Consider the following 144,179-nt stretch of genomic DNA (forward strand, 5'->3'; position numbering starts at 1 on the left):
ACTATGATGGTCAATCTAGCAAGGAGTAATTTGTTCTAGAGCCACAACTGCATATGCCCCTTGTCTAAGGTTAGAGTCAAGCCTAAAGTCATCTATCTACTCAGGAAATGTGCCTGGAGGCTTCTAGAAATCCTGCTATGGACTTCTCTTCAGTCTTAAGTGTATAAGTACATTCTAAAATTTGATTATAAGAGGCAGTCTGAAGCTGAGTATCCTCAAATGAACCTACCCTGGTAACTTCCTCAAACAACAGGACTAATTATCCCTAGTTATATATTAGTATGGAGCAAATAATTAGCTATAATTAGAAAATATTATCCAGAAAACAGAATAATTCTGGTTTTCACTTGCAAGTCCAAACCTGTAAGAATCCTAAGAACTTTACAGACACTATTTTCTGTAATCCTTATATCAACTTGAGGCAGTATTTTCAGGGCAAAAACATGATGCTCCCTGTATGTGTCACTTTTACAATTTTAGACAGTCAGCCCCCAAACCCTCTGTAGGCATCATTTCACACCTTTGCCATTATGCTACTTGCATACTTCAGAGATTAGGTAACTTCATTAAAAGGATCTTGGTTTGCTGCTTTGAGGCAGGCAAATTGCACTCTAATTTTGGAAATGAAAGGAAACTGAAGTGCAAAGAAATTTTCAGAGTTATGTGAAAAAAGCTCAGGCCAAACCAGAAAGGCTTACGCAGAAAAACACACTGGTTCAGAAGTCAACGCATCAGGTGATTATTCATCAGAAATAAACTTAAGAAAGGCTGTACAGTTCCTCCTCTTTCAAAGCATTCACACGGCTCTGAGAAACCTAATGAGAAAAGGTCTTTCCTGCTACACCTGCCAAAGAATCAAGCTCACAGCAGCAGCTTAGGTCCTATTCTTGCCAGCCAACTTTCCTTGCCCAGCCTGCCCAAAACATCAGTCTTCTCTTGGTCACCTTAACAACGCTGGGTGGCTTTGAGGTGATTATTTTTATTAAAACAACTTTCTGCCAATGGAGAGCCTGAAGGAATTAATGCCAACTGAATGAAAAGGGATCTGGGTTTGCTGGTCTTAACAGGCAGAAAAGAGTTACTCTAAACTGAGTGTCAGAGGAATTTGAGGTTCAGAAGAAATAGAGATATAAGGTGTCAAGACAAACATCGAATAGAATTTATGGCTGGAATCTGCAAAAATGCCAAAAGATGTGCCTGGGCTTGCATTCCTTAGCATTCATAACATTCCTTACTGAAGTTTACTTTTGACAGGACATATGTATGCATAACCATTTTCAATGAGACTGCTAAGAGTCAGATTTTAAAATCTTAGAACTCAAACAAATAGGACTGGCAGATACATTAGTGTTCTACCTGATCCCTCCATCTGCCCCATAACAGCATCAGATGATCAAATGAGAAGGGAAATTCACCTGCATTATGTACCAGCTTTGAATATTCTGTGGATATAAGAGCATTTGAGTCACTTCAGGTCACCAGATTGTTGGATATCTTCAAGTTTCAACTTCCTAGTCAGTGAATAGTGAATTCAATGGAAGGCACTGACTTCAAAGGAATCACAATTTCATAGAATTTTGCAGAAATATCTATTGAAAAAACAAAAAAAAAAAAAAAAAAAAAAAAAAAAAAAAAAAAAACCACAACACCAGAGAAGTGGTTTACAAAGAAACAGATTCCTAACTCAAGCCTCTCATAATTCTGGTTTGTCCTGAGGGAGAGCAAGGGATGAGCCAAGCTGTAACTTAATGTATTTGTCAATTGCTATGCATGCTTTAAAAAATGTTCAAATAATAAGAGTAATCAGACAAAAAGCATGCTTTGTCCATGATCAAGGACTTGTGATGCTGCTTTCTGAAGGAAGGAACTCTGATGTAAGGTTTTCATCTCTTGTTGCTGTTCACAGAGCAACTGAGAAGTAAAACATGCAAACATCATAACCTTAATCTGCAACATAAAACCTTCTGGCAAAAGATCAAAGGAGATGGAACATAAAAGTTCCAGATAAGGCTTAAAACTATAAAACTTGAACCAAAGGCGTGAGAATTCACAAGTCTGTTTGTAGAAGAAATACCTCTGACAACAAGCATTGCCTCCACGGAAACAAGGCCTTGAGTCTGGGCTGGATCCGAGGAGTGACAAAGGACAGCAGACAGTGAAGGTGCTGAAATTGCCTTTAGCGTCTGAAATATCACAATCCTCATAAGGACCATTTCTTTTAAGGAAAAAAAAAAAAAAAAAAAAAAAAAAAAAAAAAAAAAAAAAAAAAAAAAAATTGCAATGTGCTTCCCATTCTAATCACTAAACAGTCTTGCAGGGAAACCAGGCAATTTGTCAATAACAAAAGGAAAGGAAGAAAGCTTTATCAGAGAACCAGACTCTGGCCAGCATATCACAAAGAAAGGCTGCAGAATAGTTTCCCCACACACACCAAATGCTCTAAAGTAATCACTTCATAAATAAAACCTGAGCTCACAGAGCTCTGCCCCTGCACAGACTTCTGCCTCTAACAGCTGCCCCCTAATAACTCACCCAAGAACCCTCTTCCTGCTCAGCAAGAGCAGTGGAGCTGCTCTGAAGGATTTTCAGGACAATGTCTGGACAAAGGACACTGGTGCCTGAGCTCTAGGCTATTATACACAATATTTACTAATATGCAGGATCATACCTTGAAATATTTGTCTTTTCTTGAAGACGATGTTCGAAACTGATTCCCAGTCTAAAACAGGTAATAAATTCTTTGTTGTTCTTTATCTTTGTCCATTCTATTCCTGGTCTAAGTAATTTTTTTAAACCACTGAGATGATAATTCTACTTATTATTGTGACAAAACCAGTACCTGTTTAATGTTAATGAATCAGGAAATTCTAAAACCACTATGCTAATAGGAAGAAGGAACTATAAAAAATCTTGACTAAAATCTTTTCTCACACTTTTAGTATACATACTCCAATCATTAATTTATATTACCCTGATCCTGCAATTTTCCCCTACCCATAAGGCAGTGTGTGAATTAATCTCCCCTAAAACAAATACCTTTTACTTCAAATTATGGAAATAAATCTTTAAAATTTCATGCCAATGTGAATTTAAATTAGAGAGTATTTATAGATGAAGCCTTAATGATTTTCTTTATTCACTCATTCAATTTGTTTTTAAGGAAAAATTCCCAGCTCGGTGGCTTCCCTTTTCCCCAGGTACCCCTGCTGCAAGCATACAGCCCTGTGCCTGTGACACTGCTGCTGCCTCCAGGAGGAAAATGCAATACCCCAGACATTATCTTATCATTTTTCTGCATTATTAATCAACAGAACAAGCAGTGAAAGAGCAATTGAGGTTTTTTTAGCACTAAGAAAAAGAAAACTAAATTAGGAAGTCAAACAACAGGAGATAAGCAGTTTACAACTTTCATGGAAGAAATACAGCCCAGTCTTCTATGACCGAGCTCCAGATGGATGAGTTTGATGGTACAGGGGTTTAGGCAGAGGGAAGTAAGTCTTGCCCTGTAACTTTATATTAGATATAAACACTTCCTTCACTTTCTCTCATCCCTTTCACCTTCTCTCATCCCCTTCACAGCACTGCCATTCCTCTTTGAGCCCCTGTGCTTGCCTGGCTGAAGGAGGAAGTGAAGGAGGGAAGCAAAAATTCCCAGGGATCCAGCAATACCTTTGAACCATGCATTTTAAGGTGGAACACACTGATCCATGGCATTGAAGCCACCTCACAAGGAGGCCTTTGTGAATGGACAAAGGTTCATGGAAAGCTAAGAGGAAGCTATTTCTTCATTTTGCTAATGAGACTTGGTCACCAAGTGTGGTGTCCTGTCATCAAGGCAGTGGTGCAGCTCAGAGTGCATGGATCATTTGCTCTGTTTCACATGAACAAAACCCAGAACTACCACTTTGGTCCCTCTCTCCACAAACCTCCACAGCCCCATCCATCATGTATCAGAGACCTTTACCCTTCGGTAAACATCTTACAAAATTTACAGGTCCAAATATAATGGCAACAACTCCCTTTATGTTAACACAGACTCAAAAACTTTTTTCGTGGATTCAGCAAAAAAACCCCAAGTTTTACATTAGGAGTTTATTCAGATTTCAGGGTTTTTTGAAGCATACTCTGAATCTGCAAAATGCATTTGACTTGCCTATGGGAAGAAAAAGTGCTGCAACCATGCATTTTCTGTTGCAAATTTCTCATACTCAATGAACCAGCAAAACTCCTTTTCTGGCAGTGTGCAGACTTAGATGAGATATATTTGGTTGCAGGTGCCAACATAGTTTCCACTATAAACTGTAATCAATTTAATTGACTAAGTCCTTATTGGCTAGGCAGACTATTTGAGTGTGGTAGAAGGGCAACAAAGTGCTTTAATTGCTTTAACCACAGACAGAGTGCAGAGACTGAAATGGTGGTTCTAGAGAGAAACGTGCTCACCAGTCAGGATCATATGGAAAGGAAAAAAGGTCTGTATATGTTTGTGTCTCATGCTGTGCAATCATCTCCTGCTGGAGCTGCTGGGTTCAAGAACCCCCCAAAGGCACAACAGCAGCTGCACCTGTTAGAGCAAGGTGAGCACTCTAATGCAAAAATGGCCCAGCAACATGCAGCTGAAAGGGAAGAATCTAGAGCAGCATTGAGAGGTAGAGTCTTTAATAAAAAATACTGGTCATGAGCTTTCCAAAGCTGAAGAAAAATGAACGTCTGGCTGAGACAGCCAGTTTAGCTGTATTATCTTGGCATCACTCCGTTTGCAGTTTGCCAGCAATAAGTGAATAGTCCATTTCGCATGTACTGCCAGTAATCAAAAAAACCAACTGAGTAGATACATCCTCTATTAGGTATGGTGCTGCCACTGCATTAGCTCTCAGCAATCTGTTAACTCTGTTAATAGGAGCTGGGATCATTTCAGAGTAGTGCTGCTTTGACTTCTCACTAAACTTCAAGACAAAAAAGAAAAATATTTTAAATCTGACATTAATCATTCAACAAAATCATAGCTGAAAGCTGACCTGAACAAGATAGATTTTTTTTTTTTTTAATTTTTGAACCAGCTTTCTCAGATCACATTTTTAATTTTATACAGTTTAGAAAAATAACATCCAACTGAAAGCTCCACTTATGTTATGCTGGTCAAAAAGTTGAGACATTGACAACAATAAAGTTGAGACACTGACAACATTTCTAGGCAGATTTCACTAGCCTTTATCAAACATATTGTTTATAAATCATTGACTAATTTAAAACCAGAAAGTATACCACTAGTCCCCAGAAACTGAGTATGTTTTTTTCCTGTGTAACATTCCTAATCCCCCTGGCAATACAAAACAAGATACTGGCATAAGAAATAATATGAAAGCAGAAGAGGAGGATGGTTCTGAATTCCTTCTCCTACCCTGTGGCCCTCTTTTATGTTTTGAGAGATATGGATATGATGATCCCTCTGTGTCCATGCAGATTCTTATTGTTGTTTCTATTAATATTAAAAGCACAGACACAATTCAGCTGATGCATATTCCCAGATTCATAAATAGAACTGAGAGTGTTTTGATCAAATTACTGTTCCTGAAGCTTTCCTCTCAAGGCCAGAAACTTAGTTGTCCAGATTTACAATTCTCTTTTCATTATGAAAGGGTGTCATGACAAGCTAGGTGATATTCTTTTACAGAAATTCAAAGTGTAGTTTTTAAACTAAAATTACATCTAAAGAGTTATTTAAATTGGACTTTTTGTTCCATAGAAAAATCATGCTGCAGAACAAATCTCCTGAGGACCACACACTTCCCAAAGTACCAGCATCCTCCAAATCCCTCATCTGCTAAACTGAACAGACTTTGGCTTAGTTTTCATTTAATTTCTTCACAATTCCTGCAATTCAGACACTTGAAGTTACACAGAAGAGAGCCTCTGGAGCTCAGGTAACTCTTCGGTCAATTCCCATTGGGATGGAATGAATTGCTCCCCTATACATTTGTCATATTATTTCAATTTTGGGGCTTTTATTACTACTATTCTCAATTATTTTTCAGGAACTGTGATTAGTAGGTAGAGATGTAATTTTTTTATTCTGTTTTAAAGAAAATGTTCAGATATTTAAGGAAAACTTTCAGATATTTAAGTTTGAAGCTGTTTCCCCAGTATGATTTTGAAAGTTTTATTTGCTTCGAAATTCAATTCTGCATCAAACAAGAGAAATCAATTTTTTTTCCTCTTTGTCATTATTAACTCAAGTGAGTTGAGATTGGACCGACAGAAATGTAAACAAAAGTTGGCATAAAATTTCAATACTGAAGCTCATTTAAGAATCAACCTTGAAATTTTGCAGATAATATATTCATAACCTGGATCAATTCAGTTCAATTCTCTTCTTACTTATTTGAGGACAAAAAGCATATTAAACCAGGAATTTCAATATTAGTCACTTCCACTTTTACATTTAAATTATTCTTTATATTTTATTTCTTCTTTTAATATGATGGTGATAAAAACTGAGACACACTCGTGAAATCCTTCAAGTGAGTAATTTTTTGCTCAGTACAAATTGAAATAGCTGTAGCACTTTGTAACAACATAAGAAAAATGTGGATGATTCCCCTCTGCTTTTCCTTACAGACTTATTGTATTCTCTGGTTTAATTGTGATGCTTTATTTTAGCACTTAGATCCAACATATGAAAAGAAAGATTTGTGTAGATGGTTGTCTGCTCTTAAACAATGAATGAAGAGCAGCCCTGAGGAGAAGCCCTTGGGGTGCTGGGGAGGAGAAGCTCAGCACAGCCTGGCCATGAGCACTCCCAGCCCTGAGAGACAAACGTGTCCTGGGCTGCCCCCAGAGCACCGTGGGCAGCAGGGCAGGGAGGGGATTCTGCCCCTCTGCTCTGTCAGAGCCCACCTGCAGGGCTGAGTCCAGCTCTAGAATTCCCAGCATGAGAAGGACATGGAGCTGTTGGAGCAAGTCCAGAGGAGGCCAGGAAGGTGTTGCAAGGGCTGGATGGAGCACTTCTGCTCTACAGTGAGAGCTGGGGCTCTGTTCAACCTGGAGTAGAGAAGGCTCTTTTGACACCTTACAGGACTTTCCAGTACCTGAAAGGTCAATATTAATGAGATCAATAGAGTGACTCAAGACATGTCCAGTCCCATCTGCATCTTACTGGACAGAAATCTAAGCTAGTTTGCTAATTCACATGTGGGACACCTGGTTTAACCACGACCAGGTATGAAAAACACCCACCAGAATTCTATTCCTAAAGAGAACTAATATGTTCATGGAGCTCTTTTGAAGAGTCAAATCCCATCCCTATTGCATCAGGCAGCTCAAATATCATTCAGATCTTACCTCTAACTCTCCCATTCTCAGGTGAAAAGCTCCACAAGATAAAAATATGGCTTTTGGAAGTACTTCCATGATTGCATGGCACACCAGAGTCTACTGCAGACTCTGTGCTTTGAATGTTATCCCACGTTTTCTAGCAGGAGTTGTGAATGTCAAGTGGTGCAGGTGGAGCTAATGAAAGGTTGCAATACTGTCAGAAGTGCCATTATTTTTGTTGATTCGTCTGTTGTAGAGCTACTCTAAGCCAGGTTTGTGAAAGGATGAAGGGAAATCAATCAGCTTCCTGCTGCTCTGGAGCCAACAGTTTTGATGCCCTATTTTCTCTGCTAGTGTTAGTGTAAGATCCTCTGAGATATACACTGGCTCTGTTTGGAATCATGAATCAGAGCAGAAATGCAAAGGTTTTTGTCACCGTTTATTTGTTTAAATACAATGCTGTCAGGTCAAAATTTAAGCTTCAACTCGACTCATTTCCCAAATAATTCACGTGAGACACCACAACATATCCTGTGTTAGGTGTAGTATATTCTCTGCAAGCCACAGGTTCCAGCATCACAACTCCCATTGCTCCATGTCTAAATTACGCTCCTTGCAAAGTACTCATGAGAGGGTGATAAAGAAGAAAGCATGGGCCTGTCATCTCAATTCACAGTAAATTGCAAGTTTCTCCCATTTCTTGAAAAAAATCAATGGGATAAAATCACCTTTGACGTCAAAGCGCCAGAGCTGAGTAACCTTGGCTGGGGCAGGTGGGGCTGCCAAGCTCCTGTCTGCTCCCACCTCCAGAGCAGCAGGCACCAAACACAGATCTCCACTTTTCCAGAGAAACCCTCTAGGGAACAAGGAGTCTGTCCAAAGGCATCCCTTTAAATTATCATATATCGCCCTGATAATTTGTAGTTTTTCAATTTTTTAGTATCTACCAGACTCAGTTCTCACCTGACAGAATTCTTTGTAAGCCTGCAAGGTCCCATGGATTTACATGCCTGGGGAATCAGAGGCTGCCAGCTGCACCTATCACATGGCAAAAGAAGTTTTAAAAGTACTCAGTTCTTATTGCTTGCATTCTCACCTTATTAGAAAAAGAAACCACATTACTTCAAGATTAATACTACTGCCAAATCCATGAACAGAGCCCAGTTTAGGACTGAATTATAAGTCTCTGAGAAGTGACTTCATTATGAAAGTGCAGCATGAGTGGTTTCATCACTCCTCTTTGCAATGCAGCAAACAGCTGAAGGTATCAGCTATTCTGGCTCTTTTGTGCTGATTCAAGCTGCTCTTCCCAACCTACCCAGGAAGGCATCAAAAACTCCCCGTCATTAACTAAACAATTATTCTTTATAGTGTTATCATTTTTAATGCCTAAATGGTCAACATAACCACTCAACATGTTTTGAAAGAATGACTAAAATTAAGAACACTTGCTCACCTGGTCTCAGATACTATTTTGGCTTTCATTAAAAATACAGTGTTCTCATTCCTTTAATATCTTATTCAAATAATACACATAAAGGTTAACTTTCCCTGGGAAATCAGGGAAATAGGCAATAACTAAATCAGAATCAACACCTCAGATGAATCAGCATCTGTCAGATATTATCAGGACCAAAATTGAAAAAAACTAGAACAAAGACCAGGGCAAGGCAAAATAACAAAATAAAACATTAAACCAGATAGTAAAATTCTAAGGAGAGGTCATCTGGAATATCATTTTCTGTCCTTGTATTCAAGTACCTGATACTCAAGTAATTTCCTGAATTGTTATAATCAAAACCTTTCGGAAAAGTAAAAACATAATATCCAAATAACAGTGCTGAACTACTGCTTCCAGTGCTTCCAGTGACTAATCAAAACTGAAAATGGACAAGCAATAAGGAGAGAGAGGGGAAGAAGAGGGGAGAAAATAGGGAAAAAAAAAAGAGCTGATCTGTGATTTTAGATATGTTACGTGACTGTGAAAATGCTAAACACAGAAATATTTTCTGCCATAACATGAAATTCAATCAGCACTCATTTATTTCCATTCAAAATGCTTGAACATTGGTGCATGTTTAAACACAAATATGTATCATCTAAGCAGTGAAAATATAATCCAGGCTTGAACAAATTACTTGTTTCAATATGATGTCAATTATATTTTCCTATTTGGTGTGAAGGTTTCTTGGTACTGCCAGCTATTTACCCATATAAAATTTTGGAAAATGACTTGAAAACTATAAAAACATTTATGCTGAAGAGCTACATACTGTAATGTAGTAGAAACGGATTTCCCTTAATGCAAGTTTTAACTGCACATTGAAAGCATTGGAACCACCCATCATATTTTGCTGTAGTTGTTTGCACTTACTGTATAAACAGAACATTAAATTCAAAATAGAAACTAAGACCTTTTTCATTAAGTTTTATAGGCAGTAAGAAAAAGGCTTTCCAACTAAGAGTGCAAATTGCACAATGGTGCAAGGTTAAACAAGATTAACACCGTTTAAAAGCTGTGCCTGAAGTTCCATAACCATGGTGCATCCTTCCCTGATGGAAACAATTTTTTCCCAGAGGCAATTACACCTTCAAGAAAGCAGAGCCAGGTGCAGGGCCCAGCGTCCAGCTGTCCCCGCCACTGGCACTACCCACATCACTCCTTCCGGCAGCATTCACAGGGCAGCAAACAGGATCCTGTCAAGACAGGACTGAAAAATGCACACAAGACTCCACATACCTACATGATCAATGAATAAATTTTCAGAGTATGATTTAGAGCTAAAAGGAATGTGATGCCAATGGGAGGGTTAAGCACAAAGACATCTCTCCCCAGTTCAGTATTTATGATGTTCCATTCATGCACATGAAGGAGGCTGGCAGCTTTGGAAAGGGACACTTCAGGGACAGGCAAGGTACTTCCCCAGGTGAATCACTGCTTCTTTTAAGGCTCATCTTCAATTTCTGCAAACTCTAAGAGCCATGGCTGCTGTTGGGAGTCCCATGAAGTAGTCATGGGACTCTCTGCACTGGCACCATGTCCAGACATGCCATTTGTAGCCAATGTAAGCAGTCAAAGCAGCAGCCCTAGAGACAGTTCTATCCTCTCCACAAAGGGAATTTCTTGCCAGGCACATCTCACAGGAGCCCCCTGCTCCCAGTGATTTGTCACCTTCCCTGAGCTGGAGTGTGTATCAGCCAACAGGCTGCAGGTTACAGCTCCACTACCCCATCACCCCTGGGACTGCAAAGTCCTTAACTTAGTCTTTAACAGGATCACCCAAGGTCTTTTTTATCGTGCTGATTGATTCTAGTGCTTTTCCTGAAGACCTCACAGTATTGGCCAATGGACTCCAGCTATGTATTTTCATCTTTATCATTGTAGCTGACAGAAGTGTTTTGTCTTTTAAATCTAAAATATCTCTAGATCTTGAGAGCAGTGATTTAGAGCCATCTGTGCAGGAACAAAACTAATGATAAAACCCACCTGAATAGAAACAGTAATGAATTGCTATAGTAATAGGTGATCTATAACTACAACACATCAATAAGATTAGATAAACAGACTGTTATCTTAATGAATTTGTCTATACAAGCAATCCCAGAGTCTTCCTTTATCATATCTTTCTTGTAAGCCACACATATCAGTTTACACACATGAAGCAGCTATTGATCTCTCTGCAAAAATGCACTTAGATAGGACTTTCAGAAATAAAAAAACATCATCACAAAAAAAGAGGAATATAGCAGAGCTGCCAGAATAGGGAACTGCTGCATTACATTTCCTGTACACACACACTGGGTATGTTTTAGTATTGATTGTTGCTATCTGAAGTGTAAACACTGTTACCAGAGAGAAGAAAGCTGGAATGGCCCTTGAGGCACAGAAAAAAAAATATTTTTCCTAAAATTTGCATTATCTCCCTTTTGTAAAATTAAACAGGCTCATTAGCAATAACAATAATAATAATAATAAAATTAAACAAACAACAAATAAATATTCAGAAAAGTAGTGACTGGCCCTGTCAACAGCCTTTGTCCCTTCCAGGGTTAGAGGAGTTAGCTGTACTAAATTCTGGGATACCAGTACTGCATTTGGATTATGAGGGCTTAATTCACAGCTTGTGAAAGTGTGAAAACAGGCTTCCTCTTCTCAGCTCCACATGCAGACATGCTGTACCCCAAATCTCATTGCTAGTGAGAAGAGAGGAACAAAACCTAGCTAACATTTTTGCCATACACCTTTTTTCTTCTTTTTAGCATAAAGGAGCAGCAAGGATGATTTAACTTGCGACTCAGCTTCCAGAACTTCTGGAACATGCTGGTGTCTTAAAATCCTTCACTGTCACCACAACGTTACCTTTGTTAACACTTGATTTAAATTATTATTTCACACTGCATACATTAAGCCCCAAACTACACCAGGGTGAAGAGGAGAAAAACTGTTTCCACCACCAGTCTGAGCTCTACACCTCAGATCTCTACATCTGCAGAGAGCCACCTACACCCTTCCAACAGCTGAGCCTCTCATCCTGATGGGAAATTGGATCTCACCATTATGATTGTTATGCATTTAAAAGCCACACTATGCAGTATTTAGGGTTTGAAGCATTTAATGGGAAGCTGTAAGCCAATGAACACAATCCTAATAACAACTTCCTTTCCAGGCAGCATAAAAAACATACATATATTTGTAAAAAAATGCACTTTAAAAAAATCAAATATTCAATTGTACAGATCTCCTTAGGGTTTTTTTTCTACAGTCTTTAAATCAAAATCAAGTGAAAAAAACCCAACACTCAAAAGATGGATTTTCCTCTAAATCACTGCACAAAATGCAGATTCCACACATCTTATTGCTGGAAGCATGGGATAATAGCAAAACTCAAGGGCAGCTCTCTGTTCAGCTGTACCCATGAGGGTTTGGGGGGAGGGCTGCTTGCATACATCTATTTCATTACATATCCAGAGACCTTTATATAATTGTTTTATTAATTATTCCTGGCCATTCAGAAAAAGGATCTTTAAATTGAATTTCTTTCTAAAATCATTATTACTTATTAATGCACCATAATCTTACCATTGCCCATTGTTTTCTCAAGTCAAGTTTTCATTAGAACAAAAATGCCTTCATGAAAGGGTTCTTTAAGTGCAGTCAGACCTTTTGCAGGGGTTTGTGCTAATTACCAGAGATTCTTTTGTTATCGGCTCGGATGTTAATGACAAAAGAAGACAAGTGTAGAGTCTATTTTGCTTGAGCTAATTACTAACCATTCCCCATTCAATTTATGCTCGGAGGAGTACAATAATCATGACACAGTGCATTAGCTCTGTCCCAGGCAGTTTCTGCCATGCTGAGTGTTAATTGTCAGGACAGATTCCAGTCAGGAATAACGGTGTCTCAGGCATGTCTGCTCACGAGCAGTGCTCTAGCAATTTCTTCTGTGCAGTAAGACAGGCCCTTTTAATTTTTTATGTAGGGAAATACTGGAAAATTTCCTCATTTGCAGAGGCAAATGGCATTGCTTTCACTGGCTTACAGTTTTTACGATTAAACATTGTACCTAGTTAGAAAAAACTAATGAACCAGAACTAAGAACCAAATAACACGACAGAAACTGAACAACTCACCAGAACATTTTTTTAAAAGTATATATTTTGGGGAAATATATCAATACAACTAACTGAGCTGTGTACCTTGCACCAAAAGCAGGGAGCTTAGAGGGCTAGTCATAGGTAGTAAGCCATTTCGTATTATCCAAAACCCACTGAATCTGAAAAGGTTTTAGTGGATTTAGCATTGCTTCAGGGTCTTTGCAATCTTGAAAATGAATGGATTTATGGTAAATCCTCCAAAAATCATTTCACAGAGTGTAATGAATAGTGATAGATATTTCAAAGTCATTAGTCTCCTCTATCCTGTGCTTTGGTGATATCACACTCTAAACTAAAAGCACCTGTTCTATAATGATCTAATGTATCATCAAGTCTGGAGGGGTAAAAAGGAAAAGAAGGCTCATTTCTCCTCTATGCCCATGCTTCTTTAACAAATGATCCTGGAAACCCAAAGTGCAGCCACACAAAGTCTGCTCATAAATTTCTTCAAAATGCCACATGGCAGATAATGTACCATCATGCCATACTAAGAAACTTCAGACACAAACAAGAAACAAGTTTTAGCAATCCCCAGTATAGTGGTTGCTTTTAGGATGATCATCTAGAAGACACAATCAGTGCAGGCACCAAGAGGCAAATTTGTGTGAAACAATCAACACTTACTCTAATAGCTCTATCTATTAATTTTCCTGGTCCAGTCTGCAAGATTATTCAATGCACTGATCAACCCAGACTAATACTGTTTGGGGTGTGTGACAGGAAAATACTCTGATAAAACAGTGACTGCTGTTATTAAGTTATTAGATCTTAAAGAAGGTACCAAAGCCTTGTTATTATCTAAATGCTAATGGAGACATAGCCAAAAGTGCCTCCTCTTCCACCCACTGTTAAGAAGGAAATTATCTCCTGAGGCAAAATGTTTGAAGTCAGTATTTTGCCACATGCTCGTATCACAAAGCCATGTCATGCAAGATTAGACAGATTCCACAAATCAGCACTTTCCCAAACTTTCCCAAAGCAGCAGGAGAACAGCAAGAGCCCAAACTTGTGAGTGTGATCCACAGCAAGGTGCCTGAAGGACTGGAGGTTTATCCTGCCTGAACAGTGCTCTCACAGCCTGCTGTGCATCGCAATGGTACCATTCAAATATGGAGAGAGATGCATTCAAATATAGATCTCTGTAGAAAAGCATCTGCTGCTGCTTGTAAGCCTCAGCACAACTTTCACAGACTGACATTTCACTTTCCAGCTTAGTGCAGGGGCTTTCTTTAATTTAGAAAAAATATACTCAGTCCTGCCCTACAAAACAGAGTCAGCATCAGAAAAAAACATTATTTGGTTTCATAAAACTCTTAACTTATTTGCACCTATAAAAGTGAAGTTAAAAGGATCACTGTTTTCCTAGAAAAAAACAAAAATTTCCATGGCTGACAGTTCAAAAGCAAAGGATTCAGGTTTTTAGCAGTGTCCCATCAGCTCATTAGTAATGCTGCTCTCAGTCACACAATATGACCACATGTTCAGAGTTACACAGAAATGGAGGTGTCAGCTTAGAAGGCTGATATCTTTTTATCTCAATCATCTTCTTTTTATGTCCTCTCCTCTCTGATACAGCACCAGGAAGTTTCTCTGCACATTTACTTCTGCATTTATAGTCATCAAACACCAAACTGCTCTTGGTTCCCTTGCTGTAACAGGTGGGTTCATTGACATGCTCATTAATTTGTAACTTAAAAGCAGAGGGAAGAGAAACAGCTAATTGCTGCAGCTGACAGAGGTGGCATTTCCATAAACTGCAGCACACACACATCCCTGTAGCTTCATCTTTTCAGTGTGGTACCTCCTCGTTTGATGCAGCTGAACTGTGCAAGGCAGCCCCATGGAATGAGTTTCAGTATAGCCCAGCAGGGAGGAACATCATAATAAATGAATCATCAGTGCTCTTCCAAGCGTCAAGACCTCCATTTTCCTAATTTACATTTCAAAAGGGTCTGCAGTTTGAAGTAGTAAAGAAATCATTTGCTTTTGCAAGATAAGTGCTTTTCCAAGTAGGAAACTCCGTGGCAATTCCGAAAAGTGTTCTGATTATAATTTTTGTCTGTATTAGAACAGACACAAAAGACTTTTAGAATCTCTCCATCAAAAGCTACTCAGTATTCGGCATTTCTGCAATCTTTGACCATGCACTGCTCCCATGGAACACTGGGTCAACGTGTTCAGCAGCCTTTAAACAGATGTTTGTAGGCCACAATACAATTAACTGTATGAAATAAAAACACCTCCAAAAGGCATTGCCTGAAGCAGCACAGAAAGATAAGATTATATAAATTTTGCCTCTTAAGATTCCTCCCGGAAGTTTTCTGGGGAGAATGTTTTTGGAGCAATTTGCAGCACTGACCACTGGTGAGCTTCTGCCCAGAAGGAGGAGTTGGTGCCTCCAAGCTACTGCCCTCTATTTGTACAGTAAGGTTCTTAACTCTCACTTTCTCATATCTCTGCAAGGCAGGATACTCTAAATGTTATAATGGCCCATCAGTGGTCCTAAAGGGAGGTGAAGAAAGGAGCAGAGTATGTTCTCACACTGTCTCTCACCCACACAGTCACTCCCTCCTTCTGCCTGGAGCAATGAATTCCCACATTAGGAATGACAGAGAAGTGACAGTCAGTACTACAACAGTTCTTGCTCTGTATTCGGGCAGAATTACATGGATCTCATCAAGGGCCCAGCACAATTTATATTTCTTTCTTATTCATCAGAATAACAAAAATTAAGCCCCATAAAATCAACTTTCAATCATTTGCTCTTGGGTGTGACACTTCTTCATCCCAGCCTGCCAGGCTATTCTTACATGTTCTTCCTGTAACAGAAACTCCAGCTAGAGGGAACAAAGATGCCAAGGATTCCTACAGCTCAGCACACAGTAACATTTCCTAGCAAGGCTTTCATCGTGCTCAAAGCCTGTCATGAGAACAGGTAATTGCAAAACAAATTCGTTTCCATAATGCCGAGGGGGATCAAAAAGAGGGTGTTACACTTTAAATTGTTGCTACTAATTCTTAAATTTTCTGTTTTTCAAACACTGTAGCTGCCAAAATTCAGGCTTCACATTAACTGTATTCAGGTAATTACAGAACTTTTTGGATGGAGGAGACAAGGGAACAATCCTTTTAAAAACAAGGAAGCAGAAAATCAGAGTTGGCTCAGTGATCTCCCTGTAGCCACCTTGTTGACTAATTTCAGAAAAAGGAAAATTTTCAAAATGGACTGACGTTCTGTCCCACAGATGTAACAGAAAGTAACTCAAAGTTGGCTTCCTGTGTCTGGAAGATCACATTATGCCTTCAGTCAAATTCATGGTGTGTGGATTCATCCTCTCATCACTATTTACCTGGAACAGTAATACTCTAATTACTTCACAAACACATATTTGCATATAAAGAAGCAATTATGTACATCATTTAGTCACTCTAATTGAAGCTTTCAAATACAAAATTCTCTTGTAATTTGAAGGGTTCATATCTTTAAAGCCCTGAATACCCTAGATAAGTCTGTAAAAATACAATGTTGAGTGGGAGGCAGTATTAAAATTAAAAATATCTAAAAAGATCTAATAATCAAGGTAAAGTTCTCATGAAAGCAAGCCCAACTTGACAGTAAATCTTACATGATATTCAAACATATCACATTTAATACATCCAATGAAATCTATCATGATAGCTTGTTCCAATAGATTATTCCTTTCAGGTGTAGGTAAAGAAATTCACTGAGACGAGTCATGTTCCTTTTATGCCATTATGGCTCTCTCTTGGCCTATGCACTAGTGAATTCCAATACAGAACAGCCTGAGTTCAGCATCCAAACACCTGTTTGGAGTTTAGGAAAACCCCTCCATGCAAAGCATCCTCTTGGGTGGCCTGATTTAAAAGCCCGAGACATACTACACAATAAAGATTTGCACATGCTTAATTTGGAATTTGCTTCTGATACAAGCTAACATCTTGAAAAACAGAGTTTATAAACACTTCTTTAGAATCTACAAAATCAACTGTGTCCCCATTCTCATCCTTTCTACCTCTAGATAGAGTCTCTGTCCAAAGCAATGAGCTTTAATACTGAGATGATTTGATGCAGGTGAACATTTCTGGCAATTGTTGTTTCCTGGGAAACAATGGCAACTCCTCTCAGCCCACAGCAACAGCATCAGCACACACACCCTGCTCTGCTCCTGAGCTTCACCTGCAGCACAGGACCAAGTACTGAATTCACTTAGGAATTAACTGATCCACTTCAGCCTTTCATTTGCACTATCAAATACATTTAAAGGTTTATTGAGTGTTTCCCTTCCACTGCATCTGTACCTTTTCACATCTGTATGCCAGCTAATCATTATTGCATTATCCCATCATATTTGCATTTGATTATGATGGCACACAGGTGGCAAAACAGAACAAATCAATCAGGAGAGTCTGTTTACACAAGGAGCTGCTTTGTTTCTTCACAAGGAAATGAAGCAAGTATTCTTGGAAGACCTTGAAGTACATTTTAACAAGTCCTGTTTGAATTTGAGAACCAAAGACTGGCTACTCTCAACGTCAGAAAATAAATGAAAAGGAAAATGAAAAAAAAAATAAAGAAAATAAACAGACTCAAAAATATTTCCATCTCAAAGCTTTTCATATGCAGGGAAACCTGTTCATCTGTTCACTTTGCTTGGTAGTGAAGGAGAAGAATGAAACTGAAAAGCTGAAGTTTGGAGACTTTTTATGTCTAGGGACAGTCTTATGCTGTTTATTTTCCACCAAGAGGAAAAGCACAGTACAGATCTCCTTGTACATGGTCTTCTGCTCACTGAAAGTGCACAGTACCTATGCTGAAATCCTTCCATTTAATAGGAATTGACAGGACAATACAAGGGTTAGATACCTCAATGATAACAAATAAATTTTGTTGTGCATGTAAGCAGAAAAATGCCTTTCATGTTTCTGAAAGCTGAATTCTAGCTTCTGGTTGTATTCTAACAGTAAAATGTGGAATTTGATGGGGGTGGTGGTGATGGGTTGGCCCATCCTGGAGATGGGGTTCTGTGTTTGAAAAGTTAGAAGATAATGTAAAATGGCAAATCCAGTCTTTGCTCTTTTGTTCTACCTCAGACAGTGGAAAACATTGTAGAAGCAGTTTATGCACACACAGTACTCTTAAATCACATCCCATAGCCGATATGGATTTGAAATTACTGCCCATTTTGCTTTGCATCTACAAATGTGGAAGCGTAAAATAAGTCTTGGCAATTAACAATTCAGGGTGTTCCAAGGTTACAGCTGGTGGAACTGCTTTCAAGTGATTTATCAGCCTTTTAGTGATACATCCAGTGTTTTCTGAGTATGAACCCCACTGCAGCCACACACTGTCTGGTGATCCATTCTCCTTATCATGGCAATGCTGTCTTGAGACTCAAGAGGAAAAAAAATGGACTTGGAATGACATGCATATCAGAAACAGCAAAATGCTTTTGAACTCAGTAAAACACAAGCCTCATTTATCTAGCTCCAGCTTTTCTTTGCACCTCTGAAGTCCCCTTTCCTTAGAAAACAACATTGTTTTTTCATTTAAAGCTGGCTTCTGTAGCCCCTCATTGTAGTTCACAAATACTGTATCAATTTCACTGACATGAAACTAAGCTCAACACACTCAGACTTGACTTGGTTTAAATTCAAAATACAAACCCAAATGTACTGATTTCCTTGTGTTTAGCAAATGGAAAATTTCATTTTAAAACAGTGAGGAAATTAAAACTTCTTGGACTTCTCTACCGCATTATTGTCAAAGCCAAAAATGACACAAAAATTCCAACTACAAAATATTTTCTGTAGAAAAGCTCTGCAGGAAGTACTAATTGAGTACATTTTAGTAACTTATATCTCAGCCATGAACTTTTGATAGCTCCCCAGTCCCTTCCAGAGAAAGACACATGGATTTATGGAGCAATGCCTCACAACTGACATCCACAGCTTCCCAGCAGACCTGCCAGGCTGAGTGCCCCTCAGGCAGGAGCTGGGATTCCTGGGGCACTGCACTCCAGACAAGCTCCTGCCCATGTCACCAGTGCCCCAGAGCCAGGGGCCACAGCTCCCCTGTCCCCCTCTTGAACCAGATGAAGTCAGCAAGAACACAAAAGCTGGGAAGCACATTTAATTCAGAGGATTTTAAGACAGAGGATTTTATGACAGAGGATTTTGGCATTGCCAAGGGAATCCGAGTTGAAAAAAAATAAATTATTGAAAAAAAAGTCTTCATTTTTGAAGAAATTCCAGAGCTGAGAAAAACTGAAATAAATCTCCAGTTTATGGATCTGGGAACACTGGCATGAAGTGACCAGGCAGCAGCCAGTCCAGACACAGATCAGCATGAAACCTTTCCTCCCTTAGAACAATCAGGCAACAGGAAATAATCTCAGCAACTAGTCATGGAAAAGCAGACACTAGACTGTTTCAGCCACCCCAGATTACCTGCCAGCTGATTTACCTGCCTAACCTACAGAGGTCACTCTTGTGTGCTCCTCTAAAAGTACATGAGAACAACATTCTCCCTCACCTTTTCCAAATTAAATCCAAGTGGAGGGAGGAAAACTTCATTTTACTTCTAATTCAGCATTGCATGACTTTACTTCTTACCACATGACAGTGGAATATATTCATTTACAAAATAAAAAAAATCTACAGATCACAGCATGGTCTCTGGTCTCAGTCTATGTTCCTGTCTCTAAGAGAAGTTATAATTGCAATGCATTTCAGTTTGAGGCAGCAGACAAAATAAATAGATTGTTAACAAATGTTAGTACTTTTCTCTGTTTCACATTGCTTATATCAATAAAGATAAGTGGTTTGGACTCTGGGGAAGAGAATTCAGACAGTTTGGCTGGAAATCTAGTTAAAAGGTGTTCCTCACCTTAGATCATGTTGGAGCTATAAACCTGAGCTTGCTTGCCACAACTATAGTTCAATGGAGCTTGGGAGAAGGGAGCAGGGAAAAAAAAATGTTTAATTGTTCCTCAATAAACTGGCTCCATAGCATTATTGCAACAAATCAAAGCTGTTATCATAGAAGGGGGAAGCTTTTATTTTAAATAATGACAATTTGAGCTTCAAGAACCAAGGTCCTCAGAAAATACAGCCCCAAATCTCAGTCACGGTACCTCTGATCTCTCCAAAAGCCCTAAGGATATTTATTCTGTGCTGCTCAAGGATTCCTCAGATAGTTTGGCAGAGACAGCAAAGCAACTTGGTTTTGCCCTCCAAAGCCGTATAATAAAGTGCTAATAAGAATTCCCCAAGTGTGACATCAGGATGCCAGTGTTTCTCTGAGAAAGCTTTTATCTTTGTAGGGCACAATTTTTTTCCTGTATAGACAAGCAGAATGGGATTTTCAAAAGAATTCACTTTAGCCTGACTCAGAGAAGAAAGTAAAATTTCTAGCGATTTCAGAGGGAAGAGATGAACAGCTACTTCTGAAAATGCTTCCTGTACCCTACATAGTGTATGAAACCACCCCTGATGGAGGCATGAATTAAATATAGCAAAAATATAGCAACCTCCTCAGGCAGGAGACAAGGTACATATCACTATCCAATGGACAGGGACAGAAAACATGAGCAGAGAGAAAAGCTGGCAGCTCTCATAATTGTATCTGATACCACTGTTAAGTGAAATCTTAACAAAAAATTACAGAACTATAAGAAAATAAAATTTTTAAAAATGTTTTGGACATATTTCCTATAAAAAAAAAACAAGATCACAGAACAGAGCACATCTGGGACATGCATGGCATTCACTTTCAATCTAATCACATCAGCATGCATTGCAGTTTAGACAAATGTATTAAGCCTAAATAAAAGTGTTCATTAATAAAGACTGAACAGTTGTTTTTTGAGGCAAAGCCATCATGCATTACATTGTGGAAATAGAAAATTTATGCTAAGCATTAAAGACAGAATAAAAAATATGGAGATTGCTTCATTTCTCTTTTCTAAAACTGTCAACTGTTAATGATCTTTCAGAGCTAGAACTCCTTCATATATCAAGCAGAAATCTGCCTTAGATTACTGCTTCAAAATTGGGCTTCTAGACAAAATTCTCCTTTTGAGCATTATATGGTACACCAATGTAAATGTTTTACAGTGAAGAAACCGAGTAAAAAAAATGACAAGATGAACAGTTTCTATTTCTAATGAATATCAATCAATAAATGAACTGTTAAAGCACTTCAGCTAAAAGTTGCATCAGGAATATAGATTTCTTTTTTCTTCAGAAAAGTTATCACTGATCTTCACAGGATGGCAAAATGCTGAACATGAGAATGGCCAAGCCTAGGATTACCTTCCCATGGCAGGATATACAGGTGAACATTTCAAACTTTGCTTAGTGAAATAAGACACTGCAAAAAATAGACCTTCTTACTTCTGGGAGAATAGTGCATAACAAATCATTCATTCAATTAATTTTACTTTACCTATTCACAAATTACTGCAAAACACTTATAATTTTCTCCAAGGTGCTACTTCAATTAATTCACTGTATAATTTCAGTGAATAACTTTTCAGCTGCAGATTGTGACAAGTGCTCAGTATTCATAACTTGAAAAGTGTTGATTAGCTCTGACTGATCTGGGGATGATTGATGTCAGAACAGGAGTCAGCCCTGCCCATAGCCCTCTGCATTTATTCCTCCTGTGTAACCTGGCCCTAGCAAACTACCCAAAGGCTGAGCTACATCTGCTATTTACTTGCAGTAGTTCAAATGCAGGTTTACAATGAGCATAAACACCTTTCTGCTTAAACTTAACTGCAGGAACTCAACTTTGCTTGCAGATAGATAACCATACATGGCTAGCTTATACCTAAATGACTTTTTTTTTTTTTTTTCTGGATGGAATTAAGTTTGAAAGTAGCTCAGTCTAGCAAGGCTTGATGAAGTCAGCACAACTGATTTCACTAAATGACATTTCTTACTGGGAATAGCCAACAGCCCAGACAGATTCCAGAACTGAACAAGGTTTCTGTCTTGCTTCTACTGACAGCTACCAGAAACCAGATCATTAAAAACCATAAAAAGCCAACCAGCAGTTTGTGGAGAAATCTCATGATCATGCCTTGCCAGAAAAAAATAAGCATGATGCAAATATTTCAAAGTGAAAGCCTTCAGCTATTTAGTGGTAAGGGCTGAGTCACACAACAGCTGTTTAACTGTTGGCACATACAGGTCTGGGTAACCAATACTAGTTATGTCTTTATGAAATTAAGCATTTGTTATACTGTGCCATAAGCCAAAGTGTCTTCCCATTTACTTAGCAGCAATCTCAAGTTATCTCTGAGAGTTGAAACGCAGAGGATTCCACCAAAGAGGCTCCAGGAAGAAAATCAAAATCAAATCTCCTGCCCGCAAAGCCAGAACTGCCTCCTGTATCCAGAGCCATGCTGTCACTGAGCTCCGCAGCCACTGCCTCAATTTGCCACCTCCACTGCTGAGTTCCCTGCTCTGTGAGCTTATATTAATGGTCTGTTAGTTGTCTTCTCTTTGGCACATGACACACCAGCTACACCTTTCAACAACTGACCTTTTGTTCCCCAGTCATCTCTCTTCTCCCAGGACTAGATTTCAGTTTCACTGTCATTACTTTATGTATTTCCGTGCTGCTCTTTTTAAAAATCCATTTCCCTGCACATCTCTCACCTGAGCCTCAGTGCTCACCATCTTTAACTGTTACCACTCCTCCCCTCACTCCTCCAGCTTTGCTGGTCTCCCACACCACAGTTCTTGCTTCTTCATCCTTCTCAGAGACAACACCAAACTGAAATGCACCTTCACCGGCTGGCTGAGCACCAGCCTCTCCTCCTCCTCTAGAGAGGAGCTCAGCCTCTGACTAGCAAGTTGAATTCCATAAATTTCATACACACTTCCTTTTACTTACTGCACATCTCCACATAAAATATCTAGTAGATCTTCAGATCAGAGGGCACCACAAGATAATTTACCTAGATCCTAATCTTTTTATTTATGGAAACCTTCAGATTTCCCCACATATCAAATGATTTTCCCATATACTTGTCACAGATTGTTTCCAGACAAACTACAACATCAAGAGGGCCAAGGATTGAAGTCATTGAGGCAAATAAATGAGCTTAACTGGCAAAAATTCCTACCTTTCCCTGAGGCTGGTGAGCAGTTTGACCCTGACAGTGTGAGGGTGACAGGTCCACTAGGCCTGGAGGAGTCTGGCTCCTTGGGCACCAGTAGGGCTTGTTAGACATGTGGGTGGCCACTCAGGGGCACTTCTGAAGAAACTAAACCAACAAAACCAGCAGGCTGCTGCTGTGCTGAGTGGCTGGGAGGGGAAATCCTCAGCTGGGCATTGAAGGGATGAGTTTGGCTCACACTCCCTGTGTTTGGAGCCTACGGAAAGTGATGCAGGCAGGTTTGAAGAACACAGCTCCCTGGTGGACCATCCCTGCACACAGCTGTCCTCCTTCCATTTTCCATGTGCAGAAAAAACGTCCTTGGAGATATTCTCCTTTGAGTTGATATGCAATAAAATGTCACAGTGATGCAAGAAACAGCACTTTTGTATATGTCACTACAAAGATATGAGCCAATGCTGGCAAATACAACTGATCCCAAGCAAGAGGCATCTGCACATTGTTTTCAAGACACTGACAGACTTCAAAAATTATCAGTCAAAATAAGATGCTTGAGCAAAACAGTTCAGTTACAGAACAGTGTTCCTCTAGATTCAAAAACACGTCTCACTTGCAGTACCATTCTACTGGAATTAGTGTGACTGGATGCCAAGTGGAATTATCATCAGGGTTTGCAATGGAGAGACATCACAGAACATTCTGGCCCAAACAATCTGCTGTGCAAGTCCTCCAGGACATGGAGTATCTTTGAAGTTGCACAGAAGCAAACAATCATAGAAAATACTCAAATTACTTAATAAACCTAATTTTAAGACCCTGAAAAAAAAAACAAAAAAAAAACACCAAATGTTTTCAAAGAATGATTGCCTAATGTTTTCTGACTATTAGACGCTCTACAAAGTTTCTGTCTGGATACTCTGATACATTCAGCCAAGATTAAGAGAGGAAAAATTCCAAATTGCATAAATACATACTTTTTTTCTTTTCCTTTTTTCATTTATCCCCTGACTAACCTACAAAGGATGGACAGATTTTATTTTATACAGCTCCCATTAAAGGCTATGGAGTTACAGCAATTAAATCAATGTACCTTTCTAAGTCTTAGGCTAAGAAGATAAAGCTGAAATTGGCAATATATTTTAGCTTTCTTCTGCCTCTCTGGGATGGTCAGTAGAAAATCAGAGATTATTTTTAAGAATCTTTTAGGCAGTGGCTTATCCTGAGAACTGGTGACTTTCTTTAAATATGTAAGTCAATTTGCAGATTCAACAGGGATGAACAAAATTAAGGATAAGTCTCAATGGAGTGTTAGGAATGATCTCAGACCTGGAGCATGTCATTGGCCAATCACTTAGGCCATATTAAATAAAGTATTTCATCACATTGCTGGACTATTCACAACAAAAAACCTGGTCAAAAGGCTGTAATATATAGAATATTTGTTCCTTTCCTAGAGTTTAAATGAAGAATGTGATTAAGAATTAAAACTACAGCATGAGAGATTATTCATTTTGTAACACCAATATAAAATACATTGGCTTTGCCACAGAATATTTCATTAAAAGCTGGTTTATAATTAGTTTTACCGCAAACTAAAAACCCAAATGCAATTGCTTTAATGCAATTAGTCCATCTTATATTTCAATGATGCAAAGTCTTGTTGAGACATAATAAGATCAAAATAGATTTTTCTCTGAGTTCCCTTTACATTAGTGATTTTAAATCCAGAATTTAAAAGTATCCAACTTTTGATGAAATTTCTTCCTCCTTTCCTACCAACTCTCATAACAGTTGAGTATTCCCATCTCTTACTGTACCAGTCTGAAGTTACTATTCAGTTTTAAGAGGGAAAATAATACACAGAAATCTGTTTTTCAATATATTATGTAGTATTAGAACTAAAAAAAGAAGGCTGCTGCCTATTTCATGGAAAGTAAATAGGAAATTCAAGATGTGACTCACTTTGGAAGAAGCTTGAGCTGCCCTCTTTGCAGTGTTTCTCTGAATATTGCATGTGACCATGTCAAAACATTGCATTTTAAAACTCTAAGATCCACTTATTTCCTAGCTTGTATGTACTTCCATTTCTAATTTAAAAGATAGAAGTATTCAACGAAATAGAAATACTTTCTTGATATTCAAAAAAAATCTGGGAGAGACCCTGTGGATTATGAAACTATTGTACAGAATAATTCTTCAGGATACTAATCTTATAAGGTTTATTTTGAAGACACTAAGAGAGATCTATATTTTATCTTACATGAAAACTGAGGGAAAATCCTTTCACTGCAGCTATACTCTGCTTTATTTCCTCTGCTTTGCTTTGTAATCTACAGAACCTCACAGGCATGGAAGATGCTGCTGGCTGCCTCCAAAGGCATTACTGTAGCTTTACAGTAACCCAGTTATCTCCTGGCAGGTCCTTATTTTAGTGTTAAGTATTTGACAATATCTCTAACTAGACATTTATTTGTTTACTTGTTTGCTTGGGCTTAAAACATCCGTTTCTCTCCAAATGCAAACTAAAGTTTGATCTTGATACCTGTTGTTTTATTCCTTTCAAGGAGAAAAATTGGCTTTCCTCCTGTACTTTTCTTTCTGAGAGGTCATTTTAAAACCAGTTTAGAATGTTTTTTATACTCCAGAGCAGCAGCTAAGCTCCATCTCTGCTTTCAGCAGCCCCACTAATTAGAGATATTCAGATTATTCCCCTCGTCAGTACATAGTTTATAGGCCATTTTCTGCCATCAGTCACACCCATGCAACCCATGTTTAACTGCACTGATTTCTAAAGGACCTTCAATGACATAACTGGAAATACAATTTATCCATTGTGGTACCTGGCTTCATGACCTGTTTAGGTCTCCAGATATCAGACAGCCAAAAGCAATAATTAAGATGTAAAATTGTTTATTCTGTTCTGTGCTAGAGAAAGGTGGATCATATATAGATTTTTCTCTCTCCAGCAGTGGCATAAAAATAAAACTACTTCCAAATTAATGAAATAGTATTCTCTTATAACGATTTTTTGTTCTGACTACACAGAATTGTAAATAAACAACTATCACAGAAGATTTTTTCTGTTTTCCCCTGAGCATATAATATACTGTCAGTGAAAATAACCCTCTGAAATGGCAAGAACAAATGTGTACCAAAACTATATTTTTTAATAATATTGTTCAGACTCCTGGCAAATGGGAGAGTCACATGAAGGGACACAGAATTCATGAATCCCTCTGTCGAGTGACCATGTGTGTCCTGCAGTAAGGTCAGTGCATCAGGTCTGAATCTCATTTAACAAGTACAAGCACCTAAGTGCTCAGTATGAGAATAGAAATCAGCTGTGCTGTGTCAAAATCCATAAGGCTGTTTGCCTAGGATTGCAGACAGACTCACTGCTTTTATCAGATGCCTATAAATCTTAAACAAATATGTTGGGTGGAACAAGCAATGGGACATGAAGACACCTTGGTTTCATCAGTGAGTCAAACTACAAGGACTTTCTTGTTCAAACAGCTCCTTATCTTCAGGGAAAGGTTGGAAGAAAAATCATAATTAAGTGTTTCCTTCAAGCTTAAGTTGAACACAGCAGATAGAAAGAGGAAGGTACTGTCTGTGTACATGAAGAATACAGGATTTCAAATCCAACTGCAAATAAACTGGTGATGCTTCTCTCATACTTAACTGCACTACTCAATCACTTCCCTTTAACAAAGAGTAATTCTGTACAAAAATATAGCAAAGGTAACCACAGAAACTGTCTCAAACATCTTCAAGCAGCTGTACTGTTATAAATGTGAATGTCTGAAACAATTTGTAAATTACATGTTCCATAAAGCTCTCTCACTGCTTTTCCTATTTTTTTTCTACTGTGTGCTTCAGGCCAGCCTTTCATTTAATAAGTTGCTACCAACCATGAAAACAAACTCTGGGAGTCTTAAAAGAATTGCATGCAGATAACAGCTATCTTCACACCTTAATATAGATATTTTAGAAGGACAAATGTGATACAGACAGGAGTCAAGTTGCACATGTATTTTCATCAGTACAATTTGACTGCTGTTCACAGGAGGAACAGAATTTAGACCTTGATTCATTGGCTGGTGTTCCTTGCAAGTCACTGGATGAGTCACCTTAACCTGAAAAGAGAATTTCTCTCCTTCTAATGAATTTAGGATAATGGCCTAAATAGTCTTTAAATGATGACAGAGATCTGGGTTAAACCAAGTCCTCATTAGCATAATGACTTTTGCATCCTAGTTCACCATATTTTAGGAAAAATCTGTTTCTCACTTCTTCAACCTTAAAATGAAAACTACTGGGAACTACCTGAAATGAAATGTGTCCTGCTTAAGTCTAATATGTTATTCTACAATCCTTGCTCTGAGAAATTCCAAGTGTTTTCCAACATTTGAGATAAAATAAATTTTCAGGAAGCCAGATCATTCTAGCCTAGCCGTGAATTTGGACCAGTGGGAGTTTTGTCTTTATAAGGATCTTGCAGTGAGATGCTTAATTAATTTCTAATAAGTTGCACCATGCTTTTGCTGAGTATGTGTTAATGCGTTATTTTTTTCCCCTGTAATTGTGAATCTTCTTGGTTCAGAGCACAACTGTCATGTCCCTTTGATGTATAATAGATATAAAAAGCCATAAAGGCAAGCCTGGAGCTCTCTGGTTTAACTGTATTTAGGTATGCAACTAAATTGGTTCTCCTAATGTTCACTACGACTCCAGCACTATACATGTAATCTGAAGCCTATAAAGTAAAACATGAAATTTCTTACAGATTCTCCAAACTACATTCTAAACTTCATCAAAGCATTGCCTTAAGGAACTAATCAGTTTCAGAGTTATAATCAAGTGAGTCATAATGAATGTGTTCACAATGGAAGTCACATCAGAATTAAATCCCATTTTGCTCTCAAAAAGATGCAAACCCCACCCCACTCCCCCTCAAAAAATCCAATCAAAGACAAAATCCACTGGGCCCTAGGCCTTTGTCCCATTACAAAGCACAACTCAAACAATTTTTTGGCAATTTTTCATTGTCTTACCTCATCCTTCTTATCTTCTACTTTGCTCTGACTTTCTTACGAGTTTTTGTGCTATGAATTATTTTCTCTTCTGATTCTTTAAAAGCCTGTTGACTGTAATTTGATGCTACACTCTATAGGGGACAGCACAGGCTTGTCTTTTCCCTCCCTTGCAACTATTTGCCTTCTCTAGAGCAAAGCAAAAGAAACATCATTTCCTTCCAATCAAATATTTTTACAACGAGAAAACAGCTTCCAATCTCTGTTCTGTTGTCCATTATGAATACAAAGTACATCGAGCACTGATGTTGATGTCCACCCAAAATTTTACACAACATGCTTGAGCAACAGAATTTGGCCAATTGTGATTACCTGGAAGGCCAGAAAATTCTAAATCTGCCTGGGAGTACTATAGTAAAATAATTGCCAAAAAACAACCCTGCCATTGAGACTTGTATCGTCAAACTCAGCAATGGGTTTGTGAGCTGCAGCAGTTTCATAGTTTTGGCACTTACTACTACTATAAACCTGTGAGAAGAGAAAAGTGGTTCCAGTCTTTGGCTGGTAAATTACACTAACACAGAAGAGTAAAAATAACACCAGCCATTCCTGTTGGCTGTAAGTCATTTCATCCCTGCTATGCTAGAAAAACATGATTATTTTCACATTTCACTCATATAACAGATGAGATGTGAAATGAGTGTCATGGTTGATAAACACCACAGTGGCTGCTAAGTCTCATGCTATGTAAACAAAAACTTCTCTGTTCACTGTACACAAAATTAACAATAAAAATTACTGTGAAATCTGGGTATAAAACCAAGCACAACTTCAGAGAGAAAAGGGTCATTACAGAGGAAATGAGTTGGTGACAGCAGCTCTCCCAGCCTGCTGCTGCTGTGAGAAGTTACCCATTGAGTTTGATGGGAAATCCAGCCTGTGCAGAAAATATTGCTTCAAATACTCTAATTCCTTCCCAGTTCTAGGCTTTAGTGGAACAAAAGAGGAAGCAAGAAAGCACAGAGCTCAGTTTTGTGCAATGCACTGACACATAGGCCACCTCACAAGGACTTCAGCATGGCCCAAGAGGACTCTGACACAAAAAGGCCTCTCACCCAGAGCTGAGAGAACAGCTCTCACTAAATGCCATCTACTGCTCTGTACTCCTAATTTTCTGAAATTAAAAGTCTCTCAGAAATGCAATAATTATGCTGCACCCCTGCATGACTATAATACAGATTGACTAACACCTGGATAAATGAGGAAAAAATAAAAGAAGAGAGCAATTGCAAGCACAGGAAAGTGCTTAGTTAACTGCAACTTCCCCTCCCACACATCCCTGTTATAATATAGAACATCTGCTGCGAACAAGAACTAACCTGTTACTAACCAAATTCCAGTGCTGATGTATGCATGATTATACACTCCCTCAATCATGGCATTATCCCCTTAAATGGGGCTGAAATAATAACTGAAAATGCTCAGGTATGCTCTACAACAGGTGGATATTGTTTCAGCTTTCACTAAAAGCAATGTAGCGCTGCATTATAGGTTTATTTGGGCTTGACTCTTCCTTAACTATTGCTACTGAACAGGTAAGATAAGTAGGGCACTCCTCAGATTACAGCAGAAACAGCTGATGCTGTGTGACTCCAGGTTTGTTCTGGGTTCTGCCACACAACTTATGAAAAGACTTGAGTTTATAGAAGTTTGCAGGAGTCAAAGCAAATCTTCTGCATTTCTGTAGCTGCTCATTACTGCACTGTCCCATGGTAGCAGGCTGCTGCAGGAGCAAGGGCTGAGCAGCCTGACTGCTGAATGATTGTCTTCTACAGAGTCCTCTGTGGGGGCCATTCTGAGATATTCAAAATGAAATGCTTTCCTTTCTCATTGAACAAATGCTGGGAGCCAGCATCTGATGACACCATAGCCTCATGCTACTAAACTTTCTCCTTATATGCAAGGAGTTCCTACAGGTTTTTTTACATTTATTAGATTTAGATTTCCACATTCCAAAACTGAACCAGTGAGAGTATGGAAATATCTCACTCCTAAACAAACAGCCCCCACAGTCTTTGCTTTTTCACTGCAAATCAGACACCTCAGTGATATATAACCATAGATACGGATAACTGCAAGGATTTAGGAGCACAGAACCAAATAGGAACACAGACACTTTCTAGAAGACACAGAAAGAATTAAAAGCAGATATTGGAAAGATGGGTGGAGAGGAAAGTACGATTTTCAACTCAAACAATTCCAGCCCTTCAAACTTCCAGCAATTTCTAAACTCTGCCCAAAATGAGTGACTGTACATGGAAAGAGCTCTGCAGAAGGAGAGATCTCATATCTTTGCCACTCCCATGCACAGAATTCCCATCAGTCATGAATGAGAAGTAAGCCAGCGGAGAACAAGTGCAGTGCAGGGCACAGATACTATTTGTTGTGTATATTACATAGGTTTAGGTATGGACAGTTCATATATATAGAGGCATAAGTGCAAAACTTTTAAAGAGCTTTTTGCTCAAATATAAAGTGGAGAAGTGTGGAAGTAGAGGCTTTTAAAATAGTTTTCATTGCAATACACTGCAACCAGAGATGTTCCCATTAAACAGAATAGAAAGGGATATTGGGTGAGGTAATGAATAGGTACCATTGTTGGTTTGCAAGATGGAGATCAAGAGGTTGGCGTCAGGTTTTTTGTCTGCTTAGTACAACAGTCTCTTGCACTGTATAAATGTGAAGGAAGAAGTGCCTTTTTATAGTCCTTGGATTAGTTTCAGGTTTTCTGTGATGAGAAAAAATTGTTTTCTTAAATGTGCTGCCTGAATTTGCTGGCTTGTGCCATATTAAAACTTAGTTTTAAAGTGTGAAAAGTTTTCTGAAAAAAAATGCGCTTTCTAGGCAGTTTAAAGTGGATCAGTTTCCTGTGCAGCATTTACAGAATAAACATGAAACTCTTCAAAGTCTCCCGGAAAAGTTTTTTGAAATACCTTCCTTTTCAAATATGTTCTTCTTTCTCTCTATCTTTTTAAAAAAGAACAATTTACTTGCAAGCAGGAATCTGTTGTATGCTGAACCTGCTGAACCTGAATTTCACAACTATACATAATTAGGATAGGTGAATACATTATGTAAGTAGAGGTATTTATTTCAATACAGCCATTTTGCAGCATTCTAATAAAAGAACTTTTGAAGCTATGAAAAGCTGGTGTATGATGGAATCTGTCCTCAGTAGCAACAGTGTTTAGTTAGGCTTGTTAACACTCTTCATGGTAAACATTTAATTTCCTTTCAGTCTTCAATTTTTTGCAGTTAGTCAGTACCCACAAAGGAACTCAGACTGTGAGTTCTGGAAAGATGAATTCCCTTCTTCTGGTAAGTGAAGTGCAGACATTGGCCATGCTGTATATTTTGACTTAAAACAGCCCCCAAGGATCCCTGACATCTGTAAGGCAAGCCAGGCCTTACACACTTCTAAAATCTAACTTCTCCTCTGAGGGAGTCACTGCCTGCAAGAATAAAAAGTTGTGGTCTTTCCCTTCCTTACCACAACCACTTCTGTACTCAGCAGATGACAAGCACCAAAAAAATCTAGCTGTGGGATTTCCAAAAGGAGAGAAGTGCTCTACAAACACATATCCAATGCAATGTGCTATCTCTTGGCAGTCTTTGACGCTTCCTTTCTGGAATTTCAACACTTGGCATCTAGTGGTATCACTATAAAACACAAGCAACAAATGGCATAGATGGCACAACACCTATAAATGCCTATTTTCTCCTTCTCCCAAGAAGCAGAACCAACTCTTTGTGCCAAAAGTGTGAGGCAGCTTAGAAAAAGACAATTGTTCAAACAAAAGAATGCTTTGGGTATTAAGTGGATGCTTTTGAATTTTAGAGCTAAAATGTATACTGTTGTCCTGAGTAAGATGAGAGTTTTGTATGGCTGAGAGTTAAAAATTGTGTGAACTGAATTAGTTTTTTTTCAGTGCAGACCAAGTCATTTGTAAGAAGCTGAAACATTCACACTTTCATTGACGTCAGCAGGCCTGGAGTATTCAGCCCTTCAAAAAAATCAGGACACTGTTCTGCTCTCTGCATAAATGTTTGTCACAACATTTGGGGCCTATTAAACCCACACAGACTACTTAGAGATAAGAGGCTCTGTATCTTATTAAGCAGTCCTTCCAGCCATGCACTTGTACATTATTTTCCTGTCATTTCTTCAGGCCCCTGAAACTGAGCTGCACAGCAGAAGCCAAAAAATATACAGTAGCCATTATAATACAACAGCCTTTGTTTCCCTGCAGATTGCTTCTAGGACTGAACGACTTGTTTCCCTAAGTGCAATTTACCAGTGTAAATCCACACAGGCTTCAAGAGAGCAGGGCACTCCCCCAGAGGCATGGCCAGTTATGAAAGCCTTGTTCCACCTTTGTTTATCAGATCTCAATTCATCAGCCTTCCAGACACTCCTGCTTTCCCATGTTTTCCCAGGGAGGGGTGGGATGGTTGATGGGTTGTGAGACAGATGATAAGACATACCTGATCTGGGAGTTTGAATAGTTTGTTTAAAGAAGCTCTGTTCAGTTTTGCAGACATCCTGTCATCTGACTGCTGCTGGCACATTGTGTGTGAAACAGCTGGAATTTTCAAAGCTGCTCTTTATCAAAAATAAATAGGTGAATGTATCCAAAGTATATTTCATATGCACCCTGAATATATTTAGATAAAATACCTTGATTCAAATAATTTTTGACGGGAAAAAAACAGTTGGCAAGCACTATATTTTTTCTTTTCCTGGCACTCATAGCATACTCTACTGCACTGGTAAAAGTCAAACGACCCTTTTACACAACCCTACATTTTCATAGTATCACAAGAATAGTTTCCATAATTGTGGGGGGTATTAAATTGCTTGATTAATGTTACATTCAAAGTAGAACAGTACCCTTGGCTTCATATGACAGTGAGAAAAGAACTGTTATGTCTGAATAGAGTGCACTTTCTAAGTCAGATCTAACTATTCAAATAAAATAAAACACAGAAGAAAAAAAGAACAAACCCAAAAGATTAAAATTACTGTTCAGAAGCAGTGCCATCCATAATGCCATAGTTAGTATCTATTCTCAGATACACATGGTTTCTGGAAGACGTATTACTTCTTATTAAACCTGTGTGAGCCAAGAGCCAGGGTAGCACCTGAAATTCAGATCCTATAGGGAAGACATTATTTACCTGTCACATAAACTGCTGCTTAGTTTTGTCTTTCCTAAAACTTGCCAAGTCAAAGACTTACAGAAGTTAAACTTCTATTTACTTTTTTTAAAAAAGCAACTGATGCTAGGAGCTTGAATTTATCTCAGCAGGTGCTAACTGTAAAACCAAGTGGCAGTGCTTAAACACCTTCACTTTAACTGTTCCACTATTAATCATTTTGGCAGGCACACCAAACCAGTGATTATCAAAAGCATGCACTATTATTTTACGCAAGCAGAGATGTTGAGATAGGAGCTAATTCTGCCCTGGTTTTACAGCACCAAGGTATGATCAGGTGTGGCCTTTTTAACCAATGTATGATCTGTATTTCCCCAATGGAGGAGACAGGGGAATTAAATCCTTTCCCAGGTACAAGATTTGTCTTTGCCACCTGCATGTCAAACCTGGAAACAGACTGCTCCAATCTTTTTACACCAGGAGACTCCTTGAATGAGTTCTCAAAGCCTGCAGCTTCTCTCCCTTCTTTTTCTGCCACCATCGTTACCCTTTTATATTTTCCATCTAAAAATCTGCAGGACCCAAATAATCTGTGCATTTTGTCAATTACACAAGTAAATACATCAGATATCCAACTTGAGAAATAGGAAATAGAGCCATGTGAACTATAATGGGCATTGATAGTCCTGGGAAGGCAATTTAAGGGAGCACAGCACAATCCTGGGACACGTACAGAATCCAGCTGTTATATAACATATGAACCCTGTCCTTATTTTCTAGGATATTTGAGAAAGGTATTGTCCTTCCTCCTCTGACACCACAGTCATGCATTCTCTGGGTTCACGGGGAAAAACACTGCCCAGTCTTATGCAGGAGTGGAGAAGAAAAGCTTGATTTTAAGCAGGTAGGAAAAGGAACAACTGTTAAATGAAACAGCCCGCAGTGACCTAATTCAAGAAAGCTTTGTCAGGTGATAATCTTTCTCACCCTTTCTGTGTCATTCCCTGAAGTACACAAGTGTTCAAAACAGTTTTAAAACATTCAGAAATGTGAGAGAAGTAGCTGTCCTCATGGGCAGCTCTGACAAAGATTAGAATTCCCAATATAGTCACTGGTTGCAAAAGTGCTCTTAAGCTGCTGTTTCACTGGGTTCATGTCTGAGTGCCACTAATCAAATTAACTGTGATGGCTGCAGTAAGCTGTTTATAGAGATGAAAGACCTACCAAAAGAAGTTTCTGTTACAGCTTATGAAGCTGAATACTGTTAAGCACATAAACACCCACTGCACAGAAAATCTTGCCTTTTTTCTTTCTGCAGTTCCTCACTAGAGGGTCAAGAGTACATAACTGTTCTTGTTAAGTCTTCCACAGGCCCAAAAAATCCTCTTCCCATCATATAACTGGTTTTTATTTTTCCCATGGGAAAAAAAAAAAAAAAAAAAAAAAAAAAAAAAAAAAAAAAAAAAAAGCATTTATTTTTGTTGCCTCTCTTATAAAAAATAAAATGAAAGGTAATAGAAGCAGTAAACAATGATTTAATAGAATAGATTATTACAGTATGATGGTTGTGTCAAGCTGCAAGCTCTTCCCCATGGTGCAGTTTAAAAATCTAAAAGCAGTCAGGAGTCTGTTCCAAACGAGGCAACTGCCAACCAGGCACTTTTAGCCTGTCAGACTGCAGTGACTTTGAAAAGGAATATCTGGCTGTTGATGTTTGTGGAAAGCATCACTATGCTAGAGAAAAAAAGAAAAATATATATATATATATACATAAGAGAGCAGCTACTGAGATGACACAGGAGGCCCCTCACATAGAACCAATTACCTGTAACTACAGCAACCCAGGAAGACAAAGGAAGGCAGCAGACACTCTCTGTGCACAAAGGATGGTGGCCTCAGCTCATCACCAGGGTCTGGAGCAGATGCCTGAGGACTCAAGATCTGGGAGCCCTCTGCAACATTACAGACCTTCTAAAGGGTCACTCTCACAGGATCTGTAACAGGCTTTCTCTCAATTCACATCAGCCCATTTCTTTTACTTCATCATCATAACACCCTCCTTCAACGTTGGCTGAGGAAAGTTATGCAAACAAAAAGTGCTGAAAAGATGGCTAATTTATGAAGCATACAGATGTTTTCTAGGAAGTCTTATTAAAAGTTACAAAATCTGTCTCCTCCCTCCATTTTCTCATTAACATATACAAAAGTCATAAAACCTATACTTTTAAAATATTTGATACCAAAATATCTGTTCTTAACTTGCACAGGTTGAGTGGAAAGAAGGAAAATGAAGCCTCAGACTGCTTTGCACCTGCAGCCCTTGCTAAAGGAGCACAAGGTAACTCTGCCACTAATGAGTGCCCACTCTGGAGCAGCCACACAGCGGGCACAGTGCTGGCAAATCACAGAGGGCATTCTAAATTAGGCTTGAGAACCCTCCTGACAGGAAGAATTAATTTGTGGTATTAATAATGTCAGAGGTCTCTTCCTTTGATAGTATTACAATTCTCCTACATAAATACCTAGCATAAGGCTCCTCTGGGTTTCAAAGCAGAGGAAATCCTGTTTTCATGTCTTTTTGGCATTAGTAACCATTGCTGTATCCACTGAATGTACAATCATTATATCTAATGATAATATCCCAGTCAGTCAAATGATTGCCAAGTTTCTCTATTGTAATCCAACAATGAAGAAAACACTTCATCTTCTCACCACATCATTTCACCAGTCTGACATCCTGATATCTTCAATTTTTTTCCCTCCAGTTTTAGCTTTTAAGACAGGTAGTGCTAGATTAAAAGTGGTTTCTCTGTAGACTTCACAAAAGTGGAGAATTTTTTTTAGCTCAGCACAAATTTGTAGCAACTGATACTTTACCAGAAACTTCTTTTTGAATATTTTTCTCCATAAAATAAATCTGTTCCTATCATTTATCTCAGTACCATACCTTTTCTGTACTTGAAGAGAGTTTCTTTGTGATCCCTGGGTGAATTTATCTATTATTAGAAATATTACAATCAGTTACATTAAGATATTAGGGCAACTTCTAAATAGAGAGACCAAAATTGTGCTTAGAAAATACAGAAATACTAACAAGCCATCATTTAACTGTTCAACAGCTATTTTAGAACTCAAATGACGATAAAAAGGGATAACAAGAAAATATTTTCATTTTATACATGATGCACCAGATTAGCCCTCAGTGGTCAAGTATTAAACACTGCAAAAGCATAAATACGTAAAACGGGACAAAAGGCTATAAAAGCTTAGCACAGAGAACCATGAAATAACCCAACATTTCCTGACACAGCTTCCTAGAAACTGCCAGTATTAATTTGACCAGATAACTTTCAGAGGCAGAATTATTTTTCTGCAATGTAAATAGTCTCTGATGTTAGAGAGAAAACCTTTTCTCTCAGATAAAAGCTGGCTTTTAACAAAGCACATCTTGAGCTTCAGACTAGCGACATATTACAATTTTCTTTGAACCATGGTGTGCTGCTGGCATCAGATGTAGCACCCTCATGATACATGAAGCCAGGGAATTCTGCAGTGGAGAGCACATTAGTAAAAATCACCTTTAAAGAGCAGTGTTTGCATTCATATGCACAACTGATGTAAAACAGATGCCTTCATGCTCGAGCTCCTATTTTAAGCCCAGACACAAAGAATTTTGTGCCTGTACAATGAGATGTGCTGCACACCAGTCCTGTGTGTGCAGAGCTCTGCAGACCTGGCTGCTGTGATGTCTCTGCTGCCTGCCTGCCTGCCTGAGAGCTGGGGCCAGGGGGACTGTGCACAGGCCCCAGGGACAGCAGGGCTGGCAGCAGAGTGTGCAGGGCTCCCCAGGCTGCAGCACCCCCACGCTCTCTGCCCACATCTGATAAGCACAGATACAGGACAGCTGATGGTGATTCCATCTCTCTTGTGGTGGGGACTGACATGACCTATCATGAGAAAACACTCTCTTATCTTTACCAACAGAAAATGAAGCCTTTGTGGGATCTTTAGGAAGAAAGGGGCTAGACCACCAAAGATGCAGTTAATACCTGATTTCTTGCCAAGGAGACATACAAAGCCTTATCAGGCAAGGCAGCAGCAACAGCTGCAAAAGGAACACCTTAGAGAGGACTTGGTTCTCACACATCTTTTTCTAAGGCCTGTTAAAGGCCCAGAGAGAACTCTGAAGTTCAGGTACTACCCTTGGCCTGACCCCAGCAGGATGGAGGCAGGAGGAGGCAGGAGGAAACCTCTACACTGCTCTCAGTGCTGGCACTGCTGCTGAGCAGGGCAAGCCAAACCCACCAGTGCCTGGCAGACTGACCACACTGCCAAGGCAGGAAAAGAGGATGCTCACAGCACAGCAAGGAGTTGCCCCTCTTGCTGATCTCCTCACTTCTGCCACATAAGACAGCAACAGACCACATCATGGCTGCAGGCATTTCACCCATCAGAGCCACAACTTTCTCTCGTCATGACTCAATATTATGTGTGGTGGTCCCTTTTTCCCCTGAGAGCCTGCACACCTTAAAGATAACAGGTTCAGCCAAGGCCCAAGGAAGTCAGGTAGCCTCTTCCCATTTCCACAAGGCTTTGGGGCTGCTCCTTAATGTACTGCTGATGAAGTGTATTAAAATCTATACACTCGGCTTTCTCCAGCTTACTCAGTATAAATGATGCTGCTTCTTATCTACAAATATAAATTGTTTTGTTGTTTATGTGTTTTTGTAAAGTGAGTTCTTGCTGCACATTGAAAAGCTGCTCTCTCTATCAAAAGGCACGAGTATGTGTCTTGCTAGAAGTAGCATTATCTATTGCCAGAGACACCAGGTTCATTTTTTGATTAGGGAAACATGTACCAATGCTGTTACAGTTAATAGAGCAGTTTTACTACACAGGTCACACAGGAGGCAATATATTAACTGTCCTACTGAGGAATGCAAACAGCACAGAGTGTTTGGATTTCCTGCATCCTTGAAAAGTGACTTTGCTATTATACTAACAATGCCCCAGTGAGTAATCATTTTCAGGTACTAACAACTCTTGAAAATAACTCTTTCAGTCTAATTACACTGCTGGATTAGAGAAAGCCTTTCAGTGAAGTTTATGGGCCAGATTCTTAGTCACTGTAAACAGTCATAACTCCACAGGTTCCAGAAGGAGTAATCCAATTTATACGCTGGACCTACCTCTCTCTTCTGTAAACCCTGTATTAAAGGTTATGTAATAATTAAGGATGAAGGAATAAAAAAGCCAAACTCCCTGACTTGATTCAGGCAATGACTTTGCACTTACTGAAATGAGGATGAAGAGAACCAGGCTTCAAGAGATTAGTTATAACTAGGAGATTAGTTCAGTGCAATAAAGCCCATTTAGCATAACACAGAGAACTCTCTGCTGCATTTTGGAATAACGCATTTTAAATCTGTCAGTTGCCTCTGAAGGTCCCAATCCTGCAAAACCCACTCATGATTTAACTTTATCAAGTATATATAATCCCACTGAAATCAGACTATTCACAGTGCTGACAGACAAGCAGAGTTAAACTACTGGATAAATTAGGGTTAGGCCAGGGGAAAGTTCCCTGGATTCTGTGTCTCCTTGAGACTTGATCTATAAACAAACAGGGAAATATTTGGCATTTTGCTTAGTAGAAATAGCCCTGATTTTCAGTGGTTTTGGTTATACTTCAAAGAAAATCAACTATTCTTTCTCAAACAAATGTGATGTTCACAAGAAACCACATAAAGGTCTAATTCTCTATAGACTTGTTTTTGATGCTTCTCCAATATGGAAAAAAATATTCAATCAAAATTACCAAAATAAGCATACATAATTCATTTTCATTAATCCTGCTAAAGTTCTTGCCTTCTAAATTCATTTGAAGCCTATGTTCTAGATCAGCAGCACAATGTTAAAGCTCATTCAAGGCACAGAGCTCTTAGGTGTCATATACCAAATGACAAAATATTCAATTAAGTTGCTGCCTTGCTCCAGCAAAAGAAATATTTTCCTCAACATGAGTACAAAGACTAAGAAAGATGGGTGTATATAGCTCAAGTGTGTTTTAGAAGAAATACAAGGCAGAAAGCCAACAACTACCAAATCAAGGACCTGAAACTTACATTTAATCTACCTCAATAAGAAACAAGAAATCAATTAACACACTGTTTGCAGAACATTTACTCTGGAAGCATTTTGTATGATGCAACACTGCTAAAATTATCCCCACAGAAATCAGATGTTATTAGGGAAAGTACAATGGCCAAGAAAATATGCCACAGAAGTCACTGAAATAGAACAAGGAATTTCTTTATTTGATTTCCCAAAACTTCAAACGTAACCTTTGATAAGTTGAATGTTTGATCTTTTAGCTACCAGCACAATTTCCTAGTTACTTTTATAAACTGGAGCTTTCAAACTCCTACCTACTCCCAGTGATCTCTGCATACTGGCTTATTTAATATTCCCTCAGCTTATCTCAAGTCTCAATGCAGCAAGGCTTTTTAGTTGCTATGGCCCTAAGCATGGAACATGAAAGAAAAGGATATCTGGGAGCTTCATTCTATATTTTTCATTTAAAAACAAGGCCTGGAAGCCTGAGGCATGTCCCCAGTCATTTTCATTTGTTTTGGAGCTCCCACTTACACTTGGGGCATTCCATCTTCACAGGGTACTTCTTCAAATATTCACTGAGACACACAGAAATATCAAAGCTGTATCAGATCTGTAACTCTGTTCCAGTAAAATGGGATGGATGCCTGCTTGCACAATTAGCAAAAGGGTTAAACTGGCCAGAGGGGTCTTGCCTAAAATCTCATGGCCCAGTTTCCTATTAGTCTTGTGGTACAGTCTTCCTAATCACTCATACAAGAAGCATTTACTTTCCACAGCCCAAATAACTCACAACTCCTTCAATGCAGCACCGTTGCACTCATCTGGTTGCTGTCACAAGCCCAACAAGAGCTGATAAGCACAATATGTTACATAAAGTACAAACAGACAGTGAGAGAGCACTCCATTCACACTGTTAGCTTTTGTTATTCCTAGTAAAAAAAAAAAAGCATGATATCTTTGTGAGCACCTTTGAATTAATGTGCTCGTATCATCTTAGGCTTTCAGGAAAGGTAAAGCATGTGTAAGAGGTAAGGAATTTGGAGTATCTGAGCACAGCTGTTCCTGTCCAGTTGTACCACTGACAGACAAGCACTCTTAGCTTGGGACCTGCCCTGACACCAGCTCTGAAACCTTCTTCAATTGGAGACTGAGGTACTGCAGAAATACAATGACTCTCACACTGTAAAGACACAACCAGGTGGATCAGCCGTGCAGAGTGACAAAACACACAGAACTACACGAGATCGAGGTGCTGACAGCTCTTCTGGGGGAGGGAAGCTCCTGTGGCAGAGACAGCAGCAGCAAATGCAGCCCCTTCCTCCTATAGCCCTTCTCCAGGCAGAGGGGTGCATGACCACAGTGCACTTGATTCTACCTGCTGAAACACCTCATCACAACTGTCTGGAGATGGGGAGGGCTGGACTCAGGCCTGAAGAATACAACAGCAATGAGAAATAATCTTTTCATTTCTACCAGTGCTCATATTCTAAAAGTATATTGCGCTTGGTCCCTTGCACTTCTTGCTTGAAGCACCAGGAATATTTTATTAGTTCAGCCAGAGCAATCATGGCATGCTAAGCACTGCTAGAGAGAACAGTTCCACTGACTTTGGAGACCCCATTGAAACTTCAGGATCTAATGCAGCTACACCTCAAGCTTCACACTGCTGTACTGAAAGCCTCTCTGCTATTTTAAAATCTGGCTCAGCTCTGTGCTGCACTGCAAAGTGCAATGTACTTGAGCTCAGTTTGCCCTGATGCAGGATGGCACAACCCAAGTAAATTCACTGCTAAGGTAAAAGTGCTATTATCTAGAAACGTGAGGATTTGCTGCTCCCTTCAGAGGTACTCTGACATCAGCAAGAATTAGACCCCACGTCTTTCTCTAAATCTCCTCTCCTTCAGCAAAGAATGTTGTATACAAGAAGTAATCCAAATACTTAAGACAGTATTTCACATGCAGCTTCTGGAATATTTCAACTTCGCCTGGGAGCTTTAAAAGAGCACTAGCTATAAAGATGTAAATATGGGTCCAAAGAAATCTACCAGATATTATACATATGATGAAGGAAAATGATCTCTACTGAATTTAAAATATGCTGTAGACTCTTATTTCTATTTTGTCCTTTGCTGTAAAGACTGGCAGACAGGTATAGTGGTATAGCAGAGAAATTGGGAGCCTTTTACTACTGGGGAGAATTCAGAGGTGGAGGATGAGGCTAAAAGATTAATGTTCTCTGTGGTTTTCCACCTCCCAGACAAAAAATGCTGTTCATTCAAAAGCATGGGAAGTCTGGGACACAATGGTAAAGATAAAGGCTGCCTAAGATAAAAATTACCAAAGTAATAGAAATTTCCAGCTAATAAAATACAAAAGTTGAAGAACTTCTGTAGAGAGAGAGTGGCTTAAATACATTTTTCCACTTCCAATTTCTGATTATTTGAAAATCTTTGATTTCTGCTCTTGGAAACTAACTGAATACTATGCATGATATTGTAATTTAAAGCTTGTTGGTTTTAAGTCATTGTGTTCACAAGCAGTTTTATTGACATTAACATACAGTTATAATTCTTGTAAAGTTCAATTAATAAAAAAAAAAATCCTGTCCTTCGAAGTCAGCAACATTCCAGATAAGCACAGAAGATGACATTACAAAACTACCTTTCTTTGTGAACTCAGTTATGATTTATACATGCTTGCTGTTGTTCATTAAAGTTTCATAAAAAATCTACTCATCAGTAGAAAATGAAACTTTGGTACAGTGCAAATCTTTTGGAGCTTTTCACCTGAATTTCTCAAAGAAACCACAGTATTACTCATTTGAACTCAGCAATAACTGTGACAGAGATACGAAGCATATGACAGATATTGCTGAGTGCTGTGGAACACGATTCAAAAATTATATAGACCATAACTCAGCAGATATTACTACTATGTCAAGTATACTGCAGCACTCAGGGAACTTCAGCTTCTTCTCCACTGAGAGTTCCTAGTAGTCACGTGCCTGGGCACTTTAATGAAACAGGGATATTATTAATGCTGCCAGAAAAAGGAAGATTTCTGCGAGAAAGAAAATATATACTTAGGGTGTTATATGAAATTTAAATTTATAATAAACTCCAGATGTTGTAAATTGTGCTCTCTTTTAGGGGAGTGCTATTCCCAAGCTTGGAATGCTTTAGGGGTGTTTAGAGATATTTTAGGGACTCACTTTCTTATGCCAGTTTCTCCTCCACAAATACACGTTTGACCCCAACACATGGAACATCTGTGCATGTAGACAAACAAACACAAACTGTTACAAAGCTCTTCAAGTTTGTTACCTGGTATTTACACACAAATCCCACCATGGCAGATGAAAACCTAATAGGGCTGAGTACTGTGGGGTTTTGAAACAAGGTGAAAGCACTGGACCGTTGTGCTTTTGGTCTGCAATAATGGTTTGCTCCTTTCTCCCCTTTGCTTTCTCAAAACATCTTATGTCCCAAGTTTATCCCTGCTGCTCCTCACTGTCAATCCTTTCGTATCCTTCCCAGTCTCCTCCCCTGAGTCCTGTCTGTCACTTGATTCTGGAAAGTTCAAGGAAGGGTGTCGAGTGATAGGACAGGAAGAGAGGAAGTTCATCCCTTGCTGTTCTTATTGGAACAGGCAGTCACTCTAACCCTAATCAACTCCTACCCTGTTCCTTGTTCATTAATGGCTTGGTCCCTCCTTTTGTGCCTCCCTTGTTTAGAAGCTGCTGTCCCCTTTGTCTCAGTGCTCAGCTGAAGCAGCTTCCCTGACTCTAACACCCCTTCTGGGACTGGATAAAAGCCTTGGACTTTGCCCCCAGCTGAGTCTGGCTCCTTCCTCTGCTGTTGTCACAGGCCTCTCCTGTGTCAAGGGAAGGTTCCCTTGGCTGTCCCTCTGGTCCTGAAGATCTGGAGGAGTGTTCCCCTCGTGTCTGCAGTGTCAGGCCAGCCCGGGTGGATGGAGACACTGCTCTGTGAGGGACACTGTGACACTGGACCCCAGCATGCTGAGAGGATGAGGATGTCAAGGAGCCACCCTGGCTGATGTTAACCTGCAGGAGCAGGCAGGAAAGCAGCATCCCACTGTTTTTAATAACTCCACATTGTAGCACTGCAGAGTATTGCTGTGACCCCAGTGCAGGATCTGGCACTTCACCTTGCTGAACCTCACACCCCTGGCCTCAGCCCATCAATCCAGAGGCCCCTGCAGAGCCTTCCTGCCCTCCAGCACATCCACATTCCCACCCAACTTGGTGCTGTCTGGGAACTCACTGAGAGTGCACTTGATCCCCTTGCCCAGATCATCAGTGAAGACACAAAACAGGGCTGGCCCCACCACTGAGCTCTGGGGAGCCCCACCAGGGACCAGGTGCCAGCTGATGTAATTCCATCCCCCAGCACTCCCTGGGCCCGGCCATCCAGCCCGTTTTTACCCAGCAAAGAGCTCCTGTGCAAGCCATGAGCAGCCAGGTTCTCCAGGAGATGCTGTGGGAAACAGTGACATGGGCTTTACTACAGACAGACAGACACATGAGCAGCTGGACAAGCTCTTCTTCCAGTACCTTCACTGCTCTTGGCTGGGCTCTATCCAGTACCAGAGACTTGGGAGGGTCTAAGTGGCTCAGCAGGTCATCCTCTACTCCCTCCTGGGTTGAAGGGGGTCTATTCTGATGTCCATCCCTCTCTCCCATCTCAGGGGGCTGGTTGCCCTGAGGATAACTGGCTTTTCTGTTGAAGTCTGAGTAAAGAAAGTATTAAGTCCCCTGTTAAGTCTACAGAATGCAATTAACCTGCAAGGTTCACATTAGCAAGTTCTGTGATTTTAAATTATGTTAAAACAAAATTTATTACTCAACATAGCTGGTTTTGTCCATCAAACCTGTATTTCTGCAAAATGGATAACAGATTTGTTTACCAAAAATACTTGTCCTGAAGCCATGTTAATTGACATCTCCCATTTTTATTCTTAAATTGTGTGTTTACAGTCTCTATTTAACTGTTGTATTTATTATGCCTCTGCATGACCTGTAGCTAACTAGCTTAGAGTTTCCTGTTCTTCAGCAACCAAATTTCCCTATTCTTTTGACATCAGGGGAAAAAAACCACTGTTAATCTCAAGCTTATTCTGCTATGAAAAGAAAGGGTAGTGAATTGTAATTACGGAATGTACAAACTGTTTTTCTGAAGGAAATCCAACTGACTTACTCCACAGTGGGCTCAAAACAAAGCTTGACTAAGAAGTTGCATTTCAATAAAGCAACTGATGAAATTGTTTAGTGCCCCTGCCAGCATTCACCAATTATATCTAGTTATAGCTATCATAAAAAAGGGTTTTCTTCATGCATGCCATAGACTGGTGCTTACAGCTCACATTGTTCCCCAGTGAGGCTTGCTGGGGCAAATATAACCTAGGAAGGCAGACTCAGTAAGTTTGCCTGTATGTGAGTCTTACTCATACACCTAAGAGCAGTATTGACAGGAATATTCTATTTCTAAAACAGGCTAAAGGTGTCAGCCAGCAGGTGATCTCACTTTAGGTCACAGCTACTATGGACACAAAAATAAAATGGAATTTGATCTCAGGGACTAATCAAAAAAACTCTGAAGAATAGAGAATTGAGCCTTATGAAAAACACACATCTGGATATTTGTTATCACATAATAACAGCAGTGGAAACACCAAAAATTATCTTTGTTCCCATAAAACCAAGCCCATAAGATTATTTCTTCCTTCCTTTTTTTTTCCCCAGTAAGTGAAATGCAGAGGCACAAAACAAAAACAAAAACAAAAACAAAAAAAAAAAAAAAAAAAAAAAACCAAAAAAAAAAAAAAAAAAGCTTCAATGGCTGAAATTATAAACTTCAGGTATTCTAAAGGCTAGAGAAACATTACATTTGTAGTGATGCATATCCAACAATTGTCATATTCCTCTTCCTATATATTTTACGGAGAATTTAGCACTTACTTGATCCAATAGCTCTACACATGAAAAAGCTGTAGAATTTAGAAATCCATTGATGGCTTTTCATCTGTAAAGCTACTTGATTGTATGTTTCACTTTAAAATGTATCCACTTTAAAAGGATAATCATATCTTTGTATAAAGATAAACCACCCCAGCCTGAATCAGCCAACACAATATTCACTGACAAAAAAGGGAAAAAGCAAATGAAGAGGAAAATAGCTCATTCACCATATATTGTATGCAAAACTCCATTTACTTGCTTTATGAGGGGTTTTTGGAAGGTTTAAAGAAGCTGAAGTGATAGGTTAGTTTTGTATGCCAAATTAACCTAAAATTTGCAATAGGTAAATGGAGCATGCAGTAAGATGTAATAGTTTAGTACTAGTTAAGGAGTAAATGTGGCTTATCTATGGAGAGCTTTTCCACACTAAAAACTCAGCAGAAAGACAAATCACTGCTTGCTTTCTACATGCAACTTGATCTAATGCATACATGAAAGAAATATAGTGGCAGCTTGGAGGAAATAATAGGTGTTACAGAAAAGGAGATGCTTCCTTGAGGAGTGTTTCTTTTAAAGTCTAGTGAAAGAATTGTCTGTGCAGTGTGAATGGGACACTACCAAAACCTACACATAGTGTTGTCCCTAGTAGTTCTGCATTCATTCAGATTCTAAGAATCTCATTTGTCATCAGTGTATGGGAACCGTCTTCCAAAATTCAATCAAACTTCAAAAGACAAAGTTTGTTTGCAAAGCTGCTCATACCTTGCCATTTGAGAATTCTCAGAGTTGGAATTTCCAAAACGTTAAGTAATTTTTTATTTCATGATGGCTGGAAAAAATAGAGAGAATCATGTAGAGTTTCTTTTAAGAGAGATCACTATTTCATTTTACTAATAAAACAGTCTTTCATGCAAAAACTTCAAATGAATTTGCCCCAGGACCAACTTGAACTTTTGGCACCCACAATGTTCCTTGTCAAGGAGATCACAGACCTGCTACCCCTTAATCCTGCTCATCTTGTTTGTTTTGATCCCCACCCATTCTGGCTTCATTCAACACCCTCCAGTTACAATTGCTGGAAAAAACAGCAGCAGCCAGTCCCCCTCCACGCTTTGCATGTTGCTAATGATTTTACAGACTGCAATCATATGGCTGTTTGTCGAGTTGAGACAGCCTGGCCTCTTCACTCAGACACCAAAGCTAAGCATGTTAACTTTGCTGCTTTAACTATATCTTGCCTCACCTCTTTTTTTAATCTTTGTGCATGGCAAATCTAAAAAAAAAAAGAAAACAACTTTCCCACAACCAGCATTTGCCTCTTACAAAAACTCTAAAATTTCTAGTAAGTGAAAAGTATCAAGAAAAAAGAGGAAAAGGAAAGCTTTTCTAATGCATAGTGGCTGTAAACAAAGAACAGCCAGTCTATTTTCTTGATGTAATTTTGAAAGGACTTTCAATAGTTTCAGCCTTCACTTGCACCATAATGCAGCAAACCCAGGAGAGAGGGCTACTTGTAAAATTGATATTCTGTTTTTCCTTCCTTCCTCTCTTGAGTATCGTATGCTTGTCTTTATTCTTTCTCTCCTTCCCAGTTGTTTCATGTTCTCTGAAGGCCATAAAAAAATCTTTCATTTAGGCAGATGATTAAAAGAACTTGTTTTCAAAAGTAAAAGGGATGTGGTTTTTTTGGTGGTTTTTTTTTTTTGTTTGTTTGTTTGTTTTTTGGTTTTTTTTTTGTTTTTTTTGTTTTTTTTTTTTTTCAAAAAGATGATGAACGCTGAAATGATCCACCTGGCATTACATGGAAGAAAAACTCTTAAAAGGTAGAGGTCACAGGCAGCAAATTTACTTATTGGAGTGCACTTATGCTTTCAGTCATGAACCAGCTTTCAATTCTTAAATTATCTTTAGGTGTTTGTCCAAGCTGACAGCCAAAAGAGAGACCATCCTAAGAGCAAGCTAATTATCCCCAAAGATTTCAAAACTTGAAAGGAAAACTGAAGGAAAAAAAATCAGAAAAATGAGAGACTGGCTGTTCATCAGTTCTATTCTTGGTGTGTATTTGATGAGATGGTTTAAACACTTTGAAGTGAAAGGATCTTGATCACCACAATGGCTGAGGCAGTTAAACTGTTTATGAGGGAGGGAGACATCACAGACAATTCTATTCACAAGACTGAAATCAAGCCTTCTAAAAAAAATTATCGCTTTCATCCTCATGAACATACCAATTGCTGACTCTCAGGTAATTGACAAAATGGTTTACAACGTTTCTCTAATAAAGACCATGATTCTGTAGTGAAAGGTGTAGCCAGAGAGTGACTTTAGAAAGCCCTGTACTTACTACCTACAGAAAAAGGAAAGAAAATACAGGTTTCTGCTAAAAGCCTGAGTTAATAATGTGAAGTCCCTTGAGTAATTTCTAATTTGACTATAAGCATAACTCAAATATAAGATTTGCATGAGGCCCTCAAGTGTCATTATTGCTGCTTGATTGCATTAATTAATACACTGCCAGCATCAGCTCAATAATTGCTGGTTCCTGCTTTGTCAATGACTCCTTAAATTGTAAGTCACTGCAGGATTTTGTGAAAACAAGTTATTGTTATGTTTACTCCAGTAAGCTTACAGTTCACTGCAATTATATAGTAACATAAAATTTTATATGCAAAAAGAGATTTGCATTTCTAATGATTTGGGGGTTTTCCCCTTCAGAATTTCTGCTGCTACATTTTCAACTGTCATAATCAGTCAGAGAGGATTCTCTCAAGGATAACAAGGCAGGATGGAAAATTCAAACCAACCTCCATACACAGTAAGATGTCTTTCATTAGATTTGGTAGCACACAGCTGCACTTTGTTCTTTCAACCACACAGATAAATACTTTCATTGTGTATGTTAATCAGACTGGGAAAAGAGACAGAAAATGGAAGAGTCAGATTTAAACTACATTTCTGAATAATTACATCAAGATGTGCCACTTACTGAGAGTTTCTTTTTTTTTCCTAAGTGAAAAACATTAAAGAAAATGTACAGTAATTATTTTTCTTGGAGGATGCAAAGCTTTATACTGACATGAAAAAGAAATGAACCAGTATATCTACTATAATGGATATTAATAGGCACCCCAAGGACAGTGGTACACACTGTCTCACAATACTTCACAAAGGAAGGAAAATCAAAGCAGTTCAGTATAGAGCAAACAAGGCTTTCAAAAAGCTCCTTCTGTATTAAAGGCTTGAGCAAAAAGGTGCAGAGACCTTCCAAGACAGGGAAGGCACCAGCACACACAATTCCCCTTGGACATAGAGGTTACAGCCACAGTCCTATTGATTCTGATGAGACTATTATGTACTGAAGTGAATGCTGTTTGATTCAATGGGACTTTTTATAGATACAAATTGCTTTCCTTAATTGTAATGGGTAGAATGGAGGCAAGAGAATGGTATTGGATCCTCAGTCTTTTTGTGTAGAGAAAAGAGCAATTTCCTGAGCTGCAGGACTGAAATGTTCCACCCCATCAGGGAGATAAGAGATGTTATTTCATGTTTGATTTTAGGGTGGTTTTATCCTAATATTATTTCTCAAAAAAGTATTCATCTGTATTTAAAGGAGGAAAAAAAACCAAAAAACCACCATGCAACTGTCATCTTTTAATGTCTTTTAGTTCTTACTGTAGCAGTATTTAATTATCCTTTATCACCTGACCTGAGCCCATTAGAGTTGATGAAAAAATTCTGTAGGCTTTTGACTAAGCCCATTATAACACAAAACTTCATTTCTCTTCCTCAATCTCAATTTGATATAGAACTACAGTACAATTTTAGCAAGTTCTATCCAAGAAAAGACAATTTACTAAAAAGCATACAAACAAAATGAATAGTTATTCAAACTATAAATTCAAAAATGTAGCAGTATTTAAAGCTATAAATTCAAAAATGTAGCAGTATTTAAAGCCTGTCTGCCTGGTACGAAATGGGGATGAAAAGACAAGTGTTAAGCAATGACTAGTGCAGGATATACATGCAGAACATGGGGGTTCCTCTCCATGCTCTAAGCATGAGAAGCCACCTGTGAGTGGATTGGGTCTCACAGTGCTGTGGAGATGATTCAAAGAACAAAGTGTGGGAAATGGATTTGTAGAGAATTCTCTAAGCCTAACAGGAGGCTCATATAGTCCTGTACATCTGTATGCAAACTTTGAAATAAGAAAGGCTGACTTAGAAATACCATAGAACAGGACAGACATTGTTGAGAGAGAAATGGAACTAGAAACAAGTTTCAAAGGATGGCCTTGCCACTAAGACTAGATACTTTGGAGAAATAGAACTATGAAAGGTACATTGTAGTAGGACCCACAAAGGGTAATTTTAGATTATTTGCTTTAAGGCATTTACAGCATTGTGTGGCAAAAGCTGATAGGCCAAGAAAGGCTTATAATGGATTGTAAATAAGAAATAGTTGGCTTCTGATTGTGATAGTGTAAGTTATAACATCTGTATTTTCTCACCCTTCACATGAGACTGAAAATGGAATAAAAGTTTTTCAAACACCTCTCAGTTACCCCTTCTCAGGGTCAGAAAAATGTATAACCCAACAACAAAGCAAGGCTAACACCCCTCAGCTTCATCCTTCTCTCTGTACAGCTTACCTCATCAGCAATAAACACTACTGCATAGTAGGAGTCCAGTCAATCTTTTCCTACCCTGTTTCACAGATCCTTCTCTGTGAAATGTGGTATCATGACACACACAATACCTTACGCTGAATTATTTTACCAGAATTCCATCAATGAAAGAGATTTCTATCCATTCCTATTGCAATTAAATTCATTCAGTGATTGTTACAATGACCTTCAAGCACTTGGTAAAAGTGACAGATTTCTAAGCTTGTTATTAAAAAAAACCCCAAAAGACAAACACACAAAAAACACCTACTCTAACCTCATTTCTTAACACAGAGAATTCTTTAAATAAATAGACAAAAAATATTAGTTAATTGACTTATTTAACATGCTATAACAGCTATGGAATCCATACTGATTTGGCATCTTAAATTGGCCATACTTGTTGAAATGCCTAAGGCAAACCACTAATTTTTACCACTGCTATAGGGCTTCTCAAAGGAAATACATTCTGACAGACAAATTACAACCTCAGCTTCTTTTGGGTACAGCAGTCAAGATTATGAAATGCTTAAATAACTAAAGGACTCAAACCACTTAGTATGTAACATTCTGACTCGGTAAGAATATAAACATAAAATTCAAGTAAAAATGTTCTTCTCCCTCTAGAATGGTTTAGCCCAAAAATCTCATTTCCCATTAAGTAAAGAATATAGAATATGCTACATATGTTCTCAACAGTTACTAACTCAAGGGAATTAGTGAGTAATAGATCATTTAAATTCAAAAAGACAAAATTTTCCTTTTCAGCCAGCACTCCACACAGAATTATTTGCAATGGTGAGAGGACAGGGAATTGTTTCAATCCTTTTCACTAACTAGATGAGCTCTAACAGGTAAAAGATTAATTATACCTTTAGTAGATATCTAACCAAACCTCTCCCTGACAACAGCTACAGCAGCTGCCTGAGACTTGGAGTTGTGCCACTGGAAAATGGACAAACACCCCTGGCATAAAGGAAAACCTTCCTCCCTTTAGGATTTTGCAGCATCTCTAGAGCCTGAGCAGCTGTGCTGCCCTCAGGGGCCCCAGAACTGCATTCCCAAACACACACTGCCAGATCCACACCTCCAGGGGTATGCAGTGTCAGGGGGTGGGAAAGAGCAACACATTGGTGGCAAAACCCACTACCTTCTGTCCTGTCTCTCAGGCTGGAGAAAATCCCTTCATCAGCCCACGGGGGAAATTTCTCACTTTGTCCCTCTAACAGTGTGTTTCTATATCTCATTTGCTGTTTTGCTTAACACAAGCCAAGCTTGAGCATCATCTGTGCTTTAGTGCTTTCTTCTCAGCTGGGAGGACCTGTAATTGTACCTGTTTCTATTCATGTGAAGGATTTAATGAGATACCAATAAAATCTGCTATCAAAAGCAAATATGCAAGCTGTAAAGACAAAAATATGTGTGCACCTTGGTTAAATTTCAGATACCCTGAGGATCTATATGAACTTTCATTATGTCCTGTCTTGTATCTGTCTGAAATACCATAATATAAAAGAATGAACCAATTAAAATCCAAGCCTTTTACTTGCTAAAATCTCCAGGTTCATCCAATGGAAGAGCTTTTTCTCTGCCATGCCCATGTGTTCCATGTAATGATGGCAACATAGGAACAGAATTGTCCTTAAAGCTTCTGATTATAATAAGCAGTGGGTTGCAGGAACAGTATCTGATGCAGGAAAAACCCCTGCATTGATGTTTTATAGTAAATAAAAACAAAGAGCATAAACCAAAACTTTGTCGAAACAAATGCAAAAATCCAAATCCAAAACAACAAACCCAAACAAAAAACTCTGAAATATTTCATTCCCAACAATTTTTATGGCATTTGCTCATATTTTTCAACTTTTCGTTTCTTTTGTTCTTCAAGAAAATGAGCTTTCACAGTTTAAAAATTATCACAAATGGATACAATTCTTAATGGCCCAGTCAATTTTACAAAATTACGGCAACTGAATAATGCTTTTACTGAAAGAGTGGGCAGCCTCTTGCACCTGTGTTAGCTGCTCTGAGATCCACAAGGAAGACTTTCTTCTCTTGGGGTGAACACAGCAGAACAAATGAACTACATAGAGACTGGCTCTGCTTTGGGAGCTTTTAACTGCAGTACAGGGAAGGTCCCTTAGAAATGATCTGTTTACTTAAGTAGCTCATTTAACAGTGAAGTTCCCTTTAAAAGCTGGAGCTGAAATAGATATATGTAAAATATATAAATACAATATATTACATAAATGTATAAATGATATAATATATAACATATAAATATAAAAAATCATATATATAATCAAAAATTAACTCAGCTTGCTTTGATTTCTAGTAATGTCAGAAAGTGGAAGCATTTAAGGTACAGAGAAACAGCAGCCTTCCCTTAGTAATTGGTAAACATGGCCAGCACTGAACAGGTTCCCCAGGGAAGTGGTCACAGCCCCAGCCCAGACAGAGTTCAAGTGTCTGGACAAGGTTCTCAGGCACAGGGTGTGACTCTTGAGGTGTCCTGTGCAGGGCCAGGACTTGGACACCATGATCCTGATGGGTCCCTTCCAACTGAGCTTATTCTGTGGTCCTATGATTAATATACCTGCTAAATAACATTCCTTTCACACCATTTCACACTCACAGTATTTCAGGCAGTTTAGTCTCCACTTCACCCATAAATATCCTTTGTCACAGTCGGTGTCTCTGGGAGTCTCCTCCCAACCTGCCTCGGCCAGCCCAGGCACCAGCGACGTGTACAGTACGGCTCGGGATGCTGCCAAACCTCGCTGATCCAGTGGGCTCACGGTTAAGTGTCAGTGTAGCATGATTAAGGTGAGGAATGAAAAGATGACTCTTCAGGGGTCTGCCACAGAAGTTTATTGGTGCCCCAAAAGTAGCAACCTCAACCTCCATGAGTCTGCCTCAACAGAGCACAGAGTGCCCTGTGACCATAGCTTTTATATAGGGGAGGAGAAAGGGGAAGGGTAAGGGAAGGAACCAGTCAGGATAAACCTGGATGTAGTCTCAGGGATGAGGGACTTTCCAGGGAACCAATCCTTGGGGGGAAGGAGGGAATCTCTCGGATCCTGGCCAACCACACGACACTCCCCCTGGAACTTTCCAGATACGGGGAGAGGCCCCGATGTGATTGACAGGACCCCAAAGTTATGTAACACAAGATTGACAATTAACTGTGACTGGGGGTAAACAATACAGGGATGAACTTAGGGGTACATGGAATGAACTATTAATGAACCAAACAGATGAAACAAAACACACCAACACAATCCTGGATGAATCTGTGACAGTCTAACCAATAACAATGAGAAATATTTGACAAAGGAAGGAAAAAATTTGCAAAACACATAGTACAGTTCAGTGCAATTTGGTTGTCGTACTGTGACCAGTCAGCTGTGTTTTACACGGCAGTGTACATTCATTTCCACATGGACTTTATTCTTACTCTACATCTGTACTACAGCAACATGGAAAGGTTCTTCTGCTTGGAGATCTAACTTTAAAAATTGAGCAGAGGGTGATGAAAACATCATGTTTTTCTCTTACTGCTAATATATTTTAAAATAAGAAAAAAATCAAAAATGAAGTAATTTCCTTGATTCCTAGGGGAAGAAATAGGCAGGCTCCACATGATTATCTGTATGACCTCAAATTCTTCTTTAATAGCTTTTCATTTATGAGCAGACTAAAATTTGACAATTACGATTGATGATATATACCCTTTTTGGGGAGCTGCTGCTAGACTGACTCTCTTTACTTTCCCATATTGCATAGTACAGAAGAGAAATCCATTTCAAGTTCTGCAAGATTCCAGTTTCATTGGCAGTGAAATTGTGATCTGACAAACATGAATTGGATGACATTCCACCACTCACCAGACCTTCAAGAACGTGGGATAAACATATTACAAGGGCATTGCCATTAATGGCACAGTCCCACATATAACAGACAGTTGCTGACAGTACTTCTACAAAGTGTAAAGACACAAATTAAGACACTTAATGAAAAAACAATAAGAATAGAGTTAGCAGTTAATAAAAATTACTAACACAACACATGCTCCTCAGCTGTCATATTAATATCTATGCTCCTTTACACTTTTAAAGGGAAGAACCTCTAACTACGAACCTGCATGTCTTCACACGTCTTTGCTCATTCAGGGACTCTGGTGATTTACTAATTACCAGCTATGGGTCATAAATTTTCTTGTCTAATACAGACTGATAACTCTCATTGTGTGCAAATGACTCTATCACCCCCCTTCCAAATGAGGAGGAAAGCTCTTCCACTTATCATTTTCCAATCATTTTGTCACAAAAGAAGCCAAAAATTCTCATATAATGGAAAACTCATAATGTCTTTTCCACTCTATGACAGGCACACACTTGTCAGTGTGCATGGGGTCCTTTATTTGGATCATTGCAATATATACAGACAAATAAGCTGTAAAACTGAGATTTTTTGGTATCTACAATGCTCCTTACTAGTGGCATAAAAGAAAAAAGAACATCTCATATGTGTAGCCTTATATTAAGGGGAATATTCAAAGCACAGAATAAGAAACTCATTAGATCTTTGAACTGTAAAAGGCTAGGTATTCATATATCAAAATATTAAAAAAAATACATTTTCTGCTCCAGAAATTTAAATTATCTCTCTGACAAAAGTGGAGAAAAAAAAATAGACTAATTAGAAGAAATATCTATAATCAGTTTGCTGAAGAGCCTTAGCTGCCCAATTTTTTTTAAAGAACATCTATAGTACCATATTCTAATTATACCTTTTTCTCCTTATAAAGGTATTCTAGTTGTGAGATTTATTCATGAAGGGAGAGGGCTATGCCCTAAAAAGGACAAATAACAGAACACATTAACTCATAAGAGTGAACACTTTGAGAGTTATTCAGCAACTCACTGATTCTCCATATTTTTGTCATGTACAAGAGTGGCTTTATTCTAGAAGATGAAACCCCCATCCTAGGTACTCTAGGTAGCTTTACAGAACTGCACTTCCCCAAGAATATTTTATTGTAACCATAAATAAGTATTTGTAGAGTACCAGAGATAATTGATGTTGGCTGTGAGTAACTCTGTTAATAACAGCTCCCTCCAATGCTCTAAATAAAATTTATTTATGGCCACACAGGAACCATATAAAACACAGTATACACACTACTGCAGACATCAAAAACTGGTTAAATAAATGATGTTTCATTTGCATGTGAAGGTAATAAACATTCTTGCATTTGCTAAATTTATTTGTGCCTTACATCACTCTCTGGCTCCTCAGCAGTACATAAGTCTCTGCATCCACATGAGAATTCTAGCATTTCCTGACTCTTCAGAATTCTTTATATGCCCAGGATTCTTCTTCTCCCATACTATCCCTATATTAGTTACTCATATTCCTGTATCTATTTTCACTCCTGTCTCTTTAGAGTATCACAATTTTTGTTAACAGCCTTCAAGCCTTTCTAAAACCCTAAATACAACATAAAAATATTGACTCTCTTTAAACTAGGGTCAGTAAAGCCACTGGCTTATTCTTGTTTTGCATCAAAGATACATTCACGTAGGGTTTACAAAGCTGAGTGATAAGCATTAGATATTTTTACAGATGCCAGTACAATGTGCAGCAGCATGTCATTAGCAAGGATTTTCAGATCTCTGTGTACAAAGTACTGCACACAAGCACCTTGCACAGCCCAAGGCATTGTTACCTGCAGAGTTAAAGCTCTGGAGTTAAAGAAATGGAAGTAACTGTGTAGCTAATGCATGTGCTTAAAATTTATGTTATCCTTGAATATAATACTAATTACATGAAATATGAATTTACTTTTAAACTTTGATAATCGTGAAGATATAAGTCAGACCTCTCTCCTCTGACTTAGCACTCAAAAGACAAAATATATCTACTCAACCTTAATCATATATTACTAAAATTCATTCTTCAGCCATCACTCCACGATTTTTCTCCTAGCATGAAAAGCAATTCTGATTTCACATTCTTTTTACTAGTGCTCATTTTTTTTTTCTATTTTCACATATACTTCTATTTAATTTATCCCATGTACCCTTGGTCTAGATATGCTTTATGCTCATGTATGCATGTGTTCAGCAAACTACTTCTAGGATACCTTCCTGCATTAAGCAGAGCCAGAGCTAAAAATCAGCTAAAACAGCTTTGAATCCAATTAATCTTTCAAACACCATATCACAGGATTTTGGGTATACCTGGCATGAGAAATGTTCCTCACTTTTAAGTGACGTTCTAAGGACCTGTTCACACAAGGAACTGACTTTTAAGAAAGATGCCAATGTAAGGGGAGAGTGCTATCCTGAACAGACTTCTTATGTGAGCATTTATGTACTGAAATGAAAAGGCTTCAGAGGCTGAGCTAAAGAGTTTCCCTTGTAGGTAAACTCTAAGTGAGCAAGTGCAGGCCCTAGGTTTCTTGATAAGTTGATCATGTTTTCTGAGTGGCTCATATTTATTGCAAATCCTCTAGATCAAATAAATACCAACACTTTGGAGGAGCAGACTACATTAAACAGAGCCCCAGCAGATAAAGCCATGCACTGACAGAGCCCAGCTTCTTGTCAGCTTTAGCCCAGCATCACAGCCAGCACAGGAGGTGCTTCCTGAGCCATCCCCTCTGCTGCTCACCCACTCTGCACCCACTCAACAGGGCCAGTGCTGAGGTTTGTGTCCGAATCTGGATCAGAGCCCTTTTTGTGTAAAAATGCCTCCAAAAGGAGGGCAGGAGCAAGTGAGCTGAGACAGGGGAAACCTCTGGGGCTTCTTATGAAGTGGCAGCCTCGGCACCTCCTGTCCATGAGGTCCCCCAAGCTGAGGCCTCCTACAAAACCCACCAAAAGAAATTAATTTATTTTCAGACCATTTAAAAGCAGAGTTATTTTTATTAATGTTCATTAATATGCATTTAGAATCCATTATTGGCTATAATAATTTCTTTTTTGAGGTCCTTTCCTTTAGACCCACAAAACAACCAAGATATTCACTTAAATGTCATAATTGGCTCTAACACTCTAGATTGTCCTTTCTCAAACCAGAGATGGAGGGAGGCATTCACAAGCAGGCAAAATTGCTGAAGCAGTTGCTGAAAGGCCTAGAAAGGAAGATTAGGAAAATGTTTGACTTTCAACTACAAGTTGTGGTTTAATACTAAAATATTTCACACCCCCTTAGACTGTGAATTTTTACTTTTCATAAATGCATTTATCTAAGTTGCCTGAATGAGATCTTTTTTCTCCTTAGCTTCAAACATTTTTGCAAAAAATGCATCTTTCTACTTCATGTTCTCTGATGTCTGGGTTTTAAAAAGGCTTGAGTAAATTTGTATTTTTGGTCTGATATTCTAAACACTTTCCTTCATCTTCTCTTTCTCTGTACTCCATATACTTTGCTCAATACAGAGATCAGTAACAGGCTGAGGCATGAACTTGATGTCTGTTTCCAAGATACAATTAAACTAACAGTCTCCAAGAAATCATATCAAGTAACATAGGGTATAAGGGCTTAACATATAAAAAAAAATCCAAAACAGATTTCTCATATTTACAAGTATATTCTCCTCTTATTTTTAAACAAGTGTCTATTTACTGTGCATAATCTATAATTTGTGCTAGTAATAGAATGCCAGAGAAATGTGGAAAAATATACAAAACATGCAAAAAAGAATCGCTTCTCTTTAAGGGGAAAAAAAATATGAAAACAACAAAAAACCTCTTCTCACAATTATGAAAGAGCTGTGTCCATGCTCCTCTTATCTCAGGCTTGGTATCAGCCAAAAAGCTCGTCTCCTAAAAAGGCAGGTTTGGGGCAGACACAGCAATGCCAAAGCAGCAAACAGAAAGGTCAGAACAAACATTGCTGAACAATTCATCAGAATTTGGAAAACCACAAATTTTATGTTCAAAACTGTAAAGGTTTAACAGGAAACATATATATATACACACACATATATAAACATATATACTCCTAAGCACTACTAATTCATGACAATGTTTCCTTAGTCTTGCTAAAAGACTACAAAACAAAACATTTCTTGTTAAAAGAGGTTTTGAGAGACATGGAGCACAATATATGAGGAACCCAACCCTGCTCAGAGTGTGCTGCAGTGAGGAAAAAAACCTGAATATTTTCAAATGGAAACTTTTACAGTTAAAAAAATCTCCCTTTATTGAAATAAAAATGTTGATTTTTCAATTTCACATTCTAGTGTTACAAAAAAAAAAAAAAAAAAAAAGACATTTTTATAAAGTTCTATAACTTTAGCTTGTAAATTCTTTTTTTGTAATTCCACTTGAATTTTTTTTGTATTTATGTTTTGTTCCTACTAAACATTCAGCTCTAATACAAGTATTCTATACTCTTGTCCTTTCCCAATCACTTTAGATGATTTTCTTCTTTCCAAATAATAAGTATAAAAAAGTCATTTCTGCTTCACAAGTGCCACTCATGTGGAACTAAACTAAATCACACAACAATTAACAATATGTTAATGATCTAAGCCAGAAGTTTAATGGAGATGTAAAAAGCATTTCTAGCAGTTATAGTGAGGAGATTATTTTAAACAAAAGCTTCCTGCAGCTAAATACATCACATAAACAATAAATTCCAGTTTGTGATTAGAAAAATTGGTTTTTATTTGCAATAATTTGCAAATTTAACAAAAGGCAGAGGCTAGAAATGGAGCAATTCCATTTATTCATCTCATAAAAAGTCAGGCATGACAACCATAAAACAGAGAGATTTTGGCAAGTGATCACCACACCTGGTATTATTTAATGGGCAAAATGTGAGCAGAAGGTATAGTTGTTTCAAACTGAAATTAATGATATATTGGCTTCAGAGAGACCACCGTTTTAATACAAGAAATGAGTTTTCAAGTTATGAGGTAAAAATACACCTGATATTACAAAATCCAGGTGGTTAATACATCTTAAGTAGGTATATATCTTGTTAGCATAAATCCTGTTAACATTAATCTCCATTTTCATGGACACATTTTAGCTCCCCCTCACTTGCTGAATTGAATTCTACAATTATTTACAAGGAGAAATATTAGGCAAAGAAAGGTTAGGTTAGAAACCTCCAGAAATATTTATGAATTTTTTTTTATCCTCTGCAAATTCTTTTAATAGTATTTAATACTAGAACAGGACCATAACACAAAAAGTTATTTAGCAAAGAAATATTTAGCTCAGGAAATTACTGTTTTGAGTTCTTCATTAGAGTTTCTCACCTTTCATTCTCTGTACAACTCAAAAAGAGCCAGCAGTGCTATCCCCAGCACACAAAGGGTGGGTGACATCTCACTGGACAGGTTTGTCCATGTGCAATTCCAATGAATTAAATTCACCCTTCCTCAAATGACAGCTTCACCCACTGCTGCAAGATGCAGCAGTGTGTAATACATGTGGGGAAAGGACTTTGGCAACATCTGTGACCATTCCTGGCCACCACCAACATCCTGCATTTCACTACCAGATACATACAAGCTCATCTGGGTACATCAGTTTCACTGCAGTCCCAGAATATCTTTGATGTCCAAATAACATTTTTTTCTTGCTAACAACAAAACAATTTCAGCAGCTTTAGAGTTGCTATTAATATCATCTATCTTGCTTATTAATGTCCTTAATTCTGCTCAGAACTCTTTGTAAATGTGTTTCTTAATGTAGTCAACTCATTTATCTGGCATGGACTTTTCTGTTTGTCTATTGCCCATATGCTCATCAAACCCAAAATATAATTGACTGCTTAAGCTTATTTGCATGGCTTCCCATCTGTCCCTGTCAAGTAGACTTTGTTTTATTATTTACTAATGGAAAATTAACCTTCTGTGCTCTTGAAAAATCAATCAGTCACCTCCATCAGGTAACTTAGTGTCCTATTGAATTTGCAAGGAGGGTCCTATTATCAGCAAATATTAAGGGAGGAGAACAGTCACATGGGCACTACCACTTCCCAGCAGGAGCAGCACTGCTCTAACAGTCTCTGCTTCCTAATAGTTGATTAAGCTTTGTCACTAGAGCCTCCACAAGACACTTCATCATCATTCTGTAATTCAAACTAAAAAAGAAAAAGAATAAATGTATAACATATACAGGAATTGCACCTTCATGGTGTTATAAAGTCATTCCTGGAATGATGCCATAATGCATCTGGTTAATAAGTACTGAAATGGGATTCCTTTCAATACACATATATTTAATAGATTATATATTTAATAGATTACCTCTTATTCCTACTAACACTTAACACATACCATAATTAGATTTAAAAATGAAAAGTGAAATTTACTTCAGATTGCTCTATAAGTTTGCAGCAAGTAGGATGCTTAATTTAGACCATGCACACCAATTGCAGCCATAACCCTGACTCCATGGCCTCTGAATGCACCCAAGAAAACAGTTGTGCCACATACAGACACAAGCAGGAGGATATATTTCCCCCAAAGGAAACAGCAAGATCTATAATTTATCTTCGCATATAAAGGGGAAAATACTTCTTTAAGAGTGAAGAAAACCTATAGTAACAACCAGGGAGGGTGATTAAGTACAGCACGTGTGAGCAATCCTCACTCATTCAGCTGGCAGGGAACAGCTTTCACCACGAATAAAGGTTGGGAAGTTAGGCTTCAGCATTCTTGCAGAACTCTGTTTTGTGCCAAAATTGAACATAGAAAAGAAATTGGAGAAGTGTCTGGGAACAAAAATTCACTTCCCTGAGTTTTCTGAAAACTCACATGGTGTACAGCTGTGGTCTCCCACACAGCACAGGTGCTGCTGTACAAAGTTATTTAAAAAGCAGCATCACAGAAACAATGTAGTGTGAGGTGTAATACACCATGTCCCTGGCAGCAGGGTCAGAGTCAACACTGAAAAACTGCTTTGGCAATGAGATTTCAAAGCACATGAACACTGTCTAAAAGTATGCACATATATTCATTCTATCTACATAAATGGGATCAGTAACCTTTACATTTGAAGGATATTTCTTTACAGCAAGCAGAAATAATCAATTCAGCTTTTAATTAATTCCCAAACAACAAGACTTACTGGTACATTTACTTAGCTCAGAAGCAGATGATGTCTAGGTCTTGTTACTGCTCCTTATATGCCGCTATGGGTAAAAACAGTTTTCCACCAAGGTTGATTTGCACTGCAGGGCATCTCTAAGCAAAGTTGGAAAAAATTATAATCTGTTTCAGCTGAGCAAAAGACCCACAAACAATGAATCCATACAGACACTCCCTAGACAGCATCAATACATGTTTTCCTGGTATAAACTCAACCCAAGTTTGTTATGACACAGGAGCTGACTGGCATTGCTTTGGACTGATTTTGTAGCTTAGGTCAGACTCTCAAGCAATATGGCTCTGTTTCCAATCAAGAGCTTTGGACATCACTAAAGAAACACATAAATGTATTCAGATACAAACAGGAAAAGAAAATATGTACATAAATAAGAGTATATAGACATATATATATACACATACAGATACAGAGACACCACTTTGACTCATTACTGATAAAAGCCCTTGGGTCTAGTGTTGCCTGAGAAAATGCTGAGTATTCATATTCAGGCTTTCCTTATTATCAGAAACTAAGGAGTAATTTAATCCCCTCATCTCTTCTTTCTGTGTACCACAGAGGAAGAGAGGAGCACTCTCCCACTGTTTCAGGCTTGTTCTTGCACAGCCGGACTGGGATGCAAACACAAAAGTGGCTTACTGGGAAAACTTATTTGGCCACGCTTTGTGAAGTGACACAGTGCTTTTCCAAAGGGCCCTGGGAAGAGGAAGACAGAGCTGGTGGCCTGGCTCTGCCACTTTGTTCCCCAGGAGGGGCAGGGGCTCAGCACTGACACTGCTTTGCACAGAGGACCCCGGGTTACCAGTGTATTTTGCATTGTGCATTTCCTCAGTTTTCCAAAAGTTAGGATTTGAATTTAGCTAAGTATTTCTTGGATTTCAGTGTGTATTTACAATAGTGTAGGAAACAAATGTGAAATGAAATAAAGAAATTAATGTAGACACCTCAGACAGGTATACTTTCTACTTTCAAATAAACATAGTTCTCATAGATTTCTGTGGGAGTCCTGCATAAAGAACGACCAAATAAAAACTTTGCAATCTACCTTTATGTGTTTTTATACATTACAACTCATAAATATGCAATACAAACACAAAATATCCTCAGAGACACTACAACCATCCAGAAAAGAAGCAGAAATATTATAGCTTCTGTTACTTAATTTTTAAAATCTGCCGTGTTGTTGGCATACTTGTCTAACATTTCAGAAATTCAATTAAAATACACCCTTTGTGTTGTTCCTAGATTTTGTAAGGCTGCTCCTTTGAAATACTGGGTGCTGCAAATGGAAGTTTTTATGGATACTGAACACGCACCTGAGCACAAATTAAAATAAAGGCATCCTATGGACAGCAGTACACAGGCAGTGGCCTTGCTTCCAGCTTTTGCCAAAACTGTACAAAACTTCAAATCCCTGATTTACATAATCCAGCTCCTTCCCATCTCAAGGCTACTGATGTGTGATTTGATAACCTGCTGCAGGCTGGTCTGGGAGGCTCCCTGGTTCTCCCCAGGGCAGTGCAATCCCTGCTCCATCCCTGTCTGCTCGGTGCCTTGTGGCTGGCAGGTCTCAGACAGGTCCCTGCCCAGGCTGCTGCTGCTCCCCTGTGCTGGCAGGACCCAGCAGTAAATCCCAGTTGATAATCTAACCCAGACAGCTGCACCCCAGAGCAATTAGCAGCTTGTAAACTTGAAGCACTGCGCTAAAGCTAGAGGTGCTAAAGCCAGTGTGAAAGAGTCTGGAGGATTAGATGTGCAGACTACTTAGCAAGCTTTACTCTGCCACGCCAGACTGAAGCTAAAAATCCTGAAGTGATAAATTCCTCAGGATGCTGCTCTAATCAGCGGGGTTTACATAAGCATGTCCTACCTGCAAACGGCACTCAAACATGGAATTATTTAATCAAAAGGAAATTTAAGTGCTTGAAAGGAAATAAAGGTTTTATTATCTGCAGGCAATTTCTCAGTTGTAGTGTTCTCGTTCATTGTCTGGGGGAACTGAGGTGGTTCATGAATATATTCTGCTGTCACTTCCACTACAGGTGCAAATTAACCGCTGAAATATCAGAACTATTTTTATTTTGGTCCTGCTTAACTGTACCATCTTTTGTCAATGTAAAACATGAATTGCCCAAGGAGAATCAATAAAAAACTAAATTAAAATCAGGCATCAAAATTTCCATGTCACAGGCTCATTTTCCTCGTGTTAAAGGTGACGCAAGTTCATTAAAGTCCAACAGTAAGGTGAGGAAAATTAGGCCCTGCTAAAATGGTGAACAAAAAAGTTTAGGAAATATGAGGGGTTTAGTTAAGTGTTGCAGCACAAGCAGCCCAAGAATCAGCTGGACGCATTCTATAACAATAACCAAAAAACCAACCAAATAACAACAACAAAAAAGAAAGTCTGTTTAAAAATAAATAAAAGGCATTAGTGTAGGATTTAATAGAAGATTATTTAAAACACTGCTTTGACAGAAGTTTGGTGGAGTTTTTTTATTTGATTTTTCTTTTAGTTGTACATTCACCTTTGTTGCCAAGCTCTTGCTTCAGAGTGGGAAAGTCCATAATGTACCTGTTGCTCAAGACTGACAAAAAGACAATTTATGATCTTTTGCTCAGCACATCCAATTACAGGGTTGAGCAGGAAGAGTAAAGAAATTATCTCGAATTTTCCACATCCTTTAGATGAAAAATAATGAATAGAACACCAGTCTGCAAAGCTTCATCTTATTGAATTAATATTGACTCAAAGACAAATTCAATGTACTCCATATTTTATTTCTGTATAGATGATATTTATGCTGTACTTTCATCATCCTGATTTTTATCAAGTCATTGTTTGCTGACATACTTGATTCAGGTGTGATTTTGACTTTCAAATGCTCACATAATCATTGGCCTCCTTTCACAGTCCATTATGTCAACCCAATGCTGCAAAAACACGATTATTTCAGTCTTAGAGCAGTTCAGAGACATTAAATATTTAAAAGCTTTTCCTTTTAGCTGCTGAGTGACTCCTGACTAACCATTTAAAAAAAAAAAAAAAAAAAAAAAAAAAAAAAAAAAAAAAAAAAACCACCATCTAACACATGCAATTGCAAAAAAATCATTGGCATATGCACACATTTATTTCACACTCAGTTGTTACCCTCTTTTGGCAGCAACAAAGTGACAAAATGAAAGGAAAAATGAACCACCTGAACTCTGGTATCACAAGGCAGATGTTGGATGCAGTGAACGATGCAGATCAGGTCAAGCGTACCCTGTCCCTGCTGCCCCCAGAGAGAATGCCTGGCATATCTGCAGCTGCAAGGGCAGAGGTTTCTCTGTGTAGCACTGTGACCTACATTGAAGGTGCACATACCCTTTACATTTTCAGTAAACCAGTAACCTGCAATTAACATTTCAAATGCAAAATGTACTGCAGAAGGGCGGTGCTGTTCAACCTCCTCTGTCACAAGTAATCATCATTTCCCAGTTCTTACACCACCAAGGCACATGCATAAAACATATTTCTTTATCTGTTAGCATCCTCAGATTTCTGCCACCTCGCTACATCTAGCATCACACTGACAAACTGAGACTCCTTTGACCACACAAGCATAAACAAACAGAACAGAAAAAAAACCAAAAAACTGTATGAACACAAAGGCCTTTTGGATAAAAAAGAAAATATACAGGTGTAAACAACAGAAAATTTACAAAGTGTGCAAGGAGAGGCAAGGCTGAATTTTTCAGACCATTGGGAGCACTCCCTTTACTCCATCTGCAGCACTGAGAGATCAGACACTGGACAGATAATTCCCCAGTGTTATGTAAGGTAGTGGTTTTGGAGCAGAGCTGACAGAAGTGCTTTACCTTATGCATGGGGCCAGATCCTCAACTTTGAGACTTCTGGCACACGCAGAAGAGGAGGCAAATCAGAGACACCTCAAAATTAAGTCAGGAAACAGCCTGTTCTCATCTCCCCCTGGTATCAGAGAGCTTAATCTGTTTGGGCAGGATTCTGTTTATTTGTTGTTGATGAAGAAATGGTTACCAGACTGGCTGTAGAACTGAACAGTGACTCTGACTTCCAGGTGAAATTTGCCATCTCCTTGTCACACACCTGACTGCTCAGTGTTCACAGGGACTCAGGCAATTCTTCTCCAGATATTTGAAGGTTCTGGAAGTGCCACTTGCTCCCACTGTCTCAGCCTGTGGCCAGTCCCTGTGACACCTCAGCTAGGCAGGAAACAGGTGTGGGAGCACAGGCTGGAAACTACTGATGTAACACATAAGTAAAAAACACAACCATAAAGTCAAACTAATTGAAAACCATTAAATCCCTTGAAATGCATTTAAAGAGTTATTTAAAGAAGCTAAAGGTAAAGACAATTTGAAAGCAGTCACTAGTGCTAGCAATATAAGAAAAAAAAATCACTATTTTTTGTTTTGAAGACTTTTGGAAGTAATTTTACTGTGATAGCACCATTGAATGCTCTGTAGAAGTGTGTTAAAACTGGGCTGTTAAACATTTGGATGTTCACATTTAAATAACATTCTGTGAAGATCCTAGGAAGGGTGAGGAAATGATACACTTTAGAGACAACACATTAAAAAATTGCTAACCATGAAGTTCAGCAGTGGCTTGGCAGCTAAGAAGAAAAATACAAAAACAAAACAAATCACCAAAAAGTAACCAGATGGGTAAAAGTAGGTCTAGTTCAAATATTACCCAGAGGATCTGTGCTATTTTTTAGGTGATTTCTCTGATTTTTATGTGACTGCAGCCCCAAAAGTAAGACACTGAGGTGAAATAATTTGTGTTTCCCAAGTATTTTATCTTGGAGGATCAGTGAGTTGCTGTCCAGGAGACACAGACTTAACAATTTTCAGCCCTGAAGCAATTTGCTGCATCATCTAAATCACCAGATGTACACAAGAGTAAAAGAAGAGTTTCATTCAAAACCAAATATTGACTGGCTATCACATGCAAACATGAAATTTGGAAATCATCATGAAAATTGTAGGCACTGTGTATGATCCAGGAAACCAGGCAGGCATAAAATTGAAATATGGAGAAAAGCTTATTATATTTTTATGGTCTGCTCACATGCCTAAAATAATATTTTACTGAAACTAGGTCAGAAAGCTCAGAATCTTGCAGGATCAAATGCAGAAAAAAACCAATATTAGGACTAAAAAGAGAACTGGTGAAGAAATTGGGTCCTGGTTTTGCACAGTGTTCATAACAGGTTTCCAACATATCCAGTCTCTAGATTGCTCAACTAATTCCGCAAACCTCTTACACTTTTAAAGAAAGCAATTTTAATTTTTTTTTTCTCTTGAGGTATATAGATATAATTCCATAAAATTGTCCAGGCATGAAGTTAAGGTGTTTGGAAAGCAAAAGCTCAGCCAGAGCTGAGACATAATTACCAAGAGCAAAGAGACCTTCCAGAGCTGCATTGGTGGTAAAATACTCACCTTGGAGCTCTCCCTGCTTTCAGCCGGAGATGGGATTGAGGTTCCCTCCAACCTGAATCATCCTTTAATGTTACTACTTTTAATACTGACTATTCCATTAATTTATATTAGCATTTAGTAATTTAGTCAAATTAATTTATATTAGTTGTAAGTACTTAGAAAAAAAAAACACACAAGAGTATATAAATAAAGTGGAAAATATATGCACAATCCAGAAATAACTAGTGTGGGAATAAAAATTTAAATTTGGCTTTTTATAAGCATTCTCTATTTTGTTAAGGTTCATATCTAAAGGTTTTGCAGTCATCTGTATTCCATGAATACCCTAATGACCAATTAATCCAAAATTCATTTTTGCATGTATTCATACAATGCTCATTGCAAGCCCCATAAATCCACCGAGGTCCTTTAGAACCCCACAAAGTGGTGTAAATTTCTACCATATTCCTGATGTTTTAAAGTTTCTGCTCACTCTCCATGAGGACACAAAAAAAAGACATTTTCATATACAGGGTAAAACGTTTGGCCTATTTTAATCTGTGGTAAAATTTCTGTTAACATTCATGTACCTGGATATTATTGCACATCCCTCCAAGTCAATGGCCAGACAGACACAGACAGGGGAGAGCAGCACTCCTGCAAAGCTGCCAACTTCAGCTGAGGGGTAAGGCAGGAGGAATATATTGGAAAAAGAAATTAAAATCAATTTTTTAACCTTCTATTAGCCCCACTCTTCCCTTAACCCAGCATGTAATTCTTCCCTTGTGTTTCCTCTCCCATCATACCAATTTTTCTACAACAGGAATTATTTTGTAGTAGCATTTAATTTATCTGTTTTCTTTGACTTACAGCTGAAAATCAACTTACAGATTTGAAAATCATGTAAAAAGTTCTAAGTTGCAGTTATAATCAATGTCTCTGTGACATTCTGCCAAGAAAAAGAAGTCCTCTGCTTGAAAATGGTCAAAGCACTCATAACAGGCAAAGAACCTTCAAAAATATAAACATCCAGAGGAAGGTTGGGAATGAAAACTCCTAATAATTATTTTCTGGTGTCTGAAAGCCACACCAACACATGTATGACTGCCAGATAACAGCTTCTTTCTTTCTTTCTTTCTTTCTTTCTTTCTTTCTTTCTTTCTTTCTTTCTTTCTTTCTGGAGCATCCCACTGGAATTTTTCATAAGATTTAAAGAATCCTTCTGTTTAAATTGAGCTTAATTTAAAGCTCATTCTTGTTTTATTTCATAATGTATACACTTCTTTTTAAGAAATGAAAAGACAATATTTCACCAATCCTAATTGCAGGAGATTTAACTCCTGAGATAAAAAATTTTAGAAAGCTCAAAGCCCATAGCCAGTACTCCATGTTCTCACAAGATCAGGTCCAGACGCCAGTGAGGCAAAAAAGCTTCTTCTCAGAGTTCACAAATTAGGTGTTAATATTCTAAATATGTCTTTTTTTCTTTTATAAATGCTTAAATAAACAACAAACTTTTTTATTTATTATAAACTGAATAATTGGAGTCTAATGTATCTGGAATGTTCTAGAAACACTTCAAATATGAGATTGTCCATTTAATTGGTAACAGAGTACTCTAACTCACTTCATGCAAAAAACTTTATAAATAGCTCATATTCAGTTGACTTTCTTTTCCTCACAGAAAACTGGGGGCAGCAGCTGTGAAACTCTCAAAATCCTGATCAGCTGCACACAAAACAGAAGCACAGGCACTTATATACCAACCACAGCAAAATAGTTCTTCATGTAAATTCTAAAAACCTTTCAACTGGTACCATGAAGCACAGACTTCATTTTCTTAAGACTGCAATTTATGAGCAGAAAGAAGTTTTTTGTGTTAATTAAATGTTAATTCTGATCCAGTCACTAGTTGGTTTTCTTTTGAAGCTGCTGTGCTGTGTTGGAAGAATACAAACTTCCTGGAGCTCACAGAAGGGAGAATTGAGACCTCCCCATCCTTGGCTGGCCTGAGACACAGCAGCCTTTTCATCTGAACTGCACATTACAGCTCAGGAGTGTCAAAAAGAGGTGAAAAAAGAAAAACATTGATACCACATGCATTGTCCTACTGTGCAGTACATGGAACTGGAAGCCACAGCTTAAACACCACTAACAATCGCTGATTTTCAGTATCTGGAATTCTGCTGACAACACCTTTGTTTTGCTTCTAGTGCATTCTGTCAAATGAAAAAGTCTATGAATCAAACCAGAGTCCAAAGACAAAGATGACAAAAAACAACCTGTTGCATCTGTATTAGGGGGCAAAGCAGTTGTTGAACTTTTTTCTTCCTCATCTTGCTCAGGGCAAGAGACCAAAAAAGTAGAGATAGTAAAGATCTTCCTTTATTCAAACTCAATTATTTGAGTCCAAATCTGACTTGCACTTGAGCAGAGCATAACCTCAAAATGCAGAAAGTACCAGCAGCTTCACTGGCAAAAAAGAGAAAGAGCATGACCCTAAGTAATTTAGATCTATTTTCTAATGCATTTCCAGATTTCAGCTTTCTAATGCATTTCTAAGCATCTGAGCAAAACCTTCTTTACAAAAATTTTCTAAAGAACTATATATATTGTAAAGAAAAAACAGTTGTTTGCAAAAGTCCCTCACTACAGACTTCTTGTTTGCAAAAGCTGATGGTTCTATGACTGACATATAAACACTGAGCTAAATTGAACAGAAGGCAGAAGTTGCCTGAACCAACAACAATAATTATTATTATGAAATAATTCTACCAGATGGGAACTCTAAACATTATGTTTCTGACCCTGATACAATAAACAGTGTGCAGACACCTTGTTTAGACACAAATTAACACATTTTTAGGAGAAAAATATGTGTTTTCTGACAGTTGTATTCAGCTCTCTTCAAATGAATGATGAATTGCTTGTGCTTTTAAACACAGTGAACTGGAAAGCTAAACTAAATAGAAAAGATATTGTGTGTCTGCCATACCTTCTGAAGCATAGTTTTATGTCATTTAAAAGGAAAACATTGGAAGGAACACAGCAATATGTAAACAGTCTTTTCATTGCTAGAACTGCCTGTTTTTTGCAGGCTCCTCTGTACTAACAGCAGCCTCAGAAACAGCAAGTTACTCAGAAAGAAAAAAAGGGATTGCAATCAAAATACTGTTTCTTTGAAATTTCAGCAATATGCAGAGAGGTAGCGAAACCTGGGCTCTGAAGTGACACAGACCCACACAAACCAGATCAGCTCTAAATCCTCCTGATCCAGCCAAGAGAAAATGGTAACCATGAGACAATATCCATACAGAAGGTGGAGCAGGTAGAAGTCATAAGATCTTGGCCCTCTAGCCCAAGAACTTAAAAATCTTTAATTGTCACTCATAAGAGCTTTCAACTTCTTCCTGCACTTACTGTAGTCCTTCAGAGTATTATTTCTACATCCATCACACATGGTAACTCTTCAGGGACTGTAAGATCACAAACACTTAATAACAAAACTGTGTTCAATCTGTTGAAACTCTAGTGTACATGTTATACAAGCAACAATTCATAAATCATCATTAATATTTGCCCTTGCAGGACAGTCATGGAAACTTCTGTGCTTGACCCTGATATTAAGCCAATTCACAAATATTATTTTTTGTGGGATGATTTTGCTTTTCCTTGGAAACAAAATTTCAGGCTATTTAAATTCATTTAAATGCATTTTCCTTAGCCTGGAAAGAGGGACTGCTTCTCTAACAGGCACTATTCCTTATTTCCCAATCTTGCCTGTTGGTTTTGTTCAAGGCTTGGGAAAGAGCACAGCCTTGAGAACCTCTCCAGCAGCAGGTGTTCAACACTTGAAGATTACAGCAAGCAGCTGCTGTTTCCTCTTTCTCAGCAAGGATTCTACAGTTACCCAGGGCAGCACAGAAAAACACTCACTAGAGAGAAGTGGGACAGAAAACCTTAAAGAAGTAAAGCAGTTGGGCAAATACCATTTTTAACACTGATTAACAGAACTTTACAGGAAATGTCATCTAGAAAAAACCTTAGATCAAATTAGCTGGGATGTGCTGGTTCTTGCCAATATTTTTCTGTTTATCTTCTCTTTTTGTTCCTCTCCTGGTAGCCCTTCACATTTCTGTTTCAAATTGTCAAGCATTCTATTGTTTTACATACACAAAAAATCCTTAAGAATGGAAAGAAAATTCTGCAGTACACCCTCCTTCCCCAAACTATTTGCTATCCAAATCTCCAGCTAATAAGATCCTCTTCACCAAGAGGCTGCTAAATCACATCTACCTCCAAAAGTGACATGCAGCTGAGTGAGTACTGCAAGCTTTCAGCTTGAGACAGAAATTGTGGATAAGAGAAGGGTAAGCAGTATATTTAGTTAGCCATTAATCTGGGCTAAGAACACAGACTATCAGGAAAATTGCCTTCCACTACCACTTATTGCAGTTACAGCTAGATTTTATAAATGTAACCATTAGCATGTCCTACTCCTGGCTGTGCAAAGGGTGATAACCACAACCAGAACACAAACACTGGTGTGTGTCACATTTCAACAGAAAATGCTGTATATTTGACCCCAGGAGCTAAAAGAAAGGTGAAATTCATTTGACTAATGCACATTGATACTGACTCTGCCTGAGTGAGTTACATGCAGCATCCATCAAAACTGAGAGTGAGGAGGAAATAATGAATTTATGGATGCATGAACAATGAACATTTCTTTTGTTTTACAACCACAGGCCACAACTGGAGGCCTTTAAACAGGAGGAAACATACTAGTTATATGCAGTAGAGATACAACTTAATGATAGTTTGCAAAGCAGAGGCTTTTCACTTTATGGGAAAAAAGACTAGTAGTGTATAAAGAAAGACCTGTTTTCAAAAAGAAAGAAAGGTCATTAACTGTTGTCAGCCTGTGCATAAAGAGTCAAGAATTGGATTTCCAGTATCTCTCATTCCCAAACTGGCCTTAACAGGAATTTCAAAGTCCACTGAAAGAATTAAGTTCTCCTTAACTGTGTCACTGTCTGCACAGCTGCAGCATCTTAGAGAAATATTTGGCTTCATGTGCTCTAAACTCATGTTTTAGTTTCCTTGTCATAACTGTTACACTTCTGTAGCAGAAGTTTAGACTTCTGTTTCACTGCAATATGTCTGCATGTTACTTTTTGTCTTCAGTTTGTTTAGTATCAAAGGCAAATCTGGGGGAAAGATGACAAACCACAGCTGCATTTTCTTGTGCAACAGCCAGGGTTGGCTCACAGAAAATCTCTTGGAGTTTACAACCCACCATGGAAACTTAGGGCTGGGGACTTTGTGCTGCCAAGTTTCCACAGTCACGTTTGTGGCTGATGTTGCTGCACCTCGTGGCAATCAGCTTCCACAAAGGGGAGGACACAGAGAGTAGTCACACGTCTAAGGAGCCCTCACTGCTCAGACCCAGCCCAGCTCAGAGGTGTCGGTCTGGGTGGAGCAGGCAGTGACTTCTGCACACTCCGGGAGCTCACACTGCTGTCACAGCTGCTCCACTGGTGTGGGAGGCAAACTGAGCCTGCTCAAGCTGCTTCATTGTTACTCATCACCGAGTCTCTGGAGAAACTGGAGTAATCCTTGAAGAATTATAAACAAGCTGATACATGCATGATAATGTGTTAACCAGGAGTAAAGGGAATAAATTACTTCACTTGGTTAGTTTGCAAGTTCTTAGGGCTAAGTCCTGCAATTTTTATTATAATCAAATTAACGGTAAAATTAATTTATTACTCCCTATATGCACAGCTCTGCCATTGACACAAAGGGATTTTTTTTCCTAAATGTTCTGTGCACAGGACTATTGAAGCTTCCTTTTGTATTCCTTTTTCACTACCCCATCCACCAGCCAGTGTTACAACCATGGGGAAAAAAAAGACAAAAGTTTCCATGCTGTGCAACAGCACTGTCAAACAGGCCATGGATCTCATAGCCAAGAAAAATATAGAAAAAGAGAATAAAGGTATTCACAGAACTGCAAGTTATTTTGCTAGTGAATTTCCATAGGTCACTAAGTGTCAGCTACGAGATAATGACGACTGTGATTACCACCACAACACACACCTGCTCACTCCGCACATAATTCCTGTTTCTGATGGACTGATGCCTTTAGCAGCTCTATCCAAAGATTGTAAGCCTGGCCCTATACATTTAGGACACAGCAATACCAGCAGAAGGCACTGCTCTTCACACATAGCTGAACAAAAGCAGGCAGCCTCTTCAGCTGTTTCTAATGCTCAAACAGGGAAATATTTATGTCCAGAGTCAGGGCTCCTTTATTAGCAGTGAGAAAAGATGACTGAAAGAACAGGAATTATATGTGAAGACAGGCTTGCAGGGGAGGGAAAGGGAGCACCAGTCACACCAGTAACAGCAGAACACACTGATGTAATGTGGGATATTACATATAAATAGAAATCCTCAATTCCAGTTCTCGTAATAGAGACTGAGGCTTCCCAAGGTAGAGAAATGTTTGTGCTTAAGTGCTGAGAGACCTTTTGTGGGCACAAGACAAGTCTACTCCTGACACCTGTTCAGAACACAGCAGTTCCTTAGGAGACATGGCTGAGGGAGTTACACAAATACAGGAGGGTTGTCCCAAAAAGGTGGCACCATCTGATGGCTACACAGGAGTCTCTGAAGTGACCACGTGGTGTCAAACCTTACCTTCTGGAAGAAAAACCTCCTATGTCCAATTAACAATCCCAGTCACAGCCCTTCCCCCATTCTCCCTCGAGTTTCATGATTGCCAAGGTTATAATTAACCCAGGAAGCTGATTAGAACATTGTTATTCCCTGCTACACAGTTGACTATTGTAGTACAGATGGAATTATTTCCCATGTATACTAAAACACTTAAATAAACTGTAACTAGCTCAGGTGACAGCTGTGTGTTTGACTGGGTTCAATTTCCAATGTCAACATGGATAACAGACATCCCATTGATGAAGACAAGCCTAAACTGGGGCTTCTGGGTATGGCTCATTTTGAAAAGGTCTCAAAAGTCAAGGTCAGCAGCTTTGGTGAAGAAAGATCTAAGTAGCAAACACGCAAACATATCTGTGCCTCACCAAAGAATAACTATGCTGTCTCTTTTAAAATTTTTATGGAGAATAAGGATGAGTAACTTTAAATATTTACATGAATATTGACATTTCAGTTGACCAGAGTCATTTTAATGATTGTATATTAAAATTAACTATATTTAAGTTCTAATAAAATGTTGCTATAATTTAAATCTTCTTTTGACTATACACTCAGGAGTCCCAAGAAGATCCTGCACATACACACAGGGCAGCTCTGTACAGGCAGTAGCTCTGTGAGACAGGAAAATCTTAATCCAGACATATAGAGAAAGTTATTTCATACAATGCTGGCTTGGATTTGGCTGCACGAACTGTACTATTTAGGTTCTGGATATTTAGTTATCACTGAAAACAAGAATGTTTATAAAACACCAGGACAGCATTTTTTAGCCACCAGAGAGGGAAAACAAAACGGTGGAAATAACTTTTTCCACTTTTTCTTCACAAATTAGATCACACTCTGACAATGAGATCCAGACTATTCAGAGGTAAGCAGCCCTATACATTTTATCTATATTTCTAAGCTTTTTCTTATTTCATCTAACAGGATAGGGTGCTATTTCCACTTCTCAAATTGGAAGGAGCAGCATGGCAGTATTAACAAAGCCTGACTTTAACCCAAGTATGTTAACAGACATATGTTTTTAACATACTCAGTGGAAAAAGTGACAGGATCCTCCTGTTAAGATTCAGATTATGCTTTCCTGAAGTAGTGTCTGCCATCATCATCCTCATGCACAGAAGAGTGTAAGGAAACTGGACTCCTGGTCTAAAGCTAACTTACATGAAATCCCTCTCCTTCCACACACCACTCCCTTCTAACTCACCTTACATATGTTTGTTTTCAGTCAACAGGAAAAAAAAGTTCAGTTACTTTGTCTTGATAACACCTATCTCATGGGTGTGGGGTATTGGGTGTGCTCCTTATAGTGTACGTTGCAAAGTGTAAATAGAAAATGGTTTTCCAGGCTAATCAGCTGCAGGGAGTTATGGCACATAGTCAGTCATGGACAGAGCTTGGTACTGCACCAAGTTCTTCAAAGTTAGTGTGAAAAACAGCACCACAAAAGAGGGAAATAATTCTCTTTTTGGGTGTACTTATCTCTTTGCAACTTCTGAGATAATACCTCAGCATTTTTCAGATCAACTGTAATTTTTCTCCAGGTCAGAAAATAGGCCAAGAAAAATTCAGAAAGAACTAAAGTCCTGAAAGCTAAATTACTTCCACTCTCAAAGAAAATTGTGCAAAATTATGCCTTTAAATTCAAGGAGCAGCAAATATATAACTCTTGGTAACCTTAAACACCAGAAGGTATTTACTTATACTTGAGAAGTTCTACATCCTCCTGGAATAAAAGAATTTCTGTGCTGGTTCAAGCTGACATGCAAATTTTGCCTCAAATTATCCTGTACATTGCAATGAATGGATAAACAGCCCATGCTGTAACAGCCATGTCAGGCACCTCCAGAGGAGCAAAGCTATTCCCAGATGGTGCAGAGCACTATTCCCAAATTGGAAGGAGCTCCCAACATACCCTCAAGTGGCCTTCAGGTGCTTCACACATCAACTCCACCTCAGCTGCAGTTGCAGTGGGCTGTTATTTGAGGAGCACACCAAAGCCAGGGTACCACTTCTATAAATATGGTCTGCAGGCGCAGAACTACCACAGCAAAGCAGCTCAGATACTGTTTAGTTGTGTGAAGGTTTTGCCACCATGTACAATAAAATAGTAGACAGAATAATCTAATCGTGCTTTAACAGAAGAGCAGTGACAGGAGAGCTGTATTTTTCATGCATTATTTCAAAATGTTCCAGTTTATATAAGCACTGGCTTCTTTGTCACTTTTTTCCATCATATGAACCAAAGAAATACATTTTTAAAGTGTGGCTTGTAGGACATTTGTAGAGATGAAATAATTCATAAAGTAAAAACTTTTCTAGATTCCTAAAACATCACAAATTTTCATTCTATTAAAAGATAAATTACACACACTTCTGAAAAATGTTTGCTTAATCCCATGACCATGAGACAGCTAGACCCTCCAGAAGTGTAAATCATACATGTATGAATACACGTATTTCAAAGTGAATAAATATAAAAGGTAGTGTGCTATACAGTAAGAAAAAACCCTAAATCTAAGGAAACTAACTAAAGTTAAGGTCTCACTTTTGATGAAAAGGTCAATTTTGATCAACCTCTCCAAAATGGTTTCATTTACATCTGGAAATGCATCTTCAAAAAATATTAATTTTTCCTACTGCTGCTCTTAGTGTGTCCTCTCCCCTTATGCAATTTCTGAAAGTAGTTTCAAGAGAAAAGTGAGTCATTTTAGACTGGCTGACCAGCCTCCAGAGAGTAAAAAGGGGTTGTGTTAATCTTCACTAGCATGGAGCAGGGAGGAGGTCTTCTCTGGAAAACCTGCTGAGTAGGATGATCTTCTCTTTATACTGCATAATGTTCTGGGCATGGGCCAGCTTTTCCAGACTTGAGTGCATTAAAATTCCCTGCTCCTCATCATCAATTTCCTCACACTCGCCCTTCCAATATGACCAGAGAGCATCACAAAATCACAGGTAAAGGAGTAATTGCTTCAAGTGCCTCTTGGTGGTTTGAAAGAGACCTATACCTTTTCCAAGCAGCAGCAAATCAGTCAGGTAATATTATGCCAGTAACTAAAAGCAGGCAGAATAGAAAATTTCAGAATTAGAAGTGGTTGAGTACATTTTAAAAGCATAGAAAACACTTCCTTTCTGCAGCCTGCTCAGGAAAGCATGTACTATGCCCCTCTTGAAAGCCTCAGAGAAGGAATGTAAGACAGTAACACTATCCAGAAGCCTCCTCCTCTCTCAGAATTAAGCAGAATCAACAGAAGCACAGAGATTCTTTCCTACACAAAATCCTCCTTATGCCATTTCTAAATTTAAGGTTTGGTCACTTCTTTGTTCCTCAGTCTTTTTCATACAGCTGCAGGACCTTAGGAAAGTGCAGACTGACTTAGCCAATGTACTTAGGAGCTATTTCTCAGTGCCAGCAGAGATGCAAGGGAGTGTGGGTGTGAGCACAGAGCCATTTCCCAGTCACACCATCAGCTTTTGCTGACCCCTGCACTGCTGCTCAGCTCCTCCAGATGTGCCAGGGCAGATTACAGGGGTCATTTGTGCAGGGCAGGGCTGCTCAACCCAGGTATTAATGTTCCTGAGACTGACCAGCTGGAAAAAGAAAGAGAAGCAGTCCAGGGAAACACTTTTGTCTATCATTCTCTCCAGATAAACAGTCAGGACTCTCTTGTACAGCTCCACATTCTTACTGAGCACTTGGGGCATCCTGACCTTTTTCATGTCTGCTCTGAGATGCAATTCAGAAACAACATCAATCCAAAAGATGTTATTGAAGCTGTCTCAGTTCTGAGGAACCACTCCTTGAAGCCAGTTTTTGGCTTCAGTTTGTAAATGAAATTTTATTCAAGTGATCAGCTCTAGTTCTCAAACTTTCTGATCTTCTATCCTACATAAACAGATAATGGTAGTATAATTTTCAGAAGAAATGGAGATGAATTATCATAGAAGATTTTCTGAGATCTTTCCAAACAATTATTGTATGGTCCGTGGTAATAATGGATGAGGCCCATTTGACCAACTTTGAAAAGTGGGATACTTCAGGCACAGGACATACAGAAGGCTGCTGCACATGAGCATTCAAATGTTTCCAGAAAAAGCTGATCTCTGTTTCTAGGAAGTATAACCATTTCCCAGACACAACCAACACATGAGCTTTCCATTAGGAACTATGTGGGAGAAAAAAAAAAAAAAAAAAAAAGGAAAATGAAGCCACTTATGTCAATTATTACATGTGAAAAACAAAACCTCAGAGCACTGGTTAGAGAGTGGGAAGCAACAGGCTGTCTACTACAGGACAGAAAAAAAATACTTTATATAACTTGTGAATAATCTGAACTGCAGTTATTGTATCTGCAAGCAAAATCCCAAACATTTTCTTTACAAAATGAAAAAAATAAGCACCTCAGTAAATCTTCCTTAAGTCAATCCTGAAATTCTAGTGTTCAAAAACCCCTTTTGTTCCCAAGGCATTCTGAAAACCCTTATTCATCCTCAAGGGAGAAATCTCTACCCCAAATGTGGTTTTGGGATATAACTAGGTTCCAATCACTGGCACAGATGATCCTATAATAACTACCAAAGTTATATCTTAGAGATTTCTTTTCTTATTGATACATTTCCCAGAATATTCAAGTTTCTGGTCCTAATTTGGAGCAACTAGGGTAAAAGGCCACATATGGTTTTCCTTTTCCTCTGACACATCTAGATGTAGGAGAACTCCAGGGGATAATGACCTTACTATAAATAACCATACAATGATGATAACAGGTATCATCTATAACTAGGATTTGTTAAAATTCACTGAGCAGAAATCTTCCAAGGTGGCTGCAGGAGATGCCTGCTGAATAAAGGGCTCTTTGTACACTTAAACAGATGTTCATCCTGCTTATTCATTTTAATCTGCTAAAAGTATCTTAGCTAGAAACATCTTAAGAACAATTTTATCAGCTTAACTGTGCAGTAAGGAATGGAACCTGGGACATGATTAGAGCACAAAGAATTATAAAAGCCTTGAATACATGCCACATATAAATTGGAATTAAGCCAACCCAAAAAATAACCATTTTTCTTTTCAGAAGGATGCATCTTCATAGAATTGTAACGTATAAGTTAATGGCTTTTATAAATCTTCAGTAAGAACATAAAAACATAATGAAACTTAATGAGACTTAACTATGATGTAAATCTTAATTCATCTTACTCCAACCAGTGATTTTCAGGGATTTTTATGCAGTATTTTTAAAGCTGTTTTCTAATGAACAAGAGATTTGCCCTTACAGTGTCTCTTTAGGTTGCATATGAAATAAGTTGTCCAGCAGTGAAACACTCCTTGCAGTCTAGAATTCTATATGTCACAAATGGAAGCAGAAAGCTGCTTTGATTTACCATCTTATATTCAGCTGTCTTGCCCCCCATTTAATGCAGAAACTATTAAGAAGATTAGGTAAATAGATTCAATTTGCTATGTGCCAATCAATATTACAGAGTCAGTGTGGGTTTTGTGTTCGTAAATAGAAAACAGCACAAGTTAATTGCAAAACCACATATCACAAATGACTACAAATCTGCTTTAACTATCTCCATTTTTCTTTATTTCACAATGGCTTTAGTAACCTTCACACTCATCTCACTGAACTATAAACCCTGATTAGGGGCACTAAATGACTGGAATGTTCCTGGGAGCTGATTACATGCATTTTGCTCCTGGCTTGTCAAGTCTTACCTACTGATAAGGTCTTCCTCATCCCCCTTCTTCAGAGTACCAGCTGTGGGATGTGGGAAATATTCCACTGGTTTTATCAAAGACAGAAATGAACTGAATCCTCACTGGTATAATTCTCTGTGGTCTAAGGAAATAACAGTTCTTTGCCAGTTTACCCACCCTGACACTGTTTACAAAACAGACACTGTAGATTCCACTGATGGATATTTATATGGGTTTAAACATGACATCACATATTTGTTTCAGAATCTTTTTTAAAAATCTTTTTCTTGGCTTTAAATATGTAGCTTTGAACTGGACTTTTCCACAAAGGTATCATCACCAAAGCCAACAACCAACCTCCAAACAAAACGAAACCCCAGCAAAGGCAGCTCTGCCTCCCCAAGCCCTCCCCCCCCGCCCCCCAAAAAAAACACCCAATAAAATTAAACCAAGCAAAAAAAGCACTCGAGTCATTAAGCTAAATAATTCAACTCTATGCAGCACAAAGATGTAGAAATTAAATATCTGGCACGAAAGATTGATCTTCCCAGCTGTACAGTTTTCCGTGAAGAAGCTGTCATAGATCAACAACTTTTTCCCACAAAGGCAGAGGGAACAGAAAGAGGACAACAGGTGCACTTTATAGCTGGAAATTTCTTGCGCAGCTGATGGAACTGATTCTCCACTGCATCAGTGTTTGGAAAAGAATTCAAAGTAGATCAGATCAGAATAAAAACTGGCAAGCACTTATTCCCTGTTCATTGTTTTGGAGATTTCTTATATGAATTGAGTGACAAATGGGAGTAAACCAAGAGTTCTCACTTCTGTGCCACAGTACACTAAGAAAGAGCCTAAAGCAAAGGGTGGGAAAAGATTCTTTACAATGAAATCTTACCATGCCCACCTCTACAAAACAGTTACAGAACTAACTTGCAAAAATATATGGATGTCTCAGGAATGACATCTGCTTTTCCAGATCCTCTATCTACATCATTTTTGGAAATAACAACCTACAGAAATAAAATAATTTTTCATATATTTATTTGTAAATAAGATTTCTATATATAAATTTATCGAGAATTTTTTAAGAGTTTCTAATAACCACAATGTCTCTCAATGAAAACCCCATTTAAATCATCTGGCTTCATTTTGCCCCTGCTAACATAAGTCTTAAGCAGATGATAATTCATATCTGATTTAAGTAATGATGCTAACCACAGAAGACCTGACTCTGCTCATACTCTAGGCCAAAGACTCGCCTTCATTATATTGACCATTCCCATTACTTGGAGATAAATATTTAAAAGCCTGCATGATTAAAGGTTCAAAGCCTGTTTGAATATTATAATCCCATGGATGCTATACTTTTCTGAATTAGTTGTATAAACACCAGGAACTGACAAACCAAACCAATCAGAGAATGGGTGATTTTGTTGGTGCTTGCATAGTGATTATTCAGTATCTTATATCCAGATAACTGAGTCCTTTTTGTTATCTTATCTATTGTTCCTTCATCTCATTTGTCCTAAACCATAAATATTTTGTGTATTTTACTGTAATAAGCCTAATACAGATAGCAAAGCAATTTAGGATTCTAGGTAATTAATAGTTAATCATTCCTTATTAGTTCATTGTTCATTATAGTTCTAATTTTAAAGAGGCATACACAAATTAAAAGAAAAATAATACAAAAATAAATATTTTTTTCATCTGCACCATAGTTTTGAAACTGAAAACCTTTTCCCTGGTATTTTAATAGAGTTAATTTTTACCAAGAAAAAAATCACTGGAACATTATGGCAATGCCAGGAGGGATGAGATGGATAGTAGATGGATCACTGTTGGTGTGAAACCCTTGAATATCAAAATGACACTTACAGAAAATAGGTGGGTATTTAAAGGAACTGAGTTCACAAAGCTGGCCCAGCAGCAAACAAAACCACTCAGACACACCAACTCCAGTGGCACCAGCTGTGAGATGGGTGACTCTGAAGGCTTTTAACAAGATTTTTCAGTAATCGTTCAGTCACAAGTGCTTGGGCAGTGAACTAACCTTGAACCATCTTTTCATTAATATAATCTTCCTCTCATCTTTCAACACAGAAACACTTTTAAGTTCTAAAATGACTGTCCAAATACCACAATCAGAACAATTCCTCTCAGGCTGAAGGGAGTCTTACTCCACTTCACTGTGAAACACAGCAATATTCCTGTTGTGCTGCTGGCTGCAGGGCACTCCCTGGCAGGGATGATGGATCTGTACTGAGAGCACCAAATTCAGCAAGTCAGAATGGCAGTGAGGGAACCAACAAACTGCTGTCAGCCCTTCTGGGAAAGATATTCCAGCACTGTTTGTGGTAATAGGAAAAAAGGAAAGGGGAGATGAAATAATTAGTTCTAACAGCTTTAATTAAATGTATTTTAGATTCATTTTTTTAGACCTTAAAGAATGAGTCCTGAAGTTATTCTTGGCAGGGCAGTGGCTACGGTCTGGAAAGGAATACACTCGAGTCCTCACTTTACTAGGAGAGAAGACATCTACAAGAGAGGAAAATTTATCTTCCATTGCCAACTCCCATGAATGTTTACTGTAATTACAAAGATGATTTCTGGCCATCTCTTTCAACAGCCACAGAAGGATCCTGAGTTTCTGTGGTTCCCCATGATAATACAGTCATGCTTCCTTTCGCCACTGCCTCCAGAGGCAATTTTGTGGGTAAGAACTCGGAAAAATGCAGAGACACAGGGTGAGTCAAGACAACAGGAAGATGAAGTGATGAGAAGAACGTAGGATTGAGAGAAATTGGAAGAGAACTTGAAGCAGAAATTTTTAAAACATGTACCAAGGAAAGCATAGTAGAAGTGATGGGGTTTTATGTTTATTTTTGTTTTGGGGTTTTTTTGTTGTTGTTTTTTTTGTTTTTGTTTTTTGTGTTTTTTGTGGGGTTTGGGGGGTTTTTTTGGGTTTTTTGTTTGTTTGTTTGTTTGTTTGTTTGTTTTTGGCTTATTTTATTTGAATGCTTATAACTTACAAGTCTTCAACACTAGAGGAACTCATATAAGGCACAAGATTTTCTGGACTTGGATGGGATAAAAATCTTGCCGGGAATCTCATCATAACATGAAGAAGAATTTACGTTAGTGCATCATAGACATACTATAGATTTTGGAAGTCTGATTTAAAGTCTGTATTGTTTCAGTGTTCAGTGTTAATGAACACTGCAATGTTCATTAACATCTCTGCTAAAAAATTCTGCTACTTAGCATTCATGAAACCAGTGTGCAGTAGGCAAAAGCTGATGAGTAAAAATAATATTATTAATGTTTAGCAATCCCTCCTTTTTCAGCAATTAAATTACAAGCACCTGCATCCTCTGCTATCTAATTAAATTTCCTAAAATACCTTTCCTACTGATGTAATTTAGATGTTTCCTAGAACATTTAAAAGCTGCTGGAATTGTTTAAGTGAACATGCCATTCAACAACTGAATGACACATGAGTCAGGGAAAGCACACTGTTTACTTTACACAGATTCCAACATTATTGACTTATTTTACTAATAATAAATAGCTTATATGATTCTCTAGTTTGTAAAAATTACACTAATTTATGATTTTCTGAACACATTACAATAAGCAGTGTATTCTTGCAGTACATAATGGAGAGCTTTATCTGAGGTCCTTGTACCTACCTGTAGGTTACTGACATTCATTTGCATTTATTTGTCCTGGTTTCTGTGGCCACAAGTGTGATATTAATATACTCCCACACAAGCATGCTCATTGAAAAACCTGGCTTTGTAAGTGTGTTTCCATTTTAACTTTATTAAGATGGGCATGTTAACACTTACTTCTTTTTTCCTCACTCCACTCCCACCCATCCCTCATCATCCCCATTGGTTAAAACTGATCTACTTCAATCCTGCCTACCCAACCCACATGATTGGGGCAGTGGCTACACAACCCTCAAGCAGGTCTTTACATCCTTTAATTTCTTGCAAACTTTTAAACCACAAGCTCTGTGGGACAGGGACAGGTATTCACCACGTTTCCCTCAGAGCTAGCTGAGGCTTTTTGACACCATGGCAGTATTTGACCACAAACTACGTCAATCAGCAGCACAGTCCTCTTGACTCCTCAGTCAAAGCTGGGGATTCCTGCTTAATTAATATGCTTCCAAAAGCAAAAAATGGCACATCTTAGACTCATTCATGTTTCCTACATCATGAACAGCAGTAATTTGGGGCATATTTTTGCCTGCCTCTTTTTATTTCCCTTTCCTCAATCCCTTGTAGAATAACAGAAATTAAAATCTAGAATTTCACTTTCTTATGAGATTCTTTACTCCTTTATTTGTCTTTTCAGACTTCCTGCATCTATACAATTCCCCTAGTAGATTAAGAAGTCTCAGAGGCTATTGCTCAGATTAAGCATTAGTTCTTACTGTAATCTTCTTATTCTCAATGTTTCCATCTTCTGCTCTATCCACATGATTAAACAATAAGTATATTATATCTTTCAGTACATCTGTCAGTTCAGGTCCCATCACTCAGCCTATTTCTGACACAGTCCATTGCAATGGGACTTGGTATCTGTCCTCCATAGACAGTGCATTTAGTTCAATTTTCAAGCATTCTAGAAAATTGTCTTATTCAGCAATGCCTGGGTTATTTCATATGCTGCCATTTTCTGCCATCTTTCAGTACAAAAGGTCTTTAATGAGGTACCAGGCAGGGCCATTACTTAAATTACAAGTGATGCTATGTGGGTCTAAACAGGATATCCTACCTTAAAAATTGCATCAATCTTCTTCTGAAGTATAATGTGACCATTAATTTTAACACAATTTGCTGCCTTGGGAAATAGGTATGATCCCACTCACAAGCTTTCAACAGTTTCCAAAAAAAGGCTGGACTGATGGAACATTATTACAAATTTTACTGAAAGACAGTTCAGCACCTTAGATAATGAAGAAAATATAATACTCTAAGTGTGATGCATTTCTGTTTTCCTCCTTTCTGGCTGGGCTGTCAGCAGATCAGATAGTTAAATACAGACTAAAGAGAAGAGACATACTGAGGAAACATTTAATTATCAAATGTTTCAGTAGGCTAGGAAGAATATTTATGTTTTTCTTGGAATATATCTGACAATAAAGATTTCTTTCCTATTATTAGCTACTAATTGAGGGTATTTTATATTGTTGGGGTTCACTAAAATATTGAAGCAAACATTAGGTATTAGGATGGGCCAAAATCCTAAAACTTGCAGCAACTTAAATAACATTCTTCTGGTCAAAATATACCAAGTTCAGGCTCAGTCCTCCAGAATGTGGAGAGGTTTTTTGGCCTGGTGATTTGGATTAGGTTGCCAATAAATAAAAGCCTGACCTCCTGATGAGGGCACCCAAACGTATTTGTTACAGCAAATAAAGCTCCAGCATTTGTTGTATTTGCCTACAACCCATCATTCTGCTGGCTCTGAAAAGGTTTCATGGCTCCACTGCTGTCAGGGACTGAGTAAAGCCAGGAGCTGGGCAGCACTTTCCAAGAGAGCAAGAGAGGGAATGGGAAGGAGGGGACAGTGAGAGAAAAACCCAGAACAGCACAGGAGAAAAAAAAAAAAAAAAAAAAAAAAAACACCCAGACCTTAATGCTTGGATTTGATCTGCTGGACACTATTGTAGCCCTGGTTTCTGCCTCAGATGTTTTAGTTTCTGAAATTCCTTTCCCAGGGATTTTTCTGCAAACAAGAAATATGTTTTTGTAACGGCAAATTTGTTTACATTATTTCCCTAGGAGGGACTTCTTGATGTCCCTCTGATTTGACCAATGTGATTGAAGAAGTTTGTCTTCCCGTCACCAATCAAATTGGTCTTTGTAAAATAGTATAAAAAGGGAGACACATCCCAAGAATAAAAGAGTCATTTTCAGCCTTCTGAAGTAGAAGTCTTTGTGTCATTGTCGTGTACAACAGCATCACACTATTAGTTAAGTACTTTATTAAATCAGCTGAGTATTACTCAAAGCAGAAACAGCAATTTCCGTTATCAAGTGTGGTGCCAGGACAGTCTATAAACATTCCTGAAAATAGCTATAGCAATGAACCCTAAACAGAAAATACTCGAGCTACAACCAGAGTTCCTGTTTTGGGAAATGGGGAAGGAAAGTATTATTTACACGTGAGACATTTGGAGGTGAGCAGGAGGGGATGTAGCATCTGTGCTTTTGCTCCATGGTTATTAATACCCAAGAAGTAGAATCCTGGGTCATGTTTAGACCTCCTAAACAAATTCTAACAATGAAACTTCACCTCTTGTCAACTCTACAGGGACTAAAGAATCTAAAAAACAATGATCTCATTAGAAAAGCCAAGAAAATAAGCTTTAAGCAGCTGTTCATTATCTCACAGAAAACATTAACATTCCAGACTTCCTTGACACAATATACAAAAATAAATAGACAAACAAAAAAAAAAAGATTAGAACACTCTTCTGCAACACACCAGCCAAATAATACAAGTATTCATGTCAGTCATATTCCTTACATTTTGCATATCAGTTTTTTGAGTTTCACATTTCTTCCTATGTCAGATAAGGTATGAAGAAACATCCTTTATTTCCATCTAAACTTCTCATCACTTAAACCAAAGGCTTGAATGTGCTTTTCCTTTCCAAGTCCTCTTCCTGCTTGCTTTTCTAGAAGCAGGGTAGCAGCCACTGCCTGGCCTTTTATCTCAAGCACTTTGAAACAGTATAAAAATGCAGTAAAAGTCCTGAATTAATCAGAATAATTCTCTTCTAGTGACATTTTTTAACTCTGTGCATAGTCTTTTCTGAGGCTTGCAAAGTCTGTGGTACATTCATCTTCCATCCAGCATCTCTTAAAAACTACTGGACAGAAGCTGAGCTTCACTTTTTCAAGAAAAACCCTGACTAAAGACTGCAGCCAAACACCAACAAGAAAAATTGGGAAGAACAAACATTAGGAGCCCTGGAAAACCAATACCAATGGAGACTGGACCTGTGCAGGGCTGAATTTCTTTAGTTAGAATAGACTGTGAAAAGTGAGGAAGTTCTATTGTGATAAATAAAAACAAGGGCAGTGTTTTGGGAAAAGGACATAATGGAAAACTAAAGAGAGGAACAGCCTCTTCTTTAGGATTCCAAAACCATGAAACCCACCCTAAAGTCTACAAGCCCACTGGTGGGATGGTGTCTCCCAGTTGCTCCAGGCACAGGGCTCCTCACAGCACACAGTCCCCACTGTCACCACTGCCGATCACTGTCCCTCATCCCATCCCATCCCGGGCAGCCCCTCATTCCTGCTCTCAGCCCTGCTCCTGCCAGCCCCAGGCACAGGCTGTGGCCCAGAGCTCTGAAAGCTCATGGAACTGTGGACAGATAGAAGGGGTCATCTGTCACCACGTTGAAGGAAGCACCCTAAGAGGACAGCTCTTAGGAGTGAACCATCCTCTTCCCAAAGGCAGCTGAACACCTGAGCCTTTCTAGAAAACTGCTGAACAGTTATTGGTCTGATTTGCTCCAGGATTTGAGCTGCAGAGAAGTGAGAAGGATGTCCAGCTACAAAAGAGCACTGACCTAAGATATGTAGGAGCACTGACCTTCTATATTATCTGCAAATATTACCTCTGTGGGAAAGGGGGCATTCCAAGAAATCACAAACAGCTTTTACAGACTGAGAGGTGCAGGGTCACTTTCCTCCTGTTACTCACAGTACAGAGATTTTATCTAATTCTAGTGCATTGGCTTCCAGCATTTGTAAGATTAAAGCACAGTCATTTGGCTTCTTGCTGAGGAAATATGTTGTTAGGCTAAGACCTGATGTTAGAGATCATGTCATATATGCAAATGAGGGTGCATATTCATTAATATGCAAATTAGAACACAAAATCAGATTAATCCCAAAGCTCAAAATCTCCAGCTCTCATGACCTACAGGCTTAAATTGTGCATGTACAACTGCTTGTTCATCAGTGTGGCTTTGGTTTTCCTCATGATTAAGTACAAATCAGCCACATACACGTAGTTTTTCTGTGTAACTAGATGCTATCTAGGTTAAAACTGAAATATTTATTGTAAAGGCTTACTCTGCCAAATATCTTTCAAAGACTGCTCAGACATCTTCAGGTTTGCTTGTTTATTCCAGCTACTTCAGGCAGGTATTCAAGAGCACCAGCTTTCCTTTTTAACCCCTCATTAAATGGAATCAGTTGCCAATGCAACAAGTCCATTTATTTAGGTTTTGATTGATTTTCTAAGAGTAACAAACACAGCAAAAAAAACCTCCACTGAGGTCTGATCAGCTGCATGGGAACAGCAACTATAAAAAAACCTTTGACAACCAATTATAAATCAAAAACATCTTTCAAAACACTATCCGAATATCTGTAATCTGAAAAGCTGAATCACTTATACAGCTACTGGGTAACTGAGTTATGATAGTCTGCATTAATTAAGCAACTTCAAACTTGTGAACTTTTATATTAAGTCCAGAAACTGCCTTCTAGACTGATGGATCCTTTGAAAAAAGGGACACAAAGATAAAGTCAGTCTCATCAAAAGCAATTATCAGTTACACTTTCCTCCAAATTATATCCAACTATCATCTTGTTAATTTCAGGGTTAGGAAAAATTAATTTTGTTTTGACTAGAATGATAAAAGTTTAATTTGTGTATATGATAACTGAATCCTGCAGAGCACTAATAGTCAAACTAGTTTGGATTTACCATATATGTTTTCAGCTACATAAGGCTTGATTGTGTGTGATTGAAAGATTCTAATTTATTCATGGATTTATTAGTCCTTTCATAGATGTTGATTTAAGTATGAAACAAACCGTCGCCGTGCCATTTATTTTAGTAAGGAGCTTCCTGTGTTCTGAGGTGCCATATATTGCTGAAATGTCTGCAAGTAAGGCAGCTACATTTATACCCTCTTCAGATCTGTCTTCAATGAACAGCCAGTCATGGAGTAGTACTTTACATTCCTTAGATTAAACACCTTTAAGAAAATTATGGTCAGAGGTTTAAAAGACAACATTCCGTTCAGAAATTTGTAAATATAAGCCTAGGAAAAAATCTAAACCTGACATTTTTCATCTCTGAAGAATTCTTTGCTTGTTTGAGTTCTGCAATTCAGTCTTTTTGCTGTATTTTAGATACTTAAAAATCTGCTGTAGCCAGATCTTGGTCACTGGGTCATAGAGTGGTCATAGTTCTCCCCAACATGGACAGCACTGGAAAAATTGTAATGGCAAACTATATATTTATTCATTCAGAACCCGTGATAATTTAGGAATGAGTTTGATTAAAAATATTGATACTTAAGTTTTCACACTTATACACGCTCGTTAGCAACTTCTGACAACACATTCACAGTTACAGACAGATGCTCTGAAATCTGAGGTAACTACTGAAAATAAGAAATTCAGAGAAAGCTAACACCAACTAAATAAAAAAGTATTATCTTCCCATTCCTATGTTAGCCCAGAGTAAAGGTCTGAAGAGAAAATATGTTAAAGTCAGTATTCCCTCTCAAAGTAACATTCAATTTATGTTTTCTGCCTGAATATTTTACATTTCCAGAATGAAACACGTTACAGGAATCTGAAAGGGGGCTGGTGGCAGCACACAACATAGACAGGCAAGACTGAAAAAGGCATAATTATAATGAAGCCCAGGGGCCCATCCTTTCCCATACACAGGGAATAATCAATAGCCAACACAAGTTACCTTCAAGAATTCTAACAATCTTTTTTGTTTTGGATGTTTTGCTTGAGAGACTTGGTAAAATTCAATGAGAGGATCTGGGCTAAATCCTTCCCTGATATTAATTTATAGGAACAACAAAAGAGATGGATTTTATCTGAAGGGATGCAGACTACATTAGAGATCCAGATGTTTACATCACAACCCTCTTGCCACAGGGCTGGCTGACAGATAAGAAACAATTACAGACTCCCAGTCTAAAGACTGGAGAGTCCAAGTCAGGTATTAGACACCACCAGAGTTTCAGAGGTTGAGTTTGAGATCTATTTTGATTGTATCCTTCTCAAACCCATCTTCCCTTTTAAAAGAAACATCACATCACATTGTCAATTTCTGCTCCCTCCCTAGATTTCTCCCCACTTAAAAGGGCAAAGCTCTTGACCGCAGCTACAGCAGAACTCCTTCTCTCCCTGCAATAAAACTCCCTGATCTCTAAATATGCCAATACAAGCAGATAAACATGTCAAAACAGCCACAATCTTGCCCATAAAAAGGATGGACAAAAGCCTGCTGACTGGATGCACAGCACAATAATCATCCAGATTTGTCTAGGAACAATACAGGATTGACTGCCTGTAACCTATGGTTTCAGCAGGGGCTTATTAAACATGTTTAGCCCACATCAGCGAATATTTGAAACTGATGCAAGTTGCTGCAGCCCCAACAAAAGAACAGATGGCCGTGAAAGCTGCTGTTCATACACCAGAGATCTCATATGTATGCAAATTTGCATTGCAGTATACACTGAGTCTGTTCCCTCTCTCTTCCCCTCCACCTTCTTACTTCAATGTACAATTAAAATATCAAAAACTCCTGCTTTGTTCCTCTTGCCAGCAGCAGGAATGAGCACCAAACACGTGACCCTTGCAGTCACCTCATTCCCAACATCCTCTCCAAAGGGGAAATCTAGACCATAAGTTACAATCCAAATATGCCTCAAGAGTTTTTCTTTCATTGTGCCCCAGCAGGTATTTTTAATTGGGCTTTTGATGCAAAAATAAAGAGAAAACAATAAAAAAAGAAATCTAGGGAAGGAAAAAAAAAAAAAAAGAGCTTTTTCTGGCCAGATTTATTAAGGTAGAATAGTAAGTTTTAGCTCTTGCATTAACACACAGACATATTTGAATATTTTTACTCTTCAAACCCTTGAGACTTCTAACATTAACTTTTAAAGTGAAAATAATGTAAGTTCACAGTTAGTTCAGTGACATGTTTTAGAAGAAAGTGAATAAGAAGAATATTTCTCGTGTACTATTACATACAGTGAACACTGCCCTAGTTACTATTGTGTTCCACATAAAGATGGCTTCATGGCATTTATTGACACTGTTTTAAGCTCCCACACAAACACAACCAACTTGAAGCACAAGCAAATATTGACTTCATCTGCAGCCCAAGAGCTGCTCTGGTGATTACTCAGGCATTCTGGCAGTGGTTCCAACCACCAATAAAGGCAACGGAAACTTTTACAAGCAGGACATAAGTAAACTATTCATCACATTATCAACACTAAATATGTTATCATACTTCAGAAATGTTAAAGGGTTTTAAAAATATTTGATTCAGAGCCTTAAATTGTTTGGGCTTACCAAATAATAGAAAAATATTGTTTTTATTTCTGTGAGAGAGGGAGGAGAATGGAGAAGACAGAGGAGGCATTACTGTTATTCTTGGCTCTGTGTCAGACGAGTCTGGTTTATTCTGCTGAGCAAAAAAAAGAGTGGAAAACTACTTAAAGCTGAACGAAATAACATTAACATAGATTTTGACTGCTTTTTATCTGGTCCTCTGGCAAAAAAAAAAAAAAAAAATAAAAAGGCACACATTCACATGCCATTATTTTGGTATCAGGGAAAATATGATGAAGAATTGTTTGCATGAAACAGTGTGCAACCATTTCCTTTTGAAATGAGCCCAATTGAAAAGAAGTAGCAACTAAAAGGTTAAATTCGTCATTAAAATAAGAAAAGAATGCTAAAGATCAGTACAGCCAAAAGCAGATGCTTAAAACTAGACTGGTGAATCCATAGTCAGCCACATAAATTAGATCCTGGGGATTTATGTGATTAGCCATATGAAGAAACATTCCTAATTTTCATCTCAGAGTCCACAAGGAAAAGAAACCATGTTATGTTAAATAATATTCACACACATTTGTCTGTGATTTGGAATGAAGTATTATATTATTATGAAGTGTAATATATTATTTAGTGTAATGTATATTATTATACAAGATGGCAAAATTTGAAATCAAAATATACTTGAAGACTTTTCCCTCTGTTAGTTATAAGTCATCACCTTTTCAAATGGATTCAACAAAGTTCTTAAAACCTTTGGTGAAAACACATTAATCTAATAAAGGTGTATCACCACCTTATTCACCACTTAGTGATATCAATTCCTGCTCACACAAGCATGCATGAAGGGTGCCTATAAAGAGTGAAATATAAAATAAAGAAAGCAAGCAGGCTGATTTTGAGATAGTTCCTAGAAGAACTATCTTGGAAAATGCTAGCAATATAGGCAAACTTCAATTACACTGAGAGATCAAAGCTGGACAATCCTGTACCAAAACCTCAGAATTCTCTGAATATCAATATGGCTGGAGTGATTAACATGTGATAAAACCTATCCAGATTTCAGAATTAAAGCATTTAAAGCCCAGATTTTACACCTTGCCCACAGAGAGTGTGCACAGATGAGTCTCCAGCCTGCAGCCAACTGCCTGTGAGATGACAGAGATGGGAAAGGAGGAGAGAAACAAAAGTTCAGTTGGGGTGAGCAGTTTGCTGAGGGAAGATTTGCCAGAGTAAGCATAGCAACATATAATAGGGCAAACTGTGAGACTTTTAAGGACCAATCCATTGCTGGTTACCATAGTTATAAACCAGCACTACTCTTGCATACTCCTTGACAGAAGAGGTTGTTCAGCTCTGTACAGATCAGAAGTCCTTGTTCTGCAGGTCTACACTAAAAGGTGCCAGCTCTTAGCTCTGCTGCTATGAAGCCATTAGTAATTAAATGCTCTGCAAGAACAAAATTACAAATCTCTGATCTGGCAGGATTAGGGGGTCAGTGCATATAAAGCAAAGATATAGATGAGAAAGAATAATGCTTCAAGAACAAAAAAACTCCAGAGATTATCCAGAGACTGAAAAGCCTTTCAAAATACATCCAATGAAAATGAAGTATGATATCATAAGATGATATGGATAAAAATTAGTTTATATAAAGCTTTACATGAACAGGAAAAGAAAAAGTTTTTTTAATAAAGTAGTGTTTAACCATCACTGTCTTTGATAAAGAAAAAAATCATATGCAATGAAACACTACATTCTTCACTTAACAAATAAATTCTAGAGCACTAGAATTATTACTAAAAGAATTAATTAGAAATACTGGGCACTATTTATTCATGTAAAAAAATGAAGATCAAAGTTTGTTCTCTCTGTTACTCACTTTGCTGCATCCTATTTTCAAGGGCAAACTGAAAGAGGTAGTGTAAGGCAAACAAAGCCAGGACCTCCAAAGATAAAACCAAGAGATAGTGAGATACTCACAGTTATTGCTGTCTGTGGGTGCCCCCCAGCAGATGCTGTGCCTGTCAGAGCCTGGCACAGTCACACAGTGCCAGCACAGCACCAGAGTGAGGTTGGTGCTGCCCACAGCCCACTGACAGGGCAGAGGGACAAGCAGCTGGAGGGAACAGGGTCTAACCTCTCATCCCTATTTCTCCTGTGCTATAGGGTTCAGGCCCTTTAATTTTTGTCTCCCAAATTACAAAACACAAAGTTGCATTCAGCCTTGGTAAAACAGGTGTGAGTGCAAGGACATCAGAGAAATCTTTCAATTACACCAAGGACACAGGTATGCATAAAACATTATTAACCATATGGCAAAGGAGGAGAGGAATTACAAAGAAAATGCCTCAATAACTCCTACATATTTTGCTTGGTTTTTAAAGTGCAATTATGTGACAAAGGCATTATTTCAGACAAAGTTGTATATATGATGGCCATTGATAAAGTAAACAAGGGCTTAAGAATATGAAAGCAAGCAGAAGAAATATTTAGATTTCTAAATTGCCCTCCAGAACTAAACATTTGGTTTTCTGCACAACTAGAGTGACTTCAAAGTTCACATTAGAAAAGTGAAGGAGGTGGGGGAAGACTCAGTGCTCTCTCACCCCAGTCACAAAACAGAAAATACAAATAAAGATTTGTGGCTTTGCATCTGCAGACAAACAGATATTGTACTCAATCAGTTCTCATCCAGAAAGGCACAAAGAAGAGACACCATTAAAAGCTTCTAAGAAACAGCTCCTTTTTATGGCTTCCAACTGCTCTGCCTCAGTGTAATTAGTCTCAGTGAAGTATAATCAAACACACTGATGACTTGGTGACCCAGTCATATTGACAGGGCCCAGGTAATGAGGGTAAATACCAATGTAATCTTGTTAAGCAATATGGTTTTTAACTTCAATCCCACCCATATTGTAGGGATTTAAAGAGATTGGAATAAACTTGCTGGAGCCAGCACTTGGAACGAGAAATGTAGACACAAGCTTTTTTTCACCTCTTTCATACCAAAAGAGTTATTTGCTCTCTTTGCTCTCATTTTAATTGACATCACTGCAGTGTTTTACAGGAAGACAGAACACCATAGAACAAACCCTCAAGAAAAGTGGCTACCTATGTTACCTGTGCCCTTCTTGTAGGTGACAATTCCCACTGATTTCCTTAAAATTTCCCACTGCTACTGTCAAGAAGTGCTTTTCATCAGCCCTCATCAGGATAGCCCTTGCAAGCCTCTAAACAAGGCAAAGACTCAAAAGCCTGTTGCTGTACTTGGGCACACACCAGAGCATTGCCTGGAGCAGCACATTCCAGGGTTATTCAGGAGAGGAACAAGGGAGACTCAGCCTCATAACATGGACCTACCCCAACTCCCAAACAGCATTTTTAGAACAGTAAAACTCAAAAGTAGATCAACTCCAATGGAAAGCCAAACTTCCAAACTTCACCAATCAAAAGCAATCAGTTTTGTTAGTTTATGTTAAGCATTCTATGAGCTATTCATTGAAATCAACTGAAAAAAACCAGAATCCCTGGAGAGGCCAAGTAAGACAAGCATGAAACACCTACAAGTGTAGTTCCAAGAGCCCCCCTTCCAGTGGCAGTGCCAATCCAAGTAGTGCCTTTCTGCCCTCCAATTGTCCCCTTAATTGTGCCATGCATTAAAGAAATTAACCTGCACTGATTCACTGTGCTGCCAGATGCACAAGGCATCAACAAGGGCCATGATGATGCCCCAGTGCCATCAGCACAGAGAGGGGGATGCTTAAATCAGCAGTGGCACTGATGGAAATTCAGGTGAGTGAATGGCATAACTGCAAGCAACTCAAAGTACAGTTCTATGGGGATATTTAAGGCACTTCCACTCAGACTAGAATGTGATATCAAAGAAAGTGAAGAAAGTTTTGAAAGCTCTGTAAAGTAAGATTTGGTTCTTCTGGTTTGATTTGGGGGAGTGGAGGGTGTTGTTTATTTGAAGGTTGGTTGATAAGGGGAGCAGAGTGTTTAGCACTAAACCATCTGAAAAAAATGTGAAAAAGCACCAAGCTCTGGGATGCCTCCCTTCAGAAGTTCTGAAGAAAATGGGACATCAGGACTTCTCTCCTTTAGCAGCAGGGGTAGCTCAGGTCTTTCCCCTTCCCTTCTAGCCTTGAGCTCCTGCCCACCCACCCCTCTTGTTGCTGCCTTGCAGTTGTGCCAAATTAACCATTTCTGGAGCTGCTCCGTGAAGCTGAACAGTGAATTAATTGCTTGATGTTTTAAAAAAGACAGCAGAGATTCTTTGACTTGCATGAATCTGGTTACAATGTGCTACATCAGGGGAAACAAGTGGTGGGAAGCAGGGAGAACAAGCACAGGAACTGCTCATGAGAAAAAGAACTGCCAAGAAAAGGTTCCTCAGTATCATTGCCTCTAAGACCATGATTTAACCTAATTAAGTTAATTAACTGGAAAATTTGAGAGAAAGAGTAGTTGGCATTTGAGAAAGGGAAGACAAAACCATGGAACAGGGAAGGCTGTTAGCATGAATGTGGATAACAGCTCATCGGCATCTGCAGAACAGAGAATAACACTGTAAACAGTGAGATCTGAACATTTTTCAGGGGCTGATTGACAAGCAAATATGTTCACCCAACTGAATTAGAAATTAAATATGCAGAAAAGCCATATCTTCTAACTTGTGACTTCATGTAATTTCAAAACTTCTGAGCTCCACAGCTCACGGTCCAAACCTGAGCTTTAAATCCATACATCATCCTCTGCACCAGTCACATGAAGTCTAAATATCAAAATAAATCTACTATACACATGTAAAACTTGAACTGTTATAAAGGTGATGATTTTAGTGAAGTATTAAGAGTGTTTTTGAATACTTTTCTCAATGTACAAGTTTTCAGAGTCATGATATCCCAAATGGCATAGACTTTGATAGAATTCAGTTTTTAAATCTCGTTTTGTGAAAGAAAAGTAATACAAGTTTTTAGGACTAATAAGTTATTCGTAAAATCATGACCATCTTGGAAAAGGACTTTGAAAGGAAGGGACTTTATCACCCCAATTACAGTAGAATAACAATTCCATACCTATATGCAATTGCAATGCTAAAATTACAAATCTAGACTCAAAACACATCAAATTAGTCAGAAAATTCCTCAGAGACAACACACAGCGCAAAAAGGCAGGATTAATGCCTTAAGAGCAACAAGCAGCACCAAAAATATCTACCCAATATACCCAAAGAAACCTATTCCCCTAGGTTTCATTGCTTGTCACTAGGTAAGGCAAGTTATTTCAGTAAGCTCTTTCTCTCCTCCCTCTCCACAGATGGAGTAGTTTTATATTTTATATTTAGATTAGATAGGTTGGAAAAAATAAGTTGCATCATTGCAAGACCTCACAGAAACAGGCAAATTGGCAAGGTATAGACATCACCAAGTCCAGTAACAAAGTTTAGGAAAGAAGCATCATCCTGAAGCAAGAAAAAGGAACCAGTGTGTTTGGGCATGACCCCAGCCTTGCCTATAAATAGGCCCAAATCCATTACCTAGGGAATGTCACAAGATTAAAACTTTGAAATCTGTAGATACCTGGGCACTACAGGATTGTGTATTTCTCCCACCAACCTCAGCAGTGTTATATACACCTGCACTCTGATAGCTGCAATGCAGACAGAATACATCAAATACTGAACATGCCATTCCTCCAGGATCATATATAAATATCCTAAGAGAGCAAAGTGGGACTTGATATAAAGCAACTAAAATTAACAGGCCCATTCAGGAGATTTTCACAACTTAAAATACCAGAATTTTTGTTGTAGTATTATAAATATTGCAGGAAAGGGTCTGTTGTCACTACTATTTAACAGTGTTTATAGATTCACTTTGGCCTGAGTTGACCACATGGAATCTGACTCCTGGCAAAACAAAAATATCCTTGATTTACTCTATTTATTTCTTTTCAGCCATAGTTTTAAGTCATGACAAATACAGAGACAGGAAAAAGGGTGGCCAAGTAAAATATGGCCTGAAATAGCACCCCACTTAATCCACTTAATTTCTCTTTTCTCTACACAAGCAGTACTCAGAGGTAAGTACTCAGAGGTACAGTCAAACTGCCTCTCTCTGGGGACAGAAGATGAAAATTCCTCCTTCACTGGGTTTCCAAAACAGTAAGAGGTGTTCCAAGGGTCATTCTAGTTTGAGCTGTATGAAGCTGGGATTCACACTCACACTGAAGATCATTAAAAACATTTTTGATTGCTTTTATAATGTATGGTGACAAGCCTAACTCCATTAACCTACTGAGGCTTAAAATTATTATTGTGCTCACTGTCCTCATCACTAAAGGATAATAAAGATGTCACAGCATATTGTTTAAAAAAAGTTACCATTAAATAGACAAAAAAAGACGTAATTGATACTGGTACAAGGTTTCAAATGTACTCTGTCTATACTTATGAAAGCTTTCAAGGGATGCTTGTATTTTAAACCAGAAAACTTCATGAATTTGTGCTACACACTTGCAAAGATGAAATAAGAAGTGCAGCCTTAAGCTTTTCTCCAGAGAAGCATCATCCACCTGGGGCAGAGCCTGAACACAAGGCAAGCAGAACAGAGAAGCTGCTTGCAGGGAAAAAAAAAAAAAAAAAAAAAAAAAAAAAAAAAAAAAAAAAAAAAAAAAAAAACCACCTGTAAGAAATGGAAGGGAAGCAATTTTCAAGCAGTGGGGAGAGAAGCCACACTATCATCCAGCTCCTCTCTACTGCAAAGGCAAGTCAGGATTCTGAGGTCCTTAGATCCTCACACCTTTCTTGCAGGTCAGCATTAACTCCTGTTACCCAGCAGGAGTATATGTTGCTGCTCTTATACAGCAACTCCTGTTACACAACTGCTTCATTTTGGTACTTCCCTTTTTTATACTAACATTGAAATATCCTTTATGCATCATTTTCTAATTCCAGCACTGTGCCCTGCTGTCCAGTTTCTATTTGTCACTCACACAAAGGGAAGCTAAAAGAGCTTCAGCACAGCCTTTTCATTTCTCTCTACTACATGTGACCTTAATAGACATCTGAAGACTCAGAAAAACATGCAGCACTCAAATCAGACTACAAACAACATGCACCAGCAGGTACTTCATTTCTACAGGGCTGATGTTTTGTTGCTTGCCTTTTGTTTGGTTTTTGGAAGGTTTTTTCATTTTTCTTCTGCAGAGAGTGTACACTGTAAAAATGAAGGCCTGAGAGACATTAGAGCTAGAAACCATTGACAGTCCTCTTCCTAAGCCTGTAAAAATTTTCACCCCCAAGACAGCCAATTAAAAAATAAAAGACAAAATCACCTGTCTTTGTATACAACCAATTAAAAACAAAGCAAACAAACAGAAAACGGCCAAACCCCAAATAAACAAAATAAATCAAACAACAATCAAAACCAAAGTGTCCTTCAGGTATTTCTAGGTCCCCCACCAGGTGGAGGGGCCCCCCCACTGCCTGCCTCAGTGCAAAAAAGTACACTTGTGGACAGGGTAGAAAACAGGTGAACATAATAAAAATAAATAAGTGGCATATTTAAACAGAGAGGGCAGTAGGACTGTTAAACTAGCAGTAGTTTAGAACAGCTTAATAAGCAGCATTTTAAATAGCATCTAGACATGCCATATCTGGTATGTGCAATTTTAGCTAAGAGTGAGTCACTTCTGTATGCTTGGACGAGATGAACTCCAATTTGGCCATGCCAATTAAAGCTCAGCATTTGAAGCTACTGAACTAAAAACGAATTTTGAAATCTCTCTTTCTAAATATTCTTCACTTCCAGGAGGTGGGGGGAGTATGAGCACCAAATGCAGTCATTGGAAATCAGCTGAGTCATGAGCTAGAATAAGAAAAAGGCTATCTCCCAAAGAATACAGCTATTTATTAAACTCAATTCAACCAAAAGCCAGGAGAAATTAAGAAAAAATGCAGAAAACAAAATTAATTATTTTATCTTTCATTTGCATAGAAAGCAGAAAAGCTACAAATAAATTACCAAGAATAAAAGGAAATGTAAATGCTTGTGGAACTTAATTGTGTTATGATGTCCAAATACAACTTAACTCTAGTTATCAAATCTAAATAATAAGCATGGAATTCTGATGGACTTTAAACAGAAAGGTCAGACAAATGCCTCCAACAGCAAATCTATGCCAATAATAGAAACCACAGATTTATAAAAAGAAATTGTGAAACTGGAGTAATTTGACCAGATCTAGATGGAAAAACAAAACTTCTGCCCTTTTCCTTTTTTTTCTTTTTAATGGCTAAGTTTCTGACGTGGCTAGACAGAAACAGTAGCCAGAAGAAGATTGGCTTTAAAGTGAATCAATGTATTATGACTGAACCATTTCTCTAAATTTTGCCATATACACATTTGCAACACACAGAAGCAAAAGAAAGGAAAGCTTATACAAATCATGCTGTGTCTCCATCATGAATCCTGTCATTTCAAGACTAGAGTAGATGAATAAACATTTTCTTTACCAAAGGAATGGGAGGCAGTGCCTGGTGGCCAAGCACAGCTGCAGTGCTAGCACAGAACAGCTGGTTTCATAAGCCACAGCCCTGGCCTGACACACGTGTTCTGCTGAAATTAGAAACAGCAGAGGTCAGGGGTTAACAGAGAAGTTTACATGACACACCAGCTACCCAGAGCATTACTGGAATTTACTGGTGAACTCTCACTCAAGGGAAGAATTTGTCAGGGAGATTTTCAGCAGAGGAACAGTGGATGGGAGCTCTCAAGCCCTCAATTTGTAACACACTGTCCTGGCAGTGAGCAGGCTGGAGAATAAGAGACAATGTTTAACCAAGCAGAATTTTCACAGAACATTTCTATGGTTTCTGTTTTTAATTTGATCAGTGCAGCCTACACTAACATACTCTTTCTAAATTGAAATGCAGTGTTGTGTGCAGTGAGAGCAGTGAGACATCCACTGCTTCCTTCTTTTACATTTCGTGTTCATGTTCTCTCAAACTGCTCATCATCCCACATGGAAAAACAATGTCTACTCTGATTTCTTTTCCCAGTCCTCTGCCCCTTTCTGCAGTCAAGGGGTTTGTACTTCCCTCTCAGCAGGCAGGAGACTATAAAAAAGTCTGTAATCTCATGTGGAACACAGGTTATATTTGAAGTTTAAAGTCACTATATTTTAATGTAATGGAGCTTCACCAGTTTCCACACTCAAAACTTTTGTGCAATTTAGCAGAGCTTTTCTATGTGCAAGGAGTCTCAAGATCTGCTAATTTATTCTTGGAAAGACATTGCAGTCTCCTATTTAGTGTTTGATTTGTCTGCTTTACCAAAGGACAGTTGCAGGGAGGTAAGAGGTTACTCACTTTAGAGGCTTTACCAGCAATACCAACACTGCAGCCTTTGAGGAATTCATGCCAAAACAATTCCTCCAGTCTAGACCCTCTTGGTCACCTGGGGGAGAACAAGCACCTCCCCACTGCTGGGAATGCTCATTCCTCAGAACCTCCTTGCTGCCAGCACTTGTCACACAACTTCAGTGAATGCTCATCATTTCTGGATTCCCTCTCCTGACAATGGGTACACTATCTGACCTTCTAATGCTTTCATTTCAGAAAGAGAATAAAGGAGAATGAGAGGCATTGTTTAAAAATCAGCCCTACAATGTGGATCTTATTGAAAGTTATTGGAACATCATTCATGCAGTCACACCATCCTCAGAAAAAGAGCCCTGCATTCCAGCCTTCCTCATTCATTGTCATAAATGGGTAATTGGCATCATTAACATTCTTCTCAGCTAGAAAGAATGCTCTCCTACATTGCAGGTAAAATAATATGTTGTTCAGAAATGCCTGTTCTTCCACAGACATTCAATGGCAACTTAAATTTTCTATTTATTCTTTTTATGTAGTAGCATTTTAATAAATAAAGTATTCTTTATTTATTATTACACTTTAAAGTGTTCTTCCTTGTATTGTTAAGGAAGCTTAAATATATCATTCAAAGAACAAATCCTGCAACAACTATAAACCAGCAATGACTATTTTGGCATTTCAGCATGACTATATCATATCCATTCCTATGACTGGGAAAAACAGAACTATAACTACTAAAAGAATCTCACTGTATGAAACCAAAACCACGAATCCCTTTTAAACAGAGAGCATGCAGTGGAAATTAACAGCAAGTGACAGAAACTTGGTTTTTTGTTATGGAAGTTTATGCAGGCTGTGATTTGTATGTCTATTTATATTGAAAGCCAGTTCTCTTCATATAATTAGAACAGCTCTCGAGGCAGAAAGAATATAATAGGCAGTAATGACTTCGAAGGGAGAAAGCCTCTCTGGAGTTAGCACTACATCACAGCCAAAGCACGTTGCATAAGGAGAGTTCTCAGCACAAGACACAAAAGCAATCTGGGGGAGAAGAAGCATTCAGCTGCAGACATTTTTCCTACTCCTTGGCTGTGAACATGAATGGCTGGAAAACTGACAAGTTTACACAGGCATGACTGAGCCCAGTCTTGACTCAGAATTAAATGGGACATAAGGCTTTGGCTGGCCAAAATCACTAAGCATGAGCAAAAATTAAAACTAAAATTACCTTCACTATTTGTATCAGGGCAAGAAAAAAAAAAAAAAAAAAAAAAAAAAAAAAAAAAAAAAGCCCAAAAGCAATTGGGAATGGCACTGTTTATTGCTTGGCAGGAATCCATCATTACTATGGGCTAATGAGAACTGAAAAGAAAGAAAATTAACCTGAGTACCTGAGTGTTGTTCCAACCTGGACAATAAAAAGTAGTAAATTCTTTTTTTACCCAAATTGAAAAATAAGTTAATTTTGTTTACACCAATGATTACCATAGATTATGGCTTACTTTGTGTAAACTGACATAATCACACTTTGGGCATTTCATACTTCATCTGCCCTTGTATTTCCAGCTCCTGGAAATGCCCTGCTGGGGTGCACAGAGCCTCTACATTTCTTCACTGGGCTGCTGAATCAATCAGCAGGAAGGGTGCATGGTAAAGTCAACTCAAGAGTTTCCATGTTAACGACACTGCCCCACAGCAAGATTGATGTGAGGCAGTTGTTATTGCAGCTCTGCCTTCAAGACAGTGATGAGCAGCATCACCAGAGCCCCCATGGCAGGGCTGGCAGCTCTCACCCACAGCCCTGCAGGCAAGTTCTCCAAGCAGGGTGTCAGAGGTAACTGAGGTAACCCACATGCCCCATCTAGAACTGTGCAGGTCAGAGCTGTTGCATTCACACTTAATGACTTCATAAAGCTATGGCTTACAGATTAAACTGAACTTTTCCATTTGCTCATATCAGAAAATAAAAGGCTTTGTAGTACTTTGTACTTCTTAGAAATGAGAGTGAGCTGACAGGCTTACTGGCACTCGTGACACTTGAAACCATGCTGACTGGGCAAAAAACCTGATGAGCGAGTTCCCTGGTGGAGTCTGGCAAGCAGCTTCCAAACATGGTTATCTCTTTACAATCAAACAGAAAACTGCACTGCAGCCACACTTAAAAATACAAGCTGAAAGAAAAATAAAAAAATATTAATGAAGTTCTCAATTTCTCTTTAAAAGCCCCTAAAAATCTGTGTCCATTTATATCATTTGGCTTACAAAATTACCCCTTTACCACCCCTATTCCAGCCAAGGTAAGCTAGCTACTTATCCACCTTAAAAACAACTTCAGCCCACTCAACATTAACTGACAAAAAACCAAAAGCTCAAAACAATTGCTGCAATCGTAAGTTTCAATCTTGCAAAAAATTAAGTGGATGAATAATTCTGCATACAAGATTATCCCCATTGACTTCAATATATGCAGAGTCAGCTTTAATATCAAATTCTACCTATATGTAATTCCACACACCTGAGGAGATTCTACAAACACAGAGTAACAAGCATTGGTTTAGAGGGATATGAATTGCACATAAAACAGACACAGGAAAAAAAAATACTATCTATATTTGCAGTCCTAAAAGTTATAATGTCTACAGAAACATAGTCCTAGAACCAGTAAAAGGAAAGCGTGGTTAGGAAATGGGGAATCAGAATTCATTAAAAATGCCCTGCTAGTAAAACTGCAGAATTATAAGCAACTTCTTGGTTAAATGGGCCATTGATGAAAGATGGGAAAGGTTGAGGAAACGTACAAGTTTAAAACCAAATTGCAGATAAAAACAGGTTTGAGTAACAGGGAAGTCATGGTGGAGAGTAAACATGTAAAACCTCACAGTAATACTGATTAGCTTTCATCAAATATTACCATTCTTTTTCTGAAGACTGCTCATAAGATATATGACTTCTTTTCCCTGTTTATTTGGCTTCATATTCTCCACTACACATATGCTGCTGTGCATCAAAACAACTCCCAAAATATGCAAAAAGAAGGTTCAGTAGCACTTTGATCTTACCATCTTTGACAGCACCAGGTTTTTGTAAAGCTGTTTAAAAGTTTTAAGCTTATAGAAACAAAAGTGCTACTCCCAGAGCTGCTGTCCTATGAGATCACAGCAGTCATGGAAGACAGTGGCAAGAGCACTGGAAATGTTTGCTGTTATATAAAAAGCACAGCAAATCGTAATGGTGTCACAGTACTGTGTGTGGCTGTGGTTTGGGTAGGTGATCAGAAGAGTGTTGAAGATGACAGGAATGTTTTAGCTGGTCTATGCTTGCACAGCATCAAGGCCTTTTCCATTTATCATTCTCCCTGCAAGGCTGGGGGAGCCTGGGGGTGCAGGAAAAGCTGGGAGGGGCATAGCCAGGACAGCTGACCTCAGGGATGTTCCATACCACACCACATCATGCTCAGCATATGGAGGTGGGGAAAGAAGAGGGTGATGTTTGGAAGTCCTAGGATTCCCAAGCGACCATTACATATGGTGAAGCTCAGCTTCACTGAAAATGGCTGAATATCTGCCTTCCCACAGGAAGCAGAGAATGAATTCCTTATTTTACTTTGCTTGTGCATTCAGCTTTTGCTTTACCCAATGAACTGCCTTTCTCTAACCCCTGGAGTGTTCTCACATGTATGACACAGTTCAGACAGCTCTGTAGTCATTGCAGAGCTTCTAGCTCAGGTATCCAATCAGGGAAATCAGGGGTGGATAATGCTGGTGAACTGCTATCACATAATTCACTTCTGTTCTCACTGCCAGTGTAGGGCATTTTTTTGATGTAGATAACAGTATCCCTTCCCATCTCATTTATAGTCTTTCAACTGCTCCCATTCCCCTCAGGAATCTCTTGTGCAATAGTCTAATCTCACTGAGCTACACTGAAATGTAGACTATTCTGCCTTCCTAGGGAATAAGAACAAGGTACAATTTCCCTTTCATTTGGTGCTGTACTCAGACCTCAAGTTGTAGCACACAAAATTCAGCAGGATACCTATGAAAGTACTGAAAAAGCCCGGTGAGTGCTGGAGAGAGGTTTGGCTCCAGTCTTGCTTCTCAAGAAGGGCAGCTGAAATAGCACAGAAGTTAAATAACACTGGCATGTAAATCACTGTAGCCCTAAACAAGTAGAAAAGACACTTGTGACTCTTTCTGAACTAATGCTTCCTGAATTTTTCCTGATGTACTTGCAACTTGCTCAGTGTTTTGCTCCAACCAAACCAAAACTTATGAAAAAAAAGTATTCCTTTGCACTACTGAAAAAATCAAAGTTATTAGAAACACAAACTAAATTAGCTGTAGCATATTAATACTACACTCAATCATTTTAGTTCCTTGTATGACAAGGCTGTTAGTCTTAATATTTTAAGCTGCCTTTTAAGATTCAGGTCCAAAATTTCCATTTACTTCCGCAGGCTCTTAATCTGGCCCCAAGTCTGTAAGATCCTATTAACTATACAGCTTCTACTTCTCCCTTTTCTTTGTTCTAACCACAAGAATGAAACCATGAAAAATTTTCAGAGACCTTTTACAGAGGCAATTAAGCATTTGTTAGGACATTTTGGCAAGCTTGCAAATCACCTCCATCAGCCTCTATTCACAGGTAACCCTGTGAATTATTACTTCTGAATAAATGATAAATGCTCTTCACTTCTGAGCTGGCACATCCAGGCTGACACCTGGTGTCTCCTTGCTCTGAGAACGGTTGAGTTCATGACAGGGAGGTCAGTGCATGGGGAAAATACTAATAAATAATAGAGGATATTTAAATCTCATTGCTTGGTAATTATTCTTTAAATTTAAGCTCAAAACTCCGAATCCAAGAGAGACTATCCCAGTCTTGGATAATAGCTAATGTTATGAAATATTTTTTAAGCTTTTGATTCATAAGAGAAATTTCACTTCCTTCTCCCTCCCTATCAAGAAAACAGACCTTACATAGATCCAACTGTTTACCCAATAATTTACCACCTTTCCCAATATTTTCAGCAGCATCTTTTAGCTGATCAGAGCCAAGGCTAATATCCAAACATAGAATCCATTCTCCATTCTCCAATACAGCAAAAGGCCAAAATGACATTTCACAAACAGCAAGCTTTTTAAAGTAGGCATCCATCAAAAATGCATTTTGCCTCAGCGCCTTGGCCTTGAAAACACCCCATTTTCCAATTTCCTACATGCTGCTTAATGTTATGCAGTGTCAGTCACACCACGTTGTGTCATTTGATATAGCAGGTCAGCAGGAGCCACCATGTTCAGAGGTATCTGATATTTTGCCAAATCATTTGGCACATCTCACATTCTCATCAGTTTGAATTACTTGTAGATCACTTCAAAAGAGGGACATAATTATTGGCAATCATTCAGAAAATGGCAGGCAGTCTGAGTGCTTTGCTGGGCTTCTCCTCCATCTAGAAACTGCAACATGGACAGATTTCCCTAAAACAATGTAACTGCTTGTCAGATTAATACCTCTGCAATTCTTGCTTACATTTACTGTTTTGGGGAAATGCTTTACAGTTCTTTCTTACAGTGAATAGTACTTCATTCTACAGCTTCCCTGAAGGCAGCTCATAATCAGTGTTATTAGGAATACCAGATTCTGACCCTGAGGCAGAGATTAAATAATACTGGATTCAAGTATTAATTCACTACCATATACTTTTTAAACTAAGCATATGTCTTTCATTCTTTAAAACATTTAATTTTTACAGTAATTCTACACCAAGTAGAATAATTAAAACTTTTTTAACAATCAACTCAAGGTGATAAACCCCTTTATTATTATACACATCTGTTTTTGTGTCGCTTAACATTTTGCATTTGGGAGCACAAGAGGTAAATAGTACCACACTGATGGTAAATTCTGCTTACACGAACAGGAGCTTTCTTGAAAAGGCCACAGGTAGTGAGAGGAAAACAAATCCCAGAATATATGTATCATAACAGTGAGATACTTTCCCACAGAAGGCTGCAAAACAGAGAGCTTCTTTCTGTGTAGAGGAATCTTTCCATTGGAAACTACAGGGAGCTGTGCTCCAACCACAGCTGACTGCAGGAAACAGGAACAGGAAAGCACAAGGGAATGAAACTGGAAAAGCATTCACTTAAAGTAAAACAATACAAGCTCTTCACCTAGTTGCAAAACAAGCTCCTATGCAAAGAGAAAAGACTGCAGAGCAGCAAATAGACCAGGGGCTATAGATCTGCAGTGAATTTGCTTTGGTGAAAACATGGGCCAAGAAGATCAACCAGCAATTGAAGTCTGATGGATCTGACAGATGATGTGTTTGGGGAATGTGCCAGGAGCCTGCAGCCTCACCCAAGGGCAGCCAGTGGGATCCTAGACTGAAATGTCAACATGCTAGAGCCCATTTATGAAATATGAACCCCCAAGCAGAGAGGACTTGACATTTTCATAGGTTCTTTGGCATACCTGCTTTCTCAGGTATAATTTTCTAATTTAAAAGCCTTGATTTTTAGTAAACAGTAATTTAAAAATGGGCATAAAAGTTGATTTATATAGCTAGAAAACCAAATTGACAGAACATATTCCAAATCAAAGTCAAATCCAAAGGCCCCCTGAATTGAATTATAAAAGTATCTGCATCTTACAATCACATAAAAAGAAATGTTTGTGGTGTTTGATCATGACAACCAAAGCTGGCCATTGAGTGCATGTTTGTAGAGATAACAAGGAAGATGGAAACTGTAAACCTCATTCCACCCTGAAGAAGGTGTGGCAAATATCTCCTCACAGGCAAAGAATGAGAGCAGTTCAAGACTGAACAAGCAGCTTTCATTGTGATCTGCCAAATAGTGACAATTACTTCAAGTGAGAATATTTTAGCTTTTGAGGGGGATAAAATAATCTTTAAGTGTTGCAATGCATCTAAAGGTTACTCAAAACTATATCTAATTTCCACCTACACTGTAACTAAATCCAGAGATTCAAACATAAGGAGTTTGAAAGCAAATCTGAAACCTATGTGACCTCATGGACTGCTAAGAAGGTGTTCTGCTGTCAGATACAGATATCACCTGTTTAAGACGAAGTTGTAGTCCACAAAGTGGAAGGAAAAAGGAAGGACAAGAACTGAGAGTTAGGAGAGAAAAGGAACTGTTGTGTCAAGCAGAGGTGACACTGCATAATACAAAACTTACAATAAACTGGTTTAATTTTTTCTAGTTAAATTAAATCCATGGTCAAAAGAATTTAATTTTGCAAATTCTCAGTACAAAAGGTTTGCTTAAGATGTGGTGAAAGTGAGGAGAAAATATTGTTTTATATTCCATTCTATATTGAACAATAGCACTTGTCTAAAAATGAGCTTAGACTCATATTACTTGTAATTGCATTTTCCTTTCAATTACCTTTTTTTCCCCAATGAAGCTCCCTCTAAGTGAATGGTCTCTTTTCTCCACCATCTGTAAAAGCCAATCTTAATAAGGGTAGACACAGGAATACACTACCAACATTTCTTTACTAACTTCTCCTGTTCTATAGGCACTTCAGTTAGGCTACTATCATAATTTTAGTAATTTGAAGCCTATCCCAGTACAATAACTCTTCTGATCAGAGTTGACACAAAACAGAAGGCTCATCCCAAAACATGTGTGCTTTCAAATTTTGCTTCCAGAAATGAATTCAATTTTTTTTTAAAAAAACAAGTGATTACTTTCAGTCAAGCAAAATATTTGATCTTCTCCCAAAAAGTAATTTTTTCTCCTTTCCCAGCATTTAAAGAACAGCAGCAAAATCTTTGGACATAAGTAGTCAGCATGAGATACAACCACATACAGTGTTTTTGTCCAGATGTTTATTTGTTCACAAGCTTGGGCATTAAAAGTTCCAAAGAGCAGCAATGTGAAAAGCAGAAGTACACAGTGAGAAAGATAAATCCTTTCAGAGGCCATCTAGTACCTACAAACCACATTGGATAGATAAGGAAGCATCAGCATATGTCCTTGTAATTCCCCCAAAATTACTGCAATTTCTGGTCTCATATTAAAGTTACATGTTTCTCATCATCAAAAAAGAATTTCATTATAGACATTAGCTAAAAACCAGGGCAGGACAGTGGTTACAGGCTTCTAAAAATGGGCAGGTATTTATTTCATTTCAAAATATGTGTCTTCTTTCAACATTATGGTTCAGCTTTAACAGCTTTAGAATATGATTTTAACATCTATCTTTCATTATTTATAAGAGCTCCTACAAATTAATTCATCTGTTTCTTTGTTTTCTATCCAGTTTGGAAATGTTTTGGAAGACAGAGCTCCAGTCAGTCATTAGCACTGTCAGAGCACACAAGAACCCAGCTAAGCTCTGCTCTGGGACAACAAGGCACTTTGGAAGGGGCCTTTGGCCCAAGGACCTTAAACTTGTGAACTAACACCGAAATCTGTTGTGCACAGCTTAAGCTAGGGTTAACTGCACCGCAAGCACAAGTGTCAGGCTTCACAAGTGTAAGATTTTAACAGATAATTATGGAAAAAGAAAGGATCAAGCTGAAAATAAGATCACTTAATTATACAGCTGGGTATTATATAAGTACAGTACAGGCTGATGGCACCTGAAGGTACTAATTATCATTACTATTTCAAGAAATATCTTCAATGCAGATGTAAGCCATCACTTCTTCATATATTTTGCCAGTTACAGGTATCTCAGTGGGATTTTTTTCTTATTTTCTTTAATTTATTTTGAAATAACAATAAAAGTTTAATTTAGTGATCATTTTTGTTCCATCCTAGTATTTATTTCACTAGGAACACTTTTTGTGTTTGAAATTGGAAAGATATTTTAGCACTTTTCAGAACTAAGCAGGAACATATAATCCAAAGGCAGTCCTATGAGACAGGGTCCAACAAACACAGGCAGCATCCCTGCAGTTCATTGAAAGAGGCTCAATAAGAATCTCTAGGGAATACTGACTAACAATAAAGCTCTTCTCAAATAATGGACACACGGAGGACTTGGCAGCACCATGGCAAAAGAAGTCCAGACAAAAAGGTTGTTTCCAAGGTGCTGTGTGAACAGACCCCACGTTCTGTCAAATGAGCTGCTTGCACAGGACTGATAACAGGGCTCTGAACGGGCTGCTGTGCTGGGGAGTTAATAAGACAACACTTCCATGCCCCCTGCATGGGCAGAAGCAGATGGACTCAGCATGTTTTCATGCTTGGTCAGGTGTTATTAATCTACGACCAAGAGAGCAGGTGGCTGTCATAAATTGCAAGAATTTTTCAAAAATCATTCAGCTCTCCAAAGCCTGAATATGTTTTTAAAAAGAGAGAAAAAAAAAAAAAAAAAAAAAAAGTAAAGAGGAAGAGATTGCAACCAAGTGACCAAGTGCTGTTTCAGTAATTGCTAACTTTAGACAATGGTGCATAGTGAACATAGTGAGTGAACATAGTGTGGCAATTTTCCCCTCTAAAACTTAGCCTAGAATAGTGCTTGCTCAGCACAAACAAACATTTCAAAATATTCAGGTTTTTTTAAAAAAACTTAAACCACATATCCTCTTGATAGTAGGTTCCTCTAAAGGATTACTGTGGTAAACTGTAACCCAAACCCCAATTGCAATGTTCCCTGAAAGAACATATACAAAATCTCATGTAGAGACAACACGCAGAGGTCAGGTGATTGTCTCATCTGATACATAGTAAGCAGGACAATTTTTACCAGGATAGTATAGGAGAGAACTTATCCAGTGGGGATTTTATGGACTCATATATTTAAAAGTCACCAGCTTTTACCTTCATAATAAAAGTAAGATTGAAAAATAGTTTTTCCCCTTTTCATAAGCTAATGTATCTGGTTATACTTTTACTTTACTTTTACACTCAGAGTCAATAACAAAAATAATTTTGAATAAGCATAGAAAGTCAGTTTCAATGTTTCATGGGCAAAACTGTCTCAGAAACCCTCTAATCTATACTGACTACAGTATCCCCATTCAATATAAACTTCTACATTTTATACATTTACATTTCAAAAAAACCCCTTTCACATTATGTACAGAGTACATAATGAAAAGTTTAGAAAAGGCAGTTTCATTCAAGCACAGTGGAAAACAGATGTTTTCCTCAAAAACTTCTAATTCTGTTATTCTTCTATTTAACTTGGACCCTGTGAACTAAACACATCACTGCAAGACTGACATTTGAAGTAATTCTGTAATTATTTTTCTATACTCCACAGTGTTAATGTTAATATTTCCTTGGAGTACTATTTCTCGCTTCCACTGTGTTTGGGGAATTAGATGGCTCAATTAGGAGAACAAATAAAAAAGGAGCTAAATTTATCTTGTGATTCAATCTAGGCAATGTCACTGGACATAATATCTCCATTTCCCATCTGTAGGAAGATAATGCAAAATTATCTACTGCAATACAGACATATTTAAGCAAAAGTATCCTTTGATTGTAGAACCCTTGGACAAACACAACCTCTCTCCTAGCAAGGAAGTGGCTATTTTCCGCTCAAACGAGATCTTCACCCTTGTCACCAAGCTGACTGCTCAAAAAATGGCCACTGAGAAGGCAGGGAATAAGCCTATCCCACAACTGAAAAATAACTACTGGATATGTATCTTCATTGTCGGTGCCCTCAAGACAGATTGTGTTAGAAAATGAACTCTAGATTTGCTAGCTAAGTACTGGCTAAAGCTCCTTTTGAGAACACCAGCAAACACATAATGTCTGCTAACACAAACCAGCAGTGACTTTTGAAAGTGAAGGAGATGTGCTATTTCATTTACAATTCAATTACAATCTGATTATTATTTCCTTCCTGAAACCAAAGGCACTTTTCTTTTGAAGAAGGAAAGGTTTTAAAAGAAACAAACAGAAGGCCAACCATGCTATGTTTAATGTAACGATTGTTTCTGTCAGCACAAGGTCATTCATTAACTGCAGCACTGCAATAATTGCCACTTTTTATTGCGGGGGTTGCCCAAGACTTGATATTCTATCACAGCATTGTTGAATAGTAGAAATTGGACACAGGTTCAAGGAAACAATGTGGTCATTTAACCACCACAAAAATGAATTGCTGTTTCTTCCCTGCTTGCAATAACTGATTATCTCAGCAGGCATTTTCCATATGGAGACTAGTGGCTTTAATTTTACATATAATCATTAAAATCTAATTGGTGTGATCATTCCTTAGAGCAGACAAGGTATCTAATATAGTAGTAATTGCTGCTTAAAACTTACATTATCCCAGGCCATTTTAAATGCAAAGGAAGGTACTGTTATGACAGTCACAATCTTAAAAGATACAAAGTTACAAAATATGACCTTTGGAGAGGAGGAGAATTCCCCTGGAATATCTACTGGATGGGCAGTGCTGAGGAACTGGAGATGGTTCTTTCTGTGATGCACAGGTCTGCAAAGCTTGATAATATTAACCTCAACATGTGAGGCAGCACTGTCACAATGATATAGTGCTGCCTGCAAGCAAATAACCCTGACAGACCCCATCCAACACCATCCATGACACAGTCAATCTGCAAATAAATTCAAACTGACTACCTTCCTTCCCAAAAAAGCCAGTTTGGGATATTGCTTGCCAAAGTACTTGAGAAGTCATGTTGACGTATTGAGGCAGATGTTTCAAAAAATAGGAGTTTCTTCAATTGTTCAGCAAAAGACATTAGGTTACACTTTCCAAAAAAAAGCGTTTGGAATTGCCCAATTTAAAATACAAAAGCCTTCTTAATATTAAAAGGATTTAATTTTTACTTTACTATCTAGACTGAGCGGTGAAGAGGTTTTATAAATTCTTTACCTAAATGTCATTAACAGATGTGAGCCATAAGACAACCACCAACATCAGAACACCAAATAGTTTTAGGGAATATGAATAAATTGCAGAAGGTACAATTCTCAGACAGACCATTTCTGCTAGGAATAGCTTAAGTGAGACTCCAGGTGGATGCAAGGATCCAAAACTGCAAGAAGAGATGAGTTTCCTATTACCAAGTATTTAATAGCAAAGAAAAATGAAGAGTCTTTCTATAAAAACAGAGGTTGGGAATTTATTTTTCTCTAGCTTTCATCTCTCATTGCTGCTGTAGCCCTAGATTAGTATTTTCAACAATCACAATCTGTATGCAAAAATATCACACTATTTCTCTTTGCAAATTACTTTGGCTGCCCTGTTCTCTGAACAGTGCCATTTTTAACACACTTGTAACACTTACTTTTCCTCTAAAAACTGTTAAAAGGCCTCCACTCTGTTAATGCAGGCATCCCTTTATCTGACACCAATGATTTTTACCAGGTCACTGGTTTAATGCCTTTAAGCCCTGTATAAATTAATCATCAGTGCAGCCAAATGATTTTGTCAACTTCCTAACAGTATCTGCAGTTCTGAATAACTGGCTTCCAGTGGAAGATCTGCAATGAAAACCCCAATCTTAGCAATTTTTAAAATCTCCTTCTGTCTGTGAGAGCTAAGGACCACAAGTAGCACCCTGCTGTCATTACAATGCCACATCCCACCCTTGGGGATGGCAAGGCTTGACAAAGGTGGAGGGAATGGATTTCCATCAGGGCAATCAAGGCATTTTTATTTCTGAAGAGTTAAACACCCACCCCTCTCTGCCCTCCTGGACCAAATCCAGGAAAACATTTCAGCTGGAGATAGCCCTTGTTGATCTCAACTGGCCATGAGCATTTTTGACATCAGGCATTGTTTCAATGCTTGGCTCAAGCTACAGCACTAGTTCCTGGATGAAAATGTAAAAGCACAGTTCAGAAATCTTTTACACATGTAAATGCATTTATACAACACTATACACCTTTGTCAATGTATTAGCCCTTAAAAAAAAATTTAAAAAAAAATTTAAAAAAAAAAAAATAAAATAAAATAAAAAAAAGAGGTAGCATAATGTAGCAGAACTTCAGTCTCCCTCCCAGAAATCAAATTCCTTCCTAAAAAAATTAGAACTCTTAATCTTGTACAAAAGCGTCCACGTGGGCCTAAAATCACTGATAAAACAGTGCTTAAATGAAGAAGATTTATATTATTGATGGTTCTCATGGCCTGTGAAGAACTTCTGGAGAGAAGGACAATTTCAATTACTAAACCATTCAGCACTCTAATAGGATCTGCTTTCCTCCTTAGATTATCATAGGATTTTGGGAGCCAGACTTAAACAATGCCTGCAAGATATATCTGTGTGTGGGAGACGTACAGAATGTACTGATCTGAAAGCACATCTGTTTGGGTCCACCCAAACCACCAGAGAGAGTGGCAGATTTCCAGTCCCTGACAGAGCTGCCTCTCCCCAGGGAGGACAGGGCATGGGCAGAGCAGCTGAGTGACCTTGACACATTGAGCAGGTCACAACACCACGCTCCAGGGAAGTTGTGACGTTATCAAAGCAAGACAACAGCAGAAATATTGCCAGAGGCACTGCTGCTACAATAAGAATTTGTGAGAAGGGGAAATGAAAGAAACAGAAGTTGTTGGAAAGAGGATCATGACAGGGGGATGAGTAACCAGCAGGCCAACGAAAAAGAACTATGTGATTTGTATACAAATCTACTTCATAAAAATAGCAACATGTTCTGTATTTTCATAACATTCTTGAATGTCAGGCATGATGCAGTTAAAATACCAAGGAGCTGTGGACAGATAATAACGTGTTTCTCTGTGTGTTACAGTTGTGCTGAACAAATAATGAATTACTTTTTCCTTACAGCAACTAGAAATCAGTGGAAGTAGAACTGTCCGTAAAACAGACCTTGACCAGAGAGACACTGTATTTATTTCTCAAGATGGAACATAATGTCTGAAGTTATATGCAAGTGTCTAAAGCAGTTTTTATGATATATTTTCCTTTTCTTGCCCCGCCCCCCCTTGCTACTTTTCTATTAGTTTGAAAAGGTGGTAGTGTTAAAGTATGAACCCTGATTTAAAACACCTGCTCATATCTAAAATTGCCATTGCCATTCCTGTACCAACACAACTCCAAATTAAACAGGAAACTAAAGACAGTCACAATTAGCATCAAGAAAGTAAATAATTATTCTGGACACTTACGCTGAAACTTCAGAATAGGACAGGAGAAAAGGAAAGAGGAAGAGGCAGGGTCAAGTCTCATTGCTTTGAGTTGCCTAAGAGTCATCGTTGTCCTCATTTTTTGTTGGAAACATGAACCCCACAGTACTTATCATCGGGCTAAACAGAAAGTGTTTGCTTCACAGCGTTGTAACTTCAGCATCAGACTTGCTTGCTGGCAATTTCTAGCAATTTGTAGCTGCTGTTGCCAGCAAGTGCTAACAATCACCAGGAGCCAGACTCCAGCTAATCCTGTCAGCACTTCAGTTTTTGGCAAACATTTCACAGATAATGTTTTGACGCCTCTGCGATCACTTGCAGTCCAGTCAGATTAGAGATCACAGGTTGAAGCACACTGTACTATTGTGCTCTCTACCACAATTACCCTCTGCTACTCTTTGAAATGGAGGAAACCAGCACTGCCTTCTTAATAGATGTTTCAAAAGGAGTATACAGTCTGAATAACCTTGCAGGTGAATTGCACCCACCTCCATTTTAGCTTCCACAAAGCACTCATATAGAGGTTGAACTAGATGACCTTTGAGTTCCCTTCCAACATAAATTGTATTATGATATGCAGAAAAAATGAGTTCTTAATTGGAACATGGGAAAATTTTGATACCCCTCCGTAAGATTCAGAAGAGTTTCACATCAAGAAACACAATGGCACAAGTGGCTCATTTGCATTGCCAGGGCACCTTGCAGTTTTAATCTTGTACTTAGCTCAAACCTAAAGTTCAAAACGCCATGAACCCCAGTAGCCACCCAGTGAGGTATCTGCAGGTATGCACAGTAGAAATTCAAATCAAATTAAGATGGAGATGTATCCTAAAAAGGGCTCATCCTAAATCTAGCATCTTATTCTCCCTCCTTACCTCCAATCTGGGTCTCTCAGCTTCTTGTGGCCTTCCTTTCCCTGTCCACATTACCTATTGCAAGTCTTTCACATATTTCTTGCCTGACTTCACCTTAGAGGAAAGGCATTAATATATTGAACTCTGGCCCCATAAATGTTCCCACTGGAACACATTTTGTACAAGAATATGCCCCATTGTGACAGCAACTGGAAATTTCAGAGCAGATAATGAAACAGATTTTAAAAAAAGTAAAATAATGTGTAATTAACCTTTATAACAGCTTATCAAGCTATGTGGCAGGCTTCCAACACTCATCATGTCTCAAATCAAAATCTGAAGATTAAAGATCAGCAATCCTTTTAGCTAGTGGGCATGATACTGGGGCTATCTGTGAAATATTCACACATATTGTATAAGGTCAGGCAGTAAGATTCCTCTTGAATGTACAGACAAGAATATCAGCCTGTAATAACAAAGAAAGCTTTGATTATGGCAGTGTGGCTTTATAGATTTCCACAAGAGAAGACTACCATGTGTGTTTTGGCTGCTCAGAACTCTATGATCATTTTCAATAAAAGGACAGAGTTTTGTTGCTACATCAATATTCTTTGGACAGATTCTGTCCATGACTGCCTTGGGAAAAAGAAACAAAAATCTAAGACTAGAGTCTGGATAGATTACTAGCAAGACACTAACAGGATACAAGTACGAAAGGCATCTTGTTCACAAACCAGCGACCACAATCAAAACAGAAGGACAATAAGGCAGATGGAGTAAATACAAAGTAATAAAATTCATTGTCTCTTTAGTGATCCCAGCAGTAACATTCAGGTAGAAAATAATTATCTCTTATTTTACCTGGTTATACTTCAAAGTAGTCCGAACATTTTAGGTCATGCAGTTACAGCCAAACAAATAAAATGTCTTAAAATTTTGCCTGGTACAAATAGTAATTTTATATAACCGTATTCAACAGACTATTTGCTCTGATATTAAAAAATAATTAAAAAAAAAAAACCAAACAGACAGAAAAAGTTGCAAATAAAACTCAGACTAGAAACATTACAGATATACATGACCAGGGAATAAAACAGCTAGCTATACTAACATGTTGACACAATATCAGAACAAACTACTGCCGTTACTTGAAACTAATAATAAAAGTCATCTTGCATTTCGGCATCATTCTGAAAGGTTCATTCGTGTTATGATAGTATGTAAAAAAAATGAATCTTATTAAAGCATTGAAGGGTTAAGCTTAAATTATCTACATAATCTAAAATGATGCCTGAAGAGTGTACTACTCTCCAGAGTACTTTTGTTTTCTGACAGCTGCTTAGGCAGCCGAGCTGTGCACTGAATACAGTGATGATGAAGCATTCATGAGCTTAAACTGAAGCACCACTACACCATATACTTGTGGATCAGTTTCACTCTGTGCTTTTGGGATGACTTTTTTTTTTTTTAGAAAGTTTGTAGACAATTTAAATATTGGAAGTTTTTTAGTTTAAAAGAACAGTCACCCCAGTGAGGTACTTGCGTAGTTTGTGCCTTGTCCCAGGACTCCCATGGCTGGGCCTTAGGTCAGGGCAGAGAGGTTTGGATTTCAGTCCTGCTGTCACCTACAGAGTGTCTGTTCTGTGCTTAGAAATGAACCCAAAGCACAATGCAAAGGAAGCTCCAGAGGAGAGCCAGGACAAACCTCCACCAGCTCCACTCCCAGAGGAGCTCAGTGCTGCTCTCCTCGGCCTGGCTGTCACAGCGGTGACAAGGAGCAGCCCCACAGAGGAGCCGTGTCCCCCATCAGAGCTCCCAGCACTGTCCCCCCCGGGGCCGTGCTGCCAGACCGTGCTCTGCTCGCCCTCACAGGTGTCACAGGCACCATGGAACACACAGACAGTTTCCACAGCAACAGCGGCCGCCACAGCCCCACCGGGGCTCCCTGGGGCTCTCCAGATGAGACAAGTGTGAAAGGGCTGCCCTGTGCCAGCAGGACTCTCATGTCCCTTCTCCTCTCCTTTTCTGCCTTGTTCCAGCCATGCCACCCTTGGACTGCTGGGTTTGGTTCTCTGTGCTCTCATGTGATGTTCTCCCCACCATGTCCCCGTGTGCCCAGAACTGGCTCTCCTGGGGCAAGGGAAACACAGCACCAGCACAGCCCAGGGCCTGGCCCAGCAGGAGAGGTGCCACTGCAGCATTCCCAGGGGGAAAACACACAGCAACAACCAACTAAATAAACAAACCCCAGAAACACAGATAAAAAGAGAAGGTTGTGAAAAGCAAGGTTTTAACAGGCAGAACACCCAGTAAGTGTTGACCACAGCACGGTGCAATGTTGGGGGGCGTATCTCTCTCTGGTCAGCCCGGTGTTCGGCTGGACCACCCGGTAGCTCTGATATGCCTCAACAGAACTGAATGTGTGAGGTTTTGGCTCTGCAGCACCTCAACTTTCGCTGTCACAGCCGTGGTATAAACGAAAGAGGGGACTCTAAAACAAAGGTTTATGCAAGAGAGACCCCAGACTCGGGGGGTTTTGTCCAGGACAAGCTCAAGGGGTGGATACAATCTATAAACCAATAAAACAAAGTAAAACAACAAATGCCAACTGGGTTACATAACTACTAACAAATCAAAGGTAAATTGGGGAGGGGTCTCTGGGGAATCTGCCAACCGCTGGCCAAATCTCCTCGAAGGTTCTGGACCTTGGAGATAAGGACTCCAGTGATGGACAGAGAGAAGAAGCATACCTTGGAAAGGATGGGCAGGGATCATCATGGGGAAAGGACCAATAGGAAACAGTCTCTGGGCAAAAACCTGAGACAGCATAGAAACCTTTATCAACTTATGATAAAAGAAAATTCCTAAGACAGGGGGCCCATACAGGATAACTAAAACTATACTAACTTACAATGAAACTTTTAAAACAAAAATCCTGCAACCCCACAATGCAAGTGATGGTATAGAGAAGATAAGTGATAGCCTTTAGGACAGGCCAAAAAGCTGCAGACAGATCAAGCTCTATAAACAGCCACCTTGCTTTAAAAATAATTGTACCTAGAGGCGACTGACAATCAAACGGATGCATGAACCAAAATCTTTTACACAAACATATGCTTAACCAAGGACTTACTGCAATATTAATTTTTCTCACTCACCCAGTGAGTTATCAAATTCTGAGAAGTCAAAATTAGTACTGGAAAACTCATCAGCCATCTCCAGAATCTCACTGCCAGTACTTTTTTTATATTGGAATGATGTCAAGGAGCATCCCTTGCTGGTACAGAGCTATACTAGTGCAGTACAGACATGGAGCTGGCACTCGGTGCCTGACTCCACAACATTTCTATGCTAAGAGGCGTGACAGAGGAAAGAGCAAGGCAAAAAGGGCTATTTGATTTGGACAAATAAATTATTCCGAGAAGATCATGATGTTTCTTCAAAGTTTGTTTATGTTGATGAAAATATGTTGCAGTGTTCACTCTTCTTTTCAAGCTAGACAGCTGCTGACTCAGCTCTTACTGCAAATTTTAAGTTATGTGTCTTCAGGGTATTTTGCCAAACTAGAAACTAGTAAAGTCATTGCACAAATATCTTGTGAGATTAAGCTGTCACAGGTTATAAAGAGGGTCAATCATCAAAGTATTTAATACAGATTTACTCTGTCATACTTTAAGTTAGTTTCATATGCAGGAGGGCCATTTCCTTATCTCCTCCATTGTTTCTGTATTACCTGAAATAAACCAGAAACTTGGTACCTGGTACAAAACAAACTGAAACCTGACAAAAAGTTGGAGTACTGCATTCTCCAATAACACGTCTCATGAGATTCCTGTAAGCTTCATTAGATGTAGTTCTGAAGAGAAGATGGATTAATAGGAAATTGCAAAATATTGTGTAAGATCAATAGTCAAAGCAAAACACAACTATCTCTTTTTTCAAGTTAATAATAATAAATATTTCAGTTAAATTGCCATTCTGAATTTGTTTCTTCTTCTTTTAAGAATAAAAGTTCTATACTCATATGGCACTGTGGTTTGACCTCTCTCTCATACAGTAGTACACAATCCCAGCAATACCAAGGAAGAAAATATCTTTACACAGACTAATTTTTCTTTATAGTTCATAATTTAACTCACAAATAGTTCCACACACAATGTGTCTATCCAGTTGAACAATCAACATACAGGCAGGACAGTAAGATCAGTCAAGATCAGATCTCAGGAAGGAGAATTAGACAGGAAAAGCAAAAGGAACATTGCCCTTTGGATTTACTGATCCATGTTTTCCTACACAGCCCATAAAATATGCTTGCTGGTAGACCTTTTAAACTGGTGGAATGAGATCAATCTTCTTTAACATAAAACAGAACTGCATCTATTGTGTATTCTAAATAGTAATTGACTTTGAGATCATTTGAAGAAATGAAGTAAATTTCATTAAAGATGATAGTATCTTTAACCAAGAGGCCCCAGAAATGATGGGCTGACATGGGCAGTAAGTGTGCACACCAGAGATAACAACCACCCTTGCAGGAGGCAAATTGATTTTCTGCTTCTGTGAAGCCTAACAAATGCTACCACATGCTTTGTTCCCAAATCACTCTCAAACCAACTACCATATTTACTCATTCCCTTAAAAAAAAACCCTTCAAATTTTTTTTTAAAAAGTTAGGTGTTTATCTTTCAAACCTAGTATCACCCTTTTAGACCTCTAAAAGCACAGAAGCTGCTAACTGTGCTAGGAAGTTTCCCTTCATCTCCATCATAACAGAAGCAGTTTCTAAAGATATTGTCAAGCACAATGAGATGATTAGAAATGATTGACTGGCTTTCTGCCTTCATACAATTTACTTGCCCCTGATTTATTATTCACACAACGTTACACATACAATAATGGTAGACAGATCCAGTACAGGATTGACAAAAGATCATTTCTTTGCTATTTGCTGAGCTAGCTTTTTGGTAAGAACTATCCCACTAATATATAGCTGAAGCATGCTGGCATAAGTTCCTGCTTGTGTTTTCATGTGCTGTGTGGGTACTTGCTATATTTAAAGCAGATTACTGTCCACAGGAAAAATAATTCATTTGGATCCAGTAGAAATGCACTGAGGTGTACAGCACACTTGTCAGAGAGATTAATGCAGACCTCAGTAATAAGATTCACCTCAGCACTAGGGTTAAGCCCTATCTCAGCCTCCCTGCAGACAGACCAAGAGAGCCACAGCAGCAGAACCCACCCACAACTCTTCCCCACACTGGGGCCAGCAAATGCCAACAGCCACACACAGCCTAGACAAAAGCAGTTAGTCCCTTGGGTGACCCCAGCATCTGTCCCTGCCAGGGCTTGGGCAACATCTCTGAGTTCTATCAGGACTGCTCAGCCAGGTAAAACCCAGAAGGAGCCAGTGTCCAACATACTTTCCTACCCTTGGCATCCCTCCAGGGATTTCACCCCAAAACATTAAATGTGCACACATATGAATCACTGCTCGCAACAGGAAGAGACAAAAATCGTTCTTGGTCTTAGCTGCAGCTCTGTATTCTGATTTATCAAACATACTGTTCTTAAACAACAAATGAAAAGTAGAGCTAGGACACACCTAAACAGACTCCTTCTAGGCAGCCACCTAGAACACCTTCTCAATTAAGCAGGCACAATTTAAACCTACTTGATGACAACAACGACAAAAAATCAACTAACAGGAATCAGCTACACAGCGGCCACAGTCACAAAGGTGTTAACCCCTCCTCCAGCACAACTGATTCTGCAAGCACAAATTACCACCATTTTCCTCTCCCATCAAAACCTGCAGCTCTCAAACAGTTACTCTATTTGAAACAGTTTTTATTTCCCAGGTATGAATTCACAGTTTCCTACAGCATAATTGCATCACTTGGGGTAACTCTGAAATGTCCCAGGTTGTCTGATTAGGCAGTCCCAAAAGCTGCTAAGCCAGTCTTGGATCAAAAGCCAATTTCTAGCCAGATGTGCTATAAGTGAATAAGCTAAATGGGGTTACAGAAAATAAAACACATTTTGTAGGTGTTCCATACCTCTTAAAGGCATTTGATTCCTGTGAGTACCCAGGAACACCAAACTGCTGTGCTTTAACAGTAATTGGAGCTGAGAACAGAGAATGAAGTTTCTTTAGTTCATTACTGCCTGTGACAAGAACAGGTTTTGCTAATGTAAAGGTAAAAAATAGGGAAGCTGCAAATTTCCCCTAATAGAAGCTAATAAAATGAAATGGTCTTTAAAAAGCAACAACGGATCTCCTGTTGCTTGGAGAATTTAAAGCTGCACTAGCCAAAACACCAAAACTGGTACGTAGCAATTTTCTTCTTTCAGGAAATCAATCTAGAAGAGGAAGAGAATCTTTTTCGTTACAGTGAATTGATATTTATTCCACTTGTGTTAAAACAATGCAGTTGTACTGAAGCAGTAGCAAGTGTTTCATTTCAGACTCCAAAGGCACGGTAAAAGACAGAGATGTCCAGGTCCTGTGTTGGTTATGTGTGTTGTCGTGTGCTGTCACCTGCAGAGCACAAACTGCTGCAGGCCAGCCTGTCCTCAGTTACACCTCTGCAAATCCTGCTGAAAGCTAATAGGTTCAGACAAGTTTATTCAGAGTTGCCTCTTAAAGAAATAAATGGAGGCAAAAAATATTTTAATGATGGCCTCATTTAGCCTGTGGTGCTTGTACAAACAGCAGAGGAGTTGGAAAGGAAAGTTTCAACCCTGGGTGTTGGGTTTCGGTGAGGTTTACAGAGCTAACAGGGATTGTAGAAAATCTTTTATTCATAAGGAGAGGACAGCTGATAAAATTCCATGACAAAAGAAAAGGTCTCCTTGACTCATTGACACCTTTACAGACCTAAAATAGCCAGGTTTGAGTTTGGCTTGAGAGATTTTTTTTTCAATAGACCTACCTCTAGAAGGCAAAAATATACTGTTGTCCTGTCATCCCCTGTCCACAATAGCACCCTACATTCTCTTTCTAGAAACTACATTTACTGAGATAATGAATATTAAAAACCTGACAATTTTTCATGCCACAGCAGTAATAACTACAGCTATCTACATAAAAATTTTACAAATCAATTAACTAATCTCAATAATGATGCTGCCAAATCCAAAGTAAAGCAGTAAGGATAAGGCATGACTTGCATGGAGAAACAGCTCAAAATGAACAATGAAAAGAATGTAATGAAGATTATTATGTCATCTATCATCAAGGAAGCCATGGCATTCCTGAGGGATTACTGCGACTAGGGAGGAACATGGCTCTTAGATTAAGGTCAATCAATATAGAGCTAATCAGAAAACCATTGGCTCACATTGATCTCGTGCAGCAGAGCTGAGGTTAAGAACACCCCAGTGCTTGATCTATTGGCACTTGAAGATGAACTGAGTAACATTAATATTTCCATAAGAATAAATTCTTTAAAGCAAACTAGCAGTAAGCTGCCCTCTGCACCACAGTATAGCAACTATGCAATTGTCCTTCCAGAAAAAAAACAAACTTTCTTCCGATTTTGATGGATTTTTTTCTCCCCTTCATATTTGATATAAGAGTGAGCCCTCTGATCTAAGCAAGCACTTTTACTTCAACTGGCAAATCAACAAAGACTATGAACGCCAAAGGAGGTGGTGATGACCAGCTGGAGACAGTAATCTCTGGGATCTGTAAGAAGGATACAAACCACAGTCTCACCCTAACATTTTTGCTTATTGCTCTGAGAGAAAGGGCCTACAGAGCCAGTTTTTCAATCCTGTCCTGGCTTGTGGAGCAGCATTTACTCCACTTTCTGTTTGGAAACATGCCCAGAAACAGTGTATGTGAACTGCCTCAGGAGATGTGCAGGTCTTTGCCAAAGTACCTCTAAAGAAAGCCAGGATCTCTGTTCTGTCTCTTACATGTGGAGCTGACAGTACCTCTTACAGTCAGCACATTCAAAGCCTTCCATGATAAGACCTATTTTTAGTTGTTTATAACTTTGCCAGTGTTGACCATTCTGAGGAATTTCCTGTGCTGCTGGGTGCTTGCCTCGAGCTGAAAGATTTTTGAAAGCATCAGCTTAAACAAATGAGCCAATTTCAAGAAAGATGCAAGTGAATAATGATCTACAATTCAAAGAAAAAAAAAATCTTTGATACCTTCAGACTAGGGAGTAAGAAATTGAAATGTGACAGAAGGAAAACATCATTGCAGTGTCATGGTGTGAAAATCCTCCCAAATTTATTTAAAATATAGCTTCCAAAATTCCAGCTCCCACATGAACAGTTGAGACTTTTGGTACGGCCTGACAGTAAAATGCTTTGAATATGCAATTTCTGGCCTGAATTAAAGAAAGAGTTTTTTCTGCAATTGCACAATTGCCATGGTTAATTTAACACCACACTTGAGAAACAAGAAAAGAGAAACTCCTCCTGTATTTTTGTAGTTTTGGCTCTGAAGACAAGAGTGAGCTGTGTAATTCAGCAGAAAAAAAAGCTGCGACAATTTGGAAAGACAAGAAGTTAGAAAGATTTGGCAGTGACAGGGAGAAGAAAAAAAAACAGTTTAGTAAGAATGACTGAAGAAAATAAAAAGAATACAATTTAGAAGGGAAGGCATGCAAATAAGTCGAAGTGATGTAGAGACAGGATGGGTACAAACACCAGGACAGGGCAGGGAAGGTGCTGCTGAGGTCCCTGGGGACACTCCAGGCTGTTGTCTCAGAACAGGTGACATCCCAGACAGACATGTGCTGACACATGCAAACTTTTGGACCTCTGTTATTTATGTGAGGATCTGTGATGCTTCACATCCTTTCTCCTCTGGCACAGCTGGCAGGATTTGCGTCTAGTCTGGTTTGTCTAAAGTCTTTCACTGAGCTCAGCCTCAGTGAAAATCTGTAAGGAATTGATCTGCCTAAGAGATCAATAGTTCATCAGCACCTCTTTTACCTAACTCACAATCATAAAAGATGGAGTATTTTATGGGTTTTTAAGGATTATAGAAGCAAGCAGCAAGCCCTTGGACTTGGTATTTAGTCCCAGCAAGGGCATTAAATTGCATAATAGCACTCTTCTGTTCTTTTTCTCAGCAGGGTGCAGTTTCTCCCTTCTCATGCCAATGTAACCCTTTGTTGGTGAATATGGCCATGCCCTGCTAGACTTTAGCACAGTTTTTAGTTATTAAATAAAACAACAATACATTCTCTAGTTTGCAGATTTCAGAAATTTGAAGTGGTTGACCCAGTGGTGTACAATGCCTCGGAAGGACTGTTTTCCTTTCCTGTTTTCTGCTAGAATGTGTAGGACTGAAAGCTTTCCAACAATATACTGAAAACCCTGATCTTCTAATCAGAAATCAGAGGCATGCAATGAAGGAGATAATTTATTACCTCATGAGTTTTACGTGGAGAATGATTATTTTGTATAGTATGATGGAGGAACAGAAGGGTAAAACTCACTAACTGCAGTTATCAAGGCAATGCAGACATCACTAGAACCACAATATAATTAAGGAGATGTCTCTGATCTAAGAAAGTTTTGCTCTTGCTTTTGAACTCATTCTGAGGAAAGGCTCAGTCAGCACTTTGCTACTGTAAAACTGAAGCCCTCAACCTTTGAAGTTATTAAAGATTTTAGAGCATTTTTTACAGTGAAAAAGCAAAGTTTAGCTAAGTCTCTAAGTACATTATATTTGAAGTAAGCATTTCTTCTGAAATCTTAACTAAGTATTTCACTTGCTGTTCTGAAACATTTTTGTGATGTTACTTCACACAGCTAAACAACAACATTTTAGCTGTTAGTGGTTCAGTCAACATAGTCCAATTTACATAAAGAAGGACATTTTGGAAGGTACAAATTTACTCCTTTCAGCTGCCTGCAGAATTAGATAATACACATGACTATTTTATTGAGACATCCAGTTCTCCCCTACCCTTAAGGAAAGGATGTCTGGGATATTAGGTAGGTCATTTCTGAGACAGCCTAAAGACAACTGCAGTGCAGGCACAAGCTGCAATGCTGCCAGCCACTGCTAAAGACAAATATTGTGTTTGTTCTCGTGCCCTAGATAGGAAAGTGGTGCATTAGAGGAGCTGTATCCTCTGGCCTGCGTTGAATAAGTGACAGTGGAGATCACCATGCTTTAATTACAAGTCCTGCTCCATAGTCAGATTGGCCCTCCTCAGTTTCCTCAGGGATAATGGAAACAGAAAGGCAAATGACATTTCTACAGCTTGATTATGGATGAAAATCAGATACACATGAGATTAAATTACAGATTTGGTGTTTAGATTCTGTGTGAGTAAAACCTTTCCATGTTCACAGGCAAAATGCTCTCTATGAGTAACTTTGCACCACTCGGCCATTCCTCAAGTAGAAAATCCCATAGAGATTACTGGTACCTACATGAGACTCTGGCAACCTCCACAGCTGTCTCTGGGCACTCTGAACTGTTTCCTTTGATGTTAATAAAGACTTGGATGTTTATGTTTCCCCATACCCTGTAATTTTTTAGCCAGTTCTTAACCCAAGCCATTTTCTGTCCATCACAGAGCTTCCAGCCATCAGTCAATGGAGATTCAGCTCCTAAGAAATAAATGATCAAAATTTCAGCAGGATCCTTCAAGATTAATTTAAGAGTCTGCATGGGAGAAACAGAAGGTTTATGTGAGGCTTTAAATCTATTTTTAATGAACTTGACCAGACAGTTGTTTCTACTGTCAACAAAAAAATATCTTGTACACACAGTCAGTGTAAGACCAGAGTTGATTGAGTTTTACAGCCAAACACTTGCTGCTTATTTAGTTCCACATTTACTGAATGCAGTCTTCTTTCATTTTCCTTTCCTCAAAGGAGAGGAAAAAGATAAAAGAGAAATGAGCATAAATTAGTTCTGTTCCTTACCTCTGAGCTCCAAAGACAAGTATTCTCTAGCAGCAGTGATTTGTACTCACTTCCCCAGTCACTCTGCTGTGTTTATACAGAGTTCTTGCTGAGGAATGCTACCAGGTAGCATCAGGGCTCTACAGAACTCGACCTTTTAACTTGCCTTTCAAGCAGACAAGCTGCCACTTTATGGGCAGCTGGGGTTGCAGTGCTCCCCTAGTGCTGGCTCCTTTTCACATTATATATTTCAAATAGTGGCAAGAGAGCCTCTGCTTCATTGATCAGCTTTTTCAGTGAACTACTGTACTTCCAGTGACATCTGACAGTAAAATAATGAGTGTATAGCTTCACACCTTCACCATAGGCCTGACAATTTATTAGTGCATCAACTTTGTAAGCTGCATTGCATTAATTATGCTAAATTACTAAATACACATAACTAAATCCAGATACTGGAAAATGAGGCTTCTGTTGTAAAGCAGTTTCTGTTGAGAATAAAGTCATTTTGGAAAGCTTGAATACATACCTATGTTATTATTATATACTAATAATAGTGTTCTTGATATACAGAATATTTTAATTCTACAGTCTTTAATGTTCCCTGAGTCGTTAATTTGACTAGTAAATTCCACACACTGCCTGGAAGCAAAGATATTCTTGTGGCATAGGTCCACAATGAAAGATAATTAGACTGAATCTCAAATTATGGGTTTAAGACAGCATCCAAAAGTCAGAATATGCCTGAAAATTATTCTGAAAAGGGACCAGCATTTTTCTTGGGCATTTGACAGCTTTTGTTCCTTATTCCACAGTTTTAAACATAAAATTGTTTTTTCATTGACTCTCTGTTTAACTTTAAACTTTATTGCCAGGAGCCTTTTGGGAATATCTGATAACACACAGACTGAGTTCCCACAAATGGTAGCATTGTATTACATGCTCTGACTTCACAAAGTCCAAATTTTCAGCTCTTGGCTAAGGAGGCATTTCTTAAAACCTTCAAATACCAGCCCAGAAATATTATCTTTTTTGTTTGCTTCTTAATTTAGAATTTTGTGATTCAGACTTTTCCTAGGACATTTTCCAAGTTAAAATTTGAACTTACATAACTTCTAAGTTGCACTTTTTAGATAGATTTCCATTGCCATCAGTACCATGAGTCAAAACTATGGTGAGGAAAAACAATTTATTCTGCTTCAAGTATCGAGTATCAAGTTTTCTATTTTCTCATGGCAGTAGCGTCTTTCTCTTTAGTATTTTTTGCAGGTTTTTTCCAAGACCATTGAAAATATTTATTCTTCTTCTTAAAGCATAATTTGTTCAGGATAATAATTATATTTAATAAAATAGAAGACACTATTTCTGCTTGGCTTGATTTATAAGTCATATTACTTTACATTCATATATTCCAGAATGATTGCTGACCACTCATAACTGAGACAGGGTCCTGGTCTGACTGAAATTTGCATATTGCAGTTACTGATAACCTAAAAATATTCTAGTATGAGAAACTGCTTTCCTTGGTAGCATTTGCAATGGCACCTCAGGGATTTTAAGGCCTAAATATCCTTTTTAAAATGAAATTGGCATCTCTGTAGGAGCTCAGTTTAGAATGTACCTGTAGCATTCAATGCCCAGACCTGCCGCCCATTGGATCACACAGGAAAGCATTTGCATGATTTGGGAAAGCCCAGTGTGTTCTTTAGCTGGTTTTTAGGCAGCTAAATACATCCAAAATCTGGCATTAATTCATAACCGACAATGAGACTTGGTTTATAAACTTCTTTGATTCTTGCTCTGCCTTCCAAATATTCACCTACTATTTGACATGGTAGAGAAAACCAATACAGAACCTCCATGCAGCACACTCGTGGTTCTGTGAGGGGATAGGAAAGCAGCTTAAATCACTCTAAGGCTTCATTGACTTCAACAGGTTTTGGATCTGACCACAACTGAAAAAAAATCTCTGTTGATTGTTTTCAACAATGCCACTTTTCGTCTATTTAATTATTCCTCACAAAATCCCTTAAAAGGTTTTCTTTTCTATATAATGCATAGCTAAATTGTACTGATAAAGCATAACGTGACACCATTATTTCCCAGAAAAAAATGGTCATGGCTTTTGTTTTATATTTTAGATGTTTAATGCTTAATTCTTCTATTTCTTTGAACAGAGAAACCTATGTATATGGTGGTTTCCAGCAAAGATCAAAGAAGAGCTTAATTTCATGGCTTATCAATAAGAAAATCTTTCATTTTCCCAACTAATGTTTTTATTCATAGGTTGGAAACTGAGATAAACTCCCACAGAAGAATAAAAAGGCATTTACTCTCCTGTGAAGGCTGCACAGTTAGAAGGAAAGCAGACTGATAAATCCATGACTAAATGGAGAGCAGGAAACAAGGACAGTGTTCGTGCTGCTTCTTCTGCAGCACTGCACCAATTAGCACAGGGAATTCCTCCACCAAATAAAGAGGGAACAAGGACTAAGTGTGACTTTATGGCTTGAGACAGCCAGAAAGGTGCTGCTTTTTTTTTTGCAAATGGCATTGCTGCTGTTCTTCTGTTTGTTCTCCCAAAAGATGAGGAGAAGAATATTTACCTTATGCAATATGTAGGGATTTGAGGATAAAAGAACAGAAAGCATTGATATTATAAGCTGCTGAGCAGTTCTTTCAGATAACATGCCATTAGTCCAGGAGCTGACAAGGATCCTAACCTTAAATCTTCAAAGAATTCTGCCATGAATATCAGACCACCAGAGACAATCATGTATGTTTGACTAGGGTATAGGAACAGTGTGTGATATAAGATAAGAATACATATTAATGTGTTCTGAACCTGAATTCAGTAACAAATTCAGAGCATAATAAATTACTACCCAAGGTCAGGTCTCCAAAAATAACTAAGTATGGCTGGCAGGATTGCTCTGATTAAACCAATGTCCATCCTAAAAGCAAAGGAGCTGTGAGAAATAAGGAACACACAGAATCCCAGGGAGAATGAAGCACATTCATCTTGTCTGTACTTGCAGAACCATCAGCCTTGAGTAAGAAAAGACACATGACTACAGTTTTCTAATAAAAGCCTGCTTTATATGAGAATGAGATTCATTATATTGATAAGGATTTTAAAGTATTCATTTTGGTTACTGGGGAAAAGTCAGAAGCAGAATTGTTTAGTAGTAATTTTTTAGCATAAGAGGCAAGTATTGGGATGGGATGATCCTTGACTGGCAACACTGCCAAGTGAGTAAACACTGTTCAGTGTGTGTGTGCTCAACCCCAAAGCTCTCAGTGAAACACCAGGGGCTGTGCTCACAACTGCACTGCAGCTCACAGCTCATCACCCAGACAGCACAGAGCCTCCAGAGCCTCCTGCAAGGAGACAAATTCCCAACAATGTCATTTTGACTTCAAATCCACTTCCATCCTGGATAAAAAGCCTGATGTGGAAGTACATCTCCTTGGCCTACAAGAGGCAAAAGAGGTCAGGTCTCCTGGCCTGCAGCCCTGTGCCATTCCACCACAAGGTTTAAAAGTTTTCAGATGAGGAGTGTAAACTCCAAATTCTCCAAATGACCAAGATGAAGTTAGGGAAAAATGAAATATATGTATATATATATATACTTGAAGTCACCACAGAGCTTTTTATTGGAAGAAGATGGTTTGGCTGCAGAAGAATCTATGCTCAAAATGTAGAAAAGGATTGTGGGTTTTCTTCCCTCTGGGATTTTGTTTTGTTTATTTTACAAGGCTAACATCTCAAAAAGGTGACTTATGTTCCAAAGCCATGTGTAAGTAATATATATAATTTGGTATAATTTAGGAAAAAAAACAGATCACTGAACCTCTGACTCAGTAAAGTACTGAATATGTGCTTGAATGCCACTATGAATAGTTGGCTTTTCCTAAAACTAAGCTGGGCACTTGAGCAGGCAGAGGCATGAGGAAATAATTTCCATGAAATCCACTTATTCATTCAGCAGCCCCATGGTGTATCCCCTGTAAATCCCATGTTGCACCAGCACACGCCATCAAAGGCAGACAAGTGCAGGACACTCTGGGACAAGCCTTCCAGGCAGCACTGCTGATTTTTCTTTCATGAAGGTGTCCAAGTGTGAAAGAGAAGTCAGGAAATAAGAAAAGGAACCGCTACAGAAAACTGGTACAGTGGCCCAGGGAGTAAACTCATAGATTAAATTATGATGTAAGAGATAGAAAAAAATTTCCAGTACATGATATTTTAACTAAAAGTCTAGAAGAACAACAGAAAAGTTGTGCTGACAACCATTTTCATACAATGCTTTCTTACATTACTTATTCTATCCTAATGTGTCAACGTAACAATATTGCCTATCTTGTCAAGGCTCAGAAGGAAAGGCACAAAAAAGGAAAAGCTGAAGAGACAACAGTGAAAAAGTAAACATCAGTAAGAGAAATGTGACTTGACAGGAATGTTTCTGGCTTTTTTTTTCTCCTTTCTCCTTTCTCCTAAATATAACTGCATTTTCCTAGGGTACAGTAGTGTTCAGATTTTGACCCTCTAGTGTTTATCATACAGGAGTCAATGTCATTCAGCCTTCATTCTGATTGCATTAGTCATTACAACAAGTCCATGTTACAGATTCTCACCCTTCACTTCAGGTTTCTGGTTGTTTCTATCAAATCTGGCAGCCTCTCACCACCAGTGAATTCTGATAAACAGAAGGGAATTTAGCAATTAGGAGGAGCCAAAGGCAGGAAGAGCTGAACTTCCCCTGCCCTGCTGAGGCCCCTTATATCACTGTAGCCAAACATGAAATCTAACAACTTGCTGTGTCTTGTTTTCCAAGATCTTACCTTAGAAAGACTTACTTTGTTTCCTCAGACTACTTCTTCCTCCAAACGAAATGGATGTAACCTCTCCTCTTTTCTGCAAGGGAGTCACACGTGGTCACATTTTTGGAGGACATTCACACTTCTATATGAAACAGAAAAAAAAACCCAGAAGCCCCAGTACTGCAGCTAGGCTACACAGCTAAATTATACCAGGGAAGAAAATGTGATAACAGCAACTAGAGCAGGAGCAGTTCTTCAAAGTGTAAGGTTTATACAAGTCCATTAGTAGTGAGAACAATACATCTCTAGAAATTACTGTCTGCCATAAGCCTCAGTATTTCATAGTGGTCTAAAAATTTATGTTTGTATCCATCATTTAAAAACACATGGACACATAAGCAAGCCAATTTCCAGCCAGATGCAGCAATACAATTTTCAGAGGTAAACTATGACCTTATACAAGCACTAGTCCCAATTCCTCTTTTTGTGCTCAGAAAGAGCAATTTTTAATCCAAAGTGCACTGGTGATCCTTGCTTTTCCAACCATCCCAAAATATTTTTTTTTCCCCCTCTTAATAGAAACATTATTTCTGTGTTTCTGCTTAAAAACGCTTTAAACTTACTTCTGTCATTTCCCATATTATTTGAGGAGCAAACAACAGGGGCTTCTAAAATGACATCAAAATTTCATTGCAATAATTTTTACATAAAAATTTGTCAGTAATTATTGTTCACAGTACTGTTTACAGGCCGTGTCATACACAGTGCTGGAAATGTCCTCCCACAGTCACTGTCATTGCACCAAAGCCTTTGACTTGAATTTGGATCTGTCCCGGTTCATTTTCCAAGTTAGCCAAAGCAGCAATTCTGACATTCAGATTGCCTTAGTTTTATGGAACAGTACTCTGGCTGCAAAAGAAAAATAATGCCTGTTCAGTGTAAATGAACTGGTACAATGTTAACTTGTCAATAATTTAGCAAACTTATCAGAACATGCACAGGTTTTACGCAGAGTCGGCATTTTTGCCACGTGCCCATGGCAATTTTTCCAGTACTAAGAGGGAGTGCTAAATTGGGATTTATTATATCATTAAAACACAGCCCAGCTCTGCAAGCTGAGTATCTGGACAGAAGTACAGTCTCCTGAGTGGGAAAGCCTTAAAATCCATTGACAAATTTAGGAATTATCATAAAAGGAATGTATAAGATGATAATGGAGACACTGGAATAGAACATATTGAAGTTTAATGCTGTATCTGTCAAGGTTTAATATTACAAGAATTATAAAAGACTCAAATATCTCCAATGTATCAAATGCTCCAAGTTCCATGCTAGGCACTGTAGGGATTTGCAGCAGGCAAGCAGCAGCAGAGAGACATTGCACAGCTGTACCGTGGTCAGGCACTGTCCTCAGATGCACGAACATCCAGATTTCCCTGTACAGCTGGGGGCTGTGTGTACCTCCCCTGCTCACACCCGCAGGCATCAGGAGACACCAGCACATTCTACCTTCCTTCTACACATCAAAACCACCTCTGAATCCATGGGAATCCACTGAAGTTACCTATGTTTAATACCTCAAGCCTAAAGCCTGCTGCTCCCTTTTAAGGTTTGACAAGACTTGGCAGCATTGCCAAGAGGCATCGACCTCCATGAGCAGCTTTAAATTAAGTAAGAGCCTCTAAACTTCATTACATGTGGTGCCCTGGAAGGCTCAGCTGAATGAAGAGTTTGCAATAGTAGCTCAGCACAATAATTACACCAGTCCCAGGTCTGTTGGTTTGAAGCTCATCCATAACCTTCAATTTGGGTTTCACACACACACAGTTACCATTGTAGAATTGTCATTTTAGTTCTGGTTTGTGCAGATTTTTGTTTAACATTCTCAGTTTCAGCTACCACCTGTGCTACATCTCTTCTTTCTCTCAAGTTCTCAGTTCTTGGCAATGTACAGTAGATTAAAATAATTGTTATTAATATTTTACCATACTTCTTCTTTTCCAGTACAGCTTTGTCATTTCATGTGTTTCTCAGCACTGGTGTGTTTTTCTGTGCTCAAATTCAACCTAAACTGATTATTTTTAAAATTATGTAATTTTTAGTATAGAAATTTCCATTATGCAGTATTTTAGTAAAGGGCGTAATGATCAAAATTCTGCAGTTTCCAAGACATGCTCTTCTCATATAAAGTTTTCCTCCTATTACAATTAAATAGGAACTTTTATTACTTTGAAAAGCCCTCATTTCTGAAACAAAATATATACTTAACATTTTAAAGCAACATCTTTTATTTGCTAGAGCTGTTAGTCTAGAATTTCAGTATGATTCTGCCCAACTGATTTTACACTGTAGATATTTAAGCCACTTTCTCAAAATAAAAAGAAATACAGATATACAAGAAATTATTAATCATTTATGGTTTATATTAGCTTTCATGAAGAAAAATTAAGAATAGTTTTATGGATCATACTGTTAGTTGCCTGCAAAGTAATGTTGAATACAGGAACTATTTAATGATAGCAACCTCTCACAGAAATCAAATAGTTATTTATCCAACTGAAGCTGGAAATTCAATTATTTAATGTCAGTGTAGTACCCTAAATCCACACTGGAGCATCGGCTGATACTGGAGTGGAGAATGTCCTGCATGTAACCCTTGGGAAGCACTCCCCTTTAGGCATCCAAAATTGAGCCTGTGCAGTCTCTGCTGCTGTGACAGGTTTGTGCTGCTGTTTGGGGCTGGCTGTCATGGTGATGATGGCTCTGTCACGGTGATGCTGGAAAACAAACTCAAAATCTCAAATGGCATTTTTTGTTCCAAATGCCACAAGCATGGATGAGAGCCCTGGCTGTTACAGTGCTAGAATGGGTTTCAGATACAGCCTAAATGATTTTGTGATGCCAGTGGCACCTCTGTATGTTTTAGGCAGGACACATGGCATTTCCTCTATTGGTGACATCATATGCTTATGACACCCCTCATGCATGTCATGTTTTGGTGTGCAAAATGACTCCTTTTTTCATATGATTTATTAACTGCTATCCACATTACCTTCTACAGTGTCTGGTCAGCTTCTAGAAACATAAAGACAGGGCACATATCCATCTTCAGAATGAAATAGGACAAGACAGCAACTCAGAGGGAATTTCTGTAGAGTGTGAGCAAGCGAGTGACATGAACACATCCAGTGGGTGTTTCACAGCAAGCAGGAGAGACCTGCAGTTTTCCAAGGTGCAGTTTCTGACCTAAGCCCGGTCAGATCTGCCATCTGCCTTGCTGAGAGGCTCCCTCTGGCCCCCAAAGCACTGCTGAAAGCAGCCAGTGCCCCAAGGCCAGCCCTGCTCTGTAAAAATAAGAAGCTACTTCAGCACTCCTACTCTGCCTCTGCCTTACTGACTTTAAATAACCCATTGTCTGACCGAAGGAGGTGCCGTGAGGGATTCGGGTCTTGTGTTTTGAAAGTGCTGAAGGACAGCTGTGCCACAGGGACAGGTCATTAGTGTTAATTATTGGCTCTGCACAGTTACTCAGTGAGATATTGGGTGATTGCTGCTCTACTTGTTTTCTTTCTACGCTGATTGTAGTGTTTATTCATCAGTTTTCTGTGCTTTAATTTAGTTGATTGACATGCCCAGAGAACAGAGAGTTCTGGTCCTTTTATAAATTCAGAAGAAAAACTAACACAAAATAAATCAGCCCTGGCATTAACCTACATTCAAAAAAAAGTGAGCTACTTAGCTAGTGTGCAGTTTTAATTGTGCTTTTTCTGATGCAGGGTAAAGTCTTATCCTGGGTGTAAAATCTGACCCTCAGTGGAAGAAGCCATTCTGGGGACAGGGACAAATGCCAGCCATGAGTTTCCAGGGCCACTCTGTTCAGCAGGGTGAACCATCCCAATTCAGCAGCCAGCCACTCTGGGCCAGAGCACACATTGCTGGGTTTAGCAATCAGTAATATATTCTCCATCAGAGATGACATTAAACTCCCAGTTGACCATCCATGCTCACTCAGGCCAGCTCCAGTCCTACCCCAGCCCCATCCAAACCTTCCCAGTGTTTTTCCCAGCAATGGAAAAAAACCTAGAATGTAGCTGCCAAGTGAACTGGTTCATGGAGCTGATTCAGAAATCCTGGAGCTGGAAAGCTTGGTTTTCCTCGTGAGTTCTCAGTTCAGCTGCACAGAGTGGCTGCCCAGACAACTGCAGGTTTTCCTGAGTGAGGACGATGGCAGGACTGCAGAGCTGAGGGTGCCACAGGGGAGAGCTGAACCTGCAGGCTCAGCTGCTTTCTGGAAACTTTCTTCTGTGTTTGGTTGGCTTTTCACAGCTACAAAGGCAGGGAAGGAGCAAAAGGTTCTTCTCCCAGTAGCATATGTGCAGATCAAAGAGGATTCTTTTCCTTACTCTTATTTCCTGAACCAGTATTTTAAATCTTTTCTAAAACATAAACCTGAATTTAAGATCAGTAGTACCAGAAGTATTTGGACAGGAATTAAGATCCTCCTCTCTAAAGTCTCATCTCCATCCTACTCATCAATAAATACTGTAGCTAGGTTCTGCTTTTCTGTCCCATCTAGTCTAGACTAACAGCACATAAATATTTAGTTATTCTAGATTCATATCAGTATAATTGAAATCACAATTTCTTTCTCTCTTAACTAAACAAGCAGGGACAAAAAAAAAAAAAAAAAAAAAACCCAAACAAATGCTCTCTCCAGGAAAAACAAAATAAAGCTCCATAGCTTCAATCTAATGCCATTTGCAAAGAACAAGACAAAGCAAAACCTAAAAACTGCAAAACCTAAAATCTCACCTCCCATAACACTGGCAAACATTGCCAGTTTTTGCCCCACCCTCTTACTGCTATCAACTTTCTCCTGCAACCTCTTAAAAATATTTTCCACATTGGTTGTGCATTGTATAAATTCAAATGAAAAGGTAACACTCATGTCTTAAGTCATCTAATAAGCTTTGATTGTAAAACTTAAGTTGCTCAATAAACTTTCTAGTACAGTAAAGTCTGCCAACTTCATAGCCTTAGAAAGCCCTGAGATCCTGAATTTTTAAACAAAAAAGTAAAAAGTGAAGAAGTTGTTATTATTTTAGATAACTTGGAAAGGTTTCTGAAAGTTAGATACAGTGCCCGAGGCTACTACACTGGAAATCTTAATCATCAGTGTCTCCAACACTTTGGATATGAAGGTTTTATTAAAACAGAGCTAATAGATATTTTTAAGAGTCTCTAGCCTTTAAAAGTATGTAGGTGCACACACAATGTGCTATCCCCTAAAGAATGATTGGCACAGATTTGATATGACCTACACAATTAAGCCATGGCTTCACTACTTCAAACTTCAACTCATGAAACCCCTGAACTCATTACATTATTACTCTGTTCTACAGATACAGAATTGAATTCAGATCAATATATAATCAAATTAGTAACCTTGTGAGCCACAGAGAGATCTTTCTCAATATTCTTTCCCCCTACTGTAAATGCCTACATGGGCCAACAGATTTTTGAATATTTCATTGTTTATAACTTGTTTCATGATTGCAAAAGGAATGCAATTTTGACGATCCTCAAACCAGAAATCTCTGATTAGAAAACATTCACCAACCAAAAAATGAGCAACATCTAAACAAAACCCCCTCAAAAATCAGAGCATCCACATCTCTGCCATTTGAAAATAAAGCTCTGTGTGCATACTAGAAAGACACATTGCATTAATTCAAGCCAAGATGGTGAGCACTGCACAGGATCTCTTGAGGGGAGAATGATCTTTTGATTCTCTTTGGTTTGCACAGCATCTAGATTGCCAGGCTTGACTTACCAGTTTGGCCTTCATTGATGTGCTGTAGATCTCACTTGAGAATTAAGAATGGCAATTTTTCCTCATTTCTCTTAACAATTATGCAATCTCCAATGCAGGGATAACTCACAGTGTGAATTATCCCTGCAAAAGCCTCCTGCAGAGACTCTGCTAGAAATGCCATTAGCACCAAGGTCACCCTCAAAGCCTCTCAAGAGCAGCTGCGCAAGTTCCCACCTTTTTGCTCCTGCTTCAGCTCTAAGATTGATTACATTAACAGATGCACATAATATCTGATTTTACCGAATGAGGTGTAACATTTGTTGCCAAATTATTTAATTGCCTGGGAAGCAGAAGCTCCAGACGTAAATGTATCTCCAGCAGAACCATTAATGTACAGCCTCATTTAAAAGTTTGCAAAGACACTATATCTTGGTACCCTGACCCATATAATATTTTGGGCACTTTAGGGAGTTGAATCTGTGACCTCTGTATATTCTCTTATATACTGATAAAATAAACTAAAAACTTAAAGCAACTCATTACTTAAATTGCTTGCAAGTTTTAGGCAGTTGGCAGTAAATTTCTTTTTATATAAATAAATGTTATCTCATTACCAACAATCTCCATTAGGATCTAGCAGACCATGAAATAGACTTTGCAAGATCAAGCAGTGTGCTAAGGCCCAGAAAACCATTACTTTAGCTCCCAGCTCCAGAAATTATGAGGGAAATGAAGCACTATATTACAGTGTGAAGCACGCACACTAAACAAGCCTTTTTAGTCAAGGCATTAGGAAAAGAAGCACAGATTAGTCATTACTGTGAAAAGTACAGTTGGGTTATTTGGCACCTGCCTCTTAGCTTAATTTCCTACTGTTATTAACTTCTTACAGAATGTGCTTTTTGCAGAGGAGAGGCTGTAACACTCCTAATACAGGATCATGAAGAACTCATTTTAGACACTAGAGGAGGCAAATCTATTCTAACATATATACCCAAAACTACTTACTTGTTCAGAGAAAAAAATATTTACAGATCTATGGGGGGAAAAAATCAAAGTACCACAAAAAAAAAGACAAAAATATTGCTCTGAATGCTAACTAAAATATTTGAGCTTCCCCATGGTTTGAATAAAAATAATGTCCATTTTATAAAACACACTGAGCATTAAGTTCTTCATGAGGCTAAAAGGATATATTTTAAGTTAGTTCACTAAAAGAACAGAGGATACATTTGGTTTCCTAGATGCCATGAGACACCTAAAGCTCAGGCAAAATGCAAACTGTCAACCAAATACAGAACTGAGCCATCCTATCTACATATGGTGGGAGAACAGTGGTTTTTATTTTGTAATGGAACTGTGGCTTCAAACTTAACTGTACTTCTCAAGGTTTCTTGTCAAGTTGGGTTTGTAGAGACCGAAATTTGTAAATCCGAAGAGGGAAGATTAGCAGAATCAAAAGCCCAGCAGCAACTATTTGAGGGTCAGCAGTTTTCCCTCCCAACCCCAGCATCACTGTTCTTGTCCTGTGGTGAACAGAAAATGGAAAACCAACTTCAGGGGGCTTAGGATACAACACAGTCCACAGCAAACATGTTTAATTCACTTAAGACCTTAAGAAACAACTTCTTGCTCTTAGCTAAAAAAAAAATCTATTTTCTAGTCCATATCTTAAAAAAAAATTAATGTAGCAGGTTGACCACTGGCAAAATGCCAGTGCATCCATGAGAATCACCTACTCATCTAAGATAAAATGTTGTGATCCACAATAGGAATGCTTTTGAAATTCTGTGTTTAGCACTTCTTCCAGCCTTACTTTTCCTGAATCCATATTTATCAGAATCAATTTTAAATTGCCATTTAATTTAATATGATCTTACATGGGCAACAATTGAAACCAAAGTTTTCTGACACCGTAATCAAGCCATCACAATAACATTATAATAATCATAATGGCAATACAGTAGCTTCTACAAAAGCATTCAAATATAGGTCTACAGGAGCTTTAAAATGCCCATAATTGATAAATGAAACATGCTTTTGTGAGAATTGAAAGTGCAGTTATCAAGAAATTCCAGCTTTTACTTTTCAAAATACTAACAATGATCAAAATTCTTTTCAGAATCTACAGTTATTCTGTGCAATTGGTTTTGTTATAGCTATATCATTATTATAAAATCAGAACAAAAAGGAAAAATGTATATGTTTGCCATGATAGTGATGCTTACAGCAATAGCAATTCTACAGGTTAAAAGTCAAGCTATTATGAACACTGTATTCTTAAAAAAATAAAGGTGGGAGACATTTACAACCAACTTAGCTGTATTCTGTCCTTCAAATGTCTCCAGAATTACAGTCTTTAATGCATTATATTATTTTTTGCACTCACACTCTTGAAATAAGTTGAAAAGCTTCTAAACCAAGAGATCCTGAGAGCTTAAGACTAAGACTGTAATTCCTTTGGGTGATTATAGGTTTTTCAGCTTTAGCTGATAAACAATAGAGGCCAGAAAAACCAAGCAACACTTTTACTGAAAGTCCCTCACGCTCCATTCCTGCAGCTCCTCAGCCGTGTTACACCCTCAGACCTGGCAGCAAAAGAACCCTAAAACAGCCACTGCTTTTCACCCCTCCCTTGGTCCAGCTTCCAGGGCTTTGGGACAATTTGCCATCAGTTTTACTATCATGCAGCCAGTAGGAAATGTGTATCAAGTGTGGGACTCAGTGGAAGATCACATCCTCCACCAGTGATTACTGGCATATTTCAGGGTATTTGAAATAAGTACTGAACTGCGCAGCCCATGGGACCTTGTGTTCAAAAACAGAGCACAGCCCTTTGGGGTTGCTGAGGTAATGGGGAATTGTTCATTTTTGTGGAGGGAATTTCAACTGTTACAAGCTCAAATCCAGTTGAGAAAACTACTGTAGGCACTAATTTATCTGTCTTTGAGAGATATAAACTCACTTGCTGCAGGGCACTCCAAAGAAACTCAAAATCATGCTGCTGCTCTGAAGGGATTTAATCCTTCAATGAGTTCAAACACAGCTGAACTGTTCTATCTGGGTTCCTGTGTAGCACCCTGCACCCAAATGCCCAGGTGCCTGAACCAGTCTCTCAGGAGTTAATTTCCATTCATCCCCTCCTGCCATACCAAGACAACCTTGGGTAGCTGTTTCCCACAGAGCTTTTCTGAACTCATCAGAAAATATTTCCCATTTCCCTCAGTATAATTAGGTCATGTTCAATAAACCACTCATCATCTGGCCTTGTTTATCAGCGCTCCTAACAGGACAATATCACCCCCAAAACCCAAGAGACCTAAACTAAGCATGAATTGTTGAAATGAACACATTTTCCCTTGTAACCTTTGTGAGTCTCTCTTCCACAGTTCCACCTGGATTAATTTATATTGCCTTTGGCCAGGCCTGGGTTAATGTTTTATGGCAGCCTGTATCATGGTGAGGTTTAGGCTTGTGACTAAACCAGGCTGGGTAATGCACCAGTGTTCCAGCTGCTACTGAGCACTGCTGGCATCCTGGCAAGGCTCTCTCCAGTCCCCACTCTGACCCCAGGACACAGGATGGGGAGGTGTCCTGGGTTGCAGTGTAGGATGTACACAAAGTATTTATTCTATCACCATCTTCATGAACTGTTGAAACCAGGTGGGCTAGTGTTTTCCCAAGCCCCCTGCCTTTTCTGCTAATGGCCCATTAACGCCTTTGGGGTGTTTTTCTGCTAATGACTTCTGGGGTGTCTCCTGCTAATGGCCCATGAGTCACAGGTAACTCCCTCCAGGGGTTATCTCTGTTAATGGGCCATCAAGGACCCATTTCACACTTCTCATGCTATTGTGAGGTGCTCTGCCCAGGGGGAGGAGCCAAGCATTCTCACCTGGATATAAGCTGGTACGCGGGGACACTGCAATGGGCACTTACCCACTGGATTCCCAGAGGACCAGAGCTCCCAGACCTCTCTACAGGATCACTGCTTCAGGAAGAGCACTTCACCTGGACTGCTTCCACCATCCTGCTCAGGTTGTATTCTGACCCTGTCAGTGATTCTTTGTGTTATTGCATTTATTTTATTTTATTTTTACCTTTTTACCTTTCTTCTCATTAAATTATATCTCTGACTTGGAGCCTCTCACTCGTTTTGTTTTCAAACCACAACAGGAGGGCATGAGGCTGGGAGGGGACAGTTGGGGACACCCCACAGCCCCAGCACCACTGTGGCACAGGAAGGACATGGGGTTGTCTTGCCAAGGCAGCTGCTGCTCCAGGACTGGCAGGTGGGACGTGGTGGGTGAGTCCCCTTGTGTCACTGAGGTTTTTCCTCCACCTATTAAAATGTCTTAATATCAACCCAGGAGTTTTCTTGCTTTTGCTCTCTCTGTTGTCTCCACCAGCCAGAGCCCATTCACATTATGAGACTTCACTGTCGAGGTGCCAAAGCCACTGGACATTCAGCACAGATGTTTCTGCATTCAGCTTCCTTCCTCCCTCAGAAATGATTATCACAGTTTATAGAATAAGAGTCATAGGAGCAGAGGGATCCAACTACTGTTAAATTTCTGCCTCAAAATAAATTTCTTTGTTCTTTTAAAAATATTTCTGGAAATGCTTCTATCCCCCCAAAGCAATACAGCTTCAGTGCCATGTCATACAGTGACCTATATGTGCACAGAGGACACCTGGCAAATAATAAACTCAACAGAAAAGCCATTCCTCCAAAATACTGAAAAAGACTGGAGGTATGCAGGCTAGCACACATTATGCAGGGATTTTCAAACCAATAGAGAAAATAGATTTCTTGGCCAAATCTCCTCTTTTCTAAACAATCAGGTTGAAAGATGGACAGTTCCAGATGGCACTTGGGTGAAAACATTCAGCTTCACTGACAATGTTTATCAAAGATGCTTAAAAAAACCACCAACAAATAAAGACAAAGTTTTACAGCAGCATTGTAAAAAATGGTTTCTTAGCTCTTAAAAGTTTAACAGAAATAAGAGGGTAGCACTGCAGAGTGTATGGAGTTGCTTGTTTTTGCAGACAGATTTTTCTCAGTTTCCTTAGGGGGAAAAGAAAAAAAAAATAAAATCTGTGTTTACCTGCTAAAAGGCAAAGTGTCTCTGTGGAACAGACCTGTGGAAACCCCAGTGACCACACATGAATGCTTGGAGAAAATGACAGCTCTGCACATCTTTCATCAAGGATTAGTGAAATACATTTTGGTTTACTGTAACCACACTTAAAGGTTATGAGCCATATGTAATGGAACTGTGACATTTCAGGAAATATTCATCTGTGAAGTTCAAAATACTGATGAACCTTTTTCAATTTTAGCCAGCTCTCCTATGCACACACTACTAGAACAATCACTTTTAACTTTTACCTTTTCGATTCCATTTGGGAAATATTAAATGACAGTCCCACATTCATACATATTTCTTATGTCAGACAATCCATGGCATTAAATTTGATATCCACGCAGCAGCATTTTTGCTTTGTTTATTCCTTTAACAGAATTTCCTGAATATTAATCAGGAAAATATTATGTTAATAATATATTTCATTTTTTATTTTCTTTTTTAGGTAGTATTTATTAATTCATATTTCTAGAAGTAGGTTTTTAAATCACTGTCTGAAAGAGTCTCTCCACTGTATATGGAAGGACCAGAGTACAAGAACTTAAACTGTTAAGAGGTGGTATTGAGGTGCACCCTCCAATACGCCAATATTTTAAAAAATGACTGCTGCCGTGCCAAGCTAAAACAGGTTTTATTTTCATTAAGATTAAAGTTTCACAGTAACTACTCAAAAGCCAGTTTCAGAAAATTAAGTCAATAAAATTATGTCTCCTCTGTAAACCAAGGAAGAGCTGTGCTACACCACCTACTAAGGAGACTTCCTCCCCCTCTGCAAGTTTCTTTCATAGACACAGGAGCTCTTTGCTGGTGCTACAAATATGTGAAAAGTATGACGCATTCTATTAAATCAGTCTACTCAATTTGCTGCACTCCTTCAGTCAAATATTACTCCAATTGTAAGAGGGAGTTGGAGATCAGTCTTTCTTTGAATGGGTGTTTGATTATAGACTTAAATTAGCAGAGAAGCAAAACTGAGTGGTACTACCAGCTTCTAGATATTCAATAGCTGAAAACATACCAGACTCTACAATTTACAGAGCATAATCTTCTCACTATTATTAAAGCCTTTTACCTACATGATCAGCTTGATGTAGTCATAATAATAGTTTCCTAAATATTTTGGGTTTCAATTTTCTATTTTGCTCATTAAACCCAAAAACTAATGGACAGCAATCCCAGTGCATGTTAAGGTTACATAAAAAATAGATGTAATCAATTTTCTCTGGTGTCTAATATAGGTTTCCAGAAAGGATGAATGTGCTAATGGCCCTCAAATGCATTTTAAACAAACACAAATGTAAACTGAATTCTGTGCAACTTCATTTAAACTTCATTTTAAAGTGTGTGTTTAAGTGCTTTGCCAATTCCATTCAGCCCTGTGGTACAGGGAACATTACAGTGTTCAAATCTTAATCTTTCAAAACCAGATCTAGCAGGACAGAACTCCTCTGATCCTTTCAAGCTGACAGGAAAGCACTGGAGCAAATAGAACTGGGAGCACAAATGTTTATCTTTTTTCCAAAACAGAAAAGTTCCTGCTGGAGCTCTTGAGTTACCTTTTACCACAGAGATTTGTATTATGAAACTCTGTACAGGAAAATATTACCTTATTATGGCACAGCACATAAATGCATTCACTTCAGAGCATTGTACATCTGGATTCAAAAGCTGAAGAAAAACTGTAAGGAAAACTGTGTACACGTAACTGGGAGAAAGGTGGGGAAGAAGCAAAACATTTTCTGAAAATCATAATCATAGTCCAGATTTTTCATGTGGTTTACATTTCAGGATTAACTAATTTTTTGTTAACTCTCAGCCTCCCTCCTGCACTTCGACTTCCTTGCTACAATAAGGTGATTTTTTTTTTTTTCCACAAGCTATTTTCAAGCCCTCTTCTCAGAGGACTCCTGGACTGCTCTGGGCCCACACACCTCTATTTTCCTTCTGTGAAACCCGGAATGGGCAAAGGAAACCAGATGGGAGATGATTATGCTTTTCCTACCGGGCTTGGAAACACTTCCTGTTTCATTCTTCAAAAATAAAGAAATATATAGATGTTGTAGCACAAACCTTGAACATTTAGTCCTCTGTGAGAGATTTTCACAGCTGAGCCACACTTTAAAGCCCTGAGTGTGGGACTTTAGTCACCCAAAAGGATTGCTCAGCACCGTTACACAGCTCCAGCAACTCTCAAGAGTTCCCTTCAGGGAAAGACTTGGCCTAGAACAGTCTACTTAAAATGCCCACATTGTACAACAACTGCAGTGATTTCTTTTGTGTCCTTCACTGCTGGGAGCTCACCCTTTCCTTGCTGAATTGTGGTGAGGATTCCCTGGTTCCCTGCAGGCAGGGTGCCTGTGGCCAGGACAGCGTGGCAGGAGTTGTGGCAGTGACCTACAGCAGCAGCTTCCAGAGCTCACCATGTTTTTGTTGTCACCTCCTCCCACATCATTTGCTGATCCATCCACGGCCACAGCAATACTTGAGCAAATTCATCTCGAGCAGATTCTTCTTTTCTTCCTTTTTAATTTCTCCAAGCACTGTTTTGTTCCACTGAAAACCAAGATGGTATCAAAATCTTTTTTTTTTTTTTTACAGAAATCTTACTGTTGTGCATG

This window comes from Zosterops lateralis (genome assembly GCF_965231275.1).
Source record: "Zosterops lateralis genome assembly, chromosome: 10".
NCBI classification, from domain to species: domain Eukaryota; kingdom Metazoa; phylum Chordata; class Aves; order Passeriformes; family Zosteropidae; genus Zosterops; species Zosterops lateralis.